Source organism: Pyrus communis, chromosome 8, assembly GCF_963583255.1.
Source record: "Pyrus communis chromosome 8, drPyrComm1.1, whole genome shotgun sequence".
Classification (NCBI taxonomy): Eukaryota; Viridiplantae; Streptophyta; class Magnoliopsida; order Rosales; family Rosaceae; genus Pyrus; species Pyrus communis.
This window is the reverse complement of record NC_084810.1, coordinates 20,130,322-20,237,721: the sequence shown is the minus strand read 5'-3', so window position 1 is coordinate 20,237,721 and position 107,400 is coordinate 20,130,322. Positions and strand designations below refer to the sequence as shown.

General features: G+C 36.5%; 6 protein-coding genes, 1 long non-coding RNA gene, 1 other non-coding gene and 2 pseudogenes across 12 annotated transcripts; 6 read left to right on the top strand and 4 right to left on the bottom strand.

Moving 5' to 3' along the window:
* The first annotated feature begins 6,658 nt into the window (after positions 1 to 6,658).
* Positions 6,659 to 10,795, top strand: LOC137741416 ((2S)-flavanone 2-hydroxylase-like). The gene is made up of 2 exons (XM_068481134.1): positions 6,659 to 7,591; positions 10,028 to 10,795. The coding sequence occupies exons 1-2, from the start codon at positions 6,659 to 6,661 to the stop codon at positions 10,691 to 10,693; spliced, it is 1,599 nt and encodes a 532-aa protein (XP_068337235.1). The 3' UTR covers positions 10,694 to 10,795.
* Positions 10,796 to 19,176: 8,381 nt separating this feature from the next.
* On the top strand, positions 19,177 to 22,266 carry LOC137743101 ((2S)-flavanone 2-hydroxylase-like; annotated as a pseudogene).
* Positions 22,267 to 22,587: 321 nt separating this feature from the next.
* Positions 22,588 to 25,344, bottom strand: LOC137743396 (putative pentatricopeptide repeat-containing protein At1g12700, mitochondrial; annotated as a pseudogene).
* A 1,556-nt stretch (positions 25,345 to 26,900) lies between these two features.
* On the top strand, positions 26,901 to 27,830 carry LOC137743100 (dirigent protein 25-like). The gene has a single exon (XM_068483009.1). It carries the CDS (start codon positions 26,901 to 26,903, stop codon positions 27,828 to 27,830), a length of 930 nt encoding a protein of 309 aa, XP_068339110.1.
* A 7,452-nt stretch (positions 27,831 to 35,282) lies between these two features.
* On the bottom strand, positions 35,283 to 45,850 carry LOC137743339 (protein SODIUM POTASSIUM ROOT DEFECTIVE 2-like). The gene is made up of 5 exons (XM_068483216.1): positions 45,706 to 45,850; positions 36,279 to 36,673; positions 36,096 to 36,218; positions 35,926 to 36,001; positions 35,283 to 35,510 (listed from the first exon to the last, which is right to left on the bottom strand). The coding sequence occupies exons 1-5, from the start codon at positions 45,785 to 45,787 to the stop codon at positions 35,353 to 35,355; spliced, it is 834 nt and encodes a 277-aa protein (XP_068339317.1). The 5' UTR covers positions 45,788 to 45,850; the 3' UTR covers positions 35,283 to 35,352.
* On the bottom strand, positions 37,231 to 45,563 carry LOC137741758 (peptidyl-prolyl cis-trans isomerase-like 2). Its single transcript, XM_068481480.1, has 8 exons — positions 45,474 to 45,563; positions 39,851 to 40,129; positions 39,672 to 39,716; positions 39,240 to 39,325; positions 38,638 to 38,775; positions 38,391 to 38,541; positions 37,972 to 38,100; positions 37,231 to 37,621 (listed from the first exon to the last, which is right to left on the bottom strand). The coding sequence occupies exons 1-8, from the start codon at positions 45,561 to 45,563 to the stop codon at positions 37,349 to 37,351; spliced, it is 1,191 nt and encodes a 396-aa protein (XP_068337581.1). The 3' UTR covers positions 37,231 to 37,348.
* Positions 45,851 to 53,600: 7,750 nt separating the features above from the next.
* Positions 53,601 to 55,616, top strand: LOC137742745 (large ribosomal subunit protein uL29). Its single transcript, XM_068482687.1, has 4 exons — positions 53,601 to 53,703; positions 53,804 to 53,939; positions 54,060 to 54,216; positions 55,286 to 55,616. Exons 1-4 carry the CDS (start codon positions 53,700 to 53,702, stop codon positions 55,358 to 55,360), a joined length of 372 nt encoding a protein of 123 aa, XP_068338788.1. The 5' UTR covers positions 53,601 to 53,699; the 3' UTR covers positions 55,361 to 55,616.
* A 217-nt stretch (positions 55,617 to 55,833) lies between these two features.
* TRNAR-UCG (transfer RNA arginine (anticodon UCG)) lies at positions 55,834 to 55,907 on the bottom strand. Its single transcript has one exon. It is a non-coding gene; the product is annotated as a tRNA-Arg (tRNA).
* Positions 55,908 to 67,144: 11,237 nt separating this feature from the next.
* On the top strand, positions 67,145 to 69,222 carry LOC137742733 (exocyst complex component EXO70H1-like). Its single transcript, XM_068482676.1, has one exon. The coding sequence runs from the start codon at positions 67,246 to 67,248 to the stop codon at positions 69,142 to 69,144; it is 1,899 nt and encodes a 632-aa protein (XP_068338777.1). The 5' UTR covers positions 67,145 to 67,245; the 3' UTR covers positions 69,145 to 69,222.
* Positions 69,223 to 86,110: 16,888 nt separating this feature from the next.
* Positions 86,111 to 89,477, top strand: LOC137742486 (uncharacterized). 5 transcript variants are annotated; one of them, XR_011069412.1, is made up of 6 exons: positions 86,111 to 86,257; positions 86,621 to 86,658; positions 86,761 to 86,798; positions 87,039 to 87,216; positions 88,143 to 88,187; positions 88,764 to 89,477. It is a non-coding gene; the product is annotated as an uncharacterized lncRNA (long non-coding RNA). The 5 variants fall into 5 exon arrangements; XR_011069413.1 differs by having other exon boundaries at positions 86,741 to 86,798; XR_011069409.1 differs by having other exon boundaries at positions 86,593 to 86,658.
* The last annotated feature ends 17,923 nt before the right edge of the window (positions 89,478 to 107,400 follow it).

Below are 107,400 nucleotides of genomic sequence, written 5' to 3'. Positions count from 1 at the left end.
AAATTGGAAATGTTTAAGACATCTAATTGGATTCAAAGAAATTAACGAATACTTTGTTATATAGAAACAATGAAATATTATCTTGATAATTAAATAGGTAAATGATTTCGGATTGAATTGAATTTTTGCAATGATGATCTATGAATCGAGACTTACAAAATAGATGGTTCGGATTGTTGAAGTTCGATGTGGAGTGGACCCCACACATAATCTCAATTTTTTGAAAAAAAATAAGAATCATTTTGCATAAATGGCCTGATATATATAGACACACCCGTAGTTAGTACAATTTTACAGTCTATTTCACTGTAATCTGAAGGCTCCAATCCCTGCCACTACTAATAGCAGTAATCGTAGTTTTACAGCTGTCAGGGTTTTTTTCTTTTTTTTTTGGGCAAGGCAAATCCCTGCTCTTCTTTCTCTCTCTGACAGTTTCCATAAGTACATTTTTTCTGTATACTTTTACAACTCTTGTATTTTTCAAATTTCAAACATTTTTACTTTACGTCCTATTTTATTATGTCTCATTTTAGTCCTACTCATCTTTAATGTCTCATGTTTGTTGGAGTTTGAGACCTCTTGTCCCACATTGGTCAACAGTATTTTTTCACTAGCCTTTATATAGGCTTATTCCCTTTTCTTAGTAATTAGAACTTGGACCATTTGGAAATGGATTGAAGGCTTGGGCCTTATGATTGTGTGGATTATGCTTGAATATAATATTGTCTAAATACAATTAATATTAATTAATCAAGACAAGGGCCTTGGACGAGAATTACGTCAATAAGACTGTTGATTGCTATAGCTGCACTCCATAACATGGAAATACATCAAATGGATGTAAAGACTGCATTCTTAAATAGAGACTTAGATGAGGAAATATATATGGAACAACCTGAGGGGTTTGTGATTAAAGGTCAAGAACACAAAGTTTGTAAACTTGTGAAATCACTATATGGGCTTAAACAAGCTCCAAAGCAATGGCATGAAAAATTTGACCATATTATGATAACACACGGTTTTAAGATAAACGAGTGTGATAAGTGTGTCTACACCAAAACTCAAAATAATGCTTGCGTTATGTTGTGTTTATATGTAGATGATATGCTTATAATGGGAACTAACAAAGAGATAATAAATTGGACCAAGAAGATATTGAAATCAAGTTTCGATATGAAAGATCTTGGATTAGCTGATGTTATTCTTGGTGTAAAAATAAAAAGAAACCAAGAAGGATATATTCTTACACAGTCCCATTATATAGAAGCTACACTTAGAAAATATGGTCATTTGGAAAGTAAAGATGCAATTACTCCTTTTGATGCAAATAGCAAACTTAAGAAAAATAGAGGTGATGCTATATCTCAACATGAATACTCACAAGTTATTGGAAGTCTTATGTACATTATGAACTGTACAAGGCCTGATATAGCATACTCAGTGAGTAGACTGAGTAGATATACATGCAATCCTGGGCATGATCATTGGGAAGCTTTAATTCGAGTATTGAGATACTTAAAGCATACAATGAATTATGGATTGCATTATACAAGATATCCTCCTGTGCTTGAAGGATTTACTGATGCGAATTGGATATCGGATAGTAATGATACAAAATCCACAAGTGGATATGTATTTACTTTGGGAGGAGCAGCAATATCTTGGAAATCTTCTAAACAAACATGCATAGCCCGATCAACTATGGAATCGGAATTTATAGCTCTCGATATGGCTGGAAGAGAAGCTGAGTGGCTAAGAGATTTTTTGGAGGATGTTCCCATATGGCCTAAACCTGTAACGGCAATATGTATACACTGTGATAGTTTAGCTGCACAATATCGAGCTAAAAATAGTGTATACAATGGGAAGTCTAGACAAATTAGACGAAGGCATAATACAATAAAGCAATGGCTCTCTAGTGGTGTAATTTCTATTGACTATGTTAAGTCAAAAGATAATATTGCGGATCCGCTTACTAAAGGTTTGTCTAGAGAGCAAGTTAAGCATACATCGAGGGGAATGGGTTTAAAGTCAATAGAGTAAAAATGAAACTACCAAACGGAAACCTAACCTAGTTGATTAGAGATCCCATGGTCTAGGTTCAATAGGCAAACTGGTTTGGCTAGATTCAAGAAGAAACACACTTACATACCCATTCCTATGATGGAAGAAGTGTGGTGACTGTTGATGATGTAGGATACATTAGTTTAGCGATATTGATACTTGTAAATCAAGTGGAATAGTAGCAGCCTATTCTTAATCAATATCACCTATATGAGAGTAAATGTGGGGTCGCATTTACGAGAATTACATGGCTACAGTCTCTAAAGCTCTCATGAATCCAGGATTTGTTCAGGACCAAAAAGAACACAAACGTATGAATTTGTGATGTGTAAATGTGGCATATGTTTTGCTTATTGTCTTGGTTTACTGCGGAGATGAACAGTTCAAGATTTTATATTCACTGCGTCATCTAGTAAATCCGATAAGTATACACTAAGGTAGGTTCAAGTCCAAAAGACACCTCTCCTGATGTATGTCACATCTATTGTTTACTCTCGTATCTTAGTGTGTCTAGGACCAAAGAGTCGTCTCAAATGTGGGGTATTGTTGGAGTTTGAGACCCTCTTGTCCCATATTGTTGGAGTTTGAGACCCTCTTGTCTCATATTGTTGGAGTTTGAGACCCTCTTGTCCCACATTGGTCAACAGTATTTTTTCACTAGCCTTTATATAGGCTTATTCCCTTTTCTTAGTAATTAGAACTTGGACCATTTGGAAATGGATTGAAGGCTTGGGCCTTATGGTTGTGTGGATTAGGCTTGAATATAATATTGCCTAAATACAATTAATATTAATTAATCAAGACAAGGGCCTTGGGCCTTGGGGCCTTGGAATTTATAATTAATCAGATTCATTAATTTTAATTTTCGGATTAAGTTTTTTAATTAATTTATTAATTAAAAAAACGTTTTGATTAAAAGACACAGCTATTAGAAAGAGTTGTACTTTTTGATTAAAAGATACAGTTATTAGAAAGAGTTGTGTGCTTTCAAATACACTAAACAGGTATTTGAAAGGGTGTGAAACAACCTATATATTTGCAATCACATTATCCAAGTGAGAATGATCTTTTCTTCCCTCCTTGTCTTCCGTACAAAATTTCCAGAGAGTAAACACACAAAGCAATTCGCTAGAGTTCTATAATCCAGTGCGGGTTGTAGAATTAGGTAGTTGTATCCTGGTCGAGCAGACGTTGTAGAACCACAAGCACAAGAGTGGGACGAAAATACTGTTCGAATGACATAGCTTTTACGCTAGCCTCTACCTTCTGTGATCAAGTTAGTATTATTGATATTTTTATATTAGTTTATGTATTTATTGTATAATTTCATTCTGCACATCAAGTATATTTGGTTAATAAAATATTAGAAATCAAGTTCTGTTTAATTCTGTTATTTTTTGTTTATTTCTAAATTGTTCTCCAACAATGTTATCCTATTTCATCACCTGGGAAGGGCATTCTCGTCGAAGTGGCAAGGGTGCTTTAGTCTTTCAGAAGTTAATATAAGGAGCGGATAGAGTAATGAAATTGTGAGTTTTAGAATAATTCTGGAAACTTGAGTCATTTATGTAGAGGTTTGTATTTTTGTTTCATGACAGACACCTTGCGGTTTCTAATGTTCAAAATTTAATATACTTGGTACTAGATTAAATATTCAATTTAATCCCTTTAAGTGAACTTTTATCAAAATTTATATTCAATTTTTGTTATTTAATGTGTATTTTTATTTAATCTCTACACATTAAATTTTAATTTTATAATATGCATATATTTAGTTCATTAATTATAAATGAACATAAATGAGAAAATATTAAAAGAAATTTGTGATACAAAAATATATAAATACATATATGTATAGAAATGATTGTGACAAAATATATAAAATTGACTTTTTTATACCAAAATTGTAACATCCCACATCGCTCAGGGGAGTGATCCTTAAATGTATATTCTCATCCCTACCTAGCAGGAGGCCTTTTGGGAGCTCATTGGCTTCGGGTTTCGTAGGAACTCCGAAGTTAAGCGAGAAGGGGGGCTACTGTGGTGGAGCGGGCTCGGGATGTGGTCCGCCCCGGGCTGGGATGTGACAATTTGGTATCAGAGCCTAACCCTGGCCGCGTGTGTGCCGACGACGACGTCGGGCCCCTAAGGGGGGTGGATTGTAACATCCCACATCGCCCAGGGGAGTGATCCTTAAATGTATATTCTCATCCCTACCTAGCATGAGGCCTTTTGGGAGCTCACTGGCTTCGGGTTCCGTAGGAACTCCGAAGTTAAGCGAATAGCGCGCGAGAGCATTCCCAGGATGGGTGACCCATTGGGAAGTTCTCGTGTGAGTTCCCAAAAACAAAACCGTGAGGGCGTGGTCGGGGCCCAAAGCGGATAATATCATGCTACGGTGGTGGAGTGGGCCCGGGATGTGGTCCGCCCCGGGCCGGGATGTGACAAAAATATTTGTACCTACATGATTGTACCGAAATATATTATAATGAACTTAAATGTATGTACCGAAATGTATTATATTGAATTAATGTACTTAAATGTCAATACCGAAATCTATGTACCAAAATATACGTACCGAAATGTATGTACCAAAATATAGTATATTGAATTAATGTACCTAAAAGTCAATACTCAAATAAGAGGTTTAGGTTCGAATCTCGTGGATGGAGAATTCAATACCAAATTAAGTTGTCCATTGTGTAGCTTAGCTGAACCCCCATCGCCTTAGTGTAAAATATATCGTTGTACTAAAAAGCAAACTCAAAATATATTATGATAAATGAAATGAAAATTAAATTTAAATATAATTAATACATTAAAATAGGAATAAAAAGATAAATAAAACATCAAAATATAACTAATAAATGAGATGATTAAATGTACTAGGAGCTAAAATTGGATTTTAATCTTTCACAAGATTATAGTCTAAAAGTCATCTTTTTTAAGGATTAAAATGAAGTTTTCTATTTCTGATGTCCCAAATATGAAGGAGCTAAAATGACCAAATATAGCTCATGTCACATCGCCAAACTAATATCACCTTCAACTTAGTTGATGGAATAAGGTAAAGTAGGGTACAAATGATGAATATATATGGCAAAGTGAGACGAAATTGAATGCAGAGAATAGAATGAAATTTTTTGTAATATATAACAAAAGTTAAGTATATAATCTTTTCACCTCCTCAGTACTAAGCTATGCACTAGTAGATTAAACATTTAGTACTAAATTATTAAACATTTAAATTAAAGAAACGGCTAAAAAGGAGAAACAATTTTTTAGCTAGATAATACTTGCATCTCCCATAGAGAGAATAAATTGCGAATAACATATCTTCAACGTATAATAAATTTAAATCGGAACCGCTCAATTTCTTAATTTTTATTTGGACATCATCCTTACTAAGAATCATTAGAATTGAAGATTGTTTCATATTCAAATATATGAAACAAGTTGACGGTACGAGTAAAAAGTAACGTATTGATGATGAATCAGCAATCTATTTGATACATTTAGATGATTAAACAAACTCGATCTCAAATGATTTTTTTTTGTAAGAATGATCTTTAAATGAAAATTAAGAAATTGAGTGATTCCGATAATAAAACTTATACGGCAACGATACATTATTTGTAAGGAGAAGAATATGTGCATTCCAGCCCCTTTGAAATGATGCAAGAATTATCTTATCCCGCCTAACCGCACAACCAAGTCCTATTAATCACAACTATAGTAGTATCTTTACAGTCTGTTGGGACCAAACTAATTATAACTATTGGGAGGTTATTACTTAAAAGAATGTAGCGAAATTTTTTTTTTTTTGATTTAGTTATTCTTAATGAATATTGTATGGATACAAAGAACCAGCTTAAGAGTTGAGGCATGCCTATTTTTAAATATAACATCGCAAAAAGAAAGATTCCCACTGCTGAAAAAAAAACTATTTTTTATTATTATTATGTGGAGGCAAGATTCTGAAGAAACCTAGAAAAATTATACTTATGACAATGTAGAATTTATACTTATATATAACTGGCCCAACTTGAGGCCAAAATTTTTTATAATTACATGAAAGTTATTCTTTTATAGAGCAGTGAGCACCACTATAGAAAAAAACATAAACAATTTCCATTAGAGCTTTTAAAATGCACGCATTTCTGTTCATCATTCTAAAGTGATGATAATGTTTATCATTCTACTTATTATTACTGAATGAGTTTAAATTTTGAAATTTATGTTTATCCACTACGCAAATCTTAAAATTTAAACTCATATAACTAACATGATGAATGTCGTCATTATTTAAGGTGGTGAATATCACCATCCTTTGAGTACGGTGATAAAAGTACTCCCTTTAAAGATGATGGAGTAGACTTTAAAATAGGATTTTAGTATGCGTTTAAGTACAAGAAGAATAGTCAACAAAAAGGTGCGCATGAGAGTGGAAGCGATTATTTCCTCAAAATTAATATTCGATAACTTAGTAATGTTTTTGTCTCATTCAAACTTAAAATGCCTTTAAATACAAGACGAACAGTGATGAAAAGGGCACAAACCAAATCATTACCGCTCGTAACCTAGCCAACTAGCCATGGCACTTGAGCAAGTCCTATTCATGATCCTCTTCCTTCTCTTAACTATCCCTCTTCTACTCTTCCCCACCCTAACCTCAAAACTATTTCAATCACACCACCTTCGACTCCCTCCAAGCCCCTTAGCCCTACCCATAATCGGCCACTACCACATCCTCGGCCCTCTCCTCCACCGCACATTCCACAACCTCTCTCACGGCTTCGGCCCCTTATTCTCCCTCCGGCTCGGCTCCCTCCAGTGCGTTGTAGTTTCCTCCCCAGACCTCATAAAAGAGTTCCTCAGCACCCACGAGCTCTCCTTTATATCCCACGGACAGTCCCTCGCTATTGAAAGCATGACCTACAACGCTTCCCTTGCATTTGCACCCTACGGACCGTACTGGAAGTTCATAAAAAAATTGACAGTGAACGAGCTTCTAAGCAACCGTAGCATCCACAACTCTATGCTACTTCGAACCCAAGAGTATCTAAAGCTTCTAAGGCTTTTGGCCAAGAAAGCTGAGAGTTGTGAAGCTGTGAATCTCACTGAGGAGTTTCCAAAGCTCTGGAACAATGTGACTGTGGACATGATTTTGGGGACAAAGGGTTCCAGCGCAGAAGGAAGGGCGGCGCGGGCGGAGGAGGCGAGGCTGGTGGTGCGGCAGGCCACGAGACTTTTTGGAGAGATGAGTTTGTGCGACTTTTTTTGGGTTTGTAAGAAGTTGGATTTGGGAGGGTTTGTGAAGAGAATTGGGGATACGCATAAGAGGTTTGATGTGTTAGTGGAGAAGATTATAAGAGAACGAGAAGAAATGAGAAACAAGGAGAAGAAGGAGCATGTTGGAGAGGAGAAGGAGGAGGTCAAAGATTTTCTTGATATTTTGGTTGATATGTTGGAGGATGAGAGCTTGGAGGTTGAATTTACAAGAGTTCACCTTAAGGCTCTAATTACGGTAATAATTAGCTTCTTTGCGTGCTACTTTTTTGAACTGAGTGTTTTTAACCCAATCTTGTCCACCCTTACAACTACTAGCATACTTTACTTTTACCATACAAATTTATAATCAGAATCATTCATTTCTTATTTCTCATTTAAAGATCATCTTCATAAATATGACTAAACAACCTTTAATTTTGATGATAATTAAGAAAATTAATGATTTTGATTATGAAGTTTAAAGATGAAAACATGTTAATCTCAAGGGGCGGATGCATGTGGTAGTACACTATATCGTGGAGGCAAATATCGTCCTTTTTTAACTATGTGTTTTTTGCAAAGTTTAATTCTAACTAACCTCTTAACACGCACGGGCGGAGCCCTACGGAGGCCACAATAGGCCATGGCTTATCCTGAATTTTCATCCATTTATGAAATATACGGTCTAGTGGTAGAAACAACTTGAAGATTTCAGCAAATCACAAGTCCGAGACTTGCTTATGCTAAAAATCTTTTCATTTATTTTACCCTATAAACCTCATAATTTGTACGTGGTCCAATACTAGTAAACATAATGTTGGGTCATGAGTTCGAAACTCCCGCATCTTCTAAATTATTGTAATAGTTTTGAAACCTCCCACTCCCTTTAATAATTATAAAATTAAAAATAAAAAGTTATAACTAGCCATCTGTTTTACCATATAAGCCTTCTGATGCCAACAATATTTTGATTTTTTTTTTTAAAACCAATTCCCTTTTTTTTTTTCTTTTTTTTTTTGGTTAGTTTATAATCTTTATATAAACCAAGATCTATACAATCTAGAGGACAATTCAATTATGTTGAAAGAAAAATATCATAATACTAGTTTTGAGCTAGTTACCTTATTGTTTTCATTTAATGTGTGAATCATTTTTTGCAAGCTCATAAACAAGCTAGTTCTTATGATATAATAACCTCAGTACTAAATTTTTCATACAAACTTTAAAGCTCCATTTTTTTTTTTCCGAAAGTTGTAGTAATATTAAATACAAATCAAAATGTTTACATCAGATGCCAAAATGTTAAATAACCACTCTGGTTCAAAACCATCCCAATAATGACTACCCCCCATATGCACGACATAAGATGCCACCAAATGCGCAGCCTGATTACAGACACGAGGAGCATACAAAAGCTCCATCACTCTTGTTCATTTTCCATGACAATTAATACAAAAACACACACAAAAATTACATTTTGATGTTTTAATTATATCTCTTTTTCTTCCTAATTTTAATGTATTGATTTTTCATTTCATTCATTGTAATATAGTTTGTTGTAAACATTTAGATAAACTAATTTTTGTTATACAATATATTTCGATATACTTGATCTTCTTCATTTAGGTACATTAAATTCATTATAATACATTTCGGTGCGCATACATTTTGGTACATACATTTTGATACAAACATTTAGGTACATACATTTCCGTACTAACATTTCGGTATACACATTTTGGTACATTAATTTAATATAATACATTTTGGTACTAACATTTAAATACATTAATTCAATATAATACATTAAGGTACTAATATTTAGGTACATTAATTGAATCTTTTAAAGAATGTTAAATAAAATTAAAAAATTAAAAAAAAAAACTTTTTTGGTCAAAAAATAAATTAGAATATGTATATTAATAAGTGAGACATTGAATAAAATACACATTAATTATTTTGAATTAAGAACACATCAAGGGACTATAATCAATATGTAATCTACCACCAGGTTTATTTTAAATTTCAAACTTCTTCAAGGATTAAAGTTAAAAAAACCCCTAAAAATAAAAGATAAATAGAATACAGAAACTGAAAGGGAAAATGAAAAGAAATGGACATGATCGTACGTATCGTAGTTTTATACATGCGAGAGTGAAAAAATAAGGATTTCATAGTAAACTCAATTGGTAATATGGAAGTAGTCTAATGTCTTACAAACATTAAGCACATAAAATGTCCATTCTTTCTCTAATGTGAGATTCACACTCTGACAAAGTTTTACTTATTTGTTACACTTTTGCTTGTATGTGTTCTTCGTGTATGTGTGTGTTACGTGTTTGATAATCGAAGTCTAGTTCTAGTGGGATTTTTTTTATCAGAGTAGTTTTAATGGTTTAAATGTACATTAGTGGTATTCATCTTCATTTATGAGTGGCCACTTAGTACTATAGTCTAGTAGTATTCTTCTTCAGTTTAAGTAAGAAGTTTTAGGTTCGATTTTCGCCAAAGGCGAATTGAAACACATTATTGCTAGCTTATTGTGAGACTAAGCCCACCCTCTCCCCTTGATTGTATTAAATAAAAAGGTACAAAGTTTTGTGACTACCATACATTAGAAGTCAAATTACACATATGAGTCTTCATATTTGCCTTTAATATTGATGTACCCTTAAGTACATTTATTCTTCAGGATTTATTCACGGCTGGAACAGACACAAACGCAATTTCACTAGAATGGGCGTTGGCGGAGCTCATCAATCACCCAAGGGTGCTCGAGAAAGCGAGGGAGGAGATCGATCGAGTCATCGGGAATAAACGACTCGTTGGAGAACCGGACGTGCCGAATCTTCCATACCTCCAAGCCATCATAAAAGAAACATTTAGACTACACCCACCAGTGTCTCTGGTCACAAGAAAATCTGTACAACAATGTAAAATTGGAGGGTATGACATCCCAACAAATACCATGTTGTTTGTGAATGTTTGGGCCGTTGGAAGGGACCCGAAGATCTGGGACTGCCCATTGGACTTTTGGCCTGAAAGATTCCTACAACTAGGTACGGACAACCAGGTGAATTCAGTAGATGTGAGAGGGCAACATTTCCAACTTCTTCCTTTTGGGTCTGGGAGGAGGGTGTGCCCTGGTGTGAACTTGACCATGAAAATGCTACCTGGGGTACTTGCAGCGATGATCCAGTGCTTTGATTGGAAGGTTGTAGGGTCCGATCACAATAATATGAACCGTGATGATGTTCTTGAAATGGATGAACGCCCTGGATTTACTACTCCAAGGGCGCATGATCTTGTGTGTATTCCAGTTGCCCGATTCAGCTCACTCAACAGCCTTGACCCGTAAACTACAGGGGGATGCGGGGTTTGAACCCGAGGACCAGTGGATTGAGGAGGAAGACCTTATCCACCTGTACAATCCCCACTTCCGCTAACTCTTATGTGGTCACAAAAATATTATGAACATTGGTGTGCTGTAATGTGTGTTTTCATTTGTACTCTAATAAAGAAATCTTCCATTATCCATCTGCAAGGTCAGTTGATCATATCATTAACTTTAGTTTTATGATTTGCTGCCTTTGGTGGGGTGGCTTTCTATCCTTCTCATTCCGCTTGATGGCTTGGACACGACATGATTAATCCCTTCCGAACAGACAGTGTAATGCCCTCCAAACGAAGAGGCTCGAGGCGCATGGGAATATTGTGGAATATGCCTATATAATGAGGGTATTCTTATCTTATTCGGAAAAAAATTCACACATCGTCTCCAGGATTTTTAAGATTATTTTGGATCCACAAGTTGATCTCTAAAATTTGTCTAGCATTATCAACTCTTGAAAGCAAACACCAACCGTACCAAACAAAGTTGTTCTATTTAAGTTGCTCTCTTAAGTTTTAAAGAGATTTTATTTTTAATTAGGAATTTGATTTGATTTGGTCTAGTTTTCCTTGTCTTATTGACAAATGGTTGATACTATTTGTTTACGTATTATTGATCCTTTGCAATCTTATTAAAACTTCCATATGAAGAAGAATAAAATATTAAAATTGCATTTGAGTTTGTGAGATTAATAGGTAATTTTGAAATTATATGTACTAAAACCCAAAACAAACTGTTTTATTGTTCATTCAACAGTGTGCTTCCTGTATTGACCCTGCCAAGTTTGTGTTATTACTTTTCCTGTCAATGTCTCTTAAAATATATATTCCTAGGTGTATGCTTTTTGCAGACGATATTGTGTTGATAGATAAAACCCAGAAAGGGGTACATGTGAATCTTAACCTTTGGCAGGAAGTGTTGGACTCTAAAGGTTTTTGCCTAAGTATGTCAAAGACAGAGTATATGGAATGCAAGTTCAGTGGAAACGAAGGTTCAATGAGTTAGGAATGAGGATTAGAGATCAGGAAGTATCAAATAGCGAACACTTTTGCTACCTTGGATCTATCTTGGAAAAGAACAAATAAATGGATGGAGTCCTCAACCATAGAATACAAGCTGATGGATGAAGTGGAAGTGCATCGGGTGTGTTGTGCGACCGTTGTATGACACTAAAACTCAAGGAAAATTTTATAGGACTGTAATAAGGTCAGCAATGTTTTATGACACGGAATGTTGGGCATTCAAGCATTAATATGTACTCAAAATGAGTGTAACGGAGATGAGAATGCTTCGTTGAATGTGTGGTCACACAAAAGGATAGGATTAGGAACGAGGATATCCGAGGTAAAGTAGGAATAACCGAATTTGAAGATAAGATCAGAGAAAAATGGTTAAGGTGGTTTGGACATATGAAACAAAGTCTTATAGACGCTACAGTTATAAGATGTCATTACGAGACTAAGGTTCAAGGCCAAAAGGGTAGAGGAAGGCCTAGAAAGACTTGGAAAGAGACTCTAAGAAAAGACTTGGAGTACGTAGATCTAACGAAAAACTTAGCACAAAACCTAACATTGTGTTGTTTAAGTATCATACAGCCAACCCCATTTAGTTGGATAAGGTGTTGTTGTTGGATAAGGCTTTATTATTGTTGTTAATGTTTCCTTATATGTCTTCCCTCTCGCTCCTCCTCGACTACAACTCCCCATTGGAAACAACAAACCAAAAAATCACCATTTTTATCTCCTTCTCCAAATCAACACATTCATCGATTAATCTTAGTTCGCACTTGAACCCTTAAAATCCTTGAACCCAATTTGGGTTCGACATTCCGGCGATTTTCAGGCCTTTTCTGGTCCCTACAACCACAACTATTCGACTCAGGAGAGTCCCAACAAGAACATTTGAGCTTAGCATGCTTGAATCCACCCCTTGATCCAAGAGTCCTATAAGCCTTGCTTGTGCTAGGTTTTTCTGACGAAGATTCAAGTTTTTTATGGGCCAATTTAAGGCCTTGCCGATCGTTTTTGGGTCTGGCGAAGGTAGTAGGTGATGTATATTTAAACTAACCTAAATAATAGATTAATTTAAACCAAATTAAACTCGCAAGCGCACGAATCAATTGTAGTAATATATGCAAATACAAGGTCGATTCCACAGGAATTGCTTTAACACCAATTTAACCGATTAATCACGCTAGACTTAATTAAACAAACAAATAATAGATTGAATTGAATAATTGATTAAGACTAGAATTAACAAGAAAAATAAAAGACAATTAACTAAAACAAACACATGACACAAGAAAGCCCAAGGTTATGAATCCACCAATAACAATCCTATTTACTTTTCCTAGAGCCAATTACTATCCAATTACCATGTCAATGTTAAAGGTTGTTCTTTCCAAGGTATGAATTAATTTGTGGTCAGGCATTAACTCTTGTATCTCTACATGATAACTATATCCTATTGGTTAGGCATACAACTAAACACATAAAAACCCATTAAGCTTAGAAGATTCATGTCAACCAAGTAGGACTAGCTTGATATTGGTCATCCTCACTAGTTTGTCTACTCTTCTTAATCTTAGTTCCAATAAACCTAATTGATATTGGTCATCCTTATAGATTTATCTAAATCTCTAGATGCAAAATTCCTAAAGGTGATCAGTCATTAGTAACTCAAACCTAGAATAAAATACCCACAAAGATTAAGAATTTAACATGACATATAATAGGATAATAATTAACATAGTACTTCGCCAATATTCAAGTCATAGCTTCATCATAAACCTTAGAAAATAACTTAGTTACACATAGAAATAAAAATAAAAGAAAGATAGAACCCGGAATCCATGGCAAAGTACGTCCCTAAGCTCTTCTTCACAAATTGCGGAGATGGTGAATGGTAGTATGGTGCGGTGGTGGATGGATGGTATCTTAAAGAGAGCTTAGAGCACTTATTTATACTAGAAAAACCCTAAAAGGTCTGGGAGAAAGTCTCCTAAAATAAAATAAACTCCTAAACAATTAATGACACAAACTAGGAAAGAATCCTTCTTGACTTGGGAAACACGTCATCTGCCTTGCACGCCAGTTTTGAGGTCGATTTATCTTCTGGAAAATTCTGTAAAAATATGAAAAACGTAGCTTTATCTCTTATCTTTCCAAGCATATATCGCATGCCACTAGGAAAAGTCGGGAAAGCCTTCAAATCTTCATTCTCCCACAGCTGCGCGATTCTGACGGGAAAACAATTTCTGCGGGATTCATTTATAAAACTGGAATGAATGGCTTCATGGAAAATTATGAAATTTGGATACAACGATCTTCAGACTCTTAGCTTCCTTCTTCAATTGGCCTTGTATCAAAACTCCTTCGGAAAGTCGAATTACCACCAAAAACGTCCTAAGTGCACAAAATGGCTAAAACTGAGAAAAGGAAAGTAATAAGGTTCTTTTATAATCAATTCCTTAACAAAACTTAGGGATAATTAATATGAAAATATGATAAATAATGATCCTATCAGTAGGGATACAACAAATTTTTTTTTTACTTATTTTCAAAATTATTTTATAAGTAATTTTTGTATCTGTGAATTGCTTGATTCAAATGTTATATCTCATCTGCATATTGAGGTTTTCGGAGATAAAATTTCCATTCCACAATATTGATATAGGGCTAGAGATCGAGCACGTACTAAACCATCTAATTTGTGACATATCCTACAAACAGGGGAAGAGAACGGTGCTCCAGATCGAGTTTTAAGAGATCCCTTCAATCTGTTAGGGCCTTGCATATATACATACATGCATACATACATACATACATATATATATATATATATAAAGAGTTTTAAGAGATCCCTTCAATCTGTTAGGGCCTTGCATAGATGCATATATACATACATACATACATACATACATATATATATATATATTATTGGAAATTATATATTATAATATGAAATATTGTAATATATAATTTTAATAATTGAATGAAAAATAATGTTAACCAATTTCTTAGAAAGGTTATGTTGTTTAGGTGAATTCCCTTGATAAGTAATGTATACTTATAGATGAAAAGTTACATCTCCTTAATAAGTAGAAATTGGATTCTATATAAACCCATGAAACCATTGGTATTGAATATAGAAAATTAGAGTTAATTTTTACTCTTGAGAAATAGGGTTTCCCCACTTTGTTTCTCTCATGCTTCTTGAGTCAAATTCCGAGTCGTGCCTTGAGAGTACAGAATATATAAAGTTCGCCAGAGTCTGAAGATTGAAATGCTTTGACTTCGGATTATAGATTGTTGAATCCTGGGAGATGAACGCCTACCGAACTACAAGCACAAGAGTAGGGGCGAAATTCTATCTTTAGGACATTGCATTTATGCAAGCCTCAATCTCCAAGTTTGTCAGTTATTGTAACTTTCTCTCTAGTTGTTTATATTAATCTCATATATAATTGATGTTGTGAATTTCTTTATGATTATTATCATTGGAATTATATTGTTATTTTTCATATTTTTCTAATATTGCTCCAACAATCTAAAGATGAAATCTTTTTATCCAAGTTTGGAATAATTAGAAAATATGATGATGTGTTTGTAAGATGCATATGCAGTTTACGGGAAAAGCAAAGGGGAATTCATACTGCAGATTAATATCAATCCCTAGGATAAGCTCCTTTTTAAGGAAGGAACTTCATTTGAATTTGAAGCATTCAATTGATATCTAAATATATATATATATATATATATATATATTTATATATATATGCGACTAAGAACTTGTGCCAAACAGATCAGAAATGGCGAATCAGTTTTATATTCGGTGGATTTAGAGAACTGCCAAACAGTTTGGCTATTCATGGAGTTTGACTCGTGCAGATACTCGTGTCTGTTGGTGGAAACATACCAGTATATATAAATTAAACTATACGATCTCTACAGTTTGGGTCCGTGATGACAAGGCCAAGGTGAATAGGTATGGTTGTTTTTAATTGGTATGATTGTTTGATTTCAATGATGAGGACTTGGGGGTTCAATCTCGCTTGCGCCTGCTAAAAATGGTTTCTTAACCATGTTTTTATGAAGTGTCCTACAAGAGAATCAAATTGATATGTAGTAGAACATTAGTTTAGAGAATCCCATTATTTAAAATGGAAGATGGAGTGGCTTCATGATCCAGACAAATCATGAGCTCTGATGTTTTAGGTTCTATGAACATCCACTGGAGCAAGCAGGGCAATTCAATAAAGCAATGATGCAATCCTTATGAACGGCCATTCTATTTCGAAACGAAAATTAAGTCGTTTTGTTTTGGATGTATGTTACTCTAGATCGCAGTGCTATCATAAGATGTTTGTTGCAGAACCAAAAGACTTCCACAAATGCTTGAAAGCGGTGCTTCATACATATAGATGTTCTGATGTAACATGATCACAATGATCAATTCGTGGATGATAGTCATCACAAGGCGATGAGTAGGCCAACTTACAGGCCTACGCATGGAAAATGTGAGTGTGCAAGACAAGAACAATTTTGACACCGTTATTTGCCACAAGGAAAGATGTGGTCTGCATCTTTATTATAGACACTGTGATTAACAAAAGAAAACAGCATTACTACGTTAGTATGTTGTGAGATTAATACTAGTATGAGTACTAGTAACAAGAAGGCAATCAGAATTCAGAAATATGACAATAGTCATAAGAGCGTCTTGTCCCTTTATATGTTAGTCATGGGAAAGTCATTGAATTGGACTCCACAAATATAAATAGGTGCGGTTCTTAGTCAAATATAGATTTAGAACTCACTTTGGATAAGTTAGTTTCGTCTTGGAAAGAATGACAATTGAATTGTGAAGGCCAATGCCTACTTTCGACAATTGAGAAATCTAAAGCAAGGCGGTAACCATGAGAACTTAGAAAGTTCGCTAAGAATCATGAAGGTGCCTCTAAAATAAAGTGCCAAATTCTCCTATTTCAAAGGGCTGGTGAGGCTAAAAGGCTTAGCAAGTGAAGATAGATGGAGAACTTATCTTTGACAGGTTCTTAATTCTTTAAGTATGAAAGTGAATTATTAATAGCATTAAAGCAACCACAATGTGTGTGAATTGTGGGTGTAACTTATCTATTTTTGAGATATGAGATTTACTTACAAAGAATGGAAACGTAATTTGCTAATTGGATGAGACAATCAAAATGTCATCTCTTGTAATGAGTAATTGTTTAATGTATGGTAAGGTTATAGACCTTCTATAGATACCTTAAATGTGGGGAAGTCTTCTTCCTAGTATTAGCAAATTACTTACAAAAGTCCCAACATATATATACTTTTGAGGACTTAAAATTGAGAAACAGCTACTCTCATATGAAATATAATTTCATCAAATGGATTGTGCACACCATTAAAAATAGTCAACCTAGTAGTGGATCCAATTATTAAAGGTTAGACTAGAGAGTAAGTTGGTCATCGAGGAGAATGAGGCTAAAGCCAACATAACTAATGAATCAGCTGAGCGGAAACCTAACTTAGTTAATTTGAGATCCCATGCATGGTCTAAGTTCAATAGGCAAACTGGTTGGGCATGATTCAAAGAAGTTAACACACTATATACTTCATTCCTATGATGGAAAAAGTGTGTTGTCTGCAGAAGTTTTAGGATGTATATTTATACTTAATGACAGTGATATCTTATAAATAAGAGGAATAGAGCAGACTATTCTTAATCAGTGGTCACCTATGTGAGAGTAGAAGTGGATCGCTTCTATGAGTATGAGATGACTAAATTCTCTAAAGCTCTCATGAATCCGAGATTTTTTCAGAACCAAAATGAACACAACCGTATGAACCGGAATATATTAGGATTAGTGATGTGTGTAGCTTATTGTCATGATTTACTGCTACAATGAACAGTTCAAGATTCCATATTCACTGATTCACCAAGTAAATCCAATAAGTATTCACTAGGGTAGGTTCAAATTCAAAAGACACATTTCCCGATGCATCTCTTGTCCCCATTTACTCTCAAATTCTTCCTAATTTTTCATTCATGTGGGGGATTGTTGGAAATTATATATTATACTATGAAATATTGTAATATATAATTTTAATAATTGAATGAAAAATAATGTTAACCAATTTCATAGAAAGGTTATGTTGTTTAGGTGATTTCCCTTGATAAGTGATGTATAATTATAGATGAAAAGTTACATCTCTTTAATAAGTAGAAATTGGATTCTATATAAACCCATGAAACCATTGGTATTAAATATAGAAAATTAGAGTTAATTTTTACTCTTGAGAAATAGGGTTTCCCCACTTTGTTTCTCTCATGCTTCATGAGTCAAATTTCGAGTCGTGTCTTGAAAGTACGGACTATATAAAGTTCTCAAGAGTCCGAAGATTGAAGTGCTTTGACTTCGGATTATAGATTGTTGAATCCTGAGAGATGGACACCTACCAAACTACAAGCACAAGAGTAGAGACAAAATTCTATCTTTAGGACATTGCATTTATGCAAGCCTCAATCTCCAAGTTTGTCAATTATTCTAACTTTCTCTCTAGTTGTTTATATTAATCTCATATATAATTGATCGTGTGAATTTCTTTATGATTATTATCATTGGAATTATATTGTTATTTTTCATATTTTCTAATATTGCTCCAACAACATATATATATTGTTTGCACCATTTCACTTATTTGGGCCATTTAGGTAAAATTGGGCATTTGGAGGATTAATGCGCAAGAAGGCTAACTTGAAAAGATATTTGGTTGCAAGTGGAGTTATTTGACATTATAATATTGCTTTTCCCATTTGTATGGGTGGTGGAGGTTTGTCGAGCTTTGTTTAAACAACAATTGCATGTTTTCCTAATACAAGTGGATGGGAAGACACAGATATTCTGACAGAGGATACATGGTGAAAGAGGCTAACTTGCTTCTTTTAAATAATAGTTTATTGCAAGTGGTGAAAACATATGGTGGAAATGCAAGTTCCCCTTTTAATATTATTTCACAATGCAAGCTGGCCAAGCTTCTTTCGGGCAAGTTCATTGTTCTCAGTAAGGAGACTCTTTTAGATATTTATATAAAGAAGCAGAGGCAGAAGGATTATGGACACTTAAACAACCAATTAATCAACTCTACTCAAATCAGCTCATCAGCTTCTTTGTAGGCATTTAGCTTTAGCCAAGCATCCTTTGCTTTCCTTGTTTATTAACTCTTCTGCTCACTAGTAGTATCGATCTCATTTGTAGTTCATGTACAACTCATTTTCAGTCATTTAAATTACAAGCAATCTACAATATTAGTTATTCACTTTCCTCTATCATTTACATTTCCAGCAACCTTGCCATTTATATATTGTTCCATCTCTCCATATAAGTAAAGTCCTTATCTTTAAGGCAAATAAAGAACCTTGATTTGAGCCACTCCCACGCAATGGCACAATCTCTTGGTCAGAAGTCGAACTCAGGCGCAACCACAATCATTCAAAACTCGTCTACTAGCGGCATCTAGTAGTTGCATGCCCGCACCCACCAATTTCATGTTTGAGTAAATTCCCGGCATGCGCCCCATGGCGAATATAGGGAGCAAACATACACACACACACACACACACACACACACACACACATACATACATACATATACATACATATTTGATCATGTAGACCAAAATAGAATGGGTTACTAATCTGTAGTGAACTGGATACATTCATTGTATTGCAATAATTTCATATTCAATTGATTAGGCCCTCTCATCCACCGCATCTTCCACAACCTCTCTCACCTCTTCCTCACCACCCACGAGCCACGAGCTCTCCTTTATAGCCAGTCCCTCGCTATCGAATGATTGACCTACAACGCTTCGCTTGCATTTGCACCCTACCGAAAGTACTGGAAGGTGATAAAAAAATTTGACAGTGAACGAGCCAGTTCGAACCAAAGAGTATCTTAAGCTTCTAAGGCTCTTGGCCAAGAAGGCTGAGAGTTGTGAAGCTGTGAATCTCACTGAGGAGTTTCCAAAGCTTTGGAACAATATGTGACTGTGGACATGATTCTGGGGACAAAGGGTTCGAGCGCAGAAGGAAGGGCAGCGCGGGCGGAGGAGGCGAGAGTGGTGGTGCAGCAGACTACGAGGCTTATTGGAGAGATCAGTTTGTGTGACTTTTTTTGGGTTTGTAAGAAAGTTGGATTTGGGAGGGTTTGTGAACAGAATTGAAGATACGCATACGAGGTTTGATGTGTTGGTGGGGAAGTTTATAAGAGAACGGGAATAAATGAGAAACAGGGAGAAGGAGCATGTTGGAAGGGAGGAGGCCACAGATTTTCCTGATATTTTGGTTGATATGTTGGAACTTGGAAGATAGGAACTCGGAGGTTGAATTTTATAAGCTCTCGTTATGGCAATAATTAGCTTCTTGGCGTACCATTTTTTTTTTTTTTTTTTTAATAATCGATATAAACTACACTAAGAAAGAGAGAGTGAGTTTGACCTCACAATGGGCGTATCTTGTTTTAACTAATAATGTTTTTTAACCGTATCTTGTTCACCCTTATAACTAGCATATTTTTACCATATAAATTTTATAACCAAACCCATTCATTTCTTATTTCTCATTTAAAGACCATCTCTATATATATGACTAAATAACCTTTAATTTTGATGAATTTTCGAAAGTGAGATAATAAGTTCAAATGTTGTGAATATCGAGCTCAAAACCAATTTTTTCTCCTTCACCTCTTAATGTAAATATACTGTTGTATTGAATAATAAGGTACAAAATTTTGTGACTAACATATATTAGAAGTCAAATTGCACATATGAGTCTTCATATTTGCCCTTGATATTGTTGAACCCTATCCTATATACACATTTATTTTTCGGGATTTATTCACGGCCGGAACACAGACACAAATGCAATTGCACTAGAATGGGCGTTGGCGGAGCTCATCAATCACCCAAGGGTGTTCGAGAAAGCGAGGGAGATCTATCGAGTCATCGGGAATAAGCGACTCGTCGGAGAACCGGACGTGCCAAATCTTCCATACCCCCAAGCCATCATAAAAGAAACATTTAGGTTACACCCACCAGCGTCTCTGGTCACAAGAAAAACTGTACAAAAAAGGTTGGAGGGTATGACATCCCAACAAATACCATGTTGTTTGTGAATGTTTGGGCCGTTGGAAGGGACCCGAAGATCTGGGACTGCCCATTGGACTTTTGGCCTGAAAGTGAAAGATTCCCACAAGAAGGTACGGACAACCAGGTGAATTCAGTAGATGTGAGAGGGCAACATTTTCAACTGCTTCCTTTTGGGTCTGGGAGGAGGGTGTGCCCTGGGGTGAACTTGACCTTGAAAATGCTACCGGGGGTACTTGCAGCTATGATCCAGCGCGTTGATTGGAAGGTTGTCGGATCCAGTGCTTTGAGGAGGAAGACCTTATCCACCCGTACAATCCACCACTTCCGTTACCTCTTATGTTGGTCACCATAATATTATGAATAACGTGCTGTAATGTGTGTTTTCATTTGTATTCTAATAAAGAAATCTTCCATTTTCCATCTGCAAGGTCAATTGATCATTACCATTATTGTTTTCTTTATGATTTGCTGCCTTTGGTGGAGTGGTCTTCTCCTCATTCCGCTTGATGGCTTGGACAGAACATGATTAATCCCTTCCGAACAGCCCAGTGTAATGCCCTCCAAACGAAGAGGCTCGAGGCATAATTATGGAAGAAAAAGAAGAGAAATCTTAGGCTGTAAGCCATAACCAGCAGAGCGATTCAGAAGCTCAGTTGGCCGATTAATCTGCAGAGAACTTGTTCTCCCTAAAAATGTGGGGGGAGTTTCTGTTGCTAACTCTGATCAACAGATGAGGGTGTAAAGAGGGTCGAGTCTGCCAGATTCAACATCAAGCACTATACATCTAAAACCTGTCCTCCAAGCCAATTGCTGCTCGGAAAAACAAACTCTCTAACTCTGCAGAAACCATAGGGGCGTCCCATCCAAGAGGTCGTCAGTTCTGGTGAGTTTAGAGCCCAACAATGAGTTGGAACGCCTCCACTCTTGAGCATAGGTCCAGATCACATTCTGGCGGCATGCAGGGGGAATATATCATCAGTACCAAAGAGTCGCAGATTCCTACATCTCCACAAGAACCAGAAGCTTAATCCAAAAGTTCCTGACCCCAATTCAAACCAAATTAGAGGATCCTCAAGTTTGAAAAGTAACAAGACAAGCTGAGTTTGCATTTGCATATTGATATGAACGATACACATATCACCAAATTGGGGCGCCCAAAGCTACTCACGGTTCACTCTGTGCAAAGGGATAGCATACTTTATCAACAAGATCTTTCGACAAACGCACAAAAACATGTACACACGTCATATTGCAGCACCCATGAAGTGTTGATTTTGTGCTAATAGGGAAATTCCTTTTGTCCTGGGAAGCAATTAATGAGAGAAACATTCCCCTTCATATAAGCTTCCCAGACCAGACATCATCATCAGTTTCTGACATTGTTTACCGAATTTGAAACCCTGCAAAACAGTAGCAACCGAGAAAATCAGTGACATCCGTATATTGTTCCATCAAGATCAGATTTGAATTGTTCAAAACACGTTTGAATGTAAAACCAGCCTTATTCCCTCCATGCACCTACACTAACCTGAGCTTAATAAAATAAGCAGGGGATTGGTTATTTCTTCAGCTACAATGTCTGCATAATTTTACAATCGGAAGAGAGATTACATATACATATGTCTGCATAATTTTACAATTGGAAGAGCATTTAATAATATATATATATATATATATCAGAGGAGAGAGAGAGAGAGAGAGAGACTCACAAACCATTATACTCAAAACATTGAAGGGATTGATTTGTCTTCGAAAGTCGGCTTTCAGGCATAACATGGTCACGTACAAACAAACTAATAAATAACCTATAGAATACATCCATGGTCGACAAAGGGGAGTTTTGCTGTTGAATCTCTCCACAAACTCATAGGAATTTGCTACAAACTTTCCCCTGTTGTTGAAATGCTTGGCTTTCTTTTTTCTGCCAAGTAATTTCACATTGCTGTACTCCTAAAATAAATCAATTAATTGCTTCAGCAACCAAAATAAATTTACATAGCTACTGTAGACAACCAACATTCTAAGTCCCAAATCTGTTTCCATCCAAAATTGCAAACCAATCAGCCCTCAACTTCCCCAGATGCAAAAACATGCCAGAACTAACATATGCAATTGTTTCCACGTAATACGATGTATAAGAATGTTTCTACCAAGCACTATAGCTAAGCATATGAAAATACTAAAATGCTAAACTTTGCGGCACAATCAAACAGAAATTATGTTTCCACATGAATAATCAAGATCATATATAATAATACAGCCACAGTTATCAAAGGTGCAACAGGTTCTAAGTTCATTGTGTTAGTAAGAAGGCTCACTTTCAAATTTCAAAGATGCAAATCAACTTCATTACGATCATTCAATCAATGTCAACAAAGCAGGATGTACATCATCTTTAGACAGTAAATCAACTATCAATTCCACAGTTGATGCATCTGCAGAAAAACCCATCTCCACCATTTGTTGAATAAGTCCCATCGCTCGAAATGTCTCATTGTTATTGATAAATCCCCGGATAATTGTGTTATAGGTGCAGTTATCTGGAGAACAGCCTTTCTCTTCCATTTCTTTAAACAACTTTTCTGCTTCATTTATCAGCCCCTCATTACAAAGTCCACTGATCATTATATTATATGTCCAGACAATCGGTTGGAGTCCTTTTGATGATAAACTGCAAAAGAGATTCCTTGCACAATCAATTTTTCCAGCTATGCTTAAACCTTCAACAAGAATATTGTAAATGACAATATCCAGACCCAACTTCTTGCCTTCCAGCTCTCTCAAATATTCCATTGCCAATGAAAGTTTTTGGTTTTTACATAGGCCATCCAGTAAAATAGCATAAGTCCAAAGGTTTGGAAGATCTCCACAAGCTTTCATCTGATAAAACAAGTTTTGCGCATCCGGTATCCTCCCCACTTTGCAAAAACCATCAATAAGAGTGTTATAACTAATGGTATCTGGAGAGAGTCCCTTACAAGACATTTCCTTAAAGAGCACCACTGCCTCATCTATCCTTTTACGCTTACAATATCCGTTAATTAATATGTTATAACTATAAGCATTAGCCACGAACCCCTTGTTGAGCAATAGTTCAAAAACCTTTTTCGCCTTGCCCATTTCTCCTCACAAACAGTAACCATCCATTATTGAATTGTATGTAATCGTATTAGGTTCAATATCTACTTGAATCATCATTTCAAAAACACTGTTTGCTTCCTCAATCATCCCCTCCTTACAAAGTGCATCAATGAATACACTGAAGGTGTGCGCATCTGGAAAGATACTTTTGCTCACCATTTCCTTCAACAATCTCGTAGCTTCTTTCCACTCCCCTAATCTACAAACTCCATTAATCAAAGAGGTATAGGTAATAACATTTGGGGCAATACCCTTACTTATCATTTCTGAGAAGAGGTTCAATGCATCCACAAGTAGTGTATCCTTACAAAGACTATCGATGATTGTGCTATAGACAACTACGTCAGGCCTGCAACCTCCTTCTTCCATCTTCTTAAGCAACTGAATAGCTGCATTGTTGTAACCTTTCATGCAAAGGCCCTTTACTAGCGTGCCAAAAGTAATCACATTGGGCTTACAGTTACCACTCTCCATCAGTTTCTCCAAAAGCCCTGCAGCCTCAGCCACTCTATCCTCAAGAAGAAAGCCGTGGATTAGGGTGTTGAAGGTGGCCGCATCTGGTTCAAAACCAAGCTTGAAGAACTTTCCCAAGACAGATAAACCAAACCCCATTTGGTTTAGATGACAAAAGCAATTAATGACAATAGCTAGAGTAAAAGCATCAGCACCAATTCCGGACGCACCCATTTGGTTACTCAACGACACCGCGGCCGAATAATGTTTGAATTTCACAACTTGACTCAATATTTGAGTGAAACGCACAATGGAAGGCAGAGGACGCCATTGAAGCATTTCGTCGAACACATTGAAGGCATCTTCAAGATTAGTGACTTTTGGGAGCCGGCGTTGTTGGGTTTTTGTAGATTTGACTGGTTGTGCAGACTGAGAGTGAAAGGTAGCTAAGTAATCGTTGGCGATAGCAACAAGAGAGGATTGAAGAGGACAAGGCGTACCTCTGAGTCTGCTTCCATAACAAGAAGAAGCAGTAAACCGCATCATCTTGGGCACCATCTTCAGCGTCTGTGTTAGTGAATGAGTGTCTTCAGCCGACCTTCAACTGGGTTCCGACAAGTGCTCGAGTTGGTGTTATGTCAATTCCGACAAAAACTATGCTTCTCTAAGCTTCGACCACATCCAAAGGCTGCTTCTTCTTTTTCCCGTTGCATTTGATGCAAAAGTTAAAAGGGTGCCTTCAGGAAGCTCACTATGCTTGTTCGAGGTCAAGTAGGCATGTAAACTGAGCTAATCTATGACCACTGTCGGGTTCAGGGAAGAGACGGAAGTTTTGCGCAAGAGTCTAATTGTCGATAGGAAGTCAAGATTCTGGGGGATGCTCTAGTTGATGATGCTTGTGGTGCAAACAGAGGTTTTTGTCTTTCTTTTTTTTTTAGGAAACTTTAAAGAAAACGAAAAGTTCCTGGTACTATTTATTTTAACGAAAAAAATTATATTTTTATATTAAAAAATTAATTTTGATACTATTTATTTTACCTTTTATTTTGTCATTTTTGTTAAAACTCAAAGTTTTCAAGTCTTTATCGTTAGTTTTTTTTTTTTTTTTTTAATTTGTTGACACCAACTCTATTTAATTTTTAGTGGAAAATATAATGGCTTCCAGTATCTTACTTCTCTTTAGATATTTTGAGTTTACATCAATGTTTTAAAAAGCGAAGACGATGCCAAGATGTTTCATGGATTGTCCTGCATAGGTGCAAGCCTTGAGGCGTGAGCAAAGCCTCACATAACTTATAATTAAATGTATATTATGTATATAATTTTAGGAATTGTTATTGGCATTTCAAAAATCTCATTCTACACTCCAAACATTTTATATTTGGAAAGAAAAATACACTTGTGAGAAGTGTAGAATGAGATTTTTGAAGTGCCAATAACACTTCTCTCTCTCTCTCTCTCTCTCTCTCTCTCTCTATATATATATATATATATATATATATATATATATAATTCACACACCCCATTTTACTTCTCACGCACCTTCCTAATTTTCAGTCATCGGATCGGATGAATTGAAGAAGATCAACATACATAAATTAACAAGGGGTGTGTGAGGAGTAATTTGGAGTGTGTGGATAGCACATCCCTATATATAAAATCAACGCTAGAGTCAAAATCAAACATTATAGAAGAATAATCAACTTCCAAATAAAAATTTCTTCACTGTAGGTGAGAAACTCTAACCTTAAAAAAAAAAATATAAAAAGCCCCAGTTGATGCTTCTGACGTGCCTCGACCACGCCTAAGCGAGTTTAAGCCTACTCTTGCTGGGTAAAGGTGTTTCCTCACCGTCCCACCTCGAAGATCGCCTAGGCGCGTCTCAAGTCTTGTTTTTCAAAAACTCTGGTTTATATACAATAAAAAGTTACCATGTATCTGAGAAGTACTTGTATGAAATTACCAGATAAAATGAAGATCAATACGAGAATAATACTAACCCCCATGGTTTTACTTTTTATTCTGTTAATGGATCAAAACTGTAATGGCCTATCTAATTCGTGTTCAGAAGTAATTATTGATCCAAAGATAATAATAATATAATTTTAATTAGAATTAAATTGAAAAGAGAGAGGAGTTGTTCATCTTAACTCCTAAACAAATCCAAAATTTTTAATTAAATTCACATCTAAAACACAAGGCTCAGATGTTTTAAAGCTCTAACCAACACACCAGTACCAGAAATGCAAAGTCTACCTACTCCATGTTATCTACTCCATCTTATGATTTAAACTTAATCTTCTTAAACTAACATAGTATATATTCCCAATAATTCTGTCTTAATTCATCATCAACCCGTCAAACAAAACCTTCTCTCCGGATCATCAGCTGTTCTTCGATTTTCTCCCTGTCCTTCCAATCTCATGGCAACCCGGAAATCGGTTCCCTTGCCCCTCAAGCTCACAATCTGGCTACTTCTTCTAGCCCTTGCCATTCCTTGCGCCATTTGCGCCCGAATCCTCGATGAGGAAAGCCCTGCAGCCCCTGAAGAGCCTCATACAACTCAAACACAAATACCTGTTTCCAATGTGCCACCTCCTCTGGTGGCTACAAATCCAGCAGGCCCTGCTGCAGCTACAAGTGCCACAGTTGGCAACACAGCATCCTACCATCCGCTAACCTTCTTCTTGCATGACATTATCGGAGGATCAAACCCCTCAGCGAGAGCTGTCACTGGAATTGTGGCCAACCCGGCAGTCAGCGGTCAAATCCCTTTTGCCAAACCCAATGGAGCAAACATCCCAATTGGAAATGGCATTCCTCAAAACAGCAACAACAATGGAATCATCAACAACAACAACGTCCCCTTCTTCACCGGCCTTGGTGGAAACACTGGCAACAACTTGGTCCAAAACAATGGTAACAACAACATCATTGGTGGGAATGGGTTTCCGTACATTAACGGGGCTCAGCTCCCTCCTGGAATCACCCTTCAAAAGCTTATGTTTGGGACACTAACAGTTTTCGACGATGAGCTGACTGAAGGGCATGAACTTGGTTCTGGCTTGCTCGGCAAGGCACAAGGGTTTTACGTGGCGAGTTCTGAAGATGGGAGCAGCCAGACCATTGCATTCACAGCCATGTTTCAGAGTGGTGGTTATGCTGATAGCCTCACCTTCTTCGGTGTGCATCAGGTGGCGATGTCGGAGTCTCATCTTGCAATCATGGGAGGAACTGGGAAGTATCTCAATGCAAAGGGTTATGCTCTTGTTAAGACTATTCCTGCAACAAATCAGCACAACACTGATGGAGTTGACACCGTGCTGGAGTTTACTACGTATCTCACTTACTAGTGTGCTAATTAAGGTTTTAATTTAAAATGTTGTTAATTATGTGTTTTGCTAAAATCTCTGCACTAGAGATACATGTTCAAAAACGATTGTGATTTGAATTACAAAAATGATGGTTATTTACATGAAAATGATGTTTTTTTTTCTATTGAAATATCTCTTATATCGGATGGGACTAACGTTGGTTACATGAGACTAAAGTACAAGGGTCTTATGTTTTTATGAGAAGTGTCCTACGAATAAAACGGTATCCTACAAAGGTTTTTCTCCACTTCAAGGTTAGGCTGATTAGCATACTACCTTGACTGAAATTTTAGTCAAGTTATTCAAAGTTTTTTAAGATAAAACTTGTATATACCGATTACGTTGGGGACCATGTCGGTATAAAAGGGGCCGAAAGATGTTGGCAGTCAACAAATAAAAGCAAAGAAGTGAAACTTGTCCTGCGTGGTTGAGGATTAAGTGGGAGGTTTTAAGGCATTTTTGTGTTTATGATAGTGAATAGTTGATTTAGTCACAAGGTTGACCAAAAATAGCGAAGCAGATGCAAGTGCAGACTGTATTAAATATAACATGGGCTTGCTAAAGGGGTTGGGTCATATTGGGCGCAAACGGGCAAGGTCGTGAGCCGGGCTTTGATTCTAAACTCTTGGTCTTAGCCTTCGTCAACAAAAGATTGGGTTGGTTCGGCCAACCCAATGCTAAATTTGGCCTCGTCATGCTCGAATTGACCCTCTTTAACCTCGCTCAATTCATCCTTACAAATGAAATGAAACTAATTTCCTCTCAACAAAATGAGATCTTTTAAATTTGATACTAAGGAAGAAAAAAAAAATTTGAGATCAAATTCTTCAATTTTCCTACCATGCAACGGACATCGAATATCCCAAAAAATGGACGGCTAGATTTGAATATTAAGATGTAATAGCTATAAAAAGATATATTATACGACTAATAATCCGCGGCACTATAGCCACTTGCTAAATTCTTTGACATATTATTCAATTAAGGGTAAATGACAGTTTATCCTCTTAAAATTGTGTTCAACTGCAACTCTGTATGACATCTTTAAAACTTCACAATTTCATAATAAACTTTTGATTTCATTACAATGTCAATAAAAACTTTCAATTTCATTGCGATAGGGTAGTCCAAATAGGTGATAGAGTGAGTCTTGCAATGCCAAGTAGGCAAAATAATAGAGATACTGACGAGAAAATTGACGAATGTTTGAAATTGCAATGCAATCGTAAGTTTTTATATGAGATTGTAAAGTTTAAAGATGTTGAATGGAGTTGCAATTAGCTCCAAGTTTTAAGCTTTTTAAACGTCAAAATTGAGAGATTTTTCCAGGTTTAAGCTTTTATACGTCAAAACTAGCTAGTTCCACATGTCATAATCAAGTAAAGGAAATGATATATTTTTGGCCTAATTGTATTATTAGTTCTTATGATGGCAGGGAAGTCGGAAGATAAGCCATGTGGTAAAAAAATAAGGATTAAACCCTGTGGTAAAGTCCATTAGGATTTCGATTCAAAATTAAAAATTCTATCAACTCTCTATTAATTGTTAACATGTGAGTCACACATATGATTCCAAAATGGAACTCTCCGTTAATTGTTAGCACATGAGGCTCACATGTGGGGCTAACTTTATGTTTTTAGCCTCACATGTGAGGCTTACATGCAAACAATTGATAGAGTTGATGAAACTTTTAATTTTGGACCTGAACCCTAATAGACTTTACCACAAAAGTTTAGATCCTAATTCTTTTACCATGTGGATTATCTTCAGATTACCGTATTACCACATGGATTATTAATCCAATTAAGGCCTATATTTTTTTGTATCTCTCCACTTATTTTATGACACATGAAGTACCCACTTAAACACTAGACCCTTGTAAAAGTTTCAAGTCAAAAGTATAGCTTCATGTCTCAAAAATAGGGGAACCTAACAAATTTTAATTTGCTTGGATATCATAAAAATCTCTAAAGTCATAAAAATCCCTAAAGTAATCATATATGTTCTTCACTTTTCTTTGAACTTACAGGAGTTTGGTAATAATTGTATTTTTTGTTTTTAGATTTTCTTTTATATTAGAGATGGAAAAAAGACAGATGGAATGATGCATAAATCATTGATGTGGAGGGAGTGTGATAAGAGGGGGAGGGAGGAAAAAACATGAAATACATACAAAATGGTGAAAGAAAAAAAACCTACAAACCCATTTGATATTAATCATTACATTTATCTGTTAAGATACAAGAGAGAAATAAAAGAGAGGAAAAGGAATGGCGGGAGAGATGTAAAAAATATGAATAAGGAAAGACATACAAAATGAAAATCGAGCTTTAGGGGGTAAAGTAGAGGAACCTTGAGTTTCAAGAAGTGAAGTAACGACTTTTGAGTTACAAATAGCAAAGTGATATCAAAATCAGGGTGAACTGCCAATTTAGTCCCTAAATTATCACCGGAGTGAAAATTAGGTCTCCAAACTATTTTTCAGAAAAATCAATCCTTCAATTATAAAAATCTGCCAATTAAAACCATAATATTATATTCGTTCAATTTTCCATCAATTTAAGTCATGTTACTTGCATGTGATACACATTGGAGGGTAGATTGATAATTTTTCATAAAGAAATAATGTATTAGGGTTGGGTATCGGCTGGGCCAAATTTTGAAAGGATTGGATCGGACCTGGGCTTAAAAGAAACGGGGCGGGCCGGGCCTGGTACAAGAAATTCTAATACAGGAACCGGATCTAACTCGCCCCGTTTCAGGCCGGGTCCACGGGTCCGCTCTTTTTTTTTTTTTTTTTTTTTTTTTTTTTTTTTTTTTGCTTTTTTTCTTTTCCTCTTCTTCTTTAGCTCTCTCGAATTCTGATTGTTCCAGGAGATGTTGTCACATCCCACATCGTCCAGGGGTGTGATCCTTATATGTATATTCTCATGCCTACCTAGCACGAGACCTTTTGGGAGCTCACTGGCTTCGGGTTCCGTAGGAACTCCGAAGTTAAGCGAGAAGGGGGCTAGAGCAATCCCATGATGGGTGACCCACTGGGAAGTTGCTTGTGAGTTCCCAAAAACAAAACCGTGAGGGAATGGTAAGCCCAAAGCGGACAATATCGTGCTACGGTGGTGGAGCGGGCTCGGGAAGTGATCCGCCCCGGGCCGAGATGTGACATTTGGTATCAGAGACTAACCCTGACCGCATGTGTGCCGACGAGGACGTTGGGCCCCTAAGGGGGTGGATTGTGACATCCCACATCGTCCAGGGGTGTGATCCTTATATGTATATTCCCATCCCTACCTAGCACGAGGCCTTTTGGGAGCTCACTAGCTTCGGGTTCTGTAGGAACTCCGAAGTTAAGCGAGGAGGGGGCTAGAGCAATCCCATGATGGGTGACCTACTGGGAAGTTACTTGTGAGTTCCCAAAAACAAAACCCTGAGGGAATGGTAAGCCCAAAGCGGACAATATCGTGCTACGGTGGTGGAGCGGGCTCGGGAAGTGATCCGTCCCGAGCCGGGATGTGACAGATGTTGAACCACCACGTTCTCTTACAGTATGGCCGAGATCGATATTGGTGACCTCGTTGTTTACCCAAAGCTTGATTTCCTGCGGTTCCTATCATTTCTGAGCCACAAGATTGGAATCTTGTCGGGGCAGTTCATTGTTTTCCTATCCTCGTCGGAGACCCGCCAGCGAATCCCTATCACTGGCAAGGTCAACTTGAGAGCGATTTCCCACACTGGACCGCCGCCGTTACTCCACTGCACCTTTGCACCTCAAGACTGCCGATGCCTGACCCGTGTATGTCCAGATTCGACTGAGACCTTAACCAACCACCATTTCACGCCTGTCTTGAACCTTTGCTGCTGCTTGCTTCAGGGTCCTAATGAACCTCCCACCCAGATCAACATCGCATAGTGCCTGTTTGAAGCATGTATTCCACACTCGTTACTCCCTTCCACCGCATCTTTTTCGTTCAGCCCAGAACCTGCATCGATGAACACCGCGCCAAGTGGATTGTGGGATTTAATCAGAGGTGGAGATTAAATCTCCACATATTGGACAGTAGATACAGTCCTGGCCGGGGGCCCGTTTTCTTAGCAATTTGGACCCGCCCTGCAAGTAACATAGAACTGCACCGCCCCGCCTCGTTTTAGATTTATACAAATTAGACCCGCCCCGTACCCGCCTCAACCCGCTTGTACCCGCCCCTATCCACGGGTCCAAGACCCGTTTGCCCACCCCTATATTGTATGGAGTTAACTTTGGAGGCTAAATTAGACGTTATATTCACAACCTATATGAAATGTTAAGGGCTTATTGGCGAGAAAATGACGATATTACACTCGAAAGTGTGTCAAGTGACTTAAGTTGACAAAAAAATTGGATAAAATAGCTTTGAATATAATAATATGGATGAAATTAGTAAATTTTAATGAATTGAGTGACTTATTTTAGAAAAATAAATTCAAGGACCTAATTTTCACTGAGGTGATAATTCAAGGACTAAATCGACACTTCACCCTTAAAATCAAGTTTCAAGGGGCATAGCTAAAAATAAGCCTTCAATATATAAGATAGTTATATACAAAGTCTCATTTTACTAAGGAGTCTTTCAAGTAAGGATATTTTATGGATCCTGTTTCGGATGTTATTTTAATTATTCAAACCATGTATTTCTTTAATTATTTATACAAAGATCATTTTGAAAACAAATTTGAGACTTAAAAAAAAAAAAAAAAAAAAAAAAAAAAAAAAAAAAAGCAAAAAGACATGTAGTCGTATCCAAAATAATAGATTAACGTGATATTTTAAGAAATTGCTAAAATGACAGGGTGATTTCAGATTTGAAATACAATGCAAAGTAGGTCCTACAATAGTGTCACTTAGTTGAAATGAAATAAGGTTATTTGTATCATTTCTCAAACTAACTTAAACTGTTTGAGGGTACCTCTCAAATAATGTTATTTGCTCCATCCCTCAAACTAGACGGCTAGTGAAGGGATAAGCAGGATTCTCTCCCTTCATATATTCTTCCTTCCTTTTTCACTTTTCTTTTTGTCTTTGTCTTTTTATAAAGAAGTCAACATAAGATATTGACATGGTTTACTCGTGAGCGTTCAAATAAAAGAGGATCGGAAGAAAAAGAAAATGAGAGAGGAGAGGATTTGGAACCCTTTGTTAGGTCAAAGATAATCCAATGTCCAAACACTTCCTTACATACGAAAAAGAAAAGATTTCACGCTGATGACGAGAAAAGGTTGCACCAACCCGTATACCAAATTTCTATACAAGAGACATATTCTATGATATGATCGCTTGATAGGTGGATAATACATATGTCATAATCAAATAAATTAAAGTCACGAAACATCCGGAAAAGGAAGATACAACAAAAGAATAACAAGTATTCAAGTTATGGTTGTTGACATAGAATTGGAATTTTGCTTGCTTCCAACCTATGGACATTACAAAACTCCTTTCCCTGCTGATTATAGTTGGTCAAAGAAAAGATGGATAATATAGTTTCAAAAAGCAAAAAAGAAAAGGAACAAACCCGACCAAGAACAAAGGCATGAAATAATGCTTTTGAATTAATAGACTTGCAACAAAAAAATGTTGGTATAAATTCTAGTCTTCATTTGGTTCATTGTAGGAAAGACATATTGGGGTAAGTACAAGAGAGATTATACTTAGATCTGTAGTTGTTGTTTGCGAGATTTGAACTAATGAAAAATCGAATGTTACTAAACTTAGATCTGTAATTATTGTATGCGAGATTTGAATTCATGAAAATGGAGTGCTACTAGATTAAATGATCGTTTTAATTTATGATAATCCTGTTAGAGAGATAGCATTCATTACTTGCATCCAAAATTTGATCTATTTTGTTTAAGGGTAAAGCTCTCCACACACTAATTTTTACCTCTCACACTCCTCTCTTAATTTCCAACCATCAGATCAAAAGAATTGAAGAAGATTAATTTCCAACCTCTTACACTATTTCTTTATAACAAACTACCAATTTATTCTCTAAAGTTAACTCCATACACTATTTCTTTAAAAAAAAACTACCAATCTAACCTCTACAATGTATCACATGCAAGTCAAGTGACTTAAATTGATGACAAATTGAATATAGTAGCTTCGAATATAAAATTAGGGATGTAATTGGCAAATTTTTATAATTCAAAATTGATTGTTCTGAAAAAATAATTTAGAGACCTGATTTTCTCTGAAGTAATAATTCAAGGACTAAATTGACGGTTCACCCTTGTTTAAATACATATGTGACCACTTTACCATTCCTTATGTGATGGTACAATCCATAGGATAGAAAAAGAATTGAGAAAGAAAAAAAACAAGAATAAGTGCTTCTTGTCCCAAACAATATGTTGTCCTTGAGTGCCGACCATATGGACACCGCATGCATTTCTCTGTTTCTGAACATTATCATAACGCACTTTGGTTTGTATGTTTCACATTGTTGCTATTTTGCCACAAGATGCTCAAACGTCAAATATATGTTGCGGGGAAGTGGTTGATGGGGAAAATTACTACGTGACACTGTGAATATACTGTGGCGTTGTATAACTAGTATCACGCAGTAATCCTTTCAGATGAGTCAGATAAGGTACTTGTGTGATTGCTCAAATATATGTTGCTTGAAATATGAGAGCGTGGTATAACTAATTTGTTCCGAAAGATCTAATATAAAAGTTTGACGCGTGTAGGTTTAATCTAGTAACTTTGATTCTCCAACAATATGTTCAATGCATGCTTTGCATGGTGATCGCTAAAAACTGTTCATGTTAAAAAAATTGCCTACAAACATCTATAACACACAATCTTTAGCGTTAGATCAACATCAAGTGCGTATGACATATAAATATTATACGAACTATCAAATTCAGATTAATATAAAATTATGTTGATTTAAAAGCTTAGAAAGTGTTTGTATGTCATACATGGTCATGTCACATAATTCTTTTGGAAAGAGTCAAACAATATTTGAAATACGGTGGTTGATATAAGTATGTGTGTGTGTGTGTGTCATAGTGCTCAAAACTGAAAGTCAGAAGAAGTAAAGTGGTGGATAGGTGGGGGCTGCGAAATGGTCAGTTTGCTTCACATGATCGAGAGGTTACATTAGCAATAGAATGTTGGCAGTGCACAACCATGTTGTGTCGCATTTGTTATTGACATCGAAAGTGTAAACAATAGGATACCGTACTCAAAGTTGACAGAAGTTGCAGGATTTCAAACTTGATAATTAATTTAGAAGGACATAAGAAAGAGACTTTGATTCAGATCTCTTAAAAATATACTAGGGTTTTGCATTTACATATGAGATATTAAACTTGATTATTGATTAACAATCGATTATTTAGTTAAAAAAAATAATCATGCAAATTACACGCACACGCAAGCCTGGAAACTTGAAATTTGGCAGAGAATATATAACATAAAAAGAAAACTGATTTAATTAATTTAGGGTTTAGGAGTAGTTCACGCTGGCAACCGAGAGGATGGTGATGATGATGTTGGAGAAGGCCAGAGCTGGGATTTCCTCACCTTTGATACACTTGAAAGCACACCTAATGTGGTGACATCCCCCACCACAGTGACTCTCTTTGTTTGGAAATCTATGCTAAATGAAGTCACTCCTGCAGAAATTCAGCAATTAACCACTATAATTTATTTATTTTTTAAATTTTCAAGACCATAAAAAATTATAGCTTTTAAATATAGCATAGTATTACACAAATATCATATATTATTTCAATTTTCATCCCAATTGATGTTGCATATAGCATTTACATGCATAAATAAGAAAGATTTGAATTGTCAATAAATAAAAATAAACTATACAAATCATAACATATTAATATTTCTAACAAGAGAATATTCTTTCGCATCTCGCTACAAACAACACATAATACGAAAAGATAAACTTTTTATTTTTTAATCTAATTTGGTTTGAAGTACAAAGAAATATATACAAATGTAATTATTTAAATAATACAAATTTGTACGAAATTTTAAGTAGTTTTTCTTTCTCCATCTACTAATTAACTATACCTTCCATTTTAGAGAGGTGTTTTCTCACTTTTCCTTCACAACCCTTGCAATGCAGTGACACCCTCAAAACAACAACCTACAATAGTTGAACAACTTCAGATGCATGCCTTCAATTGTCCAATAGCAAAAACTAAAAGACATAAAAGAATTAAAACTGAAAATTAGGTTACCTGGTGACGAGAACTAGTAGAAGAAGACTTCAAAACAGTACTACAATGACCATTTGAGCTCATCGAGCCTCTAGGCTTAGAGGGTACTTGAGGAGGAACATTTGAGCTTGTCGAGACTCTAGGCTTAGAAGGTACTTGAGGAGGAACATTTGAGCTCATCGGGTCTCTAGGCTTAGAGGGTACTTTAGAGGGTACTTGAGGAGGAATATTTGAGCTCATCGAGTCTCTAGGCTTAGAGGGTACTTGAGGAGGAACAAATGCAGCTGCAGAGACATTCTTACAATCGGGCTCTGATATCCTGTCAATGAAGGGCGAGTCGCTTAAGAGGAACCGAGAAGGAGAAGAAGAAGAGCCATTGGCACTCTTAGTCCTTGTTAAGTCATGTATCTCAGCAGAGCTTTTTGTACGTAGCTGCCTTTGTGGACTAGAAAAACTCTTTCTACATATTTCGTAAAATGGTTTGGGATCAATAGGTAACTGAGATGAGCAAGGGGCATGGTGAGTTTGATGATGAGGTTGGTTTTTCCGTTGATCGTGATCATGAAGACGATGATAATGACCATGATCAAGGGGTCTGGCACTAGTACAAAAAACACTTTGCGCGACGCAGGTCCTTCGTCGCGCAAAGTCGAAAACCGTCGCGCAAAACTTAGCTCAACGCACCTTCGTCGCGCACTAACCGTCGCGGCAAGGCAGTGACAGAAGGGGTTTGCGCGACGAAGATTCCCCCTACGTCGCGCAAAGTAGCTTTGCGCGACGTATGGGGATGCGTCGCGCGAAGTGGCTTCGCGCGACGTAGAGGGATGCGTCGCTCAAAGTGGCTTCGCGCGACGTTCTATACGTCGCGCAAAGTGGCTTTGCGCGACGCATCCCTACGTCGCGCAAACACTTTGTGTGACGAAGATTCTACCTACGTCGCGCCAACCTCTTTGCACGACGCACCATTTTACGTTGCGCGACCTAGGGTCGTGCGTCACGCAAAGCCACTTTGCGTAATGTAGAGTCTTGTGTCGCGCAAAGAGGTTGGCGCGACGAAGATTCTACCTACATCGCGCAAACCTCTTTTTTTTTGTTTTGGTAAAAAAAATATTTTTTTAATTTTTAATAAATATCTTAATTAAACTCTAAACGATAATTAATTAACCAACGAAAAGTATTTAGTTATAAATATATGAAAATATACATACAAAATGTCCAAACAAAAAAATAAGAAAAAACTGCAAGTAGTCTTTTAGGTTTTATACATCAAGCTACTAGGTATCGGTAGGGCAAAGTGGCTCAGAAGTCGAAGGTGTAGGAATATCAGGTACTGGTAGTGAGATTTGGAGGCCAGACATCTGTATGGCTCGTACAAGGTCTCTCATCTGTCCGGCATAGGCCTTCACCTGCTCGCCCTGGGCCTTAATCTGCTCGTCCCGGGCCCTCATTTGTTCAATCAATGGAGCACTCACGCCTGGAGCAGTAGATGTTGATAATGCAGGAGGCTCATTGGTCACACTCCGACGACGAGTGATCAACCGCGACATCTATACACTTTTTGAACCATAAAATTATAACATTAGAAACTAATCCTTTCTTGCATTTGAAACTAATCAATTAGCAGCCAAAGTAGTAAGTAAGTAGGTTACCAACATTCTTAATTTCAAAACATGAGGAAACTACTTATCCATTTTCATAGCCAACAAAAAAAAAGTGCATCAAGTGAAACAAAAAAAAAAGGGTAATATGACACTAGGATTACCAAACATTGTAATCAATCAAAGGTATCAAAACTTCATTAGACTAAATGATCAAAGTACCGTACAAAAACAATTTACTTCATACAAGTCATTCAACTAGACACATGCCACAACAAATGAAAAGGCAATCTACTTACCCCCACTTGATTTCTGGAATTGGATCCTTTGGTTTTTCTTTGGTGATAACTCTGTCTCCTACTTCTATCAAATTTGGATTTATATGCAGCACTGCTTTGCTTTTTGGCTTGTGCTTCTCCAAATTTACTCTGTACGGAGGTGGGAATTTTTTTTACAAAAGGACAGGTACATAACTCAAAAAATGATCGAATGGGTTAAAGAAGTAAAGGGAAATCTGTTGAAGTGGTTGTGCTTGAGAATGACACAAAAGCATGCAGCCCTAACATATCTTCATTGAATTCGTAAACTAAGGGAAAACTGGGACTATTTTTAGGATTTAGTTGCCTGAATGGAAGACCGTATGCAAAGCATTATACATCAGGTATTATCCAAGTCTAGGCATGATAATAAGTTACCCAAACTGCACAGAATTTTATACCTGTACCACTTCCTCTCCTTTGATGACCCGTCCGAATACAATTAGCTTATCATTTAAATCTGGTATTGGTGCAGTTGTGATAACAAGCTCAAATTCTTTGTTGTCTGGTCTAGCCTTCGTAGTTCCAAGCATAAAAGCTTCATGCTTCGGACTACAGGTTCACACAGGCAAGAATAAGCTATCAGCTTTGCAACACAGGACCAACAGGCCACACAACCAATATAAAAGTTTTATCTATGAAACAAACCTCGTAACAAGTTGACTACGAAGCTTCCCTTTTGATATCCAATCTTCAGCTGCTCCAAGTCCTTGGGAACCACCCCCTTTGATTATATAGTGCTTGATCACGTGACTGAACGACATCCCCTTGAAGTGTCCCTTTTGACTGCAAAACTAATGCCTTAGAAGTGCCATGAGGGCATAACACACTATTGCCCTTACAACCAACAAAAACCAAGCAAGTCTACTTCTGGATGCTACTGCTACTCAGAATATTGAAATGATTTCTAATCGTCCAAGTTCTAATTTTATTTACATTTAGCCTCGATATAAGTCAACTAGGCATCCATATCACCAAGGCTATATGAACCTTTAACCTGTTGTTGTGTATTTGATAATTTACAAAGGAGTTATGACAAAATATACCCCTTGGCTTATAAGATGATAAAAATATTAAATAATACACCCCTTGGATGCGAGCAATTTTACTAACAGCTATGTACAAAGTCACCCCGTCCCATAATTTTAACTTTATTCTCTTACCCTGTAGAGAAATAGCTTCAAATAGACATGATTTAATATTACTACAGCAAGTATGTATGCAAGATACATGTGATGTCGAATACTCACCATAAGTCAATAAATCTATCCACAACCTCTGGAGAACCATCCTTGAAAAGTTCCACTGTGATAGGACCTTTTGGTGTATTTAGAATCTACAAAATACACAGGGAAGGGGGAGAAGAAAGAAAGTGAATAACTACAATTGTGGAAAAGCAGATAGGTGACTTACACTCTAAAAATAAAACATCAGCAGAGAGACCAGGAATGAAATAACACCGAAGGAAACCGGTGCAGCAATCCTAATTGTTAAATTTTCCCAACCCAGATACATTCCGAGAAAAGAAGTTTATTGATAAACTTTGCTGCATAACAAATTTAACAGCCGCACCAACACCACAAGGTCCACAACCACCCCGCTACGTTAATTCTAGAAGTCGAAAATTGCAGGTTTATGCAATGTGACACCAAATAGAAAGATGGCAGTATTAAGAGACTTACAGCATAACCGGGAAGATCGCCCTTCTTGACAAACCCATCAAAGTCCTAAACAAACAAACAAACAAAAACCCACCTAATTTAACCAACTACGCATTTACGCATAATTATTATGCAAACAAGAAGATTAACTAATTCTTAATTAATTACACAAATGGAAAATACCCATTCCAAATTAATACCTCTCGATTAGATAACTCCGACCCAGATTGGTCCAGCGACCTACGAGGGCAAATTAGCGCGCACAAAATGAGGTCCACCGTCTCGGTCACCACAGCGGTACCAACCACACCATCAAGTACAGAATCTGTTTCATTTGAAGAAACTGGTGAGAGGAAGAGAAGATACAGGGGAGTTAGACAGAGGCCGTGGGGAAAATGGGCAGCTGAAAAACGCGATCCACACAAAGCTGCAAGAGTCTGGCTTGGCACATTCGACACGGCGGAGGCCGCCGCCCGAGCCTACGATGAAGCTGCAAGACTTCTCTTCCCTCCCGTAGATCCCTCTCTCTACCTGCAACCCATCAACCCCTCTGCAAACTAGAACCAACATCTAATTTTATCAGAAATCCTAAATAGCATGCAATTTGAGCCTAAATAACAAAAACCCATTGAAAATCAGAAACCCTTACCTTGATTTTGGGACTTGATTCGCGTCGGCTTCGAGATTCGCGTTGGATTCGAGATTGTGAAGACAAAAGCTTGTGAGAAGGAAGAGAGATCTACGGGAAATGGAGAGGGAGAGACGAGCACGCAAGAGGGAAGAAGGGTCTATGGGAAATAGGGAAGTGAGAGGTTATCTACGGGAAAGCTTGTGAGAGGGAAGAGAGATATATGGGAAATAGAGAGGTCATCTATGGGAATTGAGAGTTGTACGGGAAAAAGGGTGGAAATAGGGACGTGAGGTCTACGGGAAACTCTTGAAAATTTTAAAACAAGCGCCTATTTTTTGTTATGGTACCGCCAAAATTACCCTTTTTTGCGTGACGTAGGTATACAATTTGACGTCGCGCAAAGCGGTTTTTTTTTTTTTTTTTTTCCTCTTCCTTTTGCTTTCTTTTGCATTGCCCTTGTGCTACACTGCCATCATCAATAGGAGATCAAAATTTTCAATATATTGGGAATTTACCAAACTGAGTATTTATCCTCAATCATATATGCATGGTAAGAACAAAAAAGATCAAAATTTTCAATATATTTGGTAATATTAACAAAAATTTCAATACAATCATATATATAAAAAAAATGGATGAATAACATAGATGTTTTTAAATCACCTGAGTGTGATCAGGTGGCTATGGAGGTCTGCAGGTGAGGAATGGAGGTATGCAGGTGAGGAAGAGGGGAAGGCAGCTATGGAGCTTTTGACTTGGGTTAGAACAATGGAAAGAAAGACAAAAAGGGACATTTTCGTGTTCACTTTGCGCGACGTAGTGAACCTGCGTCGCGCAAAGTTGGAAAAAAGCGGTAAAACATACATAGTTTGGCGGCAAATCTTGCGCGACGCATACCTACGTCGCGTAAAACAGGTTTGCGCGACGCACTTAAACCTAGGTCGCGCAAAGTCCCTTTTTTTTTTTTTTTACCCGTTTTGCTTATAAGTACAAAATAAATAAATTAAAATCTACTTAGTAAATACATATACCATTGAATTTGATAGGAAACACATTATCCGAAATTAGTTTCAATGATCCAACCGTCAAACTTGTTTGTATATACTTGGAGATCTCATACGCCAAATATCACAAAAAACAAACATGCAGAGATTAAGTAATGAGACAAACCTTTTCGACGGCTATAAACACAAAATCACGATTTAACGGTTATATTAACTCCGATTTTGATGATTTTTTACAACTACACTCATTGACCATATATGAATACAACAAACTGATTCGATCTTCAATTTAAAATATTTACAAAAGTGGATACTACAAAATATTATGTAATACTTAATGAAAGTATAAATAAACTCCAAGTGTTAGTGAATCTAATGTTTTGATGGGATACGCATTGTACGAAACTAGTTTCAACGATCCAACCGTCAAACTTGTTTGTATATGCTTTGAGATCGCATACGCCAAAAATTGTAAAAAACAAACGTGTAGAGATTAAACAACGGGACAAACCTTTTCGACGGCTATAAATGAAAAATCATGATTTAACGGTTATATTAGCTCCGATTTTGTTGATTTTTTACAGCTACAATCATTGACCCTATATGAATACAATAAACTGATTCGATCGTCCATTTAAAATATTTACACAAGTGGATACCACAAAATATTATGTTATACTTAATGAAAGTTTAAATAAATTCCAAGTGTTAGTGAATCTAATGTTTTGATGGGATACGCATTGTACAAAACTAGTTTCAACGATCCAACCGTCAAACTTGTTTGTATATGCTTTGAGATCGCATACGCCAAAAATTGTAAAAAACAAACGTGTAGAGATTAAACAACGGGACAAACCTTTTCGACGGCTATAAACGAAAAATTATGATTTAACGGTTATATTAACTCCGATTTTGATGATTTTTTACAGCTACATTGTTTAACCCTATATGAATATAATGAACTGATTCGATCGTCAATTTAAAACATTTACACAAGTGGATACCACAAAAGAAAAAGGCAATGCAAGAACCCCAAAAGAAAAGGAAAAGGCAAAAAAAAAAAAAATAGAGGACTTTGCGCGACGTAGGTACAATTGCGTCGCGCAAGCCTGTTTTGCGCGACGCAGTTGTACCTACGTCGCGCAAAGTCCTCTGTTTTTTTTTTTTTTTACCCGTTTTGCTTATGAGTACAAAATAAATTAATTAAAATCTACTTAGTAAATACATATACCATTGAATTTGATAGGAAATTCATTGTACCAAACTAATTTCAAAAAATCCAACCGTCAAACTTGTTTGTATATACTTGGAGATCCCATACGCCAAAAATCAAAAAAAAAAAAAACATGCAGAAATTAAGTAACAGGACAAACCTTTTCGACGGCTATAAACAAAAAATCACGATTTAACGGTTATATTAACTCTGATTTTGATGATGTTTTACAACAACACTCATTGATTCTGTATAAATACAACAAACTGATTCGATCTTCAATTTAAAATATTTACAAAAGTGGATACCACAAAATATTATGTTATACTTAATGAAAGTATAAATAAACTCCAAGTGTTAGTGAATCTAAAGTTTTCATGGGATACGCATTGTACAAAACTAGTTTCAACAATCCAACCGTCAAACTTGTTTGTATATGCTTTGAGATCGTATACGCCAAAAATTGTAATAAACAAACGTGTAGAGATCAAACAACGGGACAAACCATTTCGACGGCTATAAATGAAAAATCACGATTTAACGGTTATATTAACTCCGATTTTGATGATTTTTTACAACTACACTCATTGACCCTATATGAATACAACAAACTGATTCGATCTTCAATTTAAAATATTTACAAAAGTGGATACTACAAAATATTATGTTATACTTAATGAAAGTATAAATAAACTCCAAGTGTTAGTGAATCTAATGTTTTCATGGGATACGCATTGTACGAAACTAGTTTCAACGATCCAACCGTCAAACTTGTTTATATATGCTTTGAGATCGCATACGCCAAAAATTGTAAAAAACAAACGTGTAGAGATCAAACAACGGGACAAACCTTTTCGACGGCTATAAATGAAAAATCATGATTTAACGGTTATATTAGCTCCGATTTTGTTGATTTTTTACAGCTACAATCATTGACCCTATATGAATACAATAAACTGATTCGATCGTCCATTTAAAATATTTACACAAGTGGATACCACAAAATATTATGTTATACTTAATGAAAGTTTAAATAAATTCCAAGTGTTAGTGAATCTAATGTTTTGATGGGATACGCATTGTACAAAACTAGTTTCAACGATCCAACCGTCAAACTTGTTTGTATATGCTTTGAGATCGCATACGCCAAAAATTGTAAAAAACAAACGTGTAGAGATTAAACAACGGGACAAACCTTTTCGACGGCTATAAACGAAAAATTATGATTTAACGGTTATATTAACTCCGATTTTGATGATTTTTTACAGCTACATTGTTTAACCCTATATGAATATAATGAACTGATTCGATCGTCAATTTAAAACATTTACACAAGTGGATACCACAAAAGAAAAAGGCAATGCAAGAACCCCAAAAGAAAAGGAAAAGGCAAAAAAAAAAAACAGAGGACTTTGCGCGACGTAGGTACAATTGCGTCGTGCAAGCCTGTTTTGCGCGACGCAGTTGTACCTACGTCGCGCAAAGTCCTCTGTTTTTTTTTTTTTTTACCCGTTTTGCTTATGAGTACAAAATAAATTAATTAAAATCTACTTAGTAAATACATATACCATTGAATTTGATAGGAAATTCATTGTACCAAACTAATTTCAAAAATCCAACCGTCAAACTTGTTTGTATATACTTGGAGATCCCATACGCCAAAAATCAAAAAAAAAAAACATGCAGAGATTAAGTAACAGGACAAACCTTTTCGATGGCTATAAACAAAAAATCACGATTTAACGGTTATATTAACTCTGATTTTGATGATGTTTTACAACAACACTCATTGATTATGTATAAATACAACAAACTGATTCGATCTTCAATTTAAAATATTTACAAAAGTGGATACTACAAAATATTATGTTATACTTAATGAAAGTATAAATAAACTCCAAGTGTTAGTGAATCTAATGTTTTCATGGGATACGCATTGTACAAAACTAGTTTCAACAATCCAACCGTCAAACTTGTTTGTATATGCTTTGAGATCGTATACGCCAAAAATTGTAATAAACAAACGTGTAGAGATCAAACAACGGGACAAACCATTTCGACGGCTATAAATGAAAAATCACGATTTAACGGTTATATTAACTCCGATTTTGATGATTTTTTACAACTACACTCATTGACCCTATATGAATACAACAAATTGATTCGATCTTCAATTTAAAATATTTACAAAAGTGGATACTACAAAATATTATGTTATACTTAATGAAAGTATAAATAAACTCCAAGCGTTAGTGAATCTAATGTTTTCATGGGATACGCATTGTACGAAACTAGTTTCAACGATCCAACCGTCAAATTTGTTTATATATGCTTTGAGATCCCATACGCCAAAAATTGTAAAAAACAAACATGTAGAGATCAAACAACGGGACAAACCTTTTCGACGGCTATAAATGAAAAATCATGATTTAACGGTTATATTAGCTCCGATTTTGTTGATTTTTTACAGCTACAATCATTGACCCTATATGAATACAATAAATTGATTCGATCGTCCATTTAAAATATTTACACAAGTGGATACAACAAAATATTATGTTATACTTAATGAAAGTTTAAATAAATTCCAAGTGTTAGTGAATCTAATGTTTTGATGGGATACGCATTGTACAAAACTAGTTTCAACGATCCAACCGTCAAACATGTTTGTATATGCTTTGAGATCGTATACGCCAAAAATTGTAAAAAACAAGCGTGTAGAGATTAAACAACGGGACAAACATTTTCGACGGCTATAAACGAAAAATTATGATTTAACGGTTATATTAACTCCGATTTTGATGATTTTTTACAGCTGCACTGTTTAACCCTATATGAATACAATGAACTGATTCGATCGTCAATTTAAAACATTTACACAAGTGGATACTACAAAAGAAAAAGGCAATGCAAGAAACCCAAAAGAAAAGGAAAAGGCCAAAAAAGAAAAAAAAAAAGGACTTTGCGCGACGAACCTTTGCGCGACTACATATGGCGCTGCGCAAAACACCTTTGCGCGACGCATGATCTGATGCGTCGCGCAAAGCTCTTTTGCGCGACGCCATCCTTGGTCGCGCAAAATTCCGTCGCGCAAATGCCTTTTGCGCGACGTTGTGTGTTTTTGGTCGCGCAAACATACTTTGCGCGACGAAAGTTGATCCGTCGCGCAAAATTCGGTCGCGCAAACATGTTTTTCTACTAGTGTGGGGCCTCGGCGGACCACGGCATCCAGGCTAGAGCAAATGGCTGTGGAAGCTGGAGATGCACAGAAAATATCCATTCCTTTCATGGCTAATTGGAGAATAATTTGAATAAAATGTGGTAGCTTTTGTTTGGTGAAGACTGAAGAGAAGTAGAAGAGTGATACAAGGATCGATTTTCTTCAAAAAGAGGCCAACTAGTCTGCTTTTAAAGTAAGTTGGTGGATGAGAATAGAGAGAGAAAAAAAAAAGATGTACTAATCGTTCCCCACATGGAGAGATTTTTCATTGTGTTAGGTACGCAGTACATCACATGTTATCATATAATTGGTGGAAATTTTTTTTTCTCAAGTGTCTATCTAATTGTATAATTTCATATGTTGTATCACCTTATATTTCGGGCATATTGTACCATCCCGTATTCCGAATATACTGAAAAATCTCTCCACATCATTAAATAGAAGGAAAATTTGTTCTTTTGCAATCAGTGCACGATTTTAGAGATCATCCGTCTAATAAACTTTTATCCCATGTTTAAAAGTGAATCATCCGTCTAATAGACGTTTGATACATTATCAATGGGTGACAAAAGAAAATCACTTGGAAATGCTAGAGAAGGTGATAGTACTTAAGAAAATGAGAAGATATGTAATTAATATAGTCTTCAAAGTTTAAAGTTGTGAAATTTTTTATTGGAAATATTATTTTCCGTTTTAATTGAAAGGTGTAATTTGATTAAAGTTGCGTTCATCCTTATGTGGTATGATTACAACTACTACTCGTACCATGAGCTAGCTCAGCTATTTCTCTAAAGGTAGCATGCAGCTGGTTCTATTATTGGTACATCATTGTTTCTTTTATTTACTTTTATGTTTTCTATCATTCATTTTTTAAGAACATTTGTTTTACATTTGACTCTTGCTATATAGAATACTTATGCCTATGGTTGGCGCTAGTTGGGTGCGAATCACATTTGGTTTTCTCATATATGTATGTGTGTATGATATTTTTCTCATATATATATATACGCGAATCACATTTGGTTTTCTCATATATGTATGTGTGTGTATGATATGATATGATGAGACGTATACCTTTTATAATATTTTTAACACAGGTTGTAATGTATTTCAACGATCCAAATCGTCTATCTTTTAGGTCTACCCTCAAAGATTATGGTTACCAAAAATCACCCAAATCTGAAACTATATGAGAGTTAAATTTAGGGTTTAGAGTTTCTTTGTTGAACTGTATTTGTCCATTTTCTTCATTACAAATGTATGTCTTAACAGTTTTGGATTTATTTAGCTTTTTGGAATGATAATCTATTAATGATGTTCTAAAAGATAAGTGATTTAAATCGTTAAAATACATTAGGAGGCTTCACAAAAACATGTGTCCAACGTTGTGTTAAAAAAAATGGTGTAACGGATATGTAATGTAAACAAGTAATGTGATTGTGAAGCTTTATGTTTGTACTCTAAACATTTGTTCTACGTTGTTGAAGAAATTTTCGAGTTCGAATCTTATAAATTAATTTTTTTTTAAAAGAAAATTACTCGACACTTCTTTTCCAAGGTAGGTGTTATGCTAATCAAGCATTAGTAGCCTTAAGCATCATTGGACTAGATCTCTAAATTTTTATGCATCTTTTTTATTTTGTTTTAAAACCTTGATATAACTAGACATTGAAACAAAAAAACAAGATTGAAAGGCTGTAAACTTATGTCCACTTCTTACAATCAGGAACTTCAAAATAATTATATTCTTTGGAGTTTAAAATGTTACCCTAATTCCGGAATAAGCGACAAGGCAATGGTCAATAATGGTTGAATTAATGATGCCAAATTCATGTAACTGGAAGAAGGTGGCAGTGGGTTAAAGAATGATAATCTAACAACTTAGGCTTAAAACACTTTTAATCTTGCATATTAAATCATCAACATTGGATCTACCTGCATGTGATCCTCAGCTCAAAAGAATCTTTCTTATTATTTCAAAAGAATCTTTCTTATTATTTCAAAAGAATCTTTCTATTAAATCCTTTAATTTGTTGGTTTATATTCACCATAGCTCAATCTATAAGAGCAACTTCACCCGTTACCCCTATGCAAGAGATAGGAGGCCTAGGCAGTTAGTATTCATTGCATGAAAGTAATTGCTTTTGTGCAACTTTACCCGTTCAAACATTGTCGAGGTAATTATTATTATTATTATTATTATTATGTAATGTATAATTAGATTTTTTTCTAACAAACAATATTATCTACATTAATGAGGAAGGGATGGACTTAACCTCACAATGAGTTAACAATAATGTGGTTCAAATTCGCCTTTGACGAGAATTGAACCTAAAACATCTCACTTATAAGTGAAGAGGAATATTACTGAACTGTAATACTAAGTTACATAATTAATTAATTAAACTGTATACAAAAAAGAAGTTTGTATTATTTTTTGTGACAGAGTAAAGAAGATGGTTGGCTGGTTGTAAAAATATATTTACAATTTGTTTGAGTCTTTAAATTTATATATATATATATATATTTTTAATTTTCCTTATTTTTAAAACATATTTGTATTTTATTTTAATTTTAGAAGTTGGAAAATTTTGGACCGTTTGCCAAACTGCTAGAGATTAAACAGTCGTTGTCTGGGCCACTTTCACTGACGTCAGCCGGCCCCATCACCACCCTGGGTAGCTGCCTGTCCCAGAATGGCCTAGGAAGCTGTCTGGGCTCCGTGGGCTCCACCACTCGCCCGGGCACCAGTTGAGGAGAGAATTTTTAATGTGATCGGTACACAAGATGGTACATTACATGTTACTATACAAATGATGTGATATATGTGTTAAAAAACTAATAACTTCAAAAATAAAATTTGTCATCACTTACATAAAAACATATAATGTAGCACTTGTACTCTGATACAATAAAAAATTTCTTTCAGTTGAGGGGGACTTTACCAAAATGTGCCTGGTGGCACGTCCACACCGATGGAAGTGCTCTAAGGATTGGCCAATCAACTCTTCAAGAAATCATCCTAATAAAAAAATGTTTAATAGTTCGATTAACGTTGTAAATTTTTTTAGTGTTTAACTAAATAACATAGTTTGTTTCTATGTATTAGATAACTCTTAGAAATATGATTAATTTTTAATAGAATTAATCTTAAAACATGAACAAGAAATTAGACAGTCCAAACAAACCATCTTCTAACATTGTAAAATAAAAAAATAAAAAAAAATAAAACCAAAAAAGTAAAATGAAAAGATTCAAATAAAAAGGTATGTTGTTAGCTTTCCTCAAATATAAATTCAATTTTGCTGCAGTTTACCATACAGCATTGCTTATAAGTGCTTGCTGATCACATAGAATGTTTGATCCTAATTCAATTTAGCTGGTACTATTTGTTATTTAATTGTGAGGCACTTTGCAATGATTACGCATGGAAAATGGGCTAAATGGCTGGCTTGTGTTCCATAAAACAGTGCATTTTGCACCCCCAATCCTCTGGCGACATCTTTGTGTAGATGGAGATGCAAAAGTTGTAAACCACAAGTACGACCAACGCTGCCTTCTGATTAGCTGGGAATTGCAAAGATGAATTTCCTTCTAATTAGTTTCCATGGAAAGCTTACAGGAAAAGAAGGCTTCGACAGGCTAGCCAAATGACGAGCTGTCTTGATTTTGTGAACATAAAAGAGGGAGAGTTTCGAATTCGGGATGTACACATGGAAATCCAAACACCGTATTCATTAGAATATTAAACCACGTGCAAAAGAAGAACGTAAGTTAAAATAGCAAATATTGTTGAAAGTTGTGGCTAGCCAAATTAACATTTGAGTCATTTGGCTAGTTACAATAACAAAAATTTAGCTAGTACTGTTGGAGATACACGACAATCAAACATTTGAATCATCCTACTTCTTGATGCTATTGTTTTGTTTTTGTTCGTACAGTCGAAGGGAAACAAAAAAAAATTAACCTAGACTACTACTAAAACAAATGTTCTCGTGTTTATTATATTTTTATGATGGGAATTAAGGGCAATCAAATACTACAGATGTGCACTAGGAAGGTCAGGTGCATACTTGGCTTACAAGATATTGGAATCGTGTCCTAACATATTCTTTCAACTTCGAAATTTAGGGTTTTCAATTCATGGTTTGAATTTGAGTTCAATTACGCTCACAGAATTAACTCGCTACAATATTAATAACAATATTAATCACATCAACATTGTTCTCACTCATCCGTTTTTATAACTCAAAATATATTTGACTTTTACAATGTGGACCTTCTAATCACGTGGTTAAACATTTGTAATATGTTGTGTGCCTTTTGTTTTATAATCACGCGATTAAAGATGGGGCCTTTCATCATAATTAATGGGAGGGTTAATGCCTAAGCGCCTTTAGTTGTTTTAAATTTCCTTCTTTTTGTAAGGTATCTTTTGCTTTTACGTATAGTTTTGTTTTAAAACTGAGTAAGCTGATTACTACCAGAGAATCCTTGATGTGACTACTGCAAATTTGTTTATCTTCTTTCTTATTGTTCAAATGTCTGTCTTCTTTCAGAAAAGCAACTTCGTGGGTTCCTGTGAATATTAATGAAATCACCCAAGCAAGCATGCAATCTTATGCTTTGTTTTTGTTTTTTTATTTGCAGACAACTTTTTTTTTTTTCCTTAAAAATGGAAACAACTGGTGATAAAGTTACGATAGTTCACCTTTTTATGATAAAAAAGATTCAAAAATGCATTTCAATTTTCCTTGCCCAGCATTGTGTAATCAGTGCTAGGAATTGAACAGAACGAGCCGAATAAAATACAGGCTTGTAATTCATCTCAACCATTGTTTTTTTGTTGATAACTTTATAACCTTTATTATTTATCTTTTTGTATTGGTATATATGGAGTAACATTCTTGAGCCTTTTTGAACGGTCAAGTCCAGGATCTCTATTCTTAATTAGGATAATTCATAACTACTTTATTTTTAATTCTTAGATTTTCTTTTCAGCTTAAAGATAGGGAGGAAATACAAGAGAGAATTGAATGAAGATAGATAGAGTGTGTAAGGAAAATATACAAAATGAAAATTAAAAACAAAATATTTTCACTGAATCTCTGTGACATCCCGTCCCGAAATTACCTAAAACGTGCGTGTGAAATGACACTTTTACCCCTAGTTCGTTTTCGTTACATTATTGGTTGTTTTGTGTGGTGTGGCATGTGTTGGGCCACACACACACACACACACTGTCACTCTCACTCTCACTGTCTCTATCCCTTTCTCTGTCTCTGTCTCGCGTCTCTCTCTCCCTTCCCATTCACCATAAACGTACGGACAAACACACAACTCACTCAAACGTTCACAGATCGAAGGAACCAAGTACATTTTCGAACTCGTGAGGCTCGTGCGAGTGTAACCATACCATTTCCAGGTGAGAACTGTAACGTTTTCACGTCGATTCGAGGTGGTCCGATTTGAGTACTATTCATGCAAATTTAATCTAGCACATTTTTGGGATTTTGAAGCTCGTAGGTAGCTTGGTGAGGTCCCAAGGAGCCTCGGAGTGCTTCGTTGGAAGAATTTGGACGTCGGAATCGCCTGGTTCGAAGTTGGCCGGTTTTGGATAGTTTGCACGGGTAAGATCGCGTGGTTTTTAGCCTTTAAAAGTAGTATATCGTGGTTCTACTAGTCCTAGGCTTCAATTTGGTGTAAAAATCGTGAAAAATGGTTGAGAAACGAGAGAGAAAACGAAGTTAGAAAATTTTTCCAGTTTCCGGCGCCGGCGACGTCGCCGGAGAAGGAGACAGAATATTCCGTCAGACTTGACGGAATATTCCTGACACTGTTGACGGAATCCGTTAGAAATAACGGAATATTCCTCACGGCGTCAGTTGACGCCGTCAGCGTGGCCGGCGCGTGCGGCGGAGAAAATTTTTTCTAAAATTATGGGTGTGATCCTGAGGTTGTGTAGAGCACGTTGGTATATTCATTTGTCCAATTTGAGCAATGTATGAGAAGTTATTACGAGAAGTTGGTTATGTGCTTTAGAATTAATGTTTTTGTAGTTGTTTCGCGTATAAGTGATACGTATCCCGAGGACGAGCGTGGTCACTCGAGGCAGGGGGGCTACGACCCTTCCACTTACCAGTGAGTGGGCTTTTGGTTTTCCGTATATACCTATATACATTTATATTCCCAGAAATTAATTAAAAAGAGTTAATTGTTTTATGCCATTCACCATATTATTATCGTTTGAGCATCATTGCATGCATTAGTAGTGGCATACATATGCATATGCATATTGGGTGCTGTGGACGCACATGTAAGTGCCAGGTAAGTGTTATCCATATTTATATTCAGTAGTAGTTTGAGATGCTTAGAGAGCTCATAACCTGCATCCCCGGTGTTAGTGCTCCCGCCCAGAGTAGGGCACAGTCCTTCACGTGATGTTCACCTCCCGCACCACACGCTCAGCTTGGATCCAAGTTAGGCGCACAGTCCTGTCGTACAGACCACATTAGGTGGTTCCGACTCGTAGGTGACCCGCGATTATTCGCACAGCCTTCACGTGATCGTAGCACTAGAGCGTACATATGTATTACACCCAGGCTTGTCGTACAGACCACTTTAGGTGGTTCCGACTCGTGGGCAGGTTCAGTTATTGACTTGAGATTTGAGCTCTATATGCAGCCGTACAGGTCACGTTAGGTGACTCCGGTTGCCAGTTTATATGTTATTGATATGATTTATACCTGAGCACTTGCATTTCCATTATGAGATTCTGACATGGCATATTCTTGAGCATGATTGGCATATCAATACATACATATATGTTTATTTTCTGGGAAGTATACAGGTTTTACGGCGAGGGGTTAGAATGTATTTTACTAAATGGTTTTAGAAAAGATTTGTTTTTGCCCACTCACGCTTTTGTTTTGCGCCCCTCCAGGTTCTAGTTGCTTAGCAGTTTCGGTGGTTTCCCAGAGGGTTCTCCCGGCTTTTCTAACAGATACTCACCAGCGTAGGGTCACCTTCGGGTGTACTATTGTCGCATCTTTTCTTTTGGACTGCTGTAGACTTGCTCTGAACTTGTGTCTCACTTACGCTAGCACTTGTTTTAGTACTTTGTATGCTAGTTTTTAATTATTCGTACTTTTATATTACTATCTTATTAGCTTCCGCACGTGCACATGGTTACGTCACCTCCGTGTGACGGCCAGCACGCTCTGATCTCGGTCGGGATGCGTCAATCTCAATCACAAAAAAATGCATGAAAACTAAAACACATGTAAGATTTATTATAAATGGTGTCTGAAATTGTCATAACTCATCATTTTGTTTTTTAATTTGAAAATCGATTAATGTCGTCCCTGAATCTTCCAATCACACAACCATTCATTACCATCATTTGCCTTACCGTCTAATACCTATCAAAGTTTGATATGGAAAAAGGTTATTGCTGCCATCTATAATTTTTTGTTATATGCAAGAAGCGTTGTGTACCAGGAAATTGAACGCTGAACCTTATGTCCAGATTTAAATGTTTTTAAACACTTCAGCTATCAACACCTTACAATCAACCATCTAACTTTGAGTACAACAATGGAAAGTTTATTATAACTTTGGTGTCTACAAATGTGGGTTAAACTCATTAACCATTAAGCCTAAAAGAGTTCCTTAGTAAGTTGTCTTTAGATCTTACAAAAGTCCATCTAATTTAGGGTTTTTTTCCTTCCAAAGGGGATGTGATAATAGAGCTGAAGACCCGATTGGCCCAAGTCCATATCCACTTCAAGGACCCAAATGGACAATGGGCTCAACGATCCACAATCACTTGAAGCCCAAATCTAATGGTGAAAAGATCAAATAGTACTACGGATTAGGGTTTTAGAAACATATGGTTATTAAAACTGCAGCCAAGTTCTAGGGTAACACTTCCCGTCTCCACCTTCTTCTTCCAAAGCGAGCAACACCGACTGCAGCAGTAATGGGTACGATCTGCTAAATTCTCATCTTCCTCGTTTAATCTCTTCTGAAATCGAATCTGTGTCGTTCTAATTTAACTTTTTTACAAAAAAATTTATTTAATAGCGAGGATTAAGGTCCATGAGCTTAGGCACAAAACCAAGGCAGATCTATTGGCTCAGCTGAAGGATCTGAAAGCAGAGCTCGCTCTTCTCCGGGTCGCCAAGGTCACCGGTGGAGCCCCCAACAAACTCTCCAAAATGTATCCTCCCTCTCTCTCTCTGTAATTTTTTTTGATTGATTTGACTCGTGGAATTTTTGTTCAATTTTTTGGGGTTTTTTTTTTATTTTTTTATTTTTTTATTTTTTTGTGTGATTTCAGCAAGGTGGTGAGGCTTTCGATCGCTCAGGTGTTGACGGTGATGTCCCAGAAGCAAAAGGCGGCTCTTAGAGAAGTCTACAGGAACAAGAAGCTCCTTCCCCTCGATTTGCGTCCCAAGAAGACCAGGGCCATCAGGAGGCGTCTCACCAAGCACCAGGTACGGCTAATCTGCATCCCAGTAAAACCCGATTTCGGTTTTCATTGATTTTTTCTGCGTAGTGATTTGGGAAGCTGCCCATTTGTTTAAGAGTTGTGATTATGTAGGAAGTCTACGAGTATACTTTTGTTATGTTTTTCCTTTGCTTGAATATGATATGCATTTCTTTGTTTTGTTGACAACCCCTTTAACATTTTTACATTAGCTTATCGACGTGTGTCTTGTGAGAAATAAGTAAACGGACTGTCTTAGAGACCGAAACTAATTGTATCGGGATGAATGTAAGTTAATATGGGTTGGTATATGTTAGATGTTTTATTCTTTTAATTCAATAGTTCGTATACCATTTTGGCATTAGGATCTAGGTTCAATTGTTTAACTTTGGTTTGGCCTGTTCATGGTTAAAATGAAAAGGCAAAATTTAATGGTTTTTCGATATGATCCCGCAATTAATTGACTTGACTAGAAGCGCCATCTCAAATCTACCTTAGCTAATAAGCTCACATTTACTTATGACACGGAGTGGAGCTAGAGAATCTCTATCTCAGGTTAGGCTGCTATGTGTTCTTGTTTGAAATTCAAGGTCTAGTCTTCGTTGGTGTTTGCAATCATATTGGAGACCATTTCTTCTATTTGATTTTCCTAGTTAGACTTACTTGAATACAAATTTATTTTCTATCTGGTTAATATGGTTTTGCGATTAGATTTATTTTTTTGACCAGGATCTTATTTGATTCCAGTACTTGTGCAATTCTTCTTGGCAACTATTTAGATTTATTAAGCTTGTCCTTGCTCTATGGAGTTTTTCGGTTTAACTTCTATTTCTGCATTATTGTATTGTTCATAGTGAGCTCCACTTCTATTGGTGTATGTGAACTGCTGCATTGTTTTGTCTATCACTGCCCACCTCTCTCTCTCTCCACCTTTCTCTCGTTCGTAACATGAACTGTAGGTTACCCTTGCTTAGCCCGCTCCACAGTATTGTAGCTGTCAGAATAATTATCGATGTTAAGTTTTCTGGCAATATATTTTTATCCTAATTCGGTTGTCAAATTGTTTTTTTTTGTAGGCATCTTTGAAGACAGAAAGGGAGAAGAAAAAGGAGATGTACTACCCATTGAGAAAGTACGCAATCAAGGCATGATTATGGATCCAGATTTGAAGGGAATTGAGAGTTTCACCCGTTATATGGTATTCCAAGGACATCAGTTTAAAATGTTGAACTCTCCGTAATTTTATCTACGTTACGTAGGCGCTATCCCAAATATGATTTCGTTGATCCAGAATTTTAATGCTGATTTTGCTTTCGTTTATTGTTTGATCCTTTGCCATCAGATTATCAGAGGTTCAGTTGTCCTTAAATCAACAGAACCAGATGCATTCGAATCTGTTTGCTCTCAGGAGTTGAGTCTGTCGGGCTCTTCTTGTTAGCCAAACTAAATATTTTTATGTTGTGATTTCGTGAGGGTTTAGGGTGCCCGACCACTTACACTCGAGTTTAAATTCCCGTCCTTGTAAATTTTCACTCTGTCAAAAAGAAATACAGAGCATTTGTGTTGAGCAAACCATATGCTTAAAGAAATACAGAGCATTTGTGTAGAGCCAACCATATGCTTGCGACCACAGTGGGAGTCGAACCCGCGACCTTTTGATCCGAAGTCAAACGCACTAATCAACTGCGCTATGCGGTCTTATCTGAGCTGTTGGATGGTATACATGCCACTAGCTCAAAATTTTTTGGTTTCACGAAGTGGGGATCTCGACCTAAGGGCCCCATTCATGTCTATGTTTCAAGCATTCTGTGCGTTAAGAGAAAATAATTGTGAAATTCTGAAAATATTCCAAACTTGCAAAGAAATTTCTTCAGTGGGTCCCAACTTAATGCTCACCTTGTGCGTGTAGAAATTGTTGAGTTAAAAGGCTAGAAATGGCGTTACTAATCAATATATTAATTATAGGGATAACTTGATATAGATCCAATTTTGTGAGCCATTAGTAGAATTAGTCCACTTCATTGAAATAGGTCCAATAATTAAGATTCCACGTATGCTTATTTGTGGTTTGTACCATATTTACCCCTTAGGCTTACGAATTGTTATAAATACACAAAATTTCTTAATTATGGGATTATTTGTCGTTTAACTAATCCCTTAATTGTAGGATTAGTTATAGCCATATAATCACCTCAACCCCCAGTCCGTTTCATCCCACCTTTTTTCCTTCTTCCAAACAATTCCCTCTATCAATCCTTCTCTTTTTTGTCTCTTCTTTTCATGGGTGATATTTTTGTGTTCTTCTCTCCAAATTCGTTCCTTTAATGAAGGTATATTATATCACATTTATATTTATATGTTCCGCCATGTAGGTTCCTAGCATTTTTCTTCTAATACAATAGGTAGTTTATTTTTGTTTTGCAGGTAGATTATATAAATGTGATATTAATAACATTTAAAGAAAATGGTCTACAGTTTAATTACGTCAATGGTAAAGTATTAAGGCTCTGTTCATGTCTATGCATGGTTTTTAAGAGGTGAATGTTAATATCCATCAAAGGGTGGATGAAAGTACTTTCTTATGATTTATGATATTGAACATTTCCTTGCCTGCGTCTCAACTTAATACTTTTTTGACCAGCTTCAATTCAAAAGAAAGAGGTTTTAATATCAAAGGATTTATAGCTCAATTGGTTAAGAACATTTACCCGATAGATCCACAATTTCACGTTTAGGGCCGGCCCTAAGAATTTGGGGGCCCTAGGTGAGCCTTCGAAGTGGGGCCCTAAAATTCTCTGATCTCTGGTTATTTATATATTGATTTGTATAAAAAAGAATTCGCTAAATGCATAAAAAGTTCTATTTTCACATCAAATATTATTAAAAATTAATATCGAAAAAAGATAAATATAAAAACATTACTTAAACATTACACGATTCACGTTTTTGACACAAATGTACTATATGTTTGCAGTCAAGACTCTAAGATTGGGAGTGAAGAACAATAAAACTTGATGATCAAGAGAGTAAATAACAATAAAACTTGATTGACGAGTATAATAAATTCAACGCCAATTGTTTCTCTTGTGTTTTTTTTTTCTTCTAAAATCAACATCATACTAACGAATTGAATATTAAAATAATCCATTGAATAAAAAGTTATTGAAAAGAAAAATAGAAATTCAAAGTTTTGATTACCTTAAAGTACAATCTTTAAGACCATATGATGGTTTAAACATTCAATAGAAATGGAGAGAATGAGAAATTGGTTTAAAGACTTGAGTTTTATAACTTTATATGCATTTGGACAAATGGATTGGTAGTAAATTCGAAAAACAAGAAAAATCTAGTGATTGAAAGGCACCTTCGTGTTTCGAACTCAACACCCCAAAGAAAAATGAAGCCAACATTTCCACTGCACTAACAAAAGAATTATGATATTACTTACTTTTTTGTTATTTATATGTTAATTACAGGATGTAAAAATTTTTTTGGGGACCCTTCCGAAGTGGGGGCCCTACACGTTTGATTCTCTTCTCCTGCAATATAGATTTGTATATAAAAAATCAAATGGTTTGAAATGTAATTAGGTCAATAGTGACAATACAAGGTATATATATGCACTATTCACACACAAGTCCGCTAGCAAACGCAAATGTGGATGTTTGGTTGACACCCGTTATGGATCATTTTCAAGAGTATGAATAATTGAAATTTACACACACCAAAAAGGAAGCGTGCAGGTCATTCTTGTACTTCTCCCTGCATAGAGATTCTTACTTTTAATTCTAACGTTGCTTAATTGACTCTTCCACAGTTTCACATTATCACTTGGTCTCCAGCTGCATGATCGATGTCTAATTTTGAGTCAATTACATGCGGCCTGATTGGACATTCTTGTCACCAAACTTTACGCGGTGACCTCCATAGCACAGCACACAAAGCAAAGACCCAAAGAAGCTGCTTAATGTTGTCAGGTGAATACTTAGAAACTGACAATGCAGGAAGGAATATATGTATACAACTCCTTATGTCCAAAATTTTAGCTGCGTATCTGTGGCTTGATCATTTTTTCTACCAGTTACCCGTTAATAGGAAGAAAATGACATGCACCATACGCGGTATATAATTCACACTACACCAATTTCGTAACATGTTATAATGTGCACAAGGATGAAAACATATATATTCGAACTTCAATAAAAATTAGCAAAAAAAAAAAAAATCATTTGTCCATAAACTTTCACCGGGTTGAATCCCATCTTAGTCTTGGGAGTACGTGTACGTTAAATATAACTACACCCTAAGAATAACCACAGCACACATTACTCACTTATTTTATATTCATGAATCAATAATATATCACGAGACTCGTATTTTAATACCACACAATAATTTTTCGTTAATAAAAAATGTTCGATGGGATCGAATCCGTATTATGCGAGTCAATTATAGTAGAAAGGGAATATAACAAAGAAACAAAATCCATTTTGAAGTTAAAAGCAGGAAGTTTCCCATGTTTTGTTACGTTATATACTAATAAAGTCCACCTAATGCATCACTTTTTTAAATTTGTCAACTATTGCAAAAACGTCACGGATTATGGGAGTTAAAGGGAGACATAAGCCATCCACATCAAGCCACGAGACCCATGACGCAAAACAGAAAAGGGAAGAAGCCAATTACTAATCTAAATGGGAAATGGGGTCTCCACTACTTGATTAAGACACCATTAGGTATACATATTATATAGATAGATTAATGTCATTGATCGCGTTTTGATTTTTGACCATTCTATTACCATCTATAGGTTAAGAGCATCTCCAAGAAATGCAAATTTAAGATGTAAAAATCACTTTTACATCTTATTTTATATTTTTGGAAGTGTATATAATTTTATTGGAGAAATGTAAATTTGGAATTTCATTTCTCTCTTTTTATTGGCGGGATGACCTCCAAAAAAAATGTAAAAAAAAAGGTAAATTTGCATCTTTCTGTGAATATGGATATCTGCATCCCACCATTAGATTGTTTTCCGGCCAACCAAAAATGTAAAATGTCAATTTGAAAGTATTTTGCATCTTTCATTGGAGATGCTCTCAGAACTTGCTAATAAGAGATCACAAGTCTCTATCACAATAATTAAGGGTGAGTAAGAGTATTTAATGATTTATTTTGGCGACAAAACTTGATTAACATCCAATTATGTTGGGGATCTAACCAAAGCCAAAGGTTATAAACTAGAGAGAAAAACAAATAAAAAAAGGACAAATTTAGATAAGTTTAAAAAAGTGCAGTTTTAATTTCCATACAGCTTCGTAAATTCGTAGTCGATGTACCGAATTAAACTTCATATTATACGTAATTGTAAGCTCCAAGGATCAATCCAATGCTGCACAACTGTACACCTATATATACTTAATTTCTCTTTCGTATCATCTATATACATATACACCTAGCTAGAAGCCTATGAGTAGTTTATATCAAGAACTCCATGTAATTAAATGTGAATGCAAGAGGGTCTACAGTACTCGATCACTATAGTATCTGCACTGGGAAAACTTTGTTAATTCGTTCCCATTAATAGAGCTAGAGTTTAGACGTTACTCCATGGATTATACGTTACGTGCATAATTAGTCGAGAATTTACCCGATAAATCCAAGGTTTCGCGCGTGTTCAATTCTCTTCTCCTCCAATACAGAATTGTATATAAAAAACAAACGGTTTGAAATGTCATTAGGTCACCTAAGCAAATGTGGATGTTAGGTGTCACCCGTTATGGGTCGTTTTCAAGAATCTGAATGCTTGAAATTTACACACACCAAAAAGGAAGCATGCTTGCACTTCTCCCTGCATAGAGATTATTACTTTTAATTGTAACGTCGCTTAATTGACCCCTTGCACAGTCTCACATTATCTTTTGGTCTCCGGCTGCATGATCAATCTCTAATTTTGAGTCAATTACATGTGGCCTGATTGGACCATTCTTGTCCCAAAACTTTACGCGGTAAGCGTCAATAGCAAACCACAGAGCAAAGACCCAAAGACCCATAGAAGCTGCTTAATGTTGTCGGGTGAATACTTGGAAACTGACAATGCAGGAAGGAATATATATAGACAACTCCTTATGTCCAAAATTTGTGCTGCGTATCTATGGCTTGATTCTTTTTTCAACCACTTACCCATTGATAAGACAGAAAATGACATACTCCACCTTTAGGGTATGTAGTATGTACATCCGGACGTGCATATATTGTAATTTTTCAGTTAGATCGTAGCACAACTATACGCAGTGTACAATTCACAATACACCAATTTTATAACATGTTAGAGTTAATGTGTACACGAATGAAAACATATATATTTGAACTTCATAAAAATTAGCAAACAAAATTCATTCGTCCATAAACTTGCACCAGGTTGGATCCCATCTTAGTCTAGGGAGTACGGGTCGTTCGACAGTTTGATCATGGACATCATTAATATATACTACATGCTAAGAATAAACAAACGCACTCGGCACTCACTTATTTTATATTTTTTTAATCAATAATACATCATATGACTTACATTTTAGTTCCGCTCAATAATTTTTCGTTGATAGAAAATGGTTCGATGGGATCAAATCTGTATTCTGCGAGTCAATTATAGTAGAAAGGGAACATAACAAAGAAACGAATCCACTTTTGAAGTTAAAAGGAAGTTTCCCATGTTTTGTTTGCGTTCTTTACTAATAAAGTCCACCTGAAACATCACTTTATAAATTTGTCAAAGATTGCAAAACGTCACGGATTATGGGAGTTATAGGAAGACAGAAGCCATCTACATCAAGCCACGAGGCCCATGACGCATAACGGAAAAGGACAGAAGCCAATTACCAATCTAAATGTGACATGGGATCTCTAACACTTGATTAAGACACAATTAGGTATGTGAACTACTAGTTGGGTAGAGAGGAGAGAATATAAATTATATGTAGCAATACATAGATTAATATCATTGATCGCGTATGGAAATTTGACCCATATTCTACTTTCTTCAATTGGTTTAGACCATCTCTAATGGAAAGATACAAATTTGAGATGTAAAAGTCACATTAATCACGTCTCATTTTACATTTTTGAGATGTGTAAATGTTAATTTTACTCCAATAGGAGAGTTGTAAATTTTGAATTTCATTTATTGTTCCCTCTTTGGTTGGCGGGGCGACCTCCAAAAGATGTAAATTTACATTTTTATTTATATCTTCTCCTGAATATGTAAATATATTACATCGTGCCATTAGAGTATTTTCCGGCCAACCAAAAATGTAAAATGTCAATTTAAAAAACCTTTGCATCTTCCATTGGAGATGCCCTCAGCATTTGCTAAATGTCCCTCTATCAGAATAATTACGGTGAGTAAGAGTACTTAATTAATGATTTTTAGCGACAAAAGACCTAACTAAAGCCAAAGGTTATAAACTAAGAAAGAAAAACAAATAAAAAGTACAAATTTAGTTGAGTTAAATACATGTATTAATCAGACAATTAAGTTGAAGAAAGTGCAGTTTTAATTTCCATACAGCTTCGTAAATCCGTCCATATTAAACTTCATTTGTACGTAATAGTAAGTTCCAAGGATCGATCCTATGTTGCACAACACCTAGCTAGACGCGTATGAGTAGTTTTCATCAAGAACTCAATGTATCTGCTGGTAAATTAGGGTTTACATCCTGTGGACAGTGAAGACATGCAACGCGCATGAGCACTATTTGTTGCCATTTGTAGAGCTAGACTTTTGACGTTACTTCATGGATTATACGTTACGTACATAACTTCCCACTCATAGTGATGGACAAGAACAAGAAGATAACAACGCAGCACATGAGATGATATCAACTTCTCCATGTGATGCATAAATATCATCAGTTGTGTACATGCCATTTCCACTACTTGAACCAAGGTTTTACATATTTACTTTGGAAGAAGTTCGTTCAAAAATATACGTAAAACCTAATTCGTAAAAAGTTTAGAAACTAGACTCTGGCACTACATCTTAGTTGTTGTAGGATTGCATACTTAAAATCTAGTAAAAAAATGAGCGTAAAAATCACTTCCGTCCCCTTTTTAAGTAGTAATTTTTCTTGAACATATTTTAACCAAGCTTCCTCCACTTCTTTTGTTCAGCAGTTTCAAGTCCTCTTGTATGAGCTATGTATTCACTCCTTTCAACTCTCTTCTCCTAATTATCAATTAAGAAAATAAATTAATTTTTATGTAAGAGTACTTAAATACACGTATAATTAAAATGCACATAAAGCATGTAATGGGCCTGCAGATAAATCCCCATGTTTTCAAACGCTTCGTCGATCGACATATATATTAGTACGTATAGGCATAATTAGTTACCATGACTTGGTCAGTGACGACTTTCTCAACATATATTCATAATTTAGATAAATTAATTTATAGAACTCGGTTAATCTAATTGATTAGTCTCACAAATTCTTAGCTTGGTACCTGACCATGGGGATAATGTCAATAGATCATATTTAATATCGTTTGCTGTTTTGTAGCTCCGAGATGGCGAGTACTTCTCATCACCAGATTCCACTACAAGGATATGCCCACATATTGACAGATCTATAGCATACAAAATCAGATTAATTAATTGAACTATATGCCGGAGGAACGTTGCATTTTAGCGACAAAGAATGAATCAAAGTACTAAAATTGATCATTTTGCTCCCAATATATAATATGTGTCTATATATATATTGTATTCATGATGCTAGGTATACAACAATTATTTTGTTTTGCATTTAAAAAAAAATTAAATCTATTAAAAAACATCACACAAGTAATCAAACGATCACACACGCGCATACCTTAAAAGAAACATCACAGCTTCATAGTTATAAACTCATCCGTCATAAGTACATTATAATTTCTCTGCCACGGAGAACACACATCAAATCAATAAGAAAGAACTCATGAAGACCTAACTTTGCAAGTCGTAGAACTAACGGAAGGCACCACGAGGAAAAGGCTGCACCACCCTCTAATGGTATTTGATCTTGCAATGTCCATGCATGAGTCACGTCCAACAAACGTCGGGCTTTCATCTCATAATTATTTTCCATGTGCACAAACTACAAGAAATACAAAAACTACCACCTAAAATCTGAACACCAGCCACAATTTAAAGATGTGAGTTTGAGCTAAAAAATCACATAAAGATACTAACCTGTTGATCTTGCGAGATTGTTTTGTGAATAAACACTAGCCCTAAAAATAGAAATAATGTAAATTGCATACCCCAAAAATAATATAATTTAGCTTATAATTATACAATTAACTGATTTTAGTTCATATATAAAGTATAGAGTAATTGCATAGCCTCAAAAAATCTTGGAGTCATCACTTGATAATTATATAACTTTAGTGGATATATAAAGTATAAGGTAAGAGAAATAAATTTCATACCCTCTTTCTCAATTCATACACCTCTTTTATTATGTAGCTGTAACTGTTAGATTGAACAATTAAAATAAAATTAACGATCAAAATTAACAGAAGTATGTAAAAGTAAAATAACGATGTGTTGAAATCACTGCCCATAAATTAAATGCCTAGCTACCCAAAAGTTTATATTGTATATATTATGAACCATTATAAAGATACTAAGGGTGCAACTCGTTTGGTTTGGTTGGGTGGTGGATGGTGAACCTAACTCTAACCCAATCTTCACAATTCAAGTTTGGGTTGGGTTCAAGTTCATGCGAGTTTAGTCAAGTTTGAGTCTAATTGGGTTCAGATTGGCCAACTTTATCGAGTTCAATCTTATAACACATCACCATCCACACAAAAGTTAAAGCAAACAACTTGAAGAGTATTTCTAATGGTTCAACCGAGCGAACTTTTATTTAAATTACAAGATGTATCAAAGCTTAAACCAAGATAAATGTAAAAGTAGCAATGTCATTCATTATCCGGATGAAAATCGACAATAAACTCCAAGTATAGTCAATCTTTTTTTTTTTTTTTTTAATTTACTATTATTAAAGGGAGGGGAAGTAATATATACACATGAGCGAATTCGGCTCAAAATCGGGTTTGGTTTTGATTGACATGGACGGCAATGCATCAAACCAACCCAATCCAATAAATGAAAGGGTTGAGGTCCGGTCAGTAATAGTCTGAAATCGAGTGGGCATAAGCAGATTCTGGTTGATCCAACCTAAATTGCACCCCTTAGAGGATATCGCATAGAACAAGGTTCAAGTAGATTTGACTCGCTTAGCTGATTAATTAAGTTGAACCTTCTAATCATTCCTCATTTTGGTTGGGAGGGATAACAATGGAGGATAGTCCTATGCCACACTTTGTTGGCATATATGTTGGATGCATGCAGAATCGCAGATAATAATAGGTTAAACTTTTTTTTGTTAAAAAAATATGACATTTCCTAGGCAGTCAATGATTTGGTTTGGAATCTTTTAAACAAGAGGTAACATACACGAGAGGTTTTTATGTATCTCAGAACACAAAGTGGTACATTACATGTTATAGTATAATTAGTGGTACATTACAAAATGCATTACATTTCCTAGGCAGTCAATGATTCTAATTTCTATTAATTTTAGGACATATTTTTAATATCTTTCACTTAAATTGTGACATATGATGTACTACATTTTGTTCTGAGTCTGAGCAACTAAAAAATCTCTCGAGATAAAACAAGACAAGGTGTGACAATATTGCATTCATAATACATAATTTATTTTTCCCAAATGGACAAATAATGGCTAGTGCTTAATAGAATTAGTAGTGTGATACATTTAGTGGTGGAGCTAGCATAGGGTCATTCGTTGCTCATGACCCTAAGAACTTCAAAATTCCTATGTATATTTGTGTGTATTTGTATTTGACTCCTATATACTAAATTACAACCTCCTCTTTCTAATTTTATTTTCTTCTATCCTCATCTTTTTTTTTTCATCTCTTCTTATGTGCGACTCTATCATACACAACAAGTACTCTATAAATGCCAAATTTGACAAGCCTTGACAGTGTTCAACAGTACCCAACAGTTTCCTACAATTGCCCTCGACAAGCCTCTACAAAATTATGACCCCATTTAAAAATACTGGCACTGAATACATACAATGACAACTAAATGAAGTTGAGAACTTTGCACATTGTTTCAAAAGGGGTCCTAAATCAAAACCTCGAAATCGAACTCTAAAGTCTACATCCTAAAGCAGTAAATCACGTTCAAAATTTGCAACCAATAAAAGAACAAAAATTAATGAACCATTCGATCACAACCCTACTCGACGTTGATCCTGTTAGCATCGCATGCAAGATTTAGGCAGTTGAAATCTTAGGTAGTTCTTGTTGTAATTTATGATATCATATGGATCGAACCCAACTGTCAATGGCTACGTTTGATCTCATGGTTTTATGTTGCTGCTTGGATTAGACTGTATGAGAACTCGAAAACCACTTGACCAAGAACTGGTCATCTTAATCCTTATTAAGCACTGGATTTACAGCTAATTACACTTTTTTCATCTACAGATTAATTGGGTCAAAGAAAAAAAAAAAACAGATTAAATTCGAAACCAGAGAGTAGGTAAGCAGCAGGAGGCAGGCAGGCCCATTGTTTACTTTTCTCTTCAACTGTAGCAATTAAAATCCTGTTCAATAAAAGCTCAAAACCAGACGAATTGGTGGTCTTCTACAAAAATTTGGTCAACCTCAGAAAAAAAAGGTCTTTCTTCTTTTCTTCGTTAGTAATTAAGTTCAGACTTTAATAATTTGATCCCTTTTACTTCAAAAATAAAAAATAATAATAATATGATCCTTTCCTGCCGCATGCATTCAGTTACATACGTGCTCAAAGCCAGACCTCCGAGGACCAAGTCTCTTATTTAAAAGTTAGATAAGATTGTCTATTTGTTTAGGACAATACCTAAACCAAAGATTTAGTCACGGGAGAAGATGTACACAATTGGCACTCTTGTAATTAATTGTGTTGTAACTTTTATATCGATGAATTATCTTTATCGCTTATGTTAAAAAAAATATTAGACCATTTCGAGACCATCTGGAAAAGAGATGTCAAATGTAAAACATCACATTATTTGATGGCTTATGTGGCAGTTCGATATTTTATACATTCTTTGCTTCACCTGATATGTTAAATAAAAATGTCGTGCTATAATTTTTTTTCTCACTTTGCGGGGTCCAATTATTAAGACAACCAATCAAATACTTATAAGTTGAAACACATAGCAGAGGCCTTTGTCTTCAATCGACTCAGCTCCACATAAGAAACTAAAAGGTCGGTGGAGAGAGTCTTGCTAACATCTTTTATTGTAAGTCTATGTGGCAGTTTTGACATCTTCATATATTTTTCTGACAAAAAGTAATAAATAGGAAATTATTTTTATTTTCAGGGTGGAGAGGAAGAATGAGTAGGATTCTCTCTCCCCTCCTATTCTCATCCCCTTCCTCTTCCCTATCATCTTCTCACACTTTACTTTTTGTCTTATTATCTCAATAAAAAAATTCAATATAAGATATTAACGTGACTTAATTGTAATCATTCAAGTAAAAAGAGAGAGAAGGGAAAAGAAATTAGGAGGGAAGAAAATCATCATCCGAAGAAGAAAGCTAGTAGTTTCCTGGTCCCTTTCTGCTTGACCCTAATAAATCATCATTAGCGTAATCAAATTCCCAACCTTCAAATCTTCATTTACTTTACCATTTGTTTCAGGACCGCGTACGTACATATTCGTATTTCTACTCGCCCAATCACATGCAGACATAAATACACGGACTCATAAGTCAAACATTTCCATTTCACCCTCCCCCACTCCCTCTATAAATACCCCCTCACTCCCCCATACCCTCCAGAAACATTTCACCTTCCATACCTTCATCTCTCTCTCTCTCTCTCTCTCTCTCTCTCTCACCTCCAAATCCCCAATCAACCGATCAAAATTTTGAATTTAGGAACCTGGGTTTTGAATTCTGGAATCTGCAGATGCCTAGGAAAGGAATGCGGACTCTATTTTTCAAATCTCCGTCTCCGTCGCCTTCAAACTCTCCCTCCAGAACCACCGCCATGCTGCCTTCGTCGCCGCGCCACAGCTTCTCCGACTCGCTAATGGAAGAGAACATCGAAATCGCTGAGGCCCTAATCACCAAGTGGGACTCCGACTCTGGTTCCACTTCCTACACCGCTGTCACCTCCATCTTCTACGACGACCGCCAAGAGGCGAGACTCTACCTCAAATCCGTTAGGGACTTGCAGTCCGCCATGCAGCACTTCCTCATCTCCCAAACCACCAGCGCCGAGAAGCTCATTCGAGCTCAGAATCTCATGCAATCCGCCATGAAACGTCTCGAGAAGGAGTTCTACCAGATTCTGTCAGCCAATCGGGAGTATGTAGATGCCGAAACGGTCTCCAGCCGGTCCTCCAGAGCCTCGACCCGGACCAGCGTATCAGATCAAGATTCCGAGTCGGAGGACGAGTCGCGAGTCGCAACCGAGTCGGTGGACCACATCTCTTGGGTCGCGATGTCTGATTTGAAATCCATCGCCGATTGCATGATCGCCTCCGGATACGGCAAAGAGTGCGTGAGAATTTACAACATCATCAGAAAATCGATCCTCGACGAAAGCCTTTACCTCCTCGGCGTCGAGAAGATGACGCTCTCACAGGTTCAGAAGATGGACTGGAGCGTTCTGGAGAAAAAGATCAAGAACTGGTTAAACGCCGTCAAAGTATCCGTTAAGACTCTGTTCTACGGAGAACGGCTGCTCTGCGACCACGTCTTCGCCGCTTCGGACTCGATCGCGGAGTCCTGCTTCAACGAGATTTCGAAAGAGGCTGCAATGACCCTGTTTGGTTTCCCGGAATCGGTGGGAAAAAGCAAGAAACTTTCTCCCGAGAAAATGTTCCGTGTTTTGGACTTGTACCAGGCGGTATCGGATCTCTGGCCCGAGATCGAGTCCATTTTCTCATTCGAATCAACCTCCGCCGTCCGATCTCTGGCGGTTAACTCCCTGGTGAAGTTGGGCGAGGCCGTCCGTTCGATGCTCGAAGAATTCGAATCGGCGATCCAGAAGGAAACGTCCAAGACCCCGGTCCCCGCCGGAGGAGTCCACCCGCTCACGCGCTACGTCATGAATTATATAAATTTCCTCTCAGACTACACCGAAGTCCTCACCGATATAGTCGCCGACTGGCCGCTGGCGATCTCGACACCGCTACCCGAAGCTTACTTCGGGTGCTACGATGCCGAGGAATCGCAGCTTTCTATTCGCTTCGCCTGGCTCGTTCTCGTACTTCTCTGCAAGCTCGACGGGAAAGCTGAGCTGTACAAGGACGTGGCGCTATCCTATCTGTTCTTGGCCAACAATCTCCAATACGTCGTCGGAAAGGTCCGGAGCTCCAACCTCAAGTCCTTGCTCGGGGATTACTGGGTGGAGAAGCACGACTCGAAAGTCAAACAGTACGCTGCGAACTACGAGCGCATGGGGTGGACCAAGGTGTTCGAATCCCTACCGGAAGATCCGACAGCTGAGATTTCATCCGACCAAGCCACGGTCTACTTCAAGCGCTTCAAGGCGGCGTTTGAGGAGGCATACAAGAAACAAACATCGTGGGTCGTGATGGACCCGAAACTCCGGGACGAGATTAAAGTTTCGGTGGCGAAGAAGTTGGTGCCGGCTTACCGGGAGTTTTACGAGAAGCATAGGAACGGGATAATGAGAGCGTGCGGGGAGGACTCGTTGGTCAGATATGCCCCGGAGAATCTGGATAATTACTTGTCGGATCTGTTGTATGGGGTGGCGAGTGGCGGTAGCGTTTCGTCATTTTCCTCGTCCTATTGCTCTTCCTCCTCGTCACACTCGCGTGGGAGGCAGGGTCGTTGAGAGACGTTGGGGTGTCGTTTTGTGGCCCTTGTGCCGTCGTTTAGTGAGCATAATATATAGTGTTAGACAAATAAGGAATATGGTTGGAGTCCTTGTGTAATTGTATATAATATTATTATTGGAAGAATAAGCCGTCCTACAGCAGTCAAGCGGTCCTATAGCCGTCCTACCTTGTCCTATCTACACACTAGTCGTCCTACAGCCGTCCTACCTTATTCTACCTACACACTAGGACGGTTAACTTGTCCTCTACAGCCGTCCTACCTTGTCCTACCTACACACTAGGACGGCTACCTTGTCCTACCTACACACTTGTATCATGTATATATATCCTTGTAATCTTGTAGAGAAAAATAATGAAAAAAAAGGCATTCTCTTCCATTTTTCCACATTCACGTATCAATAACAAATATATTTTTTAGCCTACATACCTTTTTCTACATGGTATACAGAGCAGGTTTATAACCCTAGCCCTAATTTTTTTTCGGCAGCTTTCTCTGCCGTTCCCATGGCTGACTCTTCTTCTTCCGATGGTGTTTTTTCCCTTCATCATTCCGACCACCCGAATCTTGTCCTTGTATCCAAGAAGTTGAATGGTGATAACTAGGGGTGGTTCGGTATGGGATACCATACCGAAACTAGTATCCCGAATCCCAAACCAAAATTTTTCGGGACGGGAATTTGAAGACCAATCTCAAACCAAATTTTCGGGAATCCCAAATTTCGGGAATCCCGAAATATTTTCAGGATTTTGGGACAAATCGGGAATCCCAAATTGAAATATGAAATTATGAATTGTTCTTCAAATATATAATTCAAGAACACATTCATGAACTAGGAATTTCATTTCATTCACACTACTATTTAATTGAACACTGGCATGCCTGACTGTTTTTATCATAGTCAAAATTCAAATTAATTAAACCCTTTTTGCAATATGTTGAGAGACAAACTAATCAAGCCTTCTAAAATCATCAGTCATGGCAGCAGCAATAATAAAATCCACATGAATATCAAACAAAACATGAAAAATATGCAAGGTGTAGGGCATTCCAGGTTGCAGAGCATGAATTAGAAACTACTAGCATCAATTATAAAAGAATAATATATATATAATAATTAATATTATATATTTTCGGTTTGGTATGGGATTCCCGAAATATCGAGAAGCCAATCCCGAATCCCATACCGAAATTTTGGAATCGGTTCGGGATAGCATCCCAAAAATTTCAGGAATTTCGGTTTGGGAAATTTTTGGTTTGGGATCGGGATTTTTTCGGTTCGGTTCGGGATTTTCGGGAATTTTTTCCACCCCTAGGGATAACTACACATCCTGGGCCCGTGGCATGCAGCTTTCCTTGAGTGCCAAGAATAAACTTGGTTTCATCACTGGCGATATCCAAGAACCTTCTTCCTCCGACGACCCTGATGCTCACGCGGCTTGGCGTCGTTGCAATGACATGATTCTCTCTTGGCTTCTGCATTCCTTGGAACCTGACCTTCAAGAATCTGTGTTTTTTTCCACCTCTGTCCAAGCTGTATGGGATGATCTTCGCGAACGCTTCTCTCAGAGTAATGCTCCACGCATCTTCCAACTCAACCGGGAACTTGCTACAATTTCTCAAGGTTCTTCTTCTATCTCCGCCTATTTTACTCGCTTGAAAGCTCTCTGGGATGAGCTTGCTTCTTATAATGATGGCTGCACGTGCTCTTGCACCGCCAAGCATGACCGTCAACAACTCATCCAATTTTTAATGGGCCTCAACGAATCTTTTGCTGCTGTTCGTGACCAGATTCTTTTAATGAATCCCTTCCCACTGTTCGTCAGGCCTGTTCCTCGGTGTCTCAAGCTGAAAAACAACGCTCCCTGGGCGTCCTCCGCTTTGTCGATCAACCTGCTGCCATGGCTGTTCGTGGCCCGTCCCGTCCCTCTTCTGCTCGTCCTCCCCTCCACTGCACCTACTGCAATTTTGATTATCATACCCGAGACACCTGCCATAAACTTCATGGCTATCCGTTGGCCATCCCCTCCATGGCCAACTGTGGCGACCACCGCGCCGTGCCACTACTTCCAGTTCTTCCCGCAGCCATGCACCTTCCAGTCCTCCCCGGCAGCCACGGTTTTCTGCTTCCCAGCCCTATAATTTCACCCAGGCCCATCACGTGCAAGGCACCTAGGCCCCCGCCTCCTCTTCTACTCCAGCGACCCACCAAGTGCACGGGGCCCAGCCCACTTTGCATGACTTGCAGCTTGCCATGCCTGACCTCTCTGCCGAGCAGCACTCCCGTGTTCTAGCTGCTCTACGTGACACCACCACCCCTCCTCAGGCCAATGCCGTGCTCACTACTGATTTTGCCCAAGGTTTGTTACCTGTCACCTCTCGTCATGGTCAATGGATTCTTGACAGTGGTGCTACGGATCATATTACTTCTTCCGCTTTATGTTTGGTTAATCGTTCTCCTTCACATTTGCCGCCTGTTTCTTTGCCTAGTGGTGCTTCCTCTCCCATTACTTTTACCGGCACTCTTCCTTTAAATTCATCAGTTACTTTGAAGGATGTTTTATGTGTCCCTAATTTCCGAGTGGACCTTTTATCGGTTGGTAAACTTACAGATGGATTATCGTGTTCCATAACCTTCTTTCCTTCTTGGTGTGTTTTGCAGGACTTGGTTTCGAAGGCGATGATTGGTGTGGGTAAGCGATGTGGCGATTTGTATTACCTTGTGGCCTTTACCTCTTCTCTCCCCACCCGTCAACCTCTCTGCAACATCATTACCATCCCCTCCTCCCTCTGGCATAGGCGTCTTGGTCACCCCTCCTCCACTCGTTTGCAAGCTTTAGCATCTAGCTCTCTTAATTGTACTTTTGATTCTAGTCATATTTGTGATGTTTGTCCGTTGGCAAAACAAACTCGTCAACCTTTTCTTTTGAGTTCAATTTCATCAACTTTCCCTTTTGCTTTAATTCATTGTGATATTTGGGGCCCGAATCGTCAATCTTCTCTTTCTGGTGTTCATTATTTCTTAACCATTGTGGATGATTTTTCTCGCTTTACGTGGGTCTTCCTCATGAAACATAAATCCGACACTCAACAATTAATTAAGGATTTTTTTGCTTATGTCACTACCCAATTCCGCACTACCTTCCAATGCATTCGTACTGACAATGGTGGTGAATTTTTATCTCTTCGTAGTTTTTTCTCTGATCATGGGGTGCTTTTACAAACTTCTTGTGTTTATACCCCCCAACAAAATGGCGTTGTTGAAAGAAAACATCGTCATCTTCTTGAAACCGCTCGCGCCCTTCGTTTTCAATCCCATCTTCCTATCAAGTTTTGGGGGGAATGTGTTCTTACCGCTACTTATCTCATCAATCGTCTCCCTACCCGTCTTCTCCATAATAAATCCCCATTTGAGGTTCTCTTTTCGAAAACCCCATCTTATGACCACTTCCGCGTCTTTGGTTGTCTGGCATATGCCACCTCTGTCACTCCCACCACCAAATTTTCCCCTCGGGCTCATCGTTGCATTTTTCTCGGTTATCCTCATGGACAAAAGGCCTATACCCTTTACGATCTCGACAATCACCGCATTTTCACTAGTCGAGACGTCATCTTTCACGAAACTACTTTCCCTTATGCCGTTTCTCACCTTCCTATCCCATCCTCTTCGCCTACCCTACCCATCCCACCCCCTCTGGACTTTACATATAACCCACCCCTTCCTGCCCCGATGCCTCACCCTCCTCCACCTTTCACCCTTTTACCCACGGACATCCTTACCCCCCACAACCTACCAATCTTCTGTTGGAAATGTGCCCTAAAACCACTCATATGATGATACTTTATGGACATTTCACATGTTAAACTAATCTAGTTTAATATTAAGGGCAAAGATTATTGTTTGAGCCGTCTCATATAAATGTTATATGCTTAAACGATAAGTCCAAGGAATATGTGATTGGAAGAATGCGATCTAAAGAAATTAGATTCATGAGACCATTCTTTCGTTGACACATCCTAAACGTTCCTGATCATAGGATTGTCAATTGGGCATTGACAGTCCGTTAAGATCAGTACGTGCTATGTCTTCTCTCAGGGAGAGTGACTAATCTCGAGTCATTGGTGTGTGTGACATCAAGACAAGTACGTAGGTGCTCAATAGAGAATGAGTTCACTGAACACGATCAACGAAGAGTTCTCATATTCATGTCACATGAGAACTCATGGTTGGGATAATGCAAATTAGTCTTTTGACCTGAGGCATCACAGTTGTCTTGTGGTTAGGTCCTTAATCTTTGATTATGTCAAAGTCACTCCATCAGGAGGGTGTCCACGGCATCGTTGGGGTTAAGCCACTTAGCCATGGAGGCAAGTGAATGCGCAACAAGGGATCTCTAACCTTCAAACTGTTTGAGGGAGAATACTCTATGATATGATTAAGAATCTTTGGCCAAAGTATGAATGAGATTTAGGAATGTGTTCCAAATCACATTCAAGGTAATCATATAAGCACAAGACTCACATTGGATAGTAGACATGAATAAACTATCAAACCAAACAATGTGGTCAAGAGTATTGTATTAGAGAAAGACCGTATTGCATTTGTAATCCTAAAACTGAATAGGTTCTCCACCTCTTCTGATTAGCTTGGGTAACCATGACATGCTGCTAGACGTCAACCATGGTTTGTGGAAGCCCTAAAAGTGTATTATCACTAACGGGAGAATTGAAAGTAAGTTTCAATTCACAATCGATTTGAAAGAGTTTGAATCGCCCACTGCCTCGCTAAAAGGAACCTAATGGATCGTACACCGTGTAAGGTAGAGATTGAAGATTCAACGGAGATGAGTAAGAATAATTAAATGGTTTAATTATTTATGGCAAGGATTAATTAATATGATTATTAATCAAACGAATAAGTTTGTTAAAAGACCTCGGGATAGTTTTGGACCTTAAGGCCCAATGGGCTTCGAACGTCAAGTCCATTGACTTAAGTTGTGTGACAACTTAATGAATAATGATTCACAAAGGCCCAAATAGCCCAATAAATCCCATATTAAAGAAGGAGTGGTTTTGGACTTATTTACAAGTTTGCCACTCAAATGAATTAAGGAATAAGTATGACTTTATAGCCAAAATTCATTAAGGGTTGTTTTTGGGGAAATTGGAGAAACACAAACTCTCATTTCTCTCTAGAAATGGCCGGCCACCCTTGAGGAAAACATCTAGCAATCTTACTTCCTCAAGGTCACTCATTTCTTCTCCAATCTTACCTTGGTGTGGAGACTTAGAGGTTCTCAATTTTGGGAACTTGGAGAAACCTTTTCATCCATCCAAATCCATGGATATAAGATGCAAGGAATGAAGGCCCTCTCTTGGGGTGATTAGCCTTTGCTTATGCAAAGAGGAATCTACAAAGGTATTGATTTCTCAACTCACTTTGTTTTGAGTTGAGTCTTGGTTCACCTATCTACTAGGCTTTGAAGTTCATGCGTTAAGTTTTGTTTTTGAGTTCATATAAACATGATTCCGCCTTTTAATTGTTAATTGCATGTTGTTGATGTTGCTCAAATGAACTTGTTTTTCACAAATCTTCCTTCAAGTGGTATCAAGAGCCTAAGTCTAGTAGTTGGTGAATCCTTTTGGGTTTTGTAGTTCATAGTTTGTGATTTGAATGTTGTAATTGTTACAAGCTTTATTCTTGCTTTTTTTTAATGTAAATTTTGTTAGAAAATTTGCCATCTCAAATGTTGTAGATGTAGTTCATATGAGCATGAATTTTGGAGCTAAAATTTGGTGCCATGTTTTTGGGGAAATTCGGCCAAATCCAAAGGGTGGATTTTTGGGTTCTTGTTTGACTTGTTAAAAGTGTTTTAAAGTGACTTTTGGAACCCCTATGTACCCTAGTATGGTTGTATGTTATTTCCCTTAAGTTTGAGTGGTTTTGGTATGTTTTTAGGTGAAGAATGTTCATGGAGCTCTTATGGGTTTTCATGGATGTTCTTCATTGTTCTTGATATGTTCTTGCCAAGAACAAAAGGTTTGGTGTTTTGATTCAAAGTTTTGATTTATTTCATAAAGTTTTTGTTTTGAAATATTTCTTATGTTTAAATATCTTAGATATTTGTTTTGAAAAATTAAAGAAATTTTAGTGGGTAGGTGTGTAATAATTTATTCCATTTCACACACCCCACTTACAAAACTTTGAAATTTTTTTATATACTTTGCTTCAATGGCCGGCCACCCTACTCAATTAGGGTCCTTGTGGGGCTTTTATGCAATTACATAAAGTTTTGATACTTTTGTGTATTTGTAGTTTGACCCAAAAGTTTACGTTTTTACGTAAAGGTCCAAAATCACTAAAAGGACAAATTGTTTTGCTCCTTTAATGAAGTTTTAGCTTTTGTGGAAATTTTTGGGTTCTAGTTGTAATTACTTGAAGTAGTGGACTTTTGTGTTTTTACAAAGTGACCCCAAAAGTTTAAGTTTTGCAAAATGGCCCAAAAGTTGAGGTCATAGCATTTTGGCCCAAATTAGGTAGAGAACAAAATTGTTTTGTCTCTTTAAATGAGAATTGGATTTTCATTTCATTTAGCTCCATTTAAATCAATTCTATGGATACAAAAACCAAATGAAAATGTTGCATTCAAGTTTAATTAGTTAAAGCGTTAATTAATTAAAGAAAAGGTGATTATGAACCTTAGCCTACGATAATTGAGCTATGTGAATGGCCGTTTCAAATTTGTTTGAACCATGGGAATGTGTAGATTAAATTTTGGTTGTAATTTGATATGATCAATTGTTGTAAAAGAGCATAAGCTCTTCTTTACTTTAAAGTAATTTGATTTGATCAATTGTTGTAAAAGAGCATAATCTCTTATTTACTTTGAAGTACTCATTTCTTGTTTTATTCGATATGCATGAAATTGGAGTAGTTGGGTCCAACGCCCAATAAGACAACACGCCTTAATGTGATTAAACGCGTAACTAAAATCAATCACCATCCCTAGACCGAGATTCAACACTAGGCTCGTGTTGAATCGAATCAAAGGTTCATAGTCATCCTAAGGCCCTAAGGCAACTATATAGTCCATCAATGAATGCAAATCTTATGTTAGTAGTACCATATAGTCTTGCTTTAAAAACCGTTTTAAAAGCATAGTGAGAGTATTATATACTACTAAATCAATCATATGGACCAATAGTTGTAATAGGACCAAAATGTTTTAATTAGATTAAAATGTATGTTTATATGTGATGAGACCTAAAACCCTCAACAAACCATTATTAAGTTGATAAGCGAGAGATGCTTTGAATATCTCTTCGTGGCCTTCCACCGTGATGGGCTCCAATCGTTTGTGACTTGTACACCGGCTTTACCCTATCATGGGGGAGTACAAAGTGCATGCTTACACTCAGGAGGAGTCTATACGCATATGATGAGGTGAGTGTAGGCAACGAGGATGGCCAATATCATATCATTGTGAGGCTATTCTTGAACCCCTTCATGAACTAAGCATGGTGGGAATAACTTAGTGCAATGGAGCCGATATCATATCATTGTGAGGCAACATTCTCTAGAGGCCAAATAAGATGGGTACTTGCAAGAGATGCAAATGAGTAAGTGTACTCTCTCATTATTATTAATGCTAGCCGATATCGTATCATCGTGAGGTGGGCTTGGTAATAGTGAGCCTCCCATACCCTACTAAGAGTTTCCTCCAAAACTCTCGAATTCCGATGAGGGATATGGAATTTGCCAAAAATAGTGGGTGGTGCTATTTGATTTAAAGACCCGAATCAAATGGCTTAAAATCAATCAATTTATATTCGTTATGTATTTGTTTACCAATATATTTGCAAACGCTATCCAAAACTTGACAAAGAAAAGCCGAATGCTTTAATTTCCGGACTTAGTTCTACAATCCCATAGATTGTCTTTAATGGCTTGTAGATGTAACTAAGTAGTCTCATCTTCACAATCTTCCTATTGATAATGTATCATTGGAAGAATATGTTAGATAAGTCTAACCTGAGAAGGACAACACTTTTAATGTCATAATTCTTCAAATACAAATTGTTGTATGAAGAAATAAGAGTTGCTTTGAACAACCCTTAATCAACATAAACTATTAGTGCTTGTTTCTTTGTTACATAAACAAGGAACTTTTGAAGTAAGCACAAGGGCATGGATGCTTTATGTGCCATGATTCTTCACTTACAAATTGTTGTATGAAGAAATGAGAGTTGCCTTGAACAACTCTTGAAAGTTTGTTATTATGTTTAGAACATAATGGTTGGTTGACAAAAATAGTCCATCAACATGGACTTATAATGATTTTGAATCATTGAGTGTTGAAGTGTTAGACCACTTAACGAGACGAAAACTAGGCAAGGACTTCACCTTTGTGTCCCTATCCTAATGGTTCACTAAGTTTATTGTAAACTATATAATGAACGATAACCACACGCTCTCCAAATTGTTTGATGTGTATAACACAATTGAAATAAGTTTCAAGAGAGATAGTGGGAGTTTAGGGACCATGACTATTGTAGTCAAAGGAGAAGTCAAATGAAGAAGGCAAAATAACTCCAAGGGAACAAACTTTCTTTATGAAAGGATGGACATTGGAAGGGGTATTTGCAAGAAATGTCTTGCAAGTGTCAAGAACGCACCTTTCGAAGGTGTTGTAAAATGTTCTTGAATAGTTCAAAACAGTTGGTTCTTCTACTTGAATGTTTGATTCTGTATTAGTAACTATGTTTTACAATTGTTGTAGAAGTGTGCTAATAAAAAGTAGAAGATTAATGAGAGAAGAGAAAGTACTTCACATTCGGAAAGTGAATAAAATATAGATCTCTGCGAAAGCGGATTGTACTTACTTCCTCATATGAACTACCAAAGAAATTGGAAAATACTAAAGATTGTCTTTACATTCCAATTTTAAGGAACTTAAATCCGTCACTATAGTAGAGATGGATGAATGTTTTGTTTGACAAAACATTGTTCTTTATTAATCAATAATTAGATTATTGTAATTTAATTGGTTGTCTCTATAGTAGAAATGATGTGGTAGTTTAACTGTTTAGAATACGATGATGCTTAAAACCCAAAAGGTTGCAAGGTAGTGACTAATCCCAACTGAGTTGTGATACCTCTAAAACATAAGTTACGAGTTGGTCATAGTTGGATGCTTTGGATCGTTAGATCCGGATCCAATACCTTCTTGTTAAAATTGTATAGAGACGAAATGTTCGAATCTTTATTCTTTTGGATAGAAGAAAGAATCACAAAGTTGTCGAGGTTAATTCACTTAGATGTTAGTGGCACTTGTCCACAACATAATACTACTCATGTTGTATGACATTCACCGAAGATCACTCTCGGTTGGACTATAGTTTATTTTGAATAAACACAAGTCCGAATACTTTGCAAAAGGTTTTAAAGAATTCAAGAAATGTAAGTAGATGAGTAAGACGTCTAAAGTATTTACCTCCTTAGATTTGATCCAAGGAAAAAGTAACACTTTAGATTAATTTCCTTGAAGAATATCAAGGAAAGTAGCATCGTAAGATAATGAATTTCTCCATTAGGAGAAGAATGAACATGAATAAGATTTAGTTCATTGGACATTATCAATTACCCATATATATATGATATATACTTCTAAGACAACCTAGTTCCTATACCACAAGCTCCAAGGTAGTCCAGAAGGATTTATAAACCGTCTCAGTTGAATGGTTTGAACTTTATGACTATGTCATAGAGTTGCACCTCTTAATTCAAAAGAAATAAGAATGAAAATCCTTATGACTACATTGAGTGTATATACAATATATACTCAAGGAAATGGATCTTAGCAAGTTAGTGGGAGCTATAAGCATCTTATGAGAAAAAGGATCAAATCGTTTGATTTCTCATAAAGATGTAAATGAATCTTTTGTTTACTAGGTTTTACAAAAGATTAGTGGGAGTTAATCATATTCCTAAATTTGAATATATATATATACATGATATATATTAATTTTTGAAAATAAAAGGAATTCTTCATCGTTAAAGTTATGACTTTAAACATTCTATAATGATAGAATGTATATGGGAGACATAGTCTATATACATGGGATGGAAATCTATAATGATAGATTTCAAGATATAATTGGATTATATCAATCCCTAAAATAGACAAGAGATGCTAGGAAGTTTCTCATATAATGATAAACTTCAATTAGAATGACAATTCTAGTGAGACTAGGAAGTTGTTCTTCTCAAAGGGAATGTACCCTTTGACTCCCAAAGAAATAATGCGTAAATAGAATCCTTTATGCATACGCAGAAAGATGATTTATGTATTTCATATTGTATGAAAACGTTGATATAAGTTGTACCTAGAACGGTACAAGATGATATCAGTGCAAGCCCAGGATCAGAACCATGGCAACTGTCAAGTGAATCCTTAGGTATTTAAGAAATACTAAGGATGGATTCCTCAAGAATGAGGAAGAATTAGAGTAACGTAATGGAAGCGTAAATGTATTAGATTATGAATCTAATCCATCATAGAATATCTCTTCATTATGAATGAAGTGATAATGAGATATCTCTTTATTATGACTAAAGAGATATTTGGGTGGAAACGTTAAAAGTAATGACTTTAATGTGTTCCATCATGTATGCAAAATATATTGCCATATAGAAGCTTACAACATTGTTGTTTGGATGGGAAAGTTCATTTATGAACTCTCCATTCGGTTCCAACCAGAAAGTGTATGACACTAATGGGGCGATAGCTCAAGCCAGGGAATCAAGGTCTCATCAAGGTCCGAACTCAAATGAGAGACTGAACCACATGATTGAGAATCATGTATAATGGTGACGTCGTTATTCTCAAGGTTGCTTCTATGGATAACATATAGATATCCATTGTCTAGGTCTACTACTCAGCCATTTATGAAATGACTACATAAGAGGTATCATCACTGATGACTAAGCTGATTGGCTCTAGTGCAAGTGGGAGATTGTTGGAAATGTGCCCTAAAACCAATCATATGATGATACTTTATGGACATTTCACATGTTAAACTAATCTAGTTTAATATTAAGGGCAAAAATTATTGTTTGAGCCGTCTCATATAAATGTTATATGCTTAAACGATAAGTCCAAGGAATATGTGATTGGAAGAATGCGATCTAAAGAAGTTAGATTCATGAGACCATTCTTTTGTTGACACATCCTAAACGTTCCTGATCATAGGATTGTCAATTGGGCATTGACAGTCCGTTAAGATCAGTACGTGCTATGTCTTCTCTCAGGGAGAGTGACTAGTCTCGAGTCATTGTTGTGTGTGACATCAAGACAAGTACGTAGGTGCTCAATAGAGAATGAGTTCACTGAACACGATCAACGAAGAGTTCTCATATTCATGTCACATGAGAACTCATGGTTGGGATAATGCAAATTAGTCTTTTGACCTGAGGCATCACAGTTGTCTTGTGGTTAGGTCCTTAATCTTTGATTATGTCAAAGTCACTCCATCAGGAGGGTGTCCACGGCATCGTTGAGGTTAAGCCACTTAGCCATGGAGGCAAGTGAATGCGCAACAAGGGATCTCTAACCTTCAAACTGTTTGAGGGAGAATACTCTATGATATGATTAAGAATCTTTGGCCAAAGTATGAATGAGATTTAGGAATGTGTTCCAAATCACATTCAAGGTAATCATATAAGCACAAGACTCACATTGGATAGTAGACATGAATAAACTATCAAACCAAACAATGTGGTCAAGAGTATTGTATTAGAGAAAGACCGTATTGCATTTGTAATCCTAAAACTGAATAGGTTCTCCACCTCTTCTGATTAGCTTGGGTAACCATGACATGCTGCTAGGCGTCAACCATGGTTTGTGGAAGCCCTAAAAGTGTATTATCACTAACGGGAGAATTGAAAGTAAGTTTCAATTCACAATCGATTTGAAAGAGTTTGAATCGCCCACTGCCTCTCTAAAAGGAACCTAATGGATCGTACACCGTGTAAGGTAGAGATTGAAGATTCAACGGAGATGAGTAAGAATAATTAAATGGTTTAATTATTTATGGCAAGGATTAATTAATATGATTATTAATCAAACGAATAAGTTCGTTAAAAGACCTCGGGATAGTTTTGGACCTTAAGGCCCAATGGGCTTCGAACGTCAAGTCCATTGACTTAAGTTGTGTGACAACTTAATGAATAATGATTCACAAAGGCCCAAATAGCCCAATAAATCCCATGTTAAAGAAGGAGTGGTTTTGGACTTATTTACAAGTTTACCACTCAAATGAATTGAGGAATAAGTATGACTTTATAGCCAAAATTCATTAAGGGTTGTTTTTGGGGAAATTGGAGAAACACAAACTCTCCTTTCTCTCTAGAAATGGCCGGCCACCCTTGAGGAAAACATCTAGCAATCTTACTTCCTCAAGGTCACTCATTTCTTCTCCAATCTTACCTTGGTGTGGAGACTTAGAGGTTCTCAATTTTGGGAACTTGGAGAAACCTTTTCATCCATCCAAATCCATGGATCTAAGATGCAAGGAATGAAGGCCCTCTCTTGGGGTGATTAGCCTTTGCTTATGCAAAGAGGAATCTACAAAGGTATTGATTTCTCAACTCACTTTGTTTTGAGTTGAGTCTTGGTTCACCTATCTACTAGGCTTTGAAGTTCATGCGTTAAGTTTTGTTTTTGAGTGCATATAAACATGATTCCGCCTTTTAATTGTTAATTGCATGTTGTTGATGTTGCTCAAATGAACTTGTTTTTCACAAATCTTCCTTCAAGTGGTATCAAGAGCCTAAGTCTAGTAGTTGGTGAATCCTTTTGGGTTTTGTAGTTCATAGTTTGTGATTTGAATGTTGTAATTGTTACAAGCTTTATTCTTGCTTTTTTTGAATGTAAATTTTGTTAGAAAATTTGCCATCTCAAATGTTGTAGATGTAGTTCATATGAGCATGAATTTTGGAGCTAAAATTTGGTGCCATGTTTTTGGGGAAATTCGGCCAAATCCAAAGGGTGGATTTTTGGGTTCTTGTTTGACTTGTTAAAAGTGTTTTAAAGTGACTTTTGGAACCCCTATGTACCCTAGTATGGTTGTATGTTATTTCCCTTAAGTTTGAGTGGTTTTGGTATGTTTTTAGGTGAAGAATGTTCATGGAGCTCTTATGGGTTTTCATGGATGTTCTTCATTGTTCTTGATATGTTCTTGCCAAGAACAAAAGGTTTGGTGTTTTGATTCAAAGTTTTGATTTATTTCATAAAGTTTTTGTTTTGAAATATTTCTTATGTTTAAATATCTTAGATATTTGTTTTGAAAAATTAAAGAAATTTTAGTGGGTAGGTGTGTAATAATTTATTCCATTTCACACACCCCACTTACAAAACTTTGAAATTTTTTTATATACTTTGCTTCAATGGCCGGCCACCCTACTCAATTAGGGTCCTTGTGGGGCTTTTATGCAATTACATAAAGTTTTGATACTTTTGTGTATTTGTAGTTTGACCCAAAAGTTTACGTTTTTACGTAAAGGTCCAAAATCACTAAAAGGACAAATTGTTTTGCTCCTTTAATGAAGTTTTAGCTTTTGTGGAAATTTTTGGGTTCTAGTTGTAATTACTTGAAGTAGTGGACTTTTGTGTTTTTACAAAGTGACCCCAAAAGTTTAAGTTTTGCAAAATGGCCCAAAAGTTGAGGTCATAGCATTTTGGCCCAAATTAGGTAGAGAACAAAATTGTTTTGTCTCTTTAAATGAGAATTGGATTTTCATTTCATTTAGCTCCATTTAAATCAATTCTATGGATACAAAAACCAAATGAAAATGTTGCATTCAAGTTTAATTAGTTAAAGCGTTAATTAATTAAAGAAAGGGTGATTATGACCTTAGCCTACGATAATTGAGCTATGTGAATGGCCGTTTCAAATTTGTTTGAACCATGGGAATGTGTAGATTAAATTTTGGTTGTAATTTGATATGATCAATTGTTGTAAAAGAGCATAAACTCTTCTTTACTTTAAAGTAATTTGATTTGATCAATTGTTGTAAAAGAGCATAAGCTCTTATTTACTTTGAAGTACTCCTTTCTTGTTTTATTCGATATGCATGAAATTGGAGTGGTTGGGTCCAACGCCCAATAAGACAACACGCCTTAATGTGATTAAACGCGTAACTAAAATCAATCACCATCCCTAGACCGAGATTCAACACTAGGCTCGTGTTGAATCGAATCAAAGGTTCATAGTCATCCTAAGGCCCTAAGGCAACTATATAGTCCATCAATGAATGCAAATCTTATGTTAGTAGTACCATATAGTCTTGCTTTAAAAACCGTTTTAAAAGCATAGTGGGAGTATTATATACTACTAAATCACTCATATGGACCAATAGTTGTAATAGGACCAAAATGTTTTAATTAGATTAAAATGTATGTTTATATGTGATGAGACCTAAAACCCTCAACAAACCATTATTAAGTTGATAAGCGAGAGATGCTTTGAATATCTCTTCGTGGCCTTCCACCGTGGTGGGCTCCAATCGTTTGTGACTTGTACACCGGCTTTACCCTATCAAGCTGTCAAGCCGTCCTACAGCCGTCAAGCCGTCCTACCTTGTCCTACCTACACACTAGCCGTCCTACAACCGTCAAACCGTCCTACAGCCGTCCTACCTTGTCCTACCTACACACTAGGACGGCTTCCTTGTCCTCTACAGCCGTCCTACCTTGTCCTACCTACACACTAGGACGGCTACCTTGTCCTACCTACACACTTGTATCATGTATATATATCCTTGTAATCTTGTAGAGAAAAATAATGAAAAAAAAGGCATTCTCTTCCATTTTTCCACATTCACGTATCAATAACAAATATATTTTTTAGCCTACATACCTTTTTCTACATTAGGACGTGGACAAAAAACATGTAAAGATTTTTAATACATTATACAAGAATTCTTTGATTTGTGAGACGGATTGAAAGGCAGATTATGCTGTCTGGTGTTGTTGGATTCTTCCTTTTGGAGATGGCATTATAATTTGCCGGCTTTGTTCAAACAAAATGTGATTTCTGACCCCTTTGAAAATTACTAGGAACTATGTCGGTTTACTCGATGGTTTTACTTTATAACAATTCTGAGCTGTTTCGACAATGTGTTAACAGTTGATAGTTATAATAATTATAAGTTGTTTCGACAATGTCTTAAGAGTTCATCATTATTCATGTGTAGCGGCCTAGCGGGAGATGGACTGAACTTAACATTTCTCTAGAATTTAGCTTGGCCTTATCTAGTATTTTATTTGGCCGCCTCTGTTCAAACAAAAAAACAATGCCTTAGTTTGAATATTATTGAAATTATGGTGCCAGTTTAATCATTAAGCGCGCGTAAACAATTATGAGTAATTGTCGTGACATGCATCAATAGTGTGCTGTCACTATATATCAATCTCTTAAGCTATATATCAACGATTCACACTTGGAAATCATGGTAGGATTAATCCCCTATAGTGCACATAACTATATAATTGTAAGCCGTTCCTCCATTACATATCAATAGTGCAATGTCATTTACGTTTGAAACTAAGTTGTGTTTAGTCGCTCTTATACATTAATGTAAGCGAATGTGATTATTTCCATAACATATCAACGATTTATACTTTGAGGTGCACGTACCTATGTAATTGTAAGCTATTTTTTCAGTATATATCAATAGCGCCATATCATTTACGTGTGAAAATATGTTGTGTTTAGTCCCTCTTACGCATTTAATGTAAGTGAATGTGTTTGTTTCCGTACGTATCAACGATCTACACTTTACGGTGCACGTAACTATATAATTGTAAGTCATTCCTTCAATACATATCAATAGTACAATATCATTTACGTTTCAAATTATGTTGTATTTAGTCGCTCTTATCTATTTAATATAAGTAAATGTGATCATTTCCGTAACGTATCAACGATCTACACTTATGGGCTTGTACTTCTCCATCACTTTGACCTGAACCCAAAATAAGCAATAACTTGGAAACAATGGAGCACAATTTTGATTGAGACAGAATCATCCGGTTTCAACAAAACAATAAGTGCTGGCATGCATCACAAGGGAAAGGATGGCTTGATGATTGATCAAAATTAAAGCAGAAAAGGACCAGACGACGTATGAACATATATGGCGTTTGACAAGTTGATTTTCGTCGTCGGAACAGAGGCTCTCGATCGTCTGACTTTCTAACCTTTCGGCTTTAGGGTCCAGATTGGCTGAGAGCCTGTAATAATTTGACCCAAAAGAAAGCTGAGGGTTCAAGGACGTTTCCTAAAGTCTGCGACGCTGTAGAGTCCACGTATTATTAATGGTTACCCTAGGAGCAGCTCTCATTTATTCTATTTGCTGGCCACTCTCCAGTATCAAAATCTGTAATTTCCCACCTTTTATATTACAGTCTTAATCGATTTGGTAATCAAAATATAAGGAATTGAATTATAGAGAAATTAAGTTGAGGAGAAATTAAAATGAAGAGGAATTAGAATCAGATTCATGTTGAAATTGTTTACTTAAATGTTCAGAAATCAGAATAGAAATAAAACTGAGTTCATATAAGTTGTTTACTAATTCAACCGAAGCAGAATAGATATTAATATGATTACTAAATTGCCCTTGTTTATTTTATTTTATTCTATATTTGTGCTTAAAAACATTTTAATTAGATATTTTTATTTATCTATCTATCTATTATATATAAAGCCAGAAGTGTGATGAGCTTGATAAACAGTGTGCATGTCGACAAAATTAATTGAACCAAAATACCCCTACGCCAAAAAAAAACCAAAACAACAAAAATGAATGCATAAGATAATCCAAGGGTAGTTTTGTAAATTTAGTTTTTAATAAACTGATGCCCTCTACAGTCTTCCAAACTATTCATTTTCTCAGCTTCATTCATTCCTCTTCGACCCATTTGGGGATTGGGTTTCTCTCAAACCCTAATTTTTCTCTCTTTCTGATCTCATCTCTCTGCTTGCGCCGATCAGTCGAACACCGTCCAGGAATGCGTCTCCGAATTCATTAACTTTGTCACCAGCGAGTAATTTTCACTTCTCTCTCTATCTCTCTTCCTGTCTCTACTGTTATTTACTTTGCTTTTCAATCGGATTTTTTGGTGTTGATTTTGAATTCTATATTTGTGCTGAATTCCATTCTGATCGAAAGAAATTTAATACCAGAAAGCTTGGCTCCCGTTCTGATTTGAAGAAATTTTTTTCTTGGATTAAACTAGTAGATTAATTGTATTTTGTTGGTTCAATTAGGGATGTTTTTGGGGTCTTTTTTTAAGAATATATTGAATCAGTTTATTTATTATTTACGTTATTCCATTGCGACCGTTTGAAGGTGATCTGAATTCACCTGTTGTGATCACAGTTTGTGGTTTTGCACTCCCTGATGGCAGGTCACTACACGAAGCTAGAGAGACTTCTTCAGCCCTTGGTTAGTTAAAGCCTACATTAGAGTCAATATCATGGATTCTCTTATGCAACCCCCAAGTTTATTTAGCCAATGTAAATTGAAGTTTTTCCTGCTTTAATGTAGGGGCAGTTGCATCCGCTGACGGCTCAGCATTAGCAAAGGTTGGTTCAATTGTAATTACTTATCTCTATTTATAGTTGCCAATTTTTATTTTTTATTTTTATTACAACAATTCTGAAGGGGACTCAATTTTCGGAGTCTTCAGTTATTGTTAACTTTTTTTCTTATCGAAAGTTTGTTTTTCCATCTTTTGGTTTAGACTTCTCTAAGATTTCGAAGCTATATTTAAGGATTTCATGTTTTTTTAATTGTGTTACATCTTAATTTGATGGTGTTTACAGAAGGATACATGTAGATGTAGCAACAGTTTTGTAAGAGCCAAAGAAACTGTACATGGGCTTGGGTTAGCAGTTGCTATTTCATCCCACAGATCGAGACGCTATTGATACTGAGTAATCTTCGAAGAAAGTCACCTCTTCAGAGAAGTAATCTGGTAGCATTCGTTAAGCACTTTCCAAGGTACGGACTTCACCAATCCCAGGTTTTAGTTTGTTTCTAATTTATTGAGTTTTTAGGGGCATATTCTGTAATTAAAGGGGAATGAGGGGTCCAATTTGGTTTCAAAATCTTGAATCTGATCAAATGAAAGAATCAAAATTTAAAGATAATATGCCACCAATCATAGGACCCTGACTTCCAACTCTGCTGCTGCACTGAAGCATCATACTTTTCTTCATACGTTGGAAACATATGTTTTTTTTGTCTGGTTTTTTGTACTGATAGTAGTAGCTTTTTAGGGTTGAACTATTTGATTTCACGGATTCATTATAGACACATTAAATAGTTACATTTTTAATTCGTATTTCATAACTTGGTTGCTTGATGCTAATGTCGATTCGTTACAACAGAAGTAAACTAATTCTACTTTAAGCATGGAATTTTTGCTCTTGTTTTTATTGTTGTTGCCTTGATTGTGGTTATCTGACTGATTAATACTCCATGAAATATTGAGCAATATCGTGCGGCTCAAGAATTTCGTATGTGTTTGTGCGTATTTTTGTACTCTGAATAATTCTAATCAAATTCCATTGCTCCTAAGCTAAGGTCAGAATTTTTAGCATATAAGGGAAGGTTAGCAGATACTTACCAATTATCCAAAGCTGGATATTAAGGTCTTTAAGATTAATCTCTTTTTGTATGTGTAGCATATGCTTGGAAAAGGTTTCGACTTTATTTTTTATTTGTTAGATGATCAATTGATGTATTTTATGAAAGTTGATCTGCAAGATGTAAAGATAATTTCTTTGTTTATGTATACTGTTTAATTATATCAATGGAAATTGGTGCTGCCATTGTGGCAGTAGATGAGTTTCTGGCTTTTAAGACGAAGTACTAAAAAAATTTTATTTCTTTTTTCTTTACATGCTTTTCTTTTAATTTTGCAGGAATTCTCACGTTGCTTTCATTAAGTTATACATGGCCATGATAAGGTATTGCTCATCCCCTCAAACATTTTGTACATGTGTGGCATTAATATATTTTGTTTTTTGATTGAATTTGTTTTCATTCAATGGGGTTAGTGAGCTAAACAGCAAGTCGCTTTTTAATCGTGTTTAAATTGAAGTCCTAATTTCGTTGGTTTGTTCATAATTAGTGTGTTATGTTGTTTTCCTGTGTGTTTTATGTGATTGGTAATTTATGGGAGTCTTCACAAGAAATGTTGTGTACAAAAATATTTTGCTTCCATCAAAATGTATGATAAGGTTACATTGATTCTTTTAATGTTTAATTCACTTTTCAAATCCACGTAGATAAATACATTTAAATTGTATAAGTGGAGCGTAGAACGCTGTAATTATAAAAAGGCCTTCCGCGCGCGCGTAAGCACGTGTAAGGAGGCTAGTTTAATTAAAGTAAAGAGTCATGCGCGTGCAGGAGGCTAGTTTAATTAAAGTAAAGAGTTAAAATATGCATTAAAATATGCAGTATTGATTTATTGTGTATAAATTAGATTATAATCTAATTAAAAGTAAAAAACCTAACCACATTCATCTTCCTACCCGCAGAAGAGAGAACCCAGAAACCTTCAGAGCCGTCAAGATGTTCCTACCCCGCAGAAGAAAGAACCCATAAACCAATTGGAGAGTCAAGTCCTTCCTACCCCGCAAAAGAAATAACCCAGAAATTCAAAGAAATTTGTTTGCTCATGCCTATTTCTTTCTCAGGTTTATGGTGGTGCAGTGGTGATACAGAAGGGAGATGGAGAGGGAGAAGTGGTTAGTGCTCTAATTTTCAAGATTCTTTGATTCTTAGGGGCAAACAGAGAGTATTTGTAGTGGGTATGGGATCTGGTCTTGGTGGAGCAGCATCTAGTCATGAGGTAGATGAAGAAGCAGCGCTGGTGAGGGAGATGATCACAGTAAGATGAAGGGCATTATTGGAATAATCACAACCAAGTGACGGCATAATTGGTAAAAGAAGTCCATTCCCGATTCCCCTCCAGTCCAGGAAGTCCAATTCCTCCAAAATAAGGAGTGGGATTCCCAAATTGGTGTGGACCCCACATGTATTTTGATTCTTTAAGATTACGTAAACAAAGGTGTATCCCGTAATCGAAATCCAATTCCATAAATTGATTCTAATTACGGATACGTAAACGTGCCCTCGAAGTGAAGGAAAAGAAGCAGAAAAAAGTTGCTTCTCCTGCCCCTTCCTGCTCAATTTCTTTCATTTTTCACGTGCATTTAAGACACAGCGTTGGAAAAAAAAAATTACGAAGTTTTTATTACAAATAATTTTTGAAATTGATTCGTTTAATTAAGATAGTATTTTAAAACTAAAAATGGATAACTGTAGTTCTTAATATTGTTGACGCAAATCAATGTCATCTTTTTATTAGAATTATGTCAAAACTTTTGTTAGTATACTGATATGACACATATATAGATCCCACATAGATAAAAAAAATTAAATTAAATTATAAAAATAAGAACAAATAATTAAAAATGAAATTAACAAAAAAGGAAAAGAAAAGAAGAAGAACTAAAAACTTCATTAAAGCCCCAACTACGAAGCTATTATCTTCCCCACCCTGATTGCATAAAAAACCCCAAGCCCACCCCTCTGTCAACACTAGCTATGGAAAATGAAAGCTTAAGTATCTAGAGAGAGGGTAAATCTGCAACAAACTTTTCTCATTATAGTTAATGAATTATTACAAGGGTGTTTTCACTATAAATACATTTCAGCATAACTAACTCAACTTATAACAATCCAGTGACACATGTCACAATCCTGACCACTAATATATGCTAACATTCCCTCTTAATCTTATGTCTTAGTGGAACCAAGTATAAGATTGGAACAATGTGTTGTAAACAAAGAAGAACATAAGCCTTTTGTGAAAATGTCTGCATATTGGTCTGTCGAAGCAACAAATTGCAGAGAAATGACACCTTGTTGAAATCGTTCTCTCACAAAATGACAATCCACCTCAATGTGTTTGGCTTTAGAGTGCAAGATAGGATTAGTAGCTAAAGTGATGGCTGAGATGTTGTCACAATGTAAGAATGGAGGAGAAGAAGTATCAATATGAATATCTTTCAGAAGTTGTTGAAGCCAAACAATTTAGGCAGTGGCGGTTGCCATAGCCTTGTATTCAACTTTTATCGAGGATCTGCTAACTATGTGTTGTTTCTTAGAGCTCCATAAAATTGGATTGGAGCCTAAGGACACAACAAAGCCTGTAATAAATCGCCTATCATTGGGATCACCAGCCCAATCATCATCTGTGCATGCTTTTAAAACCAATGAGTCAAGTCTAAAACAAATGCCCCAGCCTAAAATACCTCTGAGATATCGTAAAATTCTCTTGACAGCAACATAATAAGATTCCAGAGGAGAATGCATAAATTGGCACACTTGATTCACAAAATAGGCAATGTTAGGTCTTGTAAAGGTTAGGTAAATTGGCATAAATTGCCCACACTAGGTATTAGAGATGAAATTGACGATTGAGTAAGTGCCAATTGAGCAGAGGTAACCATTTTCAATGAGAAAATCACAATCCGTGCAATGCAAGTATAAAGAATTCACAAACGGAGTCAATCCATAGACTACAACACAATAATCGAACCAAGACTTCTTATCATCAAATGAGTGTTTGACAAGATATAAGCGTGTTGTACTCCTTTTCTTTTCAATCAAGGGTTTATCTCATCAAATTTTATTCTAATAAGGTTGTAACAAAATAGCATTACACACGACGACCACCTGATCAATAATTCATAAAAAAAAGTTGTACTCTTTTCCTTTCGCTTAAGTTCTGTATCACCAAAGTTTTTAAATAAAATTTAAATGAGCAACTATAAAGAGTAATCGATCCTAAGCCCTAACTACAAAGAGTTATTAATAGAAATCAAACGGGCCAAGGAGACCCTAAAACATCATCAGCTAGACTTTGGCCCACCCAAGCATGAAAGCCTATGTGTGCCTAATCTCCCGATAAACATGGTGGATTTCATTGTTTTGAATGTTATGTTTTGGGCCAATATGGAAAACTAAAAACCACAGCAAGTCATAGAAAAACAAAGTATGATGGGTTGAGCATTTCTCTCCTGCGGACGGTTCGTGCGGACGATCTGTGCGGACGAAGATTTGGGCTGTCATTAGCAGTGTCTTCCGGTAGAAAAGGGAGGGGGGGGGGGGGGGGGCGCGGGGGTGGTGTGGGTGGGGAGGAGGGTGGGGTTGTGGGGGTGTCCTAAGGACCCGTATAGTTCAAGAGCCAAATTGCCGAACTGATTTTAGAGATATTAGAAGAAGGTGCTGACCAAAGAGGCTCCATTGGTGGTGGCCAAGGTATTGGGTTGATCGAGACCATCGAAAGCCTGAGAATTTTTAGGGAAGAAATTGAATTTTTCAGTCAAAGCTCGACGGATCTGAGGTGTTTCAGACAGAGGAGATAAATAATTCGATTGGATTGTGATGGTGGTTTGATTGATATGGGTGGTTGCAGCGCATCAAGCTAAGGGGAAGCAAGCAGTAGGAAGTGGGGTGGTTAGGAATGAATTATTGGATTATAGCACCAAGTCGTTTGGATTTTTAAAACCATACATATCCACTAATGTATGGTTAGAGTTTGAGTTTAAAGTTAATAAAAAAATATTTCGTTGATTGGTGCGTGACTGGAAACGTGATATATTCAATGTGGTACGTTCAATATACCAAAACGATGAGCACCTTGTGATTCATTTGATACAACTTTGCACCTTACTTCGTATTTTCTTCAATATGTGCCACGTGACATCTTGTGATTTGTTTGATATAACTTTTCTCGAGTTTTTTGGCATCAAAATGATGAGCGCCCTTAAATGAGTCCGCATCAACTTTTAATATGTGCCATGTGACACCTTGTGATTCCTTTGATACAATTTTTTTCGATTTTTCTGAATCAAAACAGCGAGCACCCTACAAACGTCCATAGTAACTTCCGAAATATTTTTTTCCATCTTCCTACGTTTTTACGAATTTCACACCCTTTATTATATTTTATTCAGAATTTGTCCATTAATTAACAGGTCATTTATGACCTTTTCCACCAATGAGCTCGGTTGGCTGTGAGGCATCCAGATCAAATCGAACGACTTAAAAACATCCACACAGTAAGTCCGTATTTGGTGATACACACAAGAGAATTTGTGAGGATGGTTACCATAACTCTTCACAAGTCCCGACTCAGTACTACAATCTAATGGTATTCCTCTTCATTTGGAAGTGAGAGGTCTTAGGTTCAAATCTCGTGAATAGAAAATTCAATACCAAATTAGGTTACGCATTGTGTGGTTTAGCTGAACTCCCCCTCTCTTTAATGTAAACATATTGATGTATTCCAAAAAAAAAAAAAAAAAAAACTCTTCACGAGTCACAACAAGTGGGATACAAGACCCAGTAGAGGCGGGTTAATATGCTAGCAGCCTAACACATTTCAATGTTCACAGCCCGTTAAATGTGGTCTTCCTCATTATCAGTCTTTACCCTTGAGCAGAGGGGAAATTAGAATACTCCACTCTTTTTCTACATTTTTTTAAGGGAATTGTTATTGGCACTTCAAAAATCTCATTCTACACTTCAAATTTTCTATATTTAGAAAGAAAAATACACTTGTAAGGAGTGTAGAATGAAATTTTTGGAGTGCCAATAACACTTCATTTTTCTAATTAAACTTTTGTGTCTTTTAAAGATTTGATCAAAACGCTTGGACTAATGGCCACCTAAGCATTTAAAATTTTTATTTAAATTTTTTTTATTTACATATCATTAGTTTATTTCTTTTAAATGAAAAATATTATATGTTGATTTCCCACTTTATCTTTTTAGTCGATGGAGGTTTTTTTTTTACGTGCCAGAATTTATGCCCCTTTTTAAGGGATATATTAACTATTAAATGGATATTAACTATTAAATCATCAAAATTATATGTCCATTTTTAAGGGATTATTAATGGATATTAACTAGTAAATCATCAATATTATCTCCTAAATTTTGAATTTTGAACAATTTTTTTTATTTTTTTATTTTTTCTATTGCAGCTCACTTTCACTTGTATATTATCTGTACCTCATGTCCTTTATCTCCGGCAGAGATTTGCAGAATTTGAGGTACGTTTCATGGTTCAACAAGTATACCTAATAATTGGTCATGCTGCTTTAAGGAATGGTGTAACCATAAAAATGTTGGTTCAAGTAGAGCATTAAGGATTTTCTGATGGAGAGAATCCATCATTGTTTCATTTTAGTGCTAAAAGAAGAACTCTTGCTTTGTATGTTGTGATCTTTATGATTATTATGCCATTTGAACACTACAAACATCTTGATTCTTGGGAAAAAAAAAAAAAAAAACATCTTGATTTCTTTCCCAAATAAGGAGTCTCTCAAAATGGATTCATGAAGAACAAAGAGGAGGTTCCATTAAAGAAGAGTATTGCATATATGGTTCATGTGTGTTTCTCCGTCTATCCATATGCCTAATTTGAATTGTACTCATGTCATGTTGAAACGTATTAATATTGGCTTGAGACATACCAATGCCAAATTGAAACGTATCGATACTAATAGAAATGTACATGTGCCAATTTGAAACATACCAATGCCAAATTGAAATGTACCACTACTGATAAAAATGTACCCATGCCAAATTGACACGTACCAACATATTGGCTAGAAATGTACCACTACTGATAAAAATGTACCCATGCCAAATTGACACGTACCAACATATTGGCTAGAAATGTACCAATGCTAAATTGAAACGTACCTTTTAACACCTACCACCAGACTCTATTTTCCAAATGTACCATGGTAAGGATCCTCAAATGTATAATGCTAAATTGAAACGTACCTAATACCATCTACCACTAGAATCTATTTTCCAAATGTACCATGGTACGGATACTCAAATCAAAAGGTGCATAAAATGAAAATACAAAGGAAATGAATATAACTGACAAGGGAGAACAGAAGAGTGTACACTGACCTGAGCAAAGAAATGGCACGAAAAGATTGTTGAATGGTCGTGGAAGAAAATGACCGAAGTATATATCACGTTAGAAGTAGAAATAGATCAAATTTGAATAGTTCTTAGATTTTTAAAACATACCTCTACTAGATTCTAGGAGATTTGGAATATTAATATAATAATTATTAATTAATTGGTACATTATATATAATGGAAAATTATGTAATTTTGAATTAATAAAATGCTACTTATAATACATGTGGCACCTAAAATGTAGGAAAATATTTAATAAAAAATCTAAAAGCTATAGATGTTAGATTAGTTTTTGATGGGGTTCAAACCCACATCATCATGCAAGGACTCAAGTCTAGTTATTGATAGGGTTCAAACCATTGTAGTAAAGGGCAACTACAAAAAAAACAAAAAACAAAAAAAAAAAAAAAAAAAAACAGAAAGAAACTGATTTGATATTAGGAAATATGCTTTTCACACTTTTTCACTTTTTATTTTTATTTTTAATCATTAATTAAACAAATCAATCGGAACCAACGGCCAAAATTAAATAAGAGTGTGTAAGAGGCTAAAAATTGTGTGTTATCATTGTCCTTTGATATTTTACTTCTAAATAAAGTTTTGTTTTCTTTATTCAATCAAGCACATGATTTTGGTACAAAGTTGAAAGATCTTCATCACTTGAACTAAACGAACTATGTGAAGAGTATAGAATCGAATTAGGTTCTAACAAGATTTGTTGGCTTGGGTCCTAGTTCACACGATTTTGCTCTTGGGAGTTCAAGCTGAAAACACAGCTTACTAGTAGATTATGACACATGATTCACATTTTCGCACCAGAACAATATGAGACTTTGGTACCTCACATGGTCACCACATTTAATCTAATCTTTTCATGTTGAATATTGTATTTATTACAACGAATAATGAATGAATAATTGGATGCCCATAATTGTAGTTGTATTCAGAGTGGAAGACAGTCAAAATGGGTTATTTTTCCAAAGATGATGAATTACCTGTAAGTGGCTTGTAGTACTTTAGTTGGTTAAGAGTTTTTGCTTATGCATTCGAGGTTTTGTTTTCGTATCCTTCTTTCCATAGTTTAGATGAATTTAGTGTAGATTATCTTATCATTAAAAAAAGATAAAATTATTTTATATAGTACAAAGAAAAACTAAATATAACTGATTAGTTGTGAATCACTTGACACTATGAAATCTTGATATATATATATAGTAGAGAGCAAGTTCTTTGACTAGGCCGAAATTTGGTCTTTACCTTTGAGTTAATATTTAAACTTTGGGCTTCTAGGGAAGGAAGCCCAAATGAGCTCAATAAAGAAGGTTTGCCCAAAGCCTGGAGTCAAGCCTAGGACATCCATCTCAGGATGAAATAACGGCCCCCCATTAATGCAAAGGCTAGGTGCTTACAAGAGAAATGACAACCAATGGAAATCCACCTACTACCGGCCCAAAGGTACTTTTGGATGGTAGAACATGTAAAAATGCTGATGATTCACTATCCTTCAGTTACTTTTGGGCAAGAACAGAAACAACATAGTTGGGTTAATTCATCTATAAAAGGAGGAAGAAGGCCTATAGATAAGGACACTCAACCAATCAAACAAACAAATAGACAACTTGTCTCTCAGTCAAGCAAATACTCAAAAAGTTGCACTTTGTCCAGATTCTGCACCCTTTTAGCCTTAGATTTCTCGTAGAAAGACATCTTTTATCTATGTAAAATCTCTGCTACCGTCCCCAAATGCTGTATTATCGATTCTCTGGTATAAACTCATTTACCCCTCGTCCTTTTTTATTACTCAACTCTTTGTAACTGCAAAGAGAAGAGATTGCAAGACGTTTTAACGTTGCCTGACAAAGTGAAATCTTGCCCGACTATCTTTGTTTTTGCCTTTCCATTAATAGATCTGGTGTTATAATGGATCCCTTAGTATATATGCAAGTCATTTTCGGTCTCTTGATGATCCAAAGTTTTATTAAACTCTCAAATCTGGTTCACTTAGTACTTTTACTATCGTAAAAGTAAATGAAACTGATGCCTTGATCAGATCAGATCAGAACCCCTACCCTTTAAAGCATACAAGATAAACAAAATTCGTTGATCTCAAGGCATAGAAAAGAACTTAATGTGGACTTAACCCATCTGCGACAATCCTTTGATGATAAGAAGTTAGAATAACTTGTGGGCAAGTAATCGGCTTAATTACACTCATTCTACATCTGCCATACAGAGATGGCAGTGGCACGCCTTAGCACTTAGTTAGTTTTGATTGCGAGTCTCACAACCTACACCTAAGGCCTGACAAATGCACCTTTCAGAATTAATTATGTCCTCTTCTTACAGCCCGACAAGCGAGTGAGAGCCCAATAGCCAAGCAAAGTGCCAACTCCTCAGGGAGCTGTGTGCTCGAGCCAGGCACCCTAGCAAAATTCATGCTTGTACATAGTTTTGGCACACCCATTGCGACACAAATCTTGTATGCCAAGAAGACGAAGGAAAGAACAAACCTTCAGGTGGAAAAAAGAACGGAAACCACCCTAGTACACACCAAAGATGTAGCATGGAAAATCTCCCCAAAGACTTGCAAGGACCTGTCCTGACGAAAAACCCAATTGCTTTTGAGAAATCAGGAGAGAAGGTCACAAATGAAGACTTGCAGGCTACCATGATGGTAGCCATAAAAAGCATGGAGAGAGATTCTCTACAAACGAGAGAAGAAGTCAGTAAACTCTTTTCCCCAACAAATAGTCTGCAAAGAAAGCTAGATCTAAAGTGTTCTACCCCTAGGAAATGATCGTGCTGGAAAGATAATGAGGGAAGCTAGCCCAGTGGAGGAGCATGTTATTCCTTTGTTTCCTCTATTTGAGGAAAAAAGGAGTGAAGAGAAAAACAAGGAAGAATCTGGAAATAGTCAACCAGTGTTGAAAATAATCAAGGAGCCAGAGTTGCCCGACCCCGTGTTATTGGATAGCAGGGGGCAGTGTGGGTAAAAAATAAAGCGGTTACTGAAAGAACCATAGACTAATGTGACAATAGATGCTGATTCTCTTCTACAAACCACAATAAACATGATCAACCTAAAATGGGCAGAGAAAGGGAAAGAGAAAGCTACCTGGGAGGTAAAAGCTGAAAGGCGACAAGTTGATAGGCCGACTGAATGAGCTATCAAGTTGCCCGAAAAGCCTAAAGCAGCAATAATCAAAGGGGTGGGTTTGTGTAGTAAATGTCAATGTAATTGTGAGCCAGAGGTACCAGCGATATGAACCAACCTTGATCAGGAATTAATCAAAAGAAGGGAGAGAGAATAGCAGAAATCCCGAAGAAATAGTATGCGAGCAGCTGAGAAGGAAACCTCTCGGAACGTCTTCCAGAGGTTGGGGGTGACTCTCAGCCTAAAAACTTGTCAGAAGTATTTAGAAACTATGAAGCTTCAGAAGAAGGGAGGACAAGGAGGCCAAGGTGCCAAAATGGGTAGATGTGAGGCCACCCCAACCAAGTTATGATGGTGAAGATGTTAGAATGAAGGAAAAGATCGAAAACCCAGTCACAAAGAAGAATCTTGCCCGACTTGGGCAGCAATGGTACATAATTGGAAAGGATGAGAGGCCTGCTAAAGAAATGGAAGCCTCCATAATCAGAAGGGTCCAAAGGCAACATAAGGCCCACATGAACTCATTGAAAGTCCTCACCACTTCAGAAACCTCTGAAAATATAAAGATGGACAAGGTACCTGATGAGGAAAAAAAATCAACTCCACTGAAGAACCAAGAAATAGGTGGAGAAAGCTAATAGCAAGACCGATGAGGAAGGAGACCATGCATCATCGAGCCTTCATCTAGGGAAGTGTAGAATCCTGAAAAGAGCTTAGAAGGATATGGTAATGATGCCAACACCTAAGTGAAGCCCGGAGCCAATCTCTTTTGAAACAATCTCGCCCGAGAAGAGAATACCTTCACCATTGCTGGTTGATACTCTCTGTGAGAGCCTAGTGTAGGCGCAGAACTTTGGCATAACTCAAAAAGAGGCGTTGCCTGAGCTAATGCTGCCAGAAGAAGCACATGCTTGGTTAGATGAGTTTATGAACCATATCGGGGGGAAGGAGAAAGATTTACTCGGACCTAGCAACTTCCATGTAAACATGACATATGTTTTACCAGACATGTTTCGCGCCGAGCATGATCAACCTCCCATGATGGAAGGTGATTACATGGTAACAGAACCTATAATGACACATGTTAGTGTTAAAAAGGTGGGAGAAGGAGAACCCAGCTATGCAGGATTGCCCGAGCAACCAATAAAAAAGCCTAAGAAAATATACTCAGACAAAATGGTCTTTGTTTGCCCGAGTTCGACCCTAGCCAACCATCTCAAGCCCATATATGTAACTGTGCACCTGGAATGAGTACCTTTCAAAAAAGTGTTGCCATATAAGCAGAGGAAGAAAATGTGTAGGAGTGAGGATGATCTTATCCCCACCGATCTTGCAGTTTATAGTTTCTTGGGAACTATCACCAGAGCGCATGAGATATTGCCATTAGAGGTAGACTTAGGTTTAAAACAAATCATGCTGGCATTTTTTGTTATAGACAGTACTTTCACTTATGGGGCTTTACTGGGTATATATTGGATTCATTAAAGTTTCTCTGTGTCATCTACCTTACACCAACGAGTGGCTATCTATTATGAAGAATGAGAAACAGGACCTGGATTCTGGGAGATGATGGAAGTCAAATCACGGCCATTCTTACCTACAACCAACATCGTAGAAGCCAACTTCTACGGTCCTAGTATTGGGATTCTTCAGTGTTCAGGAGATGATAAGAAAGGCAGCTCGACTAAGGTGACGGCCCAAAAGCTTCTAGAACAAGGGTTATCCCTTACAAGGGAAGAATGATATCGGCCCTATATCATCCCAACTCTCCAACACCATTAATGTTAGAATAGAAAATGAGAACTTAGCCATGGAAAAGGAATAATTGAGTGGAGAGGCTTCGAGTAGCCAGAACTAAGAAGTAGAGTCTTTTGGGGAAGAATTAGAAGCGGCCATCCAAATGCCTGAGTGCATATATGACATGGACGGACCAGAAGACTTGCCTGAAAACCTGGAGCTAGTTGAATTTTTTTTGTACAGAACCTGATAAACCAACCCCAGAAGTACAAGACCCTTTGGAGACCATTGACTTGGGAACTGAAGAGGACCCAAGGCTTATACAGGTTAGTTGTTTATTGAAAACTGAAGATCGGGCAAGGATTGTCAACCTTCTGCATGAGTTTAAAGACTATTTTGCTTGGCACTACGCCGAAATGCCAGGTTTAGATCCAACCTTAGTAGAACACATGATGCCTATCAATGAGGGGTTTAGACCTATCAAGCAAGCACCACGAAGGATGTCGAAAGAGATCAAGGAAAAGGTCAAAGAAGAGATCGAGAAACTAGTAAAAGCTGGATTTATTAGGCATGCCAAATATGTTGAATGGTTGGCTAACATTGTACCTGTATTAAAAGCTATAACTAAAGCAGTTAGATGTTATATTGGCTACAGAAACATTAATGGAGCCACTCCTAAAGATGAATACCCCATGCCCATGGCTGACTTATCCATAGATGTAGTTGCCAAACACAAAGTTTTGTCTTTTATGGATGGAAATGCTGGATACAATCAGATAAAAATGGCCAAAGAAGATATACATAAAACAGCTTGTAGATGCCCAAGTCATGTTAGGGCATATGAGTATTTGTTAATGCCATTTGGGCTCAAAAATGCTTGTGCAACTTATCAAAGAGCAATGAATGCCATTTTTCATGACTTAATCGGCCAGAGTATGGAAGTGTATGACATCATGGTGAAATCCAAGACTGAAGAGTAGCATTTAATAGATCTCAGACAAGCCTTAACAAGAATGAGGCTCCACAAGCTAAAAATGAATCCAAAGAAATGTGTTTTTGGAGTAAAATCGAGCAACTCTTTGGGATTCCTTGTTCATCAAAGAGGAGTAGAGGTTGACAAGAACAAAGCTTGAGCAATCATGGAGACACTTCCCCCCACCAATAAGGTACAACTGCAAAGGCTGCTGGGGAAAATTAACTTTTTGAGAAGGTTCATCGCGAATTTAGTTAGCAAGCCGCTAACCCCTTTACTTAAGTTAAAAGACAAAGAAGAGTTTGAATGGGGCCCACTACATCAAAAGGCTTTCGATAGCATAAAAGCTTACTTAGTCTTTCCACCAGTAGTTATGCCACCTCAGAAGGGAAAGCCATTGAAGCTTTATATCTCTGCTTCGGAGAGGTCAATTGGGAGCCTGAGGGCCCAAAACAATGAAGGAGGAAAGGAACAGGCCATATACTACCTTAGTAGAATCCTTATTGAGGTAGAGACAAGATATACTCTAATGGAGAAACTATGTTTAGCCTTGTACTTTACTGCTTGCAAGTTAAGACATTACATGTTGCCTTGCCACATCCATATCATTGCCAAGACCAACGTGATCAAATATATGTTGTCAAAACCAATGTTGACAGGGAGGATTGGAAAATGGATCCTAGCACTTCAGAGTACAGCTTCCAGTATGTACCTCAAAAGGCAATTAAGGGGCAAACAATTGTAGACTTTTTGGCCGATCACCAAGAATCTCAAGAGGAAATGGTTAGCATCTCAGGAACTCTGGAAGTGGCAAGTGTATGGATCTCGCCAAATAGAGTCTGTTTGGGCAAGGAAGAATGGGTCTAGCAAAAAGTGAAAAGAATAACTAGCATTTGGATCACTCATTGGAAACTATATTTTGATGAGTCTTGCTCTTGCACTCAGAATGTTACGAGAGTTGGAATTGTCATCATCGATCCCAAAGGCTTTCACCATTGTTATTCATTCCTCTTAGATTATCAAGAGACCACCAACAATCGGGCAGAGTATGAAGCACTGATAATTGGCTTGGAGATTCTAATAGAATTGGGGGCAACCGAAGTAGAGGTGTTTGGCGACTCAGAATTGGTAATTAATCAGCTAAGTGGGGAATATAAATGCAGACATATCACCAAGGCCAGTTATTACCTAGCAACCACTCAATTGTTAAGTTATTGGGGGCACCGAAATATCAGTCGGTCACATCCCCAGAGAATCAAATGCAATGGCCAATGAGATAGCCCAATTAGCTTCAAGAGCCTATATTCGAGAAAGAAGATTTGAAGTAGAAGTAGAGGTGCAAAGAAGAAATCTCCCTTTTATCTTTGATAAAGGATTCAACTTGGATGTAATGACCAAAGAGCCCAAGATAAAAGATTAGAGATCACTCATTATTCAATACCTGGAAGATCTTTCTTTTCCCACAAGTAAGAAGAATAGGCAACATGCAACTAAATATGTGTAATGGGAAAAGAATCTGCTAAGAAAGACCTCGGATGGATTGTTGCTGAAATGCTTAGGCCAAGAAGAATCTATGATAGTCATGGCTTAAGTACATAAGGGAATTTGTAGAGCTCATCAAGCTGGAACCAAAATGAGGTGGCTGCTTAGGAGATACGATTATTTTTGGCCCAAGATGGAGAAAGATTGCAAAGCTTATGCCCGAGGGTGTGAAGAATGCCAAAGGCACAGACCCTTCCAACATGTGCCCTTTATGCCCTTAAACCCCGTGGTCAAGTCTTGGCATTTCAGAGGGTAGGCAATGGACTTCATCGGGCAAATTCACCCAACCTATAGCAAAGGACACACATTCATAATTGTGGCAACAGATTACTTCACCAAATGTGTAGAAACTTCAGCTACTGTTAAAAAATTCATCGAAACCAAGATCTTACACATATTTGGAGTGCTCGAGACAATTGTCACAGACCACAGACCATCTTTCATTTCAAATGAAGTAAAAGAATTTGCTGGTAGATTCAAGATAAAGATGATTTAATCCAGTCCTTACTACCCCCAGTCAAATGGTCAAGCAAAAGCCAGCAAGAAGATCTTGGTTAACATTATTGAAAGAATGGTGACAGATAGTCCAGAGAAGTGGCACGAGAAGTTGGGAGGTACTTTATAGGCTTATATAACTTCTAAGAGGGCAGGAACTGGGACTACACCTTATGCTTTAACCTTCGAGCAAGATGCCGTGATTCCCATGGAAATTAACGTGAGTTCGGTCAGGATTCAGAATCAGTTCGGGCTACACAGTGAAGAATACATTGAGGCTATGTGTCAAGGAATTGAAGATTTAGATGCAACCCGAATTGAAGCATTAGACAAGATTCATGAAAGAAAGAGAGTTGTTGCCCGAGCTTACAGCAAAAGGGTAAAATTGAAAACTTTCGAGGAGGAAGGCTTAGTATGGAAGGCAATCTTGTGCTTAAGAGCCCAAGTTCTGACTTGGGAATGCCCTTTCATTATTCATCAAGCATTGGATAAATGAGGATATTAATTGGCCGATTTAGAAGGAAATTCACATAAACATCTAGTTAATCATAAATTTCTGAAGAAATATCGACCAACTTTATGGGATATTAGGGATTGTTACGTCGAAGAGGGTTAATTGGTTTGAAAGATCTAAAGACAATTAGCATCTTCATCACAATTGAGTTGAAAAATGAAAGAACAAGCTAAGGTAAAGTAAAGAGAACATTTTCATTTCATTAAATGATGAAGTTACATAAAGATTCTACTCAACTTCTCTGGAGCAACTATCCTAGGATGATATGACAACATAATAATGAAGATTCTACTCAACTCTTCTAAAGCAATAAAATCCCTCTGCATCCACGCTTGGAGAACCCAGGGATTTATTTGGGAACACTAAAGTCTCTCTGTGGAATGGAAAAATTAGGGGCAGAGACTAAGGCTGAGACCCATTACCAATCTCATGGTTGAACCCGACATTCGAATAAATGAGAAGCTAATGGATACTTTGACGCTTGAGGAAAAGAAAGCTTGGGCTGATGATAGTCCTCCCAAAACTTTGATATTGATCCCAAAGCATACACCTATGATGATGATGAAGTGACCAAGAATACATAGGCTAAAATTTGCCTTAAGCATGTTGCTTTTTGTGGCTATTGAAGCCTGAGATATCCATGCAGGTCCCAAAGAAAGCACTCCATCTTCATCGAAGAAAAACTCAGTACGCAAGCCAGCCCGAAGGCGATGAAGGCTGTATAGCAAGCAACGTAGAGTGGAAATCTCCTCACTAATCTCACAAGATGGCTGAGTTCTAATTTTAGGTAATATCAAGAACTAAGAAAGCTAGGGAAGATTTTCTAGAAATTATGAAGGTTCTGAGAATTTTGAGAAGTTCAAAATATATTGAAAGCTCGAAGGGTGTTTAACCAAGTAGTCAATGAGGGAATTTATAGTGAACAGTCAACTTAGAGATATAATTCATGGGTTAATGCAAGAGTCTAAAGTACAACGGCTGTTTTAATTAATACAAGTCCCGAAAGAAGGCATGCACTTACGACGACTGTTCAATCATTATTAACACCTCGGGTTGCAGGCTTAACAACGATTGAAGAGGGCACTATTTGGGTTAATATTTAAACTTTGGGCTTTAAGGGAAGGAAGCCCAAATGAGCACAATAAAGAAGGTTTGCCCGAAGCCTAGAGTCAAGCCCAGGACATCCATCTCAAGACGAAATGACGGTCCCTTATTAATGCAAAGGCTAGATGCTTACAAGAGAAGTGACAACCAATGGAAATCCACCTACTCCTGGCCCAAAAGTACTTTTGGATGGCAGAACATGTAAAAATGTTGATGATTCACTACCCTTCAGTTACTTTCGGTTAAGAACAGAAGCAGCACAATTGGGTTAATTCGTCTATAAAAGGAGGAAGAAGGCCCAGAAACAAACACACTCAACCAATCAAACAAACAAACATACAACTTGTCTCTCAGTCAAGTAAATACTTAGAAAGATGCGCTTTGTCCAGATTCTGCACCCTTTTAGCCTTAGATTTCCCGTAGAAATACATCTTTTGTCTATGTAAAAGCTCTACTACCGTCCCCAAATGTTGTAGTATCGATTCTCTTGTGTAAACTCATTTACCCCTCGTCTCTCTTTATTACTCAACCCTTTGTAACTGCAAAGAGAAGAGATTGCAAGACATTTTAACCTTGCCCGATAAAATGAAATCTTGCCCGACTCTCTTTGTTTTTGCCTTTCCATTAATAGATTTGGTATTATAACATATCCCTTAGTATATATGCAAGTCATTTTCGGTCTCTTGATGATCCAAAGTTCTATTAAACTCTCAGATCTGGTTTACTTGGTACTTTTACTATCGTAAAAGTAAATGAAACTGATGCATTGATCAGATCAAAACCCCTACCCTTTAAAGCATACAAGATAAACAAAAGCGTTGATCTCAAAGCCTTAGCATTTACTTAGTTTTGATTGCGAGCCTCACGACCTACACCTAAGGCCTGATAAAGGCACCTTTCAAAACTAATTTTGTCCTCTTCTTGCAGCCCGACAAGTAAGCGAGAGCCCAATAGCCACCCAAAGTGCCAACTCCTTGGGGAGCTGTGTGCTCGGGCCAGGGATCCTTCCCAACAAAATTCCTGCCTGAACAACCTTACCATGCCCGAGTTATCAAGTTTAATGCCTTGCTTAGTATAGATAATATCGTTTGTTCAAAAAAAAAATGTCAATATCTTGCATTACTCCCACTTGAATGACCGACGCGGAATTGGTGTAGCCCACTATGTGATGGTCTCACGTGGTGGTGTGGTGACAAATACAAGAAACATCCTTCATCCCCACCACCAAAAAAAAAAAAAAACCCAAAAAAAGAAGTCAATCAAATTAAATGACTATTATTATGTGGTTCTACTTCTAATTAAATTGAGTGATAAAATCCTCATACTATGTAAGATGCAAATTGTAGAACAATTGGTAATGGGCCGCGAGAAACCCTTGACACATATACTCAAAATATTTCTCTTTGTGTCCTATATTCAACTTATGACTAGTTAATATCCCACTTTAACACCACTTGCACTTGCTCTGGGGTAATGAAAATGATATTTGCGCTGAGATTATATGAAGTACTATCAATTTACCTATTTTTACTTCTCACACACCTCTCTTAATTTTTTGCCGTTGAATTCGATAAATTGAAAAATATCAATGTAAAAAATTAATAAAGATGTATAAGAAGTAAAAATAAGTATGAACATGACCATCATATAGCCGCGTACATTTAAGCATCCAGCTTTAGTTGGAGCGAGTGAGACGTATTGCCATCCAACACGTGCAATGATTGTTAAGCATTAAAGAAATTCGATATTTTATACCTAAACTGTATTGTACTGCAATTGGTGTAGTAGCAACAATACTGTAGGGGAGGTCCCGTGGAAAAATTATTAATCAAAAAGTTAATAATAAACTTAATGAATTGTGTACGCAAGTAGGCAAAACTTGAAAGCAAACGGCCATGTAATTTGATTTTTTAATATGCATGTGATTAGGGTTATAGAATTAGCTGTCCAATTACATCAATATTTATTGATTCAATTGTTTGATGTGAGTTGCAGATATAGATATGTATACATATAATATAAATATACCTATATTCAGCTGAACTGCATCTGCATAATCTGCATGTGTATATAGTTTTTGGTCAAAAAATAAAGACAAGAATGACATAGTGAGATTGAGGTTGCAGCCATTTATCAGTTAGATGTTTATCTCATCATCTAATAATTTGTCTCTCGTGATCTTGTAACATAAAGAGGATTTTATACGTCAAGATATAAAATGATTTTTATGGATAGAGTTATATACAACTTGGGTGGTTTAGACTTTTTCTACTTACACTCTACACCTATCAATTTGGATAAGAGAAACTTGCAATATTCCTTTTGAAGATGAGCTCATTTCCTCATTCTGAATAATGTATCTTGACCGTACAAATTTTATAATAGGTACCGTTCAGTTTCTCTCTTTCAAAAAATCATTTCAATTGGAAATCGTTTAATCATTCAAATATATAAAACAAATAAATGATGTACATACCAAGTAAAATATTCACGATGAACCGTTCATTTATTTGATGCATTTGGATGATTAAATGATCTCGAGTTGTTGTAGGAGTGATCCTTCAAATGAAGACATGTGCATCCCATGTAGGGATGCATGTATTATCCTACCAGCTTATCCACATTTTAATTTAAATTTCCTCCCAAAAGATTTGATTAAGTTGCAATGTTGTGACGAAAGTTGAGGTTCCATCATAAAATCAATTAGCAATGTGAGGAGTAGCCCAACATCTTATAAGCTCTTGCAAAATTTCTCTCTTTTACCTTCACATTCTCACATGTTGAATATCTACTTAAATTTTGTTGAGAAATTGGGGCGGAGGAAGGCTTGCCGTGTGGTGGGTGGACCGTGTAGGGATATTGGGTTGAATTTCTTCTTTTCCTTCATTACTTGGTTTTAGTTTAAATTTTTCTTGTTTTTAATATTTTTTTTCTAGTTTAGCTTAAAGTAGTAATATTTTTTGTAATAAAAATCTCTTTTTGTCCTTACATGGGAATGAACTATAATTGCTAACAAATTTCGATAGAGGTTTGATTAACAAGTTTTTTTTTTACCACACTGGCCAACTTAAAATTAGTCTCACCATAGCTCATACGAATCACATATATAAAATTTAGCTTTTCTGTTTCTTGTAAAGCACGGTTCTATCGGTTCTAGATAAATGATTATACTTAAAAGTTAAGGATACCACCATCAAACTAGCTTGATTATCAATAATTTTCACAGTAGTTGTTATTGTCACGGACCTGCTGCTATCTTCATATCAATAAGCAGGCTTTTTTGAAGTTCTTCTCGTCATATATTTTTCTTGAATGCTAATTAAGGAGATTTTCTTTAAATGAGATTTTTTATAGATTTTCCAATACCTTATAGTTTAACGTCATTTCGCATCAACATTATCAAACATTATACTAAAAACATGAATAAATATAGTTTTCTTGGTATTGACTTGCAGAACTAGCTTGGATGGAATGAAGATCATATATTTGAATGAGCAAGCAACTTGTACAAATTTTCTTCATAACATCTTTAAAACTTGAAAACTCTGAGTTTAGACTCTAGAATGGGAGATAATTAAATTTTTATCAAACGGGTTGAAGCGCTTCTTTTATATCTCTCTCCTCACATAACGCTTCCGC

What these genes read in the sequence shown, in the direction of transcription:
- LOC137741416 (XM_068481134.1), top strand. Translation starts at nt 6,659, where the DNA reads ATGGCACTTGAGCAAGTCCTATTCATGATCCTCTTCCTTCTCTTAACT. An exon ending in ACCTTAAGGCTCTAATTACG is followed by an intron (nt 7,592 to 10,027) that starts GTAATAATTAGC and finishes TTTATTCTTCAG; the next exon opens with GATTTATTCACGGCTGGAAC.
- LOC137743100 (XM_068483009.1), top strand. Translation starts at nt 26,901, where the DNA reads ATGGCAACCCGGAAATCGGTTCCCTTGCCCCTCAAGCTCACAATCTGG.
- LOC137741758 (XM_068481480.1), bottom strand. Translation starts at nt 45,563, where the DNA reads ATGGCGTCGCGCAAAAGAGCTTTGCGCGACGCATCAGATCATGCGTCG. An exon ending in GCGATCTTCCCGGTTATGCT is followed by an intron (nt 39,326 to 39,671) that starts GTAAGTCTCTTA and finishes TGTATTTTGTAG; the next exon opens with ATTCTAAATACACCAAAAGG. An exon ending in AAGGAGAGGAAGTGGTACAG is followed by an intron (nt 38,101 to 38,390) that starts GTATAAAATTCT and finishes ACCTCCGTACAG; the next exon opens with AGTAAATTTGGAGAAGCACA.
- LOC137743339 (XM_068483216.1), bottom strand. Translation starts at nt 45,787, where the DNA reads ATGAAAGGAATGGATATTTTCTGTGCATCTCCAGCTTCCACAGCCATT. An exon ending in CTACTAGTTCTCGTCACCAG is followed by an intron (nt 36,002 to 36,095) that starts GTAACCTAATTT and finishes CAACTATTGTAG; the next exon opens with GTTGTTGTTTTGAGGGTGTC. An exon ending in ACACCTCTCTAAAATGGAAG is followed by an intron (nt 35,511 to 35,925) that starts GTATAGTTAATT and finishes GAATTTCTGCAG; the next exon opens with GAGTGACTTCATTTAGCATA.
- LOC137742745 (XM_068482687.1), top strand. An exon ending in CCCAACAAACTCTCCAAAAT is followed by an intron (nt 53,940 to 54,059) that starts GTATCCTCCCTC and finishes GTGTGATTTCAG; the next exon opens with CAAGGTGGTGAGGCTTTCGA. An exon ending in GGCGTCTCACCAAGCACCAG is followed by an intron (nt 54,217 to 55,285) that starts GTACGGCTAATC and finishes TTTTTTTTGTAG; the next exon opens with GCATCTTTGAAGACAGAAAG.
- LOC137742733 (XM_068482676.1), top strand. Translation starts at nt 67,246, where the DNA reads ATGCCTAGGAAAGGAATGCGGACTCTATTTTTCAAATCTCCGTCTCCG.